At 43.1% G+C, this 142,245-nt stretch overlaps 10 protein-coding genes across 13 annotated transcripts in view; 6 read left to right on the forward strand and 4 right to left on the reverse strand.

Moving 5' to 3' along the window:
• The window catches only part of rpp21 (ribonuclease P subunit p21), a 3,084-nt gene extending 1,555 nt beyond the window's left edge, over nt 1–1,529 (forward strand). The window contains exons 3-5 of the mRNA XM_083969672.1: nt 106–188; nt 377–511; nt 1,245–1,529. Coding sequence (XP_083825798.1) covers nt 106–188; nt 377–511; nt 1,245–1,360 — 334 coding nt within the window. The 3' untranslated portion in view covers nt 1,361–1,529. The remainder of the gene's footprint in view (nt 1–105; nt 189–376; nt 512–1,244) is intronic.
• Nucleotides 1,530–1,692: 163 nt separating this feature from the next.
• aqp12 (aquaporin 12) lies at nt 1,693–3,430 on the reverse strand. Its single transcript, XM_083969670.1, has 3 exons — nt 2,756–3,430; nt 2,051–2,167; nt 1,693–1,951 (listed from the first exon to the last, which is right to left on the reverse strand). Exons 1-3 carry the CDS (start codon nt 3,348–3,350, stop codon nt 1,824–1,826), a joined length of 840 nt encoding a protein of 279 aa, XP_083825796.1. The 5' UTR covers nt 3,351–3,430; the 3' UTR covers nt 1,693–1,823.
• A 2,316-nt stretch (nt 3,431–5,746) lies between these two features.
• Nucleotides 5,747–14,145, forward strand: LOC310984406 (nucleotide sugar transporter SLC35D2-like). Its single transcript, XM_083969600.1, has 12 exons — nt 5,747–5,916; nt 6,228–6,261; nt 6,390–6,476; nt 7,082–7,149; nt 7,256–7,327; nt 7,522–7,590; nt 7,778–7,880; nt 8,546–8,638; nt 9,328–9,395; nt 9,657–9,735; nt 9,827–9,909; nt 12,836–14,145. The coding sequence occupies exons 1-12, from the start codon at nt 5,807–5,809 to the stop codon at nt 12,939–12,941; spliced, it is 972 nt and encodes a 323-aa protein (XP_083825726.1). The 5' UTR covers nt 5,747–5,806; the 3' UTR covers nt 12,942–14,145.
• Nucleotides 14,146–17,300: 3,155 nt separating this feature from the next.
• LOC310984349 (transmembrane protein 205) lies at nt 17,301–22,233 on the reverse strand. Its single transcript, XM_083969534.1, has 4 exons — nt 22,067–22,233; nt 20,735–20,964; nt 18,662–18,825; nt 17,301–18,558 (listed from the first exon to the last, which is right to left on the reverse strand). Exons 2-4 carry the CDS (start codon nt 20,835–20,837, stop codon nt 18,256–18,258), a joined length of 570 nt encoding a protein of 189 aa, XP_083825660.1. The 5' UTR covers nt 20,838–20,964; nt 22,067–22,233; the 3' UTR covers nt 17,301–18,255.
• A 1,482-nt stretch (nt 22,234–23,715) lies between these two features.
• Nucleotides 23,716–33,818, reverse strand: dhcr24 (24-dehydrocholesterol reductase). The gene is made up of 9 exons (XM_083970272.1): nt 33,467–33,818; nt 32,323–32,478; nt 29,489–29,594; nt 28,888–29,006; nt 27,251–27,514; nt 27,015–27,158; nt 25,400–25,597; nt 25,140–25,318; nt 23,716–24,383 (listed from the first exon to the last, which is right to left on the reverse strand). The coding sequence occupies exons 1-9, from the start codon at nt 33,695–33,697 to the stop codon at nt 24,230–24,232; spliced, it is 1,551 nt and encodes a 516-aa protein (XP_083826398.1). The 5' UTR covers nt 33,698–33,818; the 3' UTR covers nt 23,716–24,229.
• A 2,782-nt stretch (nt 33,819–36,600) lies between these two features.
• On the forward strand, nt 36,601–38,339 carry LOC310984732 (uncharacterized protein; the record flags this gene model as incomplete). Its single annotated transcript, XM_083970047.1, has 2 exons — nt 36,601–36,914; nt 38,105–38,339. 2 exons carry the CDS (start codon nt 36,601–36,603, stop codon nt 38,337–38,339), a joined length of 549 nt encoding a protein of 182 aa, XP_083826173.1.
• A 6,001-nt stretch (nt 38,340–44,340) lies between these two features.
• LOC310984624 (uncharacterized protein) lies at nt 44,341–49,366 on the forward strand. The gene is made up of 3 exons (XM_083969876.1): nt 44,341–44,533; nt 45,785–46,090; nt 48,750–49,366. The coding sequence occupies exons 2-3, from the start codon at nt 45,825–45,827 to the stop codon at nt 48,907–48,909; spliced, it is 426 nt and encodes a 141-aa protein (XP_083826002.1). The 5' UTR covers nt 44,341–44,533; nt 45,785–45,824; the 3' UTR covers nt 48,910–49,366.
• A 5,532-nt stretch (nt 49,367–54,898) lies between these two features.
• On the forward strand, nt 54,899–71,684 carry pcsk9 (proprotein convertase subtilisin/kexin type 9; the record flags this gene model as incomplete). The annotated part of the gene is made up of 12 exons (XM_083970049.1): nt 54,899–55,081; nt 55,526–55,717; nt 56,919–57,051; nt 57,141–57,274; nt 57,460–57,601; nt 59,376–59,572; nt 59,678–59,861; nt 62,189–62,359; nt 62,439–62,587; nt 63,144–63,309; nt 71,230–71,396; nt 71,484–71,684. The coding sequence occupies 12 exons, from the start codon at nt 54,899–54,901 to the stop codon at nt 71,682–71,684; spliced, it is 2,019 nt and encodes a 672-aa protein (XP_083826175.1).
• Nucleotides 71,685–73,324: 1,640 nt separating this feature from the next.
• Nucleotides 73,325–109,650, reverse strand: usp24 (ubiquitin specific peptidase 24). Of its 4 annotated transcripts, none has more exons than XM_083970494.1 (67): nt 109,220–109,650; nt 105,868–106,036; nt 104,253–104,320; nt 104,006–104,149; nt 103,563–103,688; nt 103,143–103,178; nt 102,981–103,046; nt 101,868–101,933; nt 101,501–101,575; nt 99,708–99,866; nt 99,475–99,589; nt 99,277–99,380; nt 99,063–99,170; nt 98,519–98,614; nt 98,265–98,426; nt 97,002–97,094; nt 95,879–95,986; nt 95,608–95,757; nt 95,319–95,450; nt 94,695–94,806; nt 94,534–94,610; nt 94,270–94,410; nt 93,804–93,857; nt 93,595–93,710; nt 93,382–93,448; nt 92,884–92,994; nt 92,678–92,776; nt 92,173–92,346; nt 91,989–92,074; nt 91,041–91,149; nt 90,759–90,914; nt 90,144–90,241; nt 89,887–89,982; nt 89,578–89,800; nt 89,295–89,457; nt 88,889–89,050; nt 88,621–88,691; nt 87,968–88,128; nt 87,826–87,887; nt 87,494–87,685; nt 87,186–87,300; nt 86,915–87,059; nt 86,698–86,817; nt 86,473–86,598; nt 85,752–85,850; nt 85,556–85,638; nt 85,330–85,471; nt 85,133–85,252; nt 84,808–85,022; nt 83,159–83,283; nt 82,873–83,014; nt 82,544–82,694; nt 82,320–82,415; nt 81,891–81,994; nt 80,812–80,925; nt 79,523–79,730; nt 79,337–79,426; nt 78,905–79,007; nt 78,702–78,820; nt 78,407–78,520; nt 78,226–78,291; nt 78,070–78,136; nt 77,754–77,832; nt 77,564–77,639; nt 76,867–76,953; nt 76,638–76,748; nt 73,325–76,222 (listed from the first exon to the last, which is right to left on the reverse strand). In XM_083970494.1, exons 1-67 carry the CDS (start codon nt 109,496–109,498, stop codon nt 76,160–76,162), a joined length of 7,866 nt encoding a protein of 2,621 aa, XP_083826620.1. In that variant the 5' UTR covers nt 109,499–109,650; the 3' UTR covers nt 73,325–76,159. The 4 variants fall into 4 exon arrangements, with proteins under 4 accessions (XP_083826620.1, XP_083826619.1, XP_083826622.1 ...); XM_083970493.1 differs by having other exon boundaries at nt 87,476–87,685; XM_083970496.1 differs by lacking the exon at nt 97,002–97,094.
• bloc1s2 (biogenesis of lysosomal organelles complex-1, subunit 2) lies at nt 108,498–113,053 on the forward strand. The gene is made up of 6 exons (XM_083970497.1): nt 108,498–108,539; nt 110,694–110,995; nt 111,210–111,326; nt 111,464–111,583; nt 111,670–111,774; nt 112,259–113,053. The coding sequence occupies exons 2-6, from the start codon at nt 110,830–110,832 to the stop codon at nt 112,288–112,290; spliced, it is 540 nt and encodes a 179-aa protein (XP_083826623.1). The 5' UTR covers nt 108,498–108,539; nt 110,694–110,829; the 3' UTR covers nt 112,291–113,053.
• The last annotated feature ends 29,192 nt before the right edge of the window (nt 113,054–142,245 follow it).

A 142,245-nucleotide genomic window follows, 5' to 3' on the forward strand; every position in this document is an offset into this window, starting at 1 on the left:
TATTTACTGCGAGATGAATTTAGGGCGCTGTTAGCCTTATCCTTGAGTGAAATCACACTTCTCCATGTGGTCTTCAATATCACTTAATGGTTAATTTTATTGCAGAGACCCATCAGTGAAGAGAACATTATGCAAGAAGTGCTGCACATTACTCATCCCTGGTGTGACTGCTGCAACAAGACAACGGCGTAAGTGTGTGATCGAGAGGCACAGCAGAATTACTGCTGTTTACATTTCCTATATTACCTTGCATTGCATGCTGATGTCATCAGGTATTCTACAGGGATATAAAGTTAATTTAAGTATGATGGATAAGCATTGTCCCAGTTTGAATCACTAATCATCAGCCTTCTTTGTGTTGAATTTTCCCTCTCAGGAAAAAAGAGGAAGACCCGCTTCACTGTGATGAAGTGTCTCAGCTGTGGGCAGAGCAAATCACTGCTGAATAATCCAGATTATTGCTTATGGGCAGATCGCCCTGAGGCACAGCAGAAGCCTCAAAAGAAACCAGGTGACAAACCTCACATTAACATTACACTGCATACAGAAGTATGTGGTGTGAAACTGCTACAATCTCTCTAATATAAATGTAGCATTGAAACACTGAATTTTAAATAGCAATACGATTGTGTAAACAGGGTATCCGCGGTGTCTTGAAAAGTATTAAAAGGTGATAAATCAATTTTGGGAAAATTAAGACCCTTAAAAAGTATTAAAAAGTATTTTCACAACATTATAAAGTCTTAAATTTTGAAGGTATTTTTTCTGAATGAGCTGTCCAAGAGTTTGAGCCCTAAAAAACATTGTAAAAGTGTGTGAATTTATTCATTTTATTAAAAAACAAAGATTAACCAGTGCATAAAAAAGAAAAGAAAATTGTTGTTTTTGTTTTTTGAGAGTGGAGCAATGTTTTTTTTTTTTTTTTTTAGTTTTTATAAACTTTGCCTTTTATTTATTATCCTAGCCTATTTTGAATTCTGTTGTATCAAAGTGGTCTATATAGTCTTTATCACAAACTAAAACTGTTACATTAAAAGTGTCACTGATGTAAATGGTTACAGCTTGAAGTGGCGGTGAGGTATTGAAAAATATTGAGAAGGTCTTGAAAAAGTCTTAAAAAGGTATTAAAATTAACTTAAAGATTCCTGTATATACCCTGGTAAAGTTGTTGTTAAATTATAATTAAGTGCCAACACTTTTACTTAAAATTAATATTTATTCTTTTTCTTCATTCTTGTCCACAGATCCAGAGCAGGCTGCTAAAAACCAGCCTACACAGAAGAAGCAAAACAAAGCAGAGCCAGAGGGCTCCCAGTCTTCTAACCCCAGCGCTGCCCAGAGTAGCAGCACCGGCACGTAGCAGCAGCTCATGTCTGTTGACTTCTGAATATTCATGACATGTGTTTCTCTTTATAATATTTATTTTTTTGTTTTTAATATGTGCTGCTGTACTGTGACAGATACTTGCACAACCAGACAGAGTGGGAGGATCGTGGCTAAATGCTTCACTCCTGTATTTCATTAATTTCATTTTGTTTATCTAATAGATTTTTTCTGCTGTCTGTCCTGGTGTCATTCTTAAAGATACCAGCAGATGACCCTCACATCAGCAAAACTGGGCTTGTTACAAAGGGAAAAAACTTTATTGACACACAGTCTTAATTGAAAACAGCAGACAGGGCTGGAAAAAAGTCCAGTTAGTTATTTTATTTTAGTGAAATGTTTTAGGTTGTGCACCCAGGCTTGTTCTTCAGTTGAAGTATGTATCTCCAGAGCCTTTGCTGTCAAGTTCTTTGCTAAAGGGAAGACTGTAGTAATTTCCTTTACTGTTTCTTCTTTTCTGCTTTGTCTCCTTTTGGCACTCTGAAACGTGTCTTCTGGAAATAAAACAGGTTCTTGGCAAAAATCCTTGGGATGTGGCCCATGTACAAGAGAAGAGCCAGAGTCATGCCTGGAAAAAAAAACAGACAGTCACTTTGAATAGTGTGTTCCCCTTTCAAAGAGCCAATAGCTAATGCATGTAGTATATTGAATTTATTTAATAGTTTACCAGTGAAAGAGCCCAGCCAGTAGACCACTGCATACTCTGTGGTGGTGAATCCAGGGCAGTGGAAGGTGAGGCCGTAGGCCAGAGAGGGATTCATGTAAGCTGAGGTGTAGCTCCTGGCTGGAGAATAGAACAGCAGATACAAAAATGTCTTACATGCCAATGTGTTGTCCTGTGAAACATTTACAATAAAAACTGAACTAAGAGAAAATCTCCGTATGACAAATCACTTTGGTTGCATGTAACTATGGGGTCCAAGAGGAAGCAGATGATTATATGCATGACTTGTATTAAGATGGAGCTCAAGAAACAATGTTGGTTCTAAACAGAGGTGTATATTACATAAACTGGGAGCCAGCCCAGATCTGGCTTGACTCAAGACTGGTCTCTGAACTAGAGAGTGAAAATAGCTGATTAAGGTTGTTGTGTAAACAGACAATAACTGGTTTGGTTTAAAATGTTTGAATTCTCTGTGTAATATTGTGGGTGAACAAATAATACACTGAGCCAGTGTGTGTTTGTTACAGTGATTTCCCAGTTGGTCCCTGTGTTTTCATCATACTTTGTTACATTTCAAACTTTTCAAACATTCAATTCTTTTGGTATTTTTCCTGCCCTCATTTCCATATACTTAGAAAGTTTTGTTGCTAGAGGGAATTTCGAAGCGGTGATGGAAAAAAAATGGGTTAAGGTTCAGCTCAGACTTACCTGTGTGGGACAGGAATGTGAGGAGGACAGCGATGAGAGGAACCCGGATCAGAGCAGACCTACGTCGCAGGCTCAAATGGACCAGGTGAAAGATGAGCGCACAAACGCACTCTGTGAAAAAACCCTGGAGCAAAGAGACCTGCAGAGATGTGCTGCATTCTCGAGCCATCAGATTCTTGATCATGTGCATGTCTGTCAGCTCCAGGCCCCAGTAGAACACGGCAGCCAGGAGGGCCAGGTGGGCCCCGGCAAACTGGGCCCCAACAGCCAGCAGAGTGGGCCAGGTGTTGGCCTCCAGCTGCAGGAACCTCTGCACGGCCAGGTTGGGATTCCCTGACGCAGCGCCACAGACCACACCGTGGGTCAGCAGCACCACAAACAGCATGGTCAGGGTCACATCGGGGCCCAGGCCCCCGGCCCACTCACCCACCTCCACGATGGTCTGCACCTCCAGCCAACATGCCACCAGCATGAAAGAGGAGGCAAACTCCAAAATGAAGCTAAGACCAGACCATTTTTTAACAAGCGTTCGAACTAAGGCTGCAAAAAGCACAGCAGCCACAAAGTAACCAAGGGATGCGTTGAGTCCAGACATGGCTCAGATCAGGTGAGCCCCTGCCCTTCGCTGGTCAAAAAAGAAACAAATGCGGATTTGATTCAACATCTGCACTGTCTGTTTGACAACGTGGCACATGCAGGGACACATTTCTTATCAGAGACACGTCAGGTTGTTATCCCACAGCCACCTGCCAAAATACACATGGGTCTCTGCAAGGTCGGGTCAGGGAGCTGGCCTTCACTCACTGATCATTTATAATTAGATCAAAGCCCAACCCAGCCCTACCTGCCACTGCAAATGACTATGCCCCTATTTGATTCATAAATGAGGGGGATGATAGTTCAGTTAATGGTAAAAAAAAAGAAAGAAGAAATTGTGCAATTGCACACTGCTCCCCACCTCTTTGCCCAGAAGACAAAAAAAGTTGCACACTCAAATATCCCCAACTAGTTTACTGTTTATTTCTCCCTAATGTGCACTTTGAATCGTGAAATGTATGACCTTATCGTGGTCTGTAGTGCAACTACGATTTAAGTTTTTGCTTGAGAATTATTATTACTGTTCATATCAAGAATGCTTCTGTGCCAAGAGTTGATGACACCAACTTGATGTTAGTTATTTTTTTCATATTGTTCATATGGCAATAAATGCTAAATCTATTTTGCCAAAACAATATTGTATTTTGTTATCATTAACTGTAACTGACCTAGATATGGAGCAGCCTAGGCAATGTTGTCAAAATAATCTGTTATTAATCATAATAGTAATAGCCAATTGTATTGATATTTGGAGTTAGAGAGGTGAGGCCATAGCACCAGCATGTGGACGTACTGTGTATGCTTGAGGTCATCAGGGGAGTTGAATTTCTGCTCAGGAGTTTTGAAAATTAGAGGGAACATTTATAATAAATAATGCTGGCCTTATTACTATTGTATACCTCATGTTAAATCTCATATAACTATAAAAACTATAAGTGGAAAGCATATAAGAATGTTGTTAATATTTATTTAAAATAATAAACACAACATTGCACATGGCCTTTACAGTGGTGAGGTGGTGACTGGGGTTAACTGCCAGCAGGTGGAGATTTACCACAGAAGACTCAGAGCTGGAACTGCTGCAGAAGGAGGTTCTACATGTAAAAGAAAAAAAGAAAAAAAGAAAAAAATCTGAAAACACGTTTTCACTTCTCATGTGGTGTGATTGGTTGGTTGCCCAAAATGACACCAGCCTGGCCACTGAATACAATGAAGGTGCAATAAATAAGCAACAGAAGGCGAATGTTGCTGTGTATGCAAACACACTTTTACAATGAGACTTAAAACATGAGCATATCTTATTAGAATGTGAAAACAGCCACTAAGGCACAAACTGACTTCTTTCCAAGCCTGAGGGATCATCTTCAAACTTCAAAGACCCCAATACTGTGTATACGTATATACAACAACAAAAATTGACAGTGGTGCCATCGTTAATCAAGTGTTTTGTCACCATCTTGCAGTTGAATATAATGTAACAATATACAACTGCTTTATTTTTCAATATGATGAATTAATGAACACAACATTTCTAAAGGCTAAAGTTGCATTTTCCCAAATTAGTTCACAGGCCATAATTATAAAGTCTCAAATGAAGAGTTAAAAGTCTAAAACAGCTTATTATTAATTGGTCCCTTACTGTGATTGGACTCACATGTATAAGATCAAACATAGTCAGTAGTTACTGATGTTGGCAAAATGACTTGGATGAACATGTGAGCTGAAACTAAAGAAAAGATCAACAGGTCCATCAGCATCAAATTTCCAAAACATGATAAATGAAAGGAAATGTACCCTATAGGCCTATGTTATGTTACATTATCATCATCCTGTGACTAGTATTTTCTGTGTATCATTCAATGTGACTGAATGTAGGCTATGTAGGCTATATGACCTCGTGTTTGTGTTATGAAAAGAAAAAAATATAGGCTATAGCCTATGAAGAGTTCATTTGCAAAAGCAGATATAAGAAAAAAAATGAGCTGATGCTTTTGAATTATTCTACTGTTGTTTTCAATAAAGCTTTATTTTTTTGAGTTACATCTGTTTTTGTACATCTCATCTCCTTGGTCAAAGCCACTCAACTTTGGTTTGACTACCTGGTGTAAATAATAATTCAAATATAGGCTATATATATTTTTTAGAGTTATCTGCTTCGTGTGTTTAGGGAGTCAGAGACAGTCCAGACAAAAAAAACATGTTGAATGCTCAGTGATGTCCTGTGGCGGCGGGTGTGTGTGTGTGTGTGTGTGTGTGTGTGTGTGTGTGTGTGTGTGTGTGTGTGTGTGTGTGTGTGTGTGTGTGTGTGTGTGTGTGTGTGTGTGTGTGTGTGTGTGTGTGTGTGAGTGAGAGAGTGGGAGGGAGGAAGACAGAGGGGGAGGGAGAGCAGCGGAGCAGCGATGGCTGGGCTCGAGCCGACACCAGCGCTCAGAGAGGAGTGAGAAGTTGTCGGGGATGGCGGACAAACCTCTGACGGTGTTTGTGAAGCTGTTCGCCGCCGGGTTTTACGGTGTGAGCTCGTTTCTCATCGTCGTGGTGAACAAGAGCGTCCTCACCAACTACAGGTAAACTAACTACAGGTAACGGTTTGTGCTCGAGCGGAGGAGCTAACGTGTTAGCCACCGTAGCTGCTGCGAAGTTGTGTTGGCCGGGGCAGAGGAGCAGAGGAGCAGAGGAGGAGGAGGAGGAGGAGAGGAGAGCACCGAGGAGCCACAGGCTAACAACACAGTACGGGGTTAGCACGGACAGCTTCGTGTCCACAGAGAGAGGAGCTTCACTTAACGTTAGCATGTAGCAACTGTGTTATATTTAGCCGGCCAGTGCTAAGTGGTGACTGTGCTTCACCTGGACTAACGGCTCCACTCTGCTCTTTCAGGTTCCCCTCTTCAATATGTGTCGGCATCGGACAAGTAAGTTGGATCAACACTGATGTTTTCTAACACCACCAAACAGAGAGCAGGCAGGCATCTTCAACTGATTGTGTATGTGTGTGTGTGCGTGTGCGTGTGCGTGTGTGTGTGTGTGTGTGCGCGTGCAGATGTTGGCCACTGTGCTTGTGCTGTGGGTGGGCAAGGCTGCGAGGGTGATCAGCTTCCCGGACTTCGATGAGACCATACCTCGCAAGGTGAGACCATCTAACTAAGTCTAAGTCCTGGTTACTGAATGAAGAATGGACACAGTCTGGTTTTGCTGGAGGAGAATCAGAAGATTCAGTTTACTGTCATTTTATATAAACACATGAACAAGAGAACTGTTTTAAAATATATTTTAACGTGATTGATTTCTCAGATCAGTTTTCTGTCTGTGCTTCAATCATCTGTCAGGGTTCCTACACAAGTATGGAATTTGATTTGATACATTTCCAGGTCTGGAAAAGTATGGAAATGGAAACTATTGAATGGAAATATATTTATCTTAATACTTATCTGGGTTTGTGTTATTTGGGTTAATTATTTTGTATGTGCTATTAGCTACAATCTCCTGGAAATGATTTGGTGACATAATGGCATACAAATTCAGAATAATGAAAACACATGTTTAATTGCATAATTTAGTTACACAATACGCATCTAATTACTCAAATGCCACAAATTATTTGAATTTTTTTAACCGAGAAGGCTGGAAATTAGGGTCTGGAAAAAGTATGGAATTTTGAAATTTCAAATGTGTAGGAACCCTGATCTGTGATTTTTATAACAATGCCTACATTTGTTTTGCTTTGTGTTGTAGACGTTTCCTCTACCTCTCCTGTATGTGGGAAATCAAATCACTGGTCTGTTTGGAACCAAAAGGCTCAAGTAAGTCTAGTCCACTCTTCCAGACTGAATGATCCTGATCATTTAAAAGGGAAGTTCATTCAGTGTCATCATGAGCTCATTTCACTTTCTGTCCTCTCCCTACCAGTCTGCCCATGTTCACTGTCCTCAGGAGGTTCTCCATTTTATTCACCATGCTGGCTGAGGGACTTCTGCTCAAGTAAGATCACACACACACATGACGGATAACCCACTTTTCCTGCCGATTGATTTGGTCTTTGAACTCGGTAGGGAACGGCTTCCATAGGAGAAAACCCGAGCCTTTTCTCTTTGTACTGTATCAGCGGCTTTCATTTGCAGCTCCCAGCACTCGGATTGAATTTCATTGCCCTGCTATTCTTTGACCTTTGGCAGGAAGAAGTTCTCCAGGCCGGTCCAACTGACAGTATTTACAATGATCCTTGGGGCGTTCATAGCTGCAAGGTGAGTCCTGCTGCATCCAGGTGTCCCCCGCTGTTAACAACGGCAGAATTACCTTCACTACAAAGGCTGGTGTGGTCCTGAAATATGTGTCCACTTAACTGATACAGCCATCAGGGTCATTAGACACATGTTGTATATCTTTAGTTGAAAGAGTGACGGAGCGCTTTCATTTTGTCTCTTTTCGCAGCGCTGACTTGTCTTTTGACCTAGAAGGCTACGTGTTCATTCTCTTCAACGACGTGCTGACTGCAGCCAATGGAGCCTATGTTAAACAAAAATTAGATGCAAAGGTATGTGCCCGCTCCGCCGGATGAATAGTTGCCATTGTTGGGTAGGAGCTGTTTTTGGCCTTGAGCTGATGCCGGTGGATTTTAAAGAACCCAAACTGTCCTTCAGCGTCTGGCTCAAAAGGAAAACACGTTGAGTCGTTTCCTTTCACTCCCCACCGAGTGGATTTGTTTATAGCTGGTTAAACCATCTCTACAGTTGTGTGCTGCTGCTGTGTCTTACTCATTCCAAAACACTTCCTTTAATTATTTCCCAAGCAGTCTGGTTAATAACCGTTTGCCTGTCCAGCCAGTAATGGCTTGTAGTCAGTTTTTATTACGTCCCACCACGAGCAGACAGCTCAGCTCTCACATTACAGCTGAGGCAGAACGGGGTCCAGATTTAGTCGGATGTCTGCAGAGAAACCACGTGCGCTGTGTGTGTGTCGGACTCATATTGTGAGGGAATGAAAAGATGGAGACATGTCAAACGGAGTGGGATCACCGCCGACAAGCGGTTCTCGGCCGTGCAGTGCAGTGGGCTGGCCATGCATGACATCTGTATGCTAGTTAGTGAGGAATGCGCTGAAGGACTTGTGAATAACCCTCTCTGTTCTGGCTCTGCTTATTTTATGTGTTGCTGTTGCTCCCTGCCCATCTGTTCCTGTGCTCTCTTCTCTCTCTCACAGGAGCTGGGGAAATATGGATTATTGTATTATAATGCATTATTTATGATCATTCCCACGCTGGTGTTGGCTCATATGACTGGAGACATGCAGAAGGTAAGGCATTTTATTTGACTCCTCTGCTCCTTAGGTCTGTCCCCTCTGTAATAGATATTCCTAATTAGCTTCATTAAAAAAAGTCATAATTTATAGGTGTCATTTAAAAAAAAAAAGTTGAACAGTGGCTGAAATGAAGTCATTATAGTGAGATAATGACTGAAGTAGTGGTCAGTTATTGCAGGATTGAACCCTAATTTGAAGGGGACTGCACATATGTGAAGCCATGGGCGTATGCTGTAAATATGAGCAGACTGTTTGTTGGTCAGTGTTGGCAGAGACCTTCTGGTTGGCCCAGCTGGGGCCCAGCAACCGGAGAGGCACAAAGCTGCTATTATGCACCTAGTGGAGTTATTACAGCAGCGCCTACAACTCCCCTCCGCTCTGTGGATTAACCACAGTACAGATACAGACTAGGACCTTTTTAAAAGGCTATTGGAAGTTGGTATTTTTAAGTTGTAATTTGTAACGTGTAGTAAATGTGGTTCAAAAAGTCTTCCCCCATGAACCATACTGTTATTGTCAGATGCTTAAAATGTGATCAACTCTTCATAGCTCAGGCGATACTGAATTTCTTTCCTCCACTGAAAGGAGGAACAGACATGACCACTAATTTGAATTTATAATCTGTTTGTTTGTTTCGCTTGTTTTCATTGGCTGCTTTTTGTCGTTCTCACGTCTCTGTCCAGGCGGTGGAATATGACGGATGGTCTGACATGATTTTCCTCAGCCAGTTCATCCTCTCATGCATCATGGGGTAAGACAGAAGCTCATCATGACATATATGTGTGACGTGCATGCTCGTCTTAAAGTCAACAGGATTGTATTTTGTGCCAGAGTTAAAACATCTGGATTATACTAAGGTCCAGGGGCACAGCTATGACATCAGCCGCTGAGATCTCCACTCGGTGCCAGCGCTCCACTGAAAGGCTCCTTTTTGTTGCATTAACGTTGTGAAACCTGATTTCATGTTTGAACAAGTTTGGAGTTATTGGTAATGTGAGGCTCCGTTGTGCAGGTTTGTTCTGATGTATTCCACCGTGCTGTGTACGCAGTACAACTCCGCTTTAACAACTACCATCGTGGGCTGCATCAAGGTGAGCGGCGCACGTGTGTGAAGTGAAGTTACAATCAAACACACTGAAGCACAAGAGGCTAATTGATATTTTTTCCATTTCCATTTTGTAGAATGTCCTGGTAACATACATCGGGATGGTGTTCAGTGGAGACTACATTTTCTCTTGGACTAACTTCATAGGTTTGAATATCAGGTAAAGTTTATTTTCTAATGTGTATTCAAATGTAGGTTGTTTTTGTTTTGTTTTGTTTTTTGGCCCTAAGCAGAAATTTCCCCAACACAGCTCCTCATTCATCTGGCTTTCCAACATCTACATTCTTCATTTTAGTGTTTTGGTGTTGCACAAGAGTCACTTAAAAAAAAAACCCAACTTAAAGGGATATTTTGATAATTCACCAATTTTCTACTCACCATCATGCCAAGGAAGGGTTCGGAGAACTTTCTGAGTCATCAAAACTCGTTAGGAGTTCCAGGGGGGGTCTGGCTGGCGACGGGTTTACATATAATGGCGGTGGATAGAGCTCACTTTTGAATCATCCAAAACACACACTATGAAACATCCAGATACCTCCATACTGCTCTGTTTTTATCCTTGTTGTAGCAGTAGCTCCCATTGGCTCTGTTGATGTTTGTGCGCATGTGCGAGATTGGGTGCGCAATGTTCGTTCGTCGTTGTAAACCATTGGATGTATGATGTTCAACAGAGCTACTACTACAACGAGGCTAAAAACAAATTAATTAATCAAATTAATTTTTTCCAAACAACTTTTTCATGTGGCGGCTTCAGGACACTTGGGTCAGTACAGACGAGCAGTATGGAGGTATCTGGATGTTTCAAAGTGTGTGTTTTGGATGATTCAAATGTGAACTCTATCCACCGCCATTATATGAAAATCTGTTGCCAGCCTGAACATTTTTGAAATCCAAAAGCGTTTTGATAACTCTGAAAGTTCTCGGAACCCTTCCTTGACATGGTGGTGAGTAGAAAATTGGTGAATTATCCCTTGAAAGGAAAGTATAATATACAGTATCATACAGTGCTGTTTCTCTATATTAATAGTAATGTGACTTGGGTATGGTTAGGTTATCTCAGCTGTTGGATTCCTTCAGGGACAGATGTGGATGTTTCCCAGAGGACCAGTCTGAAGGAGTTCTGATCCCCCGACTCGTCCTCTAGTGACGCTCACGACATTGATTTAATTTGTCCTGCACCTTGGTTTACGACCTAATCCCTGTGAAACCAATCAGTTGTGCAAACTAATCACATCTGCAGATGCACTCATATATCTGCTAATATTTGTTACTGGTGAGAAAGGAAAAGATCGATGCTGACACGGCTACTGTAGATCTGACATTAATGTGTCACACAACCACAGGAATCCAGATCTACGTGTTGAAACTGGATGGCTTGGGAAATTGGCGCTCCTACGATCAGTCATGTGCTGCAACATGTTCCCCCCACACTGATTTGACAAATGACAACATGCTTTTCAATTCTTACTTTGCCTTTAACAGGCAAACAAGTTTTCTTCCCATCATTAACTCAACACCAGATTTGGAAAGCAAGGGGTTGTGCTAAAGAAATTCCTCATCTTAAGTTAGGAAATGTATAGGATGTCACTTAGCAATTTGATATCACGGAGGCAGGTCTTAGCGAATTTTTGGAATTCTGCCTTTTCTTACTTGGCCCTGAACTGATGCTATTTTTGTCATCCCCTCTCCCTGAGGAAACTTTGTCATCAATGAGATTCTGGTTGAGACAAAGAAAAAATAGACATTTTAGCAAAAAAAAAAAAAAAAAGAGTCATAGCTGCTTAGTTAACTGTGGGATCACGGTCTGGTGTGGCCATACTAGTAAGTGTTTTGTCATTAACATGTCATTAGGGTCCACCATTGTTCGCTGGTTGTGTTAAAGCAATGAAAGAACTACACTGAAGAAACAAGTCAGCCAAGTGGTTAAAACGTTGAAGTCAGGGAACAGTAGCATTAAGTGGGTCTACTACCGCTAATGTATCAAGCATCATTCAGATGATTTAATTGGACCAAACTCACAAAGGTGGCCATCACTGCTGCAAAAAGAATAGGTCTTCCCACACCCAACCTTGTTGAACTCAATAACAGGGTCATCACATCACACTTTCAATAGAAACACACCCACACCCAGCCCCATCGCCCTCAGGGCTCTGAGGTGCAGGAGGGTCTGACCCCCTCAGCCATTACATCACTCAACAACACAAACACACCCCGCTGACTTTTATGTGTGAGGGTGGATGGGAAATGTTTTTTTGCTATTTGCTTTGCTTTTTTTTTTTTTTTTTTTTAAAGAATTTCCCCTCGGGGACAATAAAAGTCAAAGTGATGATGAAGTTTCCTAAATCAGGCGTCAACCATAATTACCATGGTTTCAGGAATGAGGTTTCTATAATATAGCTCCATCTCATATCGTTCAGTGTTTTAAGGGGGCAAAGCTTTATTTAATTTTTTTAATTAATGTTTTTATTATTCATTTGACAGGCACAAGTACATATAACGAGAAATAAGGCCTTTTTCCTTTTTCAAAAACAACAACCACTTATTCCCTCCCAACCCCAACCCCTCCCAGTCCTACATCATTTTGTTACAGATCAGTAATAACACACATCCTTCCTTCTTACCGTAAACAGACAAGCATATACACAGGAAATTAAAAGAGAAAGAAGAAAAACAGAAAAGTAGTATTTTCAGTGGATTAAGATGAGGCAGGGTTGAAAAAGAAATATAGTCAAAAGTCAATTGTCAGAAGTGAACATTTCATTTGTCCTGTAGTGTCTTTAATTTAGCTATGTAGGCCCAAACCGAATCAAATTTTCCAGGTGTGCCCCTCAGATTGTATTTAATTTTTTCCAGGTCTAAGTACAGCATGAGGTCCTAAAGCCACAGGGAAGCTTTGGGGGCAACTGGTGACTTCCATTCCAATAAAATTCTTCTACGTGCTAATAAAGAAGCAAAGGCGATACTATCGGGGCAAAGCTTTATTATCCTGCCATTCTATCAGATGGTTCTATGATAAAATACTACAGTTTATTTACATTTAGCTCGGTCTGTCTTGCTGATAGTTTCTTTGTCTGTGTGTGTTGCAGTATTGCCGGCAGCCTGATCTACTCCTACATCACTTTCACAGAGGAGCAGTCCATCAAAACAAATGACAACAACAAGCTGGACATCAAGGGCAAGGTGGTCGTATGACAGAGACACTGGATTTAAGTATTTTTATGCTGATGAACAGGAAAAGCTCTATTTTTAGTACAACTTTTTATTTATGGAGTATTTTAGGCAAAGGCAAGGAATTGTGGGGAGTGGCGTTGTGGTGAAAACCACGCCTGCACCGCGACTCTTCTTTTGCTGCCATGGTTACGAAACCCCCCTTCCCCACTGGGATTGTGGGTTGACCTTTTAGATGGTGTGTTGTTTTTTAAAATATTTGTATTTTGATACTGTACATGTGAGTATTGCGAAGGGAAACATGGAAGCAGTGTTATTTATATTACAACATTTCCTGGTACGTAGACAAACTGAGTGTTTAATGTTGGGATGGCGTCATGTTTCCTGGAAACAGGAGCGAAAGGCCGGGATGATCAGTTGTTTTAGCGGGCGTGCGTGTACTGATGAATCATGGGAATACTATGTCATGGTCGTTTTTAAAGGCACAATCCTTACTTTTTAATGCCTTTTTCTGTTTTGCTGTTTACAAGGAATGTAACTTTAGATGCCTTCTAAGCACAGTGAGATGCACTGACACTGTCATTATCTGTTTCACTCTTCAGTACATATCGTTTTGGTTTTTTGCGCAGACACTGTTATAAGCTTGTTACAGACGGACGGTAATGACAGTGATCTAACCTCATCCTTTAAACAACCAAAGTGGACGGGCAGTGGGCTGTCGATCCCCCAGAGAGGATTGTGGCTTTAAATGATGTCGCTGCCTCCTTTTGGGAGATAATTTAAAGTTAACAGTTTACATTTAGCTCACAGTATTACAGAATGTGGGTTGTGGACACTCCAAGGCTGTAGCTGGTTCTCTCTATGCAGGATTAACAAACAAGGGGACCCATTTGTTTTCACACAATTTAATCGCACTTTTAACCGAGGCAGGAACTGCAAAAGGGTGAAACTGAAATTGCCTCACCTCCTGTTACATTCATGTGTTGAATGAGATTATTTGTACCTTCCTGAAACATAAATTTGAGGTTTTGCAAGTATTACAAGAGAAACCTGGTTACCTAAACTTTATTAGTCAGGTACGTGTGTTGACTTTTTGTTCTTCTTTCTTTTCTTTTTTTTTTTTTTACATTTTTATCTACATCGTTTTATATTTATTACTTTTCTAGACTAATGTTGGTTTTGTAGATGGAGTGGGTGGTACGTTGTTGATGCTGATCTCATCTGGAGCAGTCAGGATTTGTAGCTGAAACTCAATGATGTATTTTTACATTAAAGTCTGTTGACATGATGGATCCCTTGGGATTTGTTGATCAGGTGTTATGAGGAGTGTTTTTATTATGTTTATTCTGTAACAGAGCTGGGTCCGGATTCACCAATATGTTCTTCAAAAAGATCTTAAGCAGGGTTCTTACGGATCCTTAAAAAGTCTTAAAAGGCATTGAATTTATTAATCTAAAAACAAGGCCTTAATTGGCATTAAAATGTCTTAAATCAATTTTTCAAAAGTCTTAAAAATGTTAACACATGATAAGTGGTATTTTATGGTTGTAATTAGTCTCAAATCTCAAAATAATTGGTAACATTCCGACATAGAGAAGTTAGTGGCGGCCGTCAATGCTAAATTTCTCACCGCCACCAGCTCCCGAGTCAGTGTTTTGTTTTGTTCTTCCGGACTTTTTATGCATTTATTTTGAAAGGACATCTGGAAAGAGACACAATCCAATATTCATGTAGCAGTCACTTTACCTTGGATCACATAGGAAAGTGGGTAAAATTGTCCCTAACCCTATGTAATTGATGTGGGGTTTTTTTTTTAAGTCGGTCTTAAATTTAATTTCAAGTGGCTTTAAAAAAGTCTTAAAAAGTCTTAAATTTAACTTGGCTTAAGCTGTAGGAACCCTGTTAAGAAATGTCTCAAGATCTAAAATTATGGAGTTCATAAGAAAGTTCTTAAGTGCAATTCCTCAATATTTTCTTAATAAGGTTTTGTGAATCTGGCCCCTGATCTTTAACTACAGTAGGTCGGTGGTTCTGCTTCAGTCATCCCTGGTATAATGTGACATCCCACAGGAACCACAGGGTTGAATTACATTTTTGGCTTCTGAGATTATATGCACATAGAAACTGTTCAACCGGTTCTCCACTGCTCTGACAGATTTTAAAACATGCAAGTAAGTACTTGAACGTAACAAGGGTAAATTGGTTGCCTTTCAGCTCATTCATTTTTCCCATTTCCACCACTAGGAGTCATTAAAATCAAACATTTTCTTCATCAAGGAGTGAACAGATCACACCTTTTTCATTCTGGATTGTCTTCTTATTTATGTTCCTGACTCATTCTATACAAGCAAATATAGGCACTTTAAGTAAAGGATTGGCCTATATATTGACTTAAATTGTAGCTGAAGCTAAAAGCCTGTTGTCCTGTTAAATTTACAAAGCCAAAACAACAGGGGACAGACTGCACTGTAAAAATGAACCCGTCATGAAATAACAACTGCATGGTGATCAAAATGTAATAAAACAGGCTGGAAATCGAGTAGAAATTGACAAGACATGTTTTAATACAAAAAATAGACCACACATCAAAATATCTTTGATACAAACCCACTACCATAAACAGCTTGTGACCTCTGATCTTCTTGTTCCTAATGTTATGATTATAATCATATCATAGAGAAACAAATCAATGTAAAGATGTCTGCTAAACTTACATATCCAAATACAGCTTTTACGTTAATTATAAAACTGTCACATGGTTAGCATTCAAATTTTACAGAACTTCATTGGTCGAGCTAACAGGCAATATCATAGAGAAATCAACCACCAAGTAATATTGCATTGTTTTTGCTAGTAGGAGGCTCAAGATAAAACACCTTCATCAATCCAGTTAGAACAAATAATTACAGAGAGGAAAGATGAGATTGAGAACAGCTGCTACTGCTCTGAAATACACAGAAAGCATGGAGCGGTGAATTAACAGAGATTTAAACAAGCAAAAAGACAACAGAACATATTACAAACCACAGATTCAACAACGTACTATGACCAAAAGAAGTTCAAAACAAAAACATATTTCTGCTTCAATTCTAATCACGGCCATGTTTTATTTTCCCTACACAGCCTGATCATCATGTCCAAACACATCCGGACTGATGTGGAGGTTTTATAAAAAATAAAGTACACAATGCTTGAGCAATTCAAGCTACAGACCTGATGGCTTTTTAAAATCCCTCTACAATATATACAAGATCTGATGTGATTCTCCTGCATAGCACATAACGCAGTGTATGTGGAGATCATCGTGGGATGTCAAGTGTAGAGGTGTCATTCAAGTCTTCAGATAGAGAGGAAGTTTTTTTTTATATGTAGGCTATACTTTTGGTTGTTATGGTTAGTATGAAGCTACCCATGTAGACATGTCATATCTGATAGAAGTGCAGGGGTGAAACAAGTGGCTTAATGATGCTTCATGTTGCTAATGTTAATATACTGTATAAGGAGATGAAGAGTGGTTGATGTTCACATAGAGCGAGTCCATAACTCCAACCCAGGCTACTGTCCATGTACGGTGAAAGACCGTGAATTGTTGCCTATAATGTGGAAGTTAGGAAGAACATTTTCTGGGGCTCTGACATTTAGTCAAAATAGACATTAAAGGGATAGTAGCATTTACATTGTTGTAATATTAAAGTGGATGGTGAAATAGTCCAAAGTGCTTTCCAGACTTACTGAGTTAAAGGGATAGTAGCATTTTTTAAAAGTGGGGTTGTATGATCTACAAATAGCCCCTAAGTACTTTAATTGCAGTAGAAGACTCTCTGCACTCCTCCCGTTAGCAACGCCAGCCCATAGCCCTGCCCAGAGATTTACAACATACATTGTTGTGAATGGACCCAAAGAAACGGCCTATTTTCGCGGCCTAAAAGAGGTTTTACCTGAAAAAAAATACACAGTTCCATTGTTCGCTATAATATAATTTTTTCCAGCCCTTCAAAGTGCAGGAAAAACGCAGTTTTTATTTGGACCTAACCAACTCACATATCCCTCCGCCCAGGGTTAGTGCACACCGATCAGCAGTTGGTTAGGTCCAAATAAAAACTGCGTTTTTCCTGCACTTTGAAGGGCTGGAAAAAATTATATTATAGCGAACAATGGAACTGTGTATTTTTTTTTCAGGTAAAACCTCTTTTAGGCCACGAAAATATGCCGTTTCTTTGGGTCTGTTCACAACAATGTATGTTGTAAATCTCTGGGCAGGGCTATGGGCTGGCGTTGCTAACGGGAGGAGTGCAAAGAGTCTTCTACTGCAATTAAAGTACTTAGGGGCTATTTGTAGATCATACAACCCCACTTTTAAAAAATGCTACTATCCCTTTAACTCAGTAAGTCTGGAAAGCACTTTGGACTATTTCACCATCCACTTTAATATTACAACAATGTGCAATGAGCAGAATCAGTTCCTCTGACCCCTGTCACCAGCACAGGTTCAGCCTCATCTCCACAAAAGTAACTGTGTCTCCTGAAGCAAAGGTCCATCTATTAGAGGACCCAGCAACCTGCTGTCTAACAACAAATCTCATATCAACTCATTTACATGTCAGTACACTGGAACAGCAACAATGACGGTGGTGCAGGTGTGTTATAATTGGACTAAAAGCAGAAACTGATTTGTTTCCACACCAGCAGCAGCCAGGAAAAAAAAACAATAACGATAGCACAACCTTTTACTCTGACAGGAAGTGGAGCACAGCCCTACAGGTGCCTTTAAGGTAACGTAAGTAAAGCCAGACAAACCTGTGGCACCACACTGTCAACAAGCTCCACCCAAACAGAACCAACAGGACTGAGCGGCAAGGAAAACAGTAAAAGTTCCACCTGTCGCTTAAAAACAACAACTGCAGTGCATGATTTAAAAAAAACATTGTATATGTTTTAGAGCCCTGTGAAGTACCGTACTGCGTGAGTAAAGGTAACTGTAAAGGGAAATTTCAAGGCACCAACGTGAGGCAGCTGCCGGCCTCGGCCACACTGGGTGAAAGGTGAGGCATTACTCGCAGTGCAGGAACTGATTTGTCTCCTTGGAACATTTCAAAGAGATACTCAGCTTCACTGCCTGCGAACCAGGGGCTGGAAAGAATATACATGAGACCATGTCCTATCATTATTCCCCCCAAAAAGAGCACCACCTGACCTAATTTCTACTGAAGGCAACTGCAGAAAGAAAGACACATTAAATATATAACTTACTGATTTGATATTAAAAAAATTGATGATGATTTATAAAGGACTGACTATGTTGAAAGATTTTTTACAGTCCAGCTGCTTTGCGTCACTTTCACAGCGCGACGAGGTTCTCAGCCATGTAACAGAGGCTGTAGAAATTGCAGCCTATGCAGCAGAGGTTACTGAGAGAGGACAGCAGTCTGTACAGCCACAGGCGACTGCTCAGGTGTCTGTATTTGACATCCGTCTCACACAGCTTGGCGTAAGCCTCGCGGTTAGACGACAGGCCGATATCCTGACCCAGTCCGCACGCCTGCTCGATGAGGTGCATGTCTGCCATGATCTCCGATGTCATTTGGCCGAACCACTGCGCATTGACGGCCGCGACCGTCACCGACACAAAGAAGATGAAGATCTGGGTGGGGGGGTGGGGGGGGAGAGAAGCAGAGGCAGAGATTAAGGTAATAATCCATAACAGGTTTTTATTACAATGTGATGATGTGGGAGTAACAACACACCTGGAAGGCTTCTCTGTCATCCAGCATGTCACTGGGATGATACACAGCGTAGATGGTGAGGTTAATGAAGGCACAGGCTGAACCCAGGTGGAGGTAGAACGGGACAAGACGACTCTGAATAAACCCATATGTGTGTCTGTTCAGGTGGCTGTCCATCACAAAGCCTGTGCAGACAGAGAAACAACACAATAGCACAATCTTTTCTCATAGAAACACAAAGTCGTTAAAGGGATAATTCAGCATTTTGGCAAATTTGCCTATTGCCATAATCCCTGTAGTCATATTGGTAGGTTCATTACCTTTAATTATCGGTGCATGTTGTTTTGAGATCAGCGGGGCAGAGACGTGAGCTGCTTAGCGAACACAATGGAGGTGAATGGTACAGGTCCACTCAACTCATCAAAAACATAATCCAACAACTCCAAAACGCTCTTGTGGACAAGTTGTGACCTGCACATTCACCACACTATGAAATAATAATGTAACATTACCAGACGGAGTTGTTTTCGAAGCAAATGCATAGCTGGAACTACATTCCAGACATGGCTGCTGGGCGGAGTGATTTCAAAAGTGCACATTTAGTGCAGCTACTCCCGTTAACTCAAGTAGTTTTGAGTATTTGCTTCATGTGTCGTAATGTTAGATAATTATACATGATTATTTCATAGTGTGGTGAATGTGCAGGTCACAGCTTGTCCACGAGAGCGTTTTGGAGTTGTTGGATTGTGTATTTGATGAGTTTTGAGGGACAGATGACCTGTACCGTTCACCTCCATTGTGTTCGCTGAACAACTCGTGCCTCTGCCCTGTGGATCTCAAAACAACATGCACTGATAGTTAAAGGTAATGAACCTACTCCTATGACTATAGGGATTATGGCAATAGGCGGATTTGCCAAAATGTTGAACTATCCATTCAAGGTCTAACAGTCACTACATTTGTATGACCAACAATATTCTGAAAAGACCAAGATTAAGTTGCCAATTTCTGACGGCTGCCAGCTGAATTACATCACACCTGCATACTCTAGTACATTCCAACAAGTACTCAAACCTTACTGAGTATGCATATTAATCACAATATGATTACCATTTTCTCAAACATTTGAGAGGCATATAATAAAAACAGCTTGGTGCAAGCTATACAGTACATTGCCTTTCCCCTCTACGGCTGCACAGAGACTGATTTACATAAATGTGTTTGCATCAGTACAACCACAGTGGTATACCACAGTGCCAGCATGACAGGGTTGTGGTTGAATACTGGCTGCTAATTTTCTAACTGCTGCACAGCATGCGGACAATAGTGTGAATGACACAGCTCCTTAAGGCACACCTTGGATTCTGCAGGAGCACAGTCACCGAGTTACAACAAAAGCAAATACAAGTGAGGATGTAGGAGTAGAGGTGGCCATGAAGAAAGCAGTCAGAGATGACACAACGGTGCATGTATTCATTCAAGCTGCGTTCACACACATCTTTTGTGTTAAGATGACAATTCTAAATACAGTTTTGAGTACCAGGACACTCACACTACACACTACCTCACACTGTGATGTAATAACTTAAAACACATTAAAGGTCCAGTGTGTCATATTTGTCGAGGTTTATCGGCAAAATCTGAATATACTACCAATTAATATATTTGTACAAGTGTATAATTGCTATAAAATAAAATCTCTTTGGTTTTCATGGCCTTATAATTCTTCTTTTATATATACATATAGCAGGGGTCTTGCTTAGAGAGTGTCGCCATCTTGCGCCGCCATGTTTGTACGGAATGGAAAATCCAGCCAACCAGAGAGTGCGTTTCAAGAGTTTCACGTTCATAAACAGATGGATGGAATAGAATTATTTAATAGATAAATAATAGAATCAGAATGCTAGATGTCACTGTTTCCCCCTCATTTTACACACTGGACCTTTAAGTGGTAGCTGGGGAATGTACTGCACAACAAACCTCCTACATGCCCTGTGTGTGTGTGTGTTAAATAAGTTCCCTGCCTCCCCTGCTCTGTCTTGTCAACCCAACCAACTTTTCTGCATTCTTTTATAGTGTGTGCATGTTACCAACTTGATATGAAGGTGACCCAGATTTGCATTCCCCAGTAAGTGGAGAGCAGCAACAACTGCAGCAGCTTCACTGTGAAGGTGGGCTCCTCCTGGTCAGTGGGCATGTTTCCTCTGCAGCCTCTCCGCTCTGCTCAGTCAGGATCGTCTGGGAATGCCAGTAATCTGGAAAAGTCTTCCTCCTTTTTTTTTTTTTGCCTGGAGGGCACTTGATGCTTCTTCACTAGACAGCTTCTGTAAACATAATCAAAACACCATAATAAGGGTGTGATCACAATATGCAACACATGATAGGCTACCTAAAAGCTGAAGTTGTTGTCAGGGGTGTCAAACATGTGGCCCGCGGGCCAAAACCGGCCCGCCAGAGGGTCCAATCCGGCCCGCGGGATGAATTTACCAGATTTAAAAATTACATAGAGGACAGGAAGAGGCATTATGTTGTTGAAATTGCATGTATTTTTCTCAAGAAATTTCAGGTTGGTCATAATATGTTTTGTAATAGGATAGTTTTTTAATGTAAACATCTTAATAATGCGCTTCTTTGCACTAAAACAAAGAGAAAAGTTTAGAGTTCTTATTATTTATAGGATTACATGCTATTATTTTACCAGTCTGGCCCACTGGAGATCACATTGCACTTAATTTGGCCCCTGAACTAAAATGAGTTTGACACCTCTGTTGTGTATCTATTTTTCAGCTGTTATTCAACTTTGCAGATTTCTGACACTTTTCCCAATAAAACAACCTAAAGGCTGCTATTTGAGTCTGCGTTAAAATCAGTGCGGGACACAATGTACGCAGAATAGAATACTCCCAGAAACTTCCGCCCTGTTGTCAAGGAGACCGGCGGGCTGCTGTCCGGACCTGACCCGAGGGAGTGGACCACAGGAGTGGACCCGTACACAGACACACGAGTGGACCTCTGTCAGCCCACAGGAAGACGTTAACGTGCACCACGAGCTCACACCCCACGGAGCCACTATGGTCTGTCAAACGGCTGCTGTCTGTGAGCTAACTAGTGGAGCTAACCCTCTGAGAGCTAATGACACACAGCAGAAAAACTCAATGACTTCACTCCGACAACACTGACAGCAGCTACCGACTGACAGGCAGGCAGGGCGTCAGTCACCGGCTGTTAACTTAACTTAGCATGCCTGCAGTAACTTGTGTGTGTCTGTGTGTACACAGACAGAGCTAAAGTTAACTTAGCGTAAAGTTAGCTGCACTAAGTAAAGTGTCCCTGGGCTTTCTCCTGACTGTCCTCTGGGTCAGCAGCAGCAGCAGCAGCCGGTGAAAGCCACAACCACAACACGCTCCTAACTTATAATGACTTTACCTGAGACAGCCCCGAGTACCGAGCCCGTGGTGGCTAAAGGTCCGGCCAGGTAAGTTAAGTTGGTTCCAGGTGTGTGACCGTGCAGCAGCTGCGCGGTTAGGTTAGCTCGGTTTACAAGTCAAGAGAGAAGAAGGCGGAACAGCCAGTGTCAGGATGTGTCCTGGAAACATTTCCCCTGCACACGACTGGTTCCCCCCGACGGCTCTCAGGTGAACCCTCCCTCCGGCCTGTGTAAGGAGAGAAACAGCCCGGGGTGTGTGTGTGTGTGTGTGTGTGTGTGTGTGTTTGTGGGGGAGGTGTAACGTGTGGGAGGTCAACATGCAGGCCAAGTGTGTTTTCACACTGTAAGCAAAAGTAATAATATATCACACCGTGGAAATACTCTCTAAGTAGAAGTCCTGCATTTAAAACTGTACTTAAAGTATCAAAACAAGTTAGTCGTGCATGTAACAGAAATTAGCCATTTAAAGGAGCATTATCGCAAATACAGCAGTAATAGCATAAAATAAGCTGACATATGCAAAAGATGGGTCGGGGGGAGCCATAAGTAAATTTACAAAAAAAATCGCCAACAGTATAGTGTCCGTGGGGCAAATGCAGCATTTGTCTTTGTTATGATCCAAGCCGGCCCGGCGCTTGCTGCATTAAAATGCACTCGGAACTCGCAAATCCGACCTCCGAACCGGACAAATATGCAACAGTAAGTAATGTAGCAGTGTTAGGGTGCTCACAGTCACTGAATCGCTGGTAGAACACTTTGTCTCCACGTCCCTGTGTCTTTCTTCAGCTGTCCTCTCAGCGTTATTAAGGAGGAGGACGTTTCAGTGGTTGTTGTCGTTGTTGTGGTTGTGCGCGACGTAGAGCTGCCGCTTCCACTAGCGAGTTTTCTTTTTCCCGCGATTGCACGTTCATTCGGCCTGGTGAGGGAGGAGGAGGGGGGAGGGAGAAGGAGGGGGGGCGGGGGGGACTAAACGAGGCTGCTCTCTCTCTCTGACAGCTGCCCACTTGTTTATATCTGATAAGCTCCGCCTGGCTCCATCTAGTGGCCGAATTTTGCGATAATACTCCTTTAAGTATAATACTGTTTATAATATAATTGAATTAGAATGACTGGTGTTGCAGCTGATGAAGGTGGATTTTAACTCATGTACTGTGCTTAATCCAACAATAATACTTAAAATCGATGCTCTTATTTGACCTTTCTCTTAACCCAACTCTACCAGGTAATTCATAACTAGCTGTGAAATAAATGGACAATATAGTGCAAGGTTTTCCTCCAAAATGAAGTGGAGTAGAAGCAAATCTGATTACAGACAATTACAGGTTTTATGTAACATTCAGTTGTCTTATTCTTAGTCGGACAGGGACAAACATACGGTAGTTAGGTTAACACTGGAGTCCTTCAAATACTGTGATGGTATGTGTTCAGAGCAAACCAGTTTGCTTTGAGCACATATTTGACAAAGAAAGAGGGACAAACAAAAGAAACAATATTAGGTTTGCACTGTGCATATATTCATAGCCAAATAAATCTGGGTTGATCGAACACAGTACATTCAGATTGACCTGTGTGTGCAGCATGGTGTATATTCTCCCACCAACTAAATAGTATATATTTAAAAAAAAAAAACAAGAGGCCGATATTTATTGTAAAACAGTTTTTAATAGAGCCATCCAATCCTTACACAATGCCAGTGATATTTTCTAATTTGAATATCAAAATAATATCAGCATGTTTTTATGTTTTGTATGATTTTTTTTTTCTTTCAAAAGTATTTTAAAATGTGATCCTAATTTGGAGATCATGTTCAAAGTGTATGGCACTTTGGTAGTTATGTAGTTAAAGAGGGAAAAGTTGCCTAACACGTTTAAAAAACAACAATCATCTTTTAACAGGCACATGTTACATACATAAGGTCAAACTCAACAAGAACATTTGCTGCTGGAAGGTTGACTTAAGTCACAGTCTGGTTGCTTTTGTTTAGCTTATTTAAGTGTGCGCAGCGTTTTATTACTTAATAGAAAATTCTGAGATGAATCTTTGTGTGAAACTTTGTTTGTTTGTTTAAAACATCCCAAAACTAGTAATCAGTCACCAGACGTGCACTGCAGTGAGTGCTGCTGTGTATCTGGCCGGGCTGAGGTCAGGTACCAGTGATGGGGTCAGTGTCGAGCAGATTTGCAAATTTTGTCATAAACCTCAGGGAAGGCCTCTTTACAGCCCAGTTCCTTTCTCAGTCTGTGATACAGCTGTCCATCAAACATCTCCCAGAATTCCTCTCGGTCCATGTACACATCTGCATACAGCATCTGGAAGCTGTGGATAACGGAGAGTAGCTGTGTCAATGGTACAGGGTGTAAATACAGAAAGAGAGGATGCACAGTGATTGTCAGAGGCAGACAGGTTAGTTAAAGGGATAGTTCACCCAAAATTGAAATTTCACTCATTATCTACTCACCCTCATGTGGACTAAGGGCTGGGAGAAGTTTCAGAGTTATCCGTGGCTTCTCTGAGTTACAGGGGGTCTCGGCGTAGCAGTGCATGTCCATATAACGGTTGCAAATGGATACCAACTGTCTTCGTAACAAAAAGACACACCAAAAAACATCCAAATACCTCCATGCTGCTCATATGTAATGTCCGTCTTGTATTGAAGCCCCAAAATGCGAAATTGTCCTGAAAGAAATTAAATAAGTCTATATTTCAAGCTTGTTTTGTAGCGGAAGCTTCTCGAAGCTCCTCTACAAAGCTTCCGCTACAAACAAGCTTGAAATATAGACTTATTTAATTTTTTTCGGGACAATTTCGCATTTCCTGGCTTCAATACAAGATGGACATTACATACGAGCAGCATGGAGGTATTTGGATGTTTTTTGTGCCTTTTTGTTACAAAGACAGTTGGTATCCATTTGCAACCGTTATATGGACATGCACTGCTACGCCGAGACCCCCTGTGACTCAGAGAAGCCACGGAGGACTCTGAAACTTCTCCCAGCCCTTAGTCCACATGAGGGTGAAATTTCAATTTTGGGTGAACTATCCCTTTAAGGTGCTAAAACATTTGAGACTTACCCGTGCACGTCTCTGACAAACTTCTCCAGCTGACGTGTTGATGCTTTAGCTTCAAAGTGTTTGACTGTGGGCTCTCCGTACGCCCCGATGTCCACGTACAGCTCCTCCTCTTGGCCTTTGGGATGAACCATTCCTCTGCCTGGTGGCAACAGGAATGGACAGAGCCACAGAGGGTAAACCTGAAAAAATAAATGACAGTTGAAGAATCAACAATCACTCTGTGCTGTAAACAGTGCGTACTAAGTCACACAAAGTCTTACATCAATGTCCTGGTGAAAGCGTGTTATTGCAGCCTGCAGCTGCTTCATGGGGACCAGCATGTCCTGGACCACGTGGTGCTGTTCGTAAAGCCGTCTGATGGTCTCTCCCTGTGTGAGCTTCAGCAGAGAGATCTTAGGAGGAACCATCCATCCAAACAGCCAGCGGAACACAGGGTTGTTGCCGAATGGGATGATGTCCTGAAGAAAAGACACAAATAGACACAGTCAGTTACACAGACATGTAAAAGAGGATCCTCGAGTGGCTTAAACAAATGATCAGTTAGTGGAAAAATGATAGTACTGGTAATTAATTTCAGCATCTGAAATGAGGGAAGCTGCTTCTTTTCTGTTTTTTCCATAATTGGAAATCCAATATAATTAGGATTTAGAGAACAGGAGTCATGTTGATATGTTACATAGGTCTCTATGAACCTGTGATTGACATATTGTCAATTTCCCTTAAATTTTTTAATAAAACATAATGGCAGACCTGTTAGCTGAAACAGATAAAAAATGTGTGTACAAAAGCCTATAACGGTCATAATACATGCCCATAAAGTTGGGAAAAAAATATTTTCAGACTCATTCCTCTTTTTATTCCAATTTTTATCAGTAATCACCTTTGACCAGGTGCTATGATTACATACTGAGTCCCAGTTACCAACTTTGAGAAGATATAAACTTTATCTATCAAAATGAATCACATTGTCACAATCATTTCTTGAGAAGAGGTAAAAAGAATATTTTATTCCAACTTTATTGGCAACACTGTAGTTACTTTAGGATTTATGTGGCTTTAATTCAGATTTTCAATAAGACACTTTCACGTGGTGGGATTTCAAAAATGTGTTTACGAATAAATAGAAATAGAAGTAGGAGGGGTTTTCAAGCTGATCCTCTGGTCTTGAATCATGTGACAGTTGTAATGTTTAAGTTAAGAAAAGGAAAACCACATTTTTTAATCTCTCTTTTGTCAGCCCCACTGGCACTTTAAAAAACAGGCAATCTGATGAAATCATTTAAAAATGTAACTTAGTTACATTTAATGTTACAGTTACATTAATGATAACAGAAGATAGAATTTGTGATTTTATCTTTGAGTTTATTGTATAAGAGAAACCAATCCACTATCACTTATTTTAAATTCCACCAGAGGGCAGTCACAACTCATCCATCAGTGCCAATGGCACCATCAGCAACACACCAGTGATGTCAATGACAAGTTGTTGATGAACAATTTAATTCAACATCAGTCAGCCCAACTTCTGTCTGCACTTTCCACAAATAGAAAATCCTTTGAAAATGCAAAGAGAACACCAAAAAGCTCTGAGCTTCTTTACGTATCTGTCAAACCAATACTATGCATAATTCATTACACCATTTACTGTAACGGAAAATAAAGGATGCCATGCCCCTCTTACTAATGGCTAGTGGTGTGTATGTGTGTAAGAGAGAGAGAGAGAGTACGGGCATTAGAGTGTAATAAAGAGCAGTGAGCAAGCAGTTGGTAAGATGATGACGAGCGAGAATCTGGCAGATAGACGCCTTCCTTTAATGTGAGCCTAAAGCTGGTGGAAACAGCCTGTCTAAGAGTGTGTTTGTGTTTCGTAAGTACCTGAAGCTCCCAGAAGATGCTGCGTGTGTGTCTGTGGTAGTACTGTCTCAGAGGGATGTACTCCACTCCAGTGTGATCTGCTTTCAGGTAGCCCTCCACGTGTTTAAAGAACCAGGGTTTGAAGTGCAGGCCGATTCTGTTGATCTGATGCCAGGGAGGAAAAAGTTGAAATTGTTATGTAAAACATTCAACATTTAAAAACACATGAAACCAAATCACACACACACACACCATACCTTATCAGGCTCTGCGTGGTCAGTCATGGTTCCCGTCATGATGACAGCGGTGTCGAGACTGTACTGGATGCCCTCGACAAATGCGTTCTGCTTGTTCTCCGATGCTTCAGTGAAGCGTTTGCAGATCTTCTCCAGCCCTCTGACCGGCTCGTAGTGCAGCTTCACCCACTGCTTGGCGGGGACTATTTTAATCTCAGCTGCGACCAGGAATCCCAGAGTACCACAGGACCACGGCACGGCGTGGAACAGGTCTGAGTTTTCCTCCTATGTGACAGAGAACATGTGTCTGTTGTTTGTACAAGAGCAAACAGTTCTGCAGAGCACTGGTGGTGATGAATGTGCTGAGTCTTTAGGGATGTCTGATGTTAAGCTGTAGTCTCTCTCGCATGTTGGCTTCTTAACTGAACCATTAAATCATCCCATGGCATCAATCACTTTGTCTTCTCACAAGAAGGCCACTCCTGTTATTGCACTTGGTGAGACAACCGGATGCTGCTGTTGCAAACCTGCAGCCTCTGCAGCTCAGAGGCCTGTATAAGGAGTTAAGCTTGTTAAAGGGATAGTTCAACATTTTGGAAAATTGGAACATTTTCATAATCCCTATAGTTTTATGAGTAGATTTGTTACCTTTAATTGTTGGTACAAGCTGTTTTTAGAACGGCGGAGCAGAGCCGCGAGCTGCTCAGAGCTACGCTACGGAGGCTAATGGGATTTCTTGGTTTCCCTCATCAAACTCATCAAATACACAATCCAACAACTCCAAAACGCTCTGGTGGACAAGTTGTGAGCTGCACATTCACCACGCTATGAGATAATAACAGAATGTTACGAGACAGAGTTGTTTTAGAGGTAAATTCATGCAAAACCACTGATGATGTTTTTTAGCAAGCAGTCTCTGCATTTGCCTTGAAAACAACTCTGTCTCGTAACGTTCCGTTATTATCTCATAACGTGGTGAATGTGCAGGTCACAACTTGTCCACCAGAGTGTTTTGGAGTTGTTGGATTGTGTATTTGATGAGTTTGATGAGGGAAACCAAGAAATCCCATTAGCCTCTGTAGCATAGCTCTCAGCAGCTCTGCTCCGCCGTTCTAAAAACCTACTCCTACGAACCTACTCCTAAAACTATAGGGATTATGGCAATGGGCCAATTTGCCAAAAATGTTGAACTATCCCTTTAAGCTTGTTTAAAAAATGACTGGTGGGGACAGTGAAAGGGGCGTAGTCAGAAAAAAAAACATGCTTCTTTTTCAAGCAGCATGGTCTGCAAAAATGTGTTCTGTCATATGCAGAAGAAAAAAAAACAAATCTTGGGATATTTGGGAATGATCAGTAGAATCGTTTCATTACAATTAGTAGAGACTGAACATTACTTCTGTAAAGACCGTGACATCTACACTTACAGTTACTCATTTGTCAGATACTTTTATCCAAAGGGACCTATAAGTGAAGGACATCACTAATGCTTCAGTGCAGTAGGAGACCTTGGTGTGAATAATAACTACTACATCTGTTCAATAAATACAAGGAGTTCAGGTAAAGAAGTGCACTGAAAGCACATAGTAAGAAGCAGATAGCTGGAAACAAATTAATCTCACTTCATTATAAATGTGTGCAAACACACACTCACTTCTTACCTCAGTGCAGCGAACTAAGCTGCCATCAGCTAGGACCAGCTCAAATGCGACACAGATATGCTGGAACAGGCCATAAATATGAGAGGAGGACTCGATGCCTGTACCCATCACCAAACCACCTGGGAGAGGGAGTGAGAATAAAAGATCTGTTCTTAGAAATTCAATTTCTTTCCATGTGAGACCAACAAAGCACAAACAGATGAGCAGAAAGGAGTGTTTGCCTGCTGGGAGTGTGTGTATCTGTGCCTGCACGGACGTCAGAATAAATGAATGTACCAGGGCCTGATGGGAAAACATTAGATTGTTGATGCGCAGTTTATGACATCAGGAAATCCATTATGAAACCCGATCCAGGGGTGCTTCCAACACTGCAGCCATTTCCTCCCAGTTTCATCTTTGGAGCTGCAGCATCAATCTTCTAACACAATTAGAGAAGTCGCCGAGGCTCTAAACAGGATGCAGTGATTCATGGAGCGAATGCAGGATCTACATCACTGAACAACGAGCTGTGGAAATCATCAGCGCACCTCCCTATTTCTAGAAACCAGACGATACCGCTCTAGGATAATTTCCCACATTGATTGTTTTACGGACAACGTACCCACAGTGAGATCATCCAGCTCAGGCAGCACCGGCAGTGTCCAGCCAATGGAGTTGAGGAGAGCTGTCACCTGACCCATGTTTGCCAGCGGCTCAACTCTCACCACCTAAAATACAAAGGTTAAAAGCTGAGAACTCAGAACACAGCAGCTTCTCTAAAAAGACACAGGCAGTCAACTGCTCACATAGAAAGTAAATAACCCCCCTGGTTTATCCATGAAGCAATAAATGAATGATTTAATTATTGATCAAAGTGCCTCATCAAATAAAAAACTGGTTTAGACTATTGACTTGTTGACATACTGTCTCATCCTCTGTCTCTTTGTCTCTATTGTCCTGTTGAAGCAGTGTCCCTGCGTTTCCACATGTCTGTAGTTATATTAATGAGTATCGTTATCGTGAGGAAAGTAAATAATCAACTTAACTATATCAAGCCTCCATCCATGCTAGCAGCTCTGCAAGGCTGCAGCCACAGCAATTATTTAAGCTAAATACTACAATCAGCATGGTAATTATGCACTTATAAGACAATGTTACCACAGCCATGTTAAACAAAGTAATTAAATGTAGGCTATCAAGCCTTATTTTAGAATGCCTTGCCAACATCGGACTCAACACAGAGACCAGCTGCTGGTGATGAGAATGTGATTTGTTTTGCATGTTTTCAGTCACAGATCAAAGTATTGGGCTTATTAAAGAGGAAAATTTGAAAAGTCAAGGTATCGCCTAAGTCATTAAAGGAGCTGTTTGTAACTTTTGCAACTGCTACATAACTAAGAAGTAACATTACTGACCAGGGGGCCGGATTCACAAAACCTTCTTAAGCAAAACAAAATTCTTAAGTATCATTTTTTTCTTAACTTCAGTATTAAGAAGGAAAAAAAGAAGAAGTCATATTCTCCAAAAAAGTTCTAAAGTATTTTCTCAACTTTCTTCTTAAGAAAAAACTTAAGAATAAATGGTATTCTTGAAATCAAAGTTCTCAAATTTGTTCTTTACTTTTTTCTTAACTTTAAACTTTGACCTGTCTTAAAATTCCTACAGTGAATAGGTAAGCCTTTAATATCACCCTTTTCAACAAATTTTAGACAAGCTTAGGCTATAGTAGGTCATAGTAAGTAAATATATTTTTTACCCAAAGAGCCTGTTAACTGTTAGTTAGCATGTTAGTTAACTGTTAAGGCCGTAGGGTCCCTCCCACAGCTGATACAGCTTCAGCCTCTTTGGCCCACCCTATTCCCATATTATTAATTTTCCCCAAGAGTAATTTTTTTCGTACATTAATTTCATCCACAATAACCTCAAGCTCCTGCCTTGAACATTTCTGCATCTCTTTTTGTCCTTATTCATGTTTAGTGAGTGACTAGTTAAGACGCAAACTACATGCTGTTTGTTTGTTGGTGCATGCAATGCAATGCAGTGATGTATTTTAAGAAGTAAGTAGGAAAAATAAGAAATTCGTAAGAAATGCTGTTCTTGAGACTCTCTTAAGAAAATATTGAGGAATTGCACTTAAGAACTTTTATGAACTTCTTAATTTTCTTCTTACATTTCTTAAGATCTTGCTTAAGCACATATTGGTGAATCCGGCCCCAGTCTTGCCAGGAGCTTCAGCCATCAGTTTACAGTTCAAACAGTTATTCAAAAGTATGGCCTGCCTGGAGCTAGCTGGTTAGCATGCTGACTTCAGTAGGGGAAAGAAGTGATAGAACTAAACAAATAAGAGGATTAGTTTCCATGTCTGCTAACATCTCTTGGTGAGTATGGGCGCTGCAGGTGCAGGGAATGAAGTTTGATGTTTAACTCATAATATTTCCTCAGTGGTAAGTAAACAGAGCTCATGCTAATGTTGGCTCGGTAGAAATAGCGTAGGTAAGTCCCATAGCTCACAAAGCCCTTTTAAAAATACATCCTCTGTTAAACATGTATATTTGTTCCAATTTATTTCATAGAGAGAATTTTACAGGATAAGTGAAAACTTTAACCTGTTGGTGGTGCTAGATGCTAAACCAGGGGATCGCCAAAGAACAGGGTCTGCACCGGTCTGCACCGGTCTGCACACAGTTTGATGGCAATCCACCTGATGGTTGTTGAGATATTTCAGTGTGGACCAAATCATGCTGCCATGCCATCCATAGATTTTTACAGCCAGCTTTACAGCTGTGCAAAAATATTGATTCTCATCATAATCACAATTTTATGTCTACAGATTAAAAATCAATTCATAAATTAAAAGAATGGTCCAAAATAAAAAAATATATAGCCTATTTAAATTTGAAATATATTTGTCTGTCTTGTAATGGTGCCAGGTCACATTTTTCCTGACATTAGTTTGGCTTGCCAGTCTGAGAGATGGCACCGTGACCGTGGGTTTCTGCCCAGAAAAACCTCCATGGCTTGAGCAAGAATATACTGTATACACACACATATAAATATAAAAATATAAAATCATCAGATTTTCTGAATCCTGCACTCGTAGCCAGCATGACTTATTAAATCAAAATCAGTCTTTTAATGATATGAAGCTCATTTTGTTGAAGTACAGCTTACAACTTGTTATAATGCACCAGTGTTATTAATAAATCTGGCTACATTCCTTTTGGTTTGTACAGGTCAGGGCACATCATGACTGATGGACTCAACAGCTGTTAATGTTATTTATTTACACCTGTGCAATGTTCAAATGTCTGTCAGGAAAAGGAGGTCTATGAGCAAAAGCTGATTATAAATGGTGTGGTGATGTATAGATGGAACGTAGCTTCATTCATTATTGAAGTCTTTTTTGGTCGTTGCACAAATGGGCAAATGTTCTGGTAAGACAACTGGTCCTCCTACCTGCCTGTCTGTGTCCACCTCCAGAATATCCATCATATTGATCATGATGTTTTTGTGGGTTTTCTTGTATTTGCCCACTCGGAGAGACACGGTGAGCCAGCCGGGTCGTCCGGTGCACATGTGAGTCTTAGCCCCCTCCTTCCTCCACTCACGCACCTGAAATGTGTCAGACACATGATACAGGGAAAAGCATATTATTTATTTATTAAAGGACAGACAATAGATGGCATACCTGACTCTTCACCTGTTCTGCTCAGCCAGCTGTAAAGGGAGCTGACAAAACCTTCCTGGTGTAGAAGACTCAAGTCAAAGCCTCAACATCTCATTTGAACTGTTCATAGACTAGAAAGCTAGTAAACTTTTCATTCATCCCACTGTGGATGGTCTGCGTTTTTACCTCAGTATACCCTTATACTCCAGGTAATGAAATCTGAAGACCTAAAGTTCTCTCAGGGGGCAGGCCTGTACTTGTATTCACCTCTAATTCATGTCACATGCCTCCTGTCCAATTTCCTTTAGGAGCAAATGTATTAGGTGTCTGACTCGGATGCTCTCCTCCAGTGGTATCTCCCACCACTGGAAATAGGCCTTTTTCTTACACAGATATAGCCTATCATACAGAAAAATAACAGTAGGCCTAGCTCTTCACAGAGACAGAGCTACAAGCCAAATTGCCAGTAAGCTAAAGCCTTACTTTAATTTTGTTTCAGAGAAAGTCAGAAATTCAGACTGGGAGCTCAGATGGCATGAGACACATCTTTCTGGGATTGGAATTTAAAGTTTTCATTGAGACAACTTCCTTCAGAGGGAGCTGTACCGCTGACAACACGTTTAAGTGAATAATGACATAACTTAGAGGGTGCAATTACTATAATAATTTAGTAAATTATATACATAACACACTAATCTTTTATTAGCCAAATGTTTTGCTCAAATCTGTGTTCTCATCTTACCCTATGATAAGAGTAATTATGTAACCTATCCTGACTGTCATATAGGCCTAGATAAGATATAATAAAGGCTATGATATAAAAATTACCCCATTCATTACATGTTAGCTGCTGAAGATCAGTGTGCGGACACGCACTGCACACACACCTGTACGCGCGCAGACACACACACTGTCAGAGGATGGTGCGCTCACCTGTCGCTGGATGTCTCGCACGCGCTGGTCGTGCAGTTTGGGCGCAGAGCACATCTTGAATATGAGCCATGCCCTCACAGAGTAATACACATCGAATATGACGGAGAGCGGCAGCAGGAACAAGCAGACAAAGATCCACCTCTGGTGAACCATCACGTAATCTAGACCTTTGACTCTGATCCACAGCAGGAACAGGACGAGCAGACCTCCCAGATACAGCAGCGGACCCATCGTGTCTGTGGCTGTGCAGCTCCGGTCTCTAAACTAAAAGAACCTGCTTCACTTTTAGTTTAGTTGAACCTCCTTCTGGTTTCTGCCCCGTGGGTCAACCGCACATTGATTATCCCAACCCCAAAACCCGATCACCCCTTGACTGCGATAGGTGAGCGCTGCTAGGTAATCAGTCGGCCTCTGCCCTGCTCCGCGCTGGTTGGTCAAAATTGCCAAAGGGGCGGGATCAGGGTGCGAAGATTCATGCTGATAGGGTAAGCTTGTGACTGCCGGGAGTCCTCGAGGACTAGCCTCTCGGATGTTGACCAATCAGACAGCAGAGAGGCTGTCACACCATGTGCTCCTGCTCACTGTGTTATAACACTGTCCGTATCAGCCACTGAGAAAGAGTAGAGAAGAGAGGGAGTCCTGATAACTTTAACTGTGTCCTCTGAAGCAGCTGTGCATCATGTCTGTTGGATTTGGATGGACTAAATCTAACATAGACGTCACGATTTCCAAGGGATGAACCCCCCAGACTCACATTAAAGGTGAATATTAAATTCATCTAAGCATTCATCTAGCCCCAGTACCTGCAGTCCACCATCCACCACCCTCAAGTGTAGCCCTTCTGGTGTTTAATGGCATTTAGCAACTCCAGTGGTAAGCATGGTAAGAATATAACACATCTCAGCTCGGTCTTTCATCTTTATATTATTTTTTGCTTTAACTGCTTTAAAGGGATAGTTCAACATTTTGGCAAATTGGCCCATTGCCATAATCCCTGTAGTTTTAGGAGTAGGGGTCGTTACCTTTAATTGTCGGTGTAAGCTATTTTCAGAATGGTGGAGCAGAGCCGCGAGCTGCTCAGAGTTATGCTACGGAGGCTAATGGGATTTCTTGGTTTCCCTCATCAAACTCATCAAATACACAATCCAACAACTCCAAAACACTCTGGTGGACAAGTTGTGACCTGCACATTCACCACGCTATGAGATAATAACGGAATGTTACCAGACAGAGTTGTTTTCGAGGTAAATTCATGCAAAACCGCTGATGCGCGTTCCCGTTGGGGTGCAGTTTTTCGGTAAGCAGTCTCTGTATTTACCTCTAAAACAACTCTGTCTCGTAACGTTCTGTTATTATCTCATAGCGTGGTGAATGTGCAGGTTGTCCACCAGAGTGTTTTGGAGTTGTTGGATTGTGTATTTGATGAGTTTGATGAGGGAAACCAAGAAATCCCATGAGCCGCCGTAGCATAGCTATGAGCAGCTCACGGCTCTGCTCCACCGTTCTAAAAACATCTTGCACTGACAAATAAAGGTAACGAACCTACTCCTAAAACTATAAGGATTATGGCAATGGGCCAATTTGCTAAAATGTTGAACTATCCCTTTAAAAATAAAAGTGACAACTTGGATGAACACTTTAAAAAAAAGAGAGAGAAAAGTTTCTAAAACTACAAAGTCAACATCTACTGGTAGGCTACTTAATAATACGGAGGACTTCAGTCAGTGTCCAGTGATCCAGCTTTAGGCTATAATAGTCGTCAAGGGCATGTCAAAGGGCCCAGCAGTGTCAGACCTTCAACACTAAAAACAGTTAACAGTTAAAGCAGAAGTAAGCAGAATGTTTGTGTTAATATAAGTCTTAAATAGTTCTATCTTCCGACAGCAATCACTTATATAGAGTGTTTGGTCTGAAACACGGGTCTGTCAGTCACTCTGCTCTGCTGTAAGCCGAGGAGAAACCTTTCCTTGTATCCTACAACCTTTATCCAATGAGGAGAGAGAACGGCATAAAGGGGCGGTCCTCTCTGTGTGTGCAGCCAAGGGATGCGTGTGAATGTGGTGACGTAGGGACGAGGGCGGGGACTGCTAACTCCATCTGCTGACAGGAAGTTAGCCAAAACGACCGGATCGCTTACTTCTGCTTTAATGAAATACTAATGAACCCTTTAATAAAGTCTATCAGTTATTCATCAGACAATTATGAATCAGCATTAAAGGAACAAACTGTATTGAATAACAGTGTAAGGATCATGTAACTGTTGACAGCCAAGACTTCTTCAAGTCAGTTGATCTTATCAAGGCTCTCTGAGGTTGCGGAGCAGGTTGTTTCATAATGTGGCCTTTAAGACAAAAAAGCTGAACACTCAGCTCTTCATTTGAATTCAGTAACCTAACACAAACAGTCTTATATGAAAGTATGCAGGCTTAAATTTCACTCCATCTCTTGTTCAATATGACATTTTATGTTTAAGGAAACTGCAAGGTCCTGATCTGTTACAGATGACACACACACACACACACACACACACACACACACACACACACACACACACACACACACACACACACACACACACACACACACACACACACACACACACACACACACACACACACACACACACAGAGAGACACAGGGCTAAAGTGGTACCCTTCAGACACATTAGACAGAGGGAGGGTGGGGCACCAGTAAAGATTTCTTAATGGGCTCTGCCGTCCTTTCGTCCATCTGCCCCGATGATAAACACACAGCTTCTCCACATTAGCCTGCTGATGCGCATCAAAGCCTTCACTGTTTTATTTTCCACCACTTTCCGAAATACCATCAATTTTAACAATTTTCCACTGGAGCTGGATATTTACAGAGTAAGGACTGGCACATGGACCAAGTGATCATCAGTTTTGATCAGTATGGGAAATGGAACTGAGAGGAACAAATAAGTAAGTCAGCTTTTACTTGTGATGACAGGATTTCTGTAACTGTTGGAAAAAAAAAAATCATTTGGATGTCCGATCAGTGCCGGAACGCATGGGGAGCACACTCTGTGGGATTATTGGTGAGTGAGTGACACTATCCAGCTGCTCACAGCCCTGCACAGTAACCTCAGAGACAGTTTACGGTCCTGGAGGAGGATGCCTTCCCTGCACCACGGAGCTATCTTCGTCGGAGCCTTCCTCATCGTGACCGGGGGGTCCACAGCCTTCCTGGCCTCGTACCAGAGCCGCCTGCAGGCTTTCTCCCTCTGCTGTGTGGTGCTGGGGGTGGTCATGCTCATCCTGGGGCTCTTTTGGGCAATGAACAGCAAAAGTGCCGCAAACTACAACCACAGAGAGTTCGACCCAGAGTGCCCACATTATCCGTATGACTACCCCAACTTCGGCAGCCATGCCATCTTCACACCCCCCGGGAACCGCTTCCCAGAGTCCCAGTCTGTGTTTCTGCCCAGGTGGGTCAAGGAAAAAAAAAAAAAACATTTCAGATTGTGTGTATTGCTGTTTTGTAGAATTCAAGCTGTATTTGTATGAAAATTTATTTTTATCCTGAGTCAGGAAAATGATATATGTTTGAGAATAACATATAGGCTAGCAATGTTTATAATATTAGAAAATAAACCAGTTAAGATAAGGAATCTATCTAAGATCCTGAAACATAACGTAGTTTGGATGCAAATCAAAGATGCTGTCTACTCTCCTATGTTATCCAATTCATTCTTCCTGTTGTTGCTCAATATTGGATCACATCAAGGGTTCATATAACAGTTTTCAGGGTCTCTCTGGGATAGAGCTGCATCCACACAATAACTGCACCAGGGTGTTGCACACAGACCACAACAACTTACATATTTTGTACAGATGTATATATTTTTTCTTCCGTTAAAATATTTTCTTTACGTCATATTCATTTTGCCAAATATGCTCATGTCCCTTTAAACTCCCGAGCACTGGATGGGCACGGCCCGAAAAGGAGTTAATCCCAGAATTAAGACCAGAAACAGAGCTAGCCTAGTTCCATCTGCAGCTCTTTTAATGCTGATGAAAAGCATCTCAGCCCATCAGCAAGAAAACAAAAGACTAAAAAAGAGAAAAGTACATGTTTTTAGCAGCAGGTTTCATTACTTTTGGACAGAGCAAGGCCACCTGTTTTCCCTTTTTTTTCTGGCTAGGCTAAGAAGCACACAGCTGCTGTTCATATTTACACATTTACTAATTTTTGCACAGGCATGATAATGATAATCGAACATTCTTGACATAAAAGGTCATTTTCCAGCTACACCATGTGATCCAAAGACACTTTCAACAAACCAATCAGCTGATCGGCCAGCTAATTTTGCCCCTGTTGGATGTCTGCTAATTAGTGATATACAGTAAACTAATAGGCTATATCTGGAAAGACACCACATGGCTCGCTCAAACTACAGCTGTAATTTGAAAACTCTTATCATGCCTCACAGCCAGGATGTCCATTGTACCTTTGTGAAACCTAATTACTGTGTTTGGCAGGAGACTCCACTGCCAGCAGAACACGACTACACCTGCTGCTCAGTATCTGATCTCTGCTAGCACCAGACAGATCAGTTTTTATGTTTATGTTTGTTGTCACCTGATGTTTTACTGCCCCCTGTTTTCTCGAGTGCAGGATGGAACGCCACAGGCAAGGCGCTCGTGCGGAGGATTTTGACTACCCTCCCATGGACTCTGGTGGTTTCAGCCCAACACCTCACCCGCCCCCCTGGCTGGGACCACCGCCTCCTTACGAGGTTGCCATCAAGACCACGTGCAGCTCCACACATCTGCGGCGTGCATACTCAGACACGCACCTGGCGTCAGAGCCCCTGTTTGGACAGTCTAGAGAGATTAGCTTTGAGGTGTGACCGCGGCTGATGTGGAACGCCCCCCGCCTCTCTACACCAGACCACCAGATTTATACACTGAAGACTGGGGCTCACTCAGACAGTAGCCGTCTTTTGGCAGCAACAAACTACAAAAAAACACTTGAAGCATGCTTCTTTCTTGAGTCCTAGCATGGTTTTTGTCATTACAATGGAGGTGTTAGCACATACTCAACTATACAGTATCAACAATGAAACAAGCCAAATGTAGCCTTATCAGACCAAAATGAAGCACCTAAATACTTTGTATTTATGAAGCGTGTGGCCACTACAAGCCACCATTTCACTGTGTTTTGATGTTCTAAACTCTCCTGAAGGGACAAAAGTCCTCTATCATGCACAAATATTAAGTTTGGTCAAGATCAAGCTTTTATTCCAGACAGGAAGTTAGTTTGTGATGTTGAGAAATAGCCAATTTTGGCTGGACTGCAACTGCAGGGCCCTTTAATCTAAAAACGTCTGTGACTGACTGAATGAGTGAGTGAGTGAGTGATAGAGTTAAGGGAACACATTGCACCATTGGTCAGCTGACTTTGGAGTTCCTCTATGGACTGCTGCACAGTCCCTATGTTTAGAGACTAAAGGGTTAAGATAGGGTTAGGGGTAAGGATTAAAAAAGTTTGCAATTTTGGACTAATCTAGCTAGACTAGACTAGCTAAGAGGCTGTAGCCTACATTGTGTGAGAGACAATATGAGTAAAACATATAGTGCTTCAGGGATTTATTTTATCGATTAGTTTATGAGTAAGGATATTTTGAATACATCATAAAATCAGTAGGCTACTTAATCAGCAGCTTGGACATTTTGGCTCAGGAGTTAATGATAATGTAGTCTAAATGGACCATTTTCAGTCATTACTTCAAACTTGTTATGTTGCCTGAATACAGAGTAAAAACAGAGTAAAATGTACATGACTAAAGGTTCCATGTTTTAAACATTTTTGTTGTCTTAATTCAAGTGTTAATGCATTATAATAATAACATTGAATTGTGGTTTTAAACAACAAAAACAATTTTATTCTAGTTTTTCATCTCAACTCCCATGCCCTTTTTCAACAAAATTAGCAGGTATAAGCAGCTTTCTTAAATATGGGTAAACCTGCTAATAAAAGCCAGGTGACCCCTTTTCCACTGTCAGCCGAGGCATCTTTTCAGATTGAGGACACACACCTGCAAGGAGCAGAGCACACACACGGTGGAGAGAGAGAGCTGCTAGCCACCATGCAAAAATGGTAAAAGGGATTTGTCACATCTTATCCCTGGTTGTGGCTCCTGAAGAAGTGTTGGAGCCTCAGAGTAGCTGTTGGGTTTTAAAAGTAATTTCATCCTTGTGTGCAGTGTAGCCACAGTGTTTCTGGTTTAACGGCACCCTGCTGCAGAGGTGACAGGTGTGATTAAAAGTCTGTGTCTAAAAGATGTCACAGGGTGAAGATTAGGGAGTTAAAATAGGTGTTGTGTACTGCATTTGACGACTGAGAGGTTAGTTGGGCATGGCTTGTTGTGACATCACAAAGTTACAGAAGTCCAGACGGCTGGTTTTGAGATTCAGTTTCTGAATACAGGCTTTGGGTTTTTATCTGTGGATTGAGGCTTTGATACTCATTGATAGACTGAGGCTTTCATACCTTTGAACCTGGACATGATTTAAAATGAAAGAACACAGGGACATCTACTTCTACACTATATAGGACCTTTAAAATACAAGTCACCTGACAGAATGTAATTATGAAGCAATGGTGACATGGTTATATCAATTCTACAATGGTTTTGAACAACATCTTCAGTTTCACACATTTAAATTAGTTAAGCCATATACATACATAGCATACAAGAGATATACAAGAAAAGATTGATACTGTACTTCTATGTCTGTATGCTAAATATGAAGCCACATGTTAATGGGATGTATACAGGATAGTTCAGCTGCCATGGGAAAAGAAGCACACAGGAAATCCAGGATTTCCTTAAATTTCAGTGATTCAGAATGTATTTTCTACTGATCAGCACATTGGTGGTCCAATTCTCAGCCTCTCCACCCCACACTTTGATGTTTTCTGGAGCATATTACACAGAATTGATGTGTCATTGCCGCATTTGTGGTAGAAAAACATTATATGCGTAGGTGTGTGTGTGAATGTGACATTCATTGTAAAGCACTTTGAAAGGTCAATGAGACTAGAAAAGCGCTATATAAGTGCAGTCCATTTGGGTAAGTGGATGATCCTCCTCCCCTGGTGAGGATCATTTTCTGTTTTTTAACGGAAAGCAAAAAGCGTCACTCTGAAAAAATGTTTTCCCCATCAGGATTAACACGCTCCACCACAGGATGGATGTGATAATTCATGTTGGGAAACTGGCACCCAGGCCCTTCGTGGTCTTTTAGTTTGTGTGGCACACATGTACTCATCAGCTTGTTGAAAGCAGGGGAACGATGACTCATCTGACCATATGTTTTTCCACTGCTTGCTAGAACACTGAGAATTACAACTTGACCTATTGTAATCATAGATTCTCTCTGTTCTGGTTTAAAGGCTCACATCTGTATTTTTCCTGTTATTAGAGGTTTCTTCCCTTGCAGATGCCTGATGGTGTCCATACATGTCAATGCAATATATACAGTAAATCAACCTGCAGAGATCCTGTTATTGAATGTGTAGCCTTCATGATGTCTAAAATAAGATGCTGCACTATCTGAACTGATGACCACAAATACACGGTTGTGATGTTTGACAGCACAAGGACGACTCGACTGACTGCCATGCCTGAGATGGAGCTGTGTGCACACAGACACGCCCACACACAAACACACACAGAGGAGCTGATAGGAATAATAATCCCCAACAATTCACCTTGATACGTCTAAATATGCATGCTCCTATGACTGATACACTTTCTTCCTGACAAAGGCAACTCATTTGCGATCCCTGTGAGTATATGTATATTTACCTTTATTTAATAAAACAGTGATGAAGGACACACCATCAGGCACTTTGTTGTCTCATTAATCAGCAAAGGATTGTTGCAAATCTGCACTAGGTTAATACAGTATATCTTCACCACCTTCGGCTGCATGTGTATGTGATTCAATCCTTAAATCTATTGGTGTATTAGAAAAGCTGCCAAGATTTACTGAAATGAACTGATTTTTTGGAAAAAGTAGATACAAATGGTGCATAAATCATTTTTGAATATTTCCATCTGAGAGAATAGTACAGCCATAAAAAAACTGTGTCTTGGTTTCAGTAGGCCACTCAGACTGAGCTCACTTTAGAAACTGTTCTGGTGCTTTTGAGCGTGTCACATGATATTCATCAGCACCTGAAGTATGCCCAGTTATGGAAACGTATTCTATCTTTTTTTTTCTGATTCCTATTGCTGATGAAAATCATGTGATATGATTAAAGCTCCAGAACAGACGGAAAATATGAGCTTGTTTTCACAACTTCTGTTTCCAATGTTGAGACCACACTTTGCAGCTCACACACTAACACAATTTAAAGCAGAAGTAAGTGGAACGTTTGTGTTAATATAAGTCTTAAATAGTTATATCTAACGACAGCAATCACTTATACAGAGTGTTTGGTCTGAAACACGGGTCTGTCAGTCACTCTGCTCTGCTGTAAGCCGAGGAGAAAACTTTCCTTGTATCCTACAACCTTTAATCCAATGAGGAGAGAGAACGGCATAAAGGGGCAGTCCTCTCTGTGTGTGCAGCCAAGGGATGCGCGTGAATGTGGTGACGAGGGCGGGGACTGCTAACTCCATCGGCTGACAGGAAGTTAGCCAAAACAACCGGATCGCTTACTTCTGCTTTAATTTAAATCACAATCCCCATTTGCTTGTTGATCCTCACACTCTCATTCCCACATATTCCAGTGTTTCCATGTCATAATGTTTGATTACATGTTTCTGATGAATGAAAGCAGAAGTGGCTATAATGTTGTGTTTTGGGGGCAGAAACACATGAATGTGTTGTCCATCTGTTTCACACACACAGAGGATGAGAAACCTGAAATTGAAGATTGAGCCATGATCGATATATTTTAGTAAAAAAAAACAAAAAAAAAAACAATTAAAGCAGAAGTAAGCGATCCGGTGGTTTTGGCTAACTTCTTGTCAGCCGATGGAGTTAGCAGTCCCCGCCCTCGTCCCTATGTCACCACATTCACGCGCATCCCTTGGCTGCACACACAGAGAGGACCGCCCCTTTATGCCGTTCTCTCTCCTCATTGGATAAAGGTTGTAGGATGCAAGGAAAGTTTTCTCCTCGGCTTACAGCAGAGCAGAGTGACTGACAGACCCGTGCTTCAGACCAAACACTCTATATAAGTGATTGCTGTCGGAAGATAGAACTATTTAAGACTTATATTAACACAAACATTCCACTTACTTCTGCTTTAAACTAAAACCATGGATGGCACATGCTCTCTGTGTGACTCGGAGAATTGTTCAATTGTGCCCATATTGTTCCATTAGAGGATAAAGGCCTATTTGTGGTTTGAAGAATAAAAAAAAACCATCTGAGGGTAGTTTTCCATCTCCTCTCTTGGGTTTTTCTCTGAAATAATAACCACAAGTTGGTGTCAGCCAATCAGAAGAGAGGAGGCTCTGAGACTCTCTTGTGATTGGCTGACTGCTTTTCAGATAATCAAGGAAAACAACAGCAGATTTCAGGTAAAACACTGACCAAGAGCCCGTCCACACCGATGAGTTTTTTTTAATTGTTTCGGCGTTTCGTCCAAACAGCAACAGCGTTCTGGGAGGTCGAAGCGGTGTTTTTTGGAAATGGGTCTCAGAGTGGGAAAATCAGAAAATGCTGCCCCAGCGTTTTTGTGTAGACACCCAAAACAGATAATTTGTGAAACGATGATGTCATACCCCCCACTGCTCTAACCTGTAATATGAGCCACTGCCACATCACTATACGTAACATAACGAAGACATGTAGGGTACACATGTAGGCTACATGTGGCAGCGTTATAGGCCACACATGCTCCACACACACTGACATAAGATGAAGTGTACGCAGATATTTCTTGGAACAATGCTGTTTACAGTTATTTTTTTCAAAATGAACAAGAAAAAGCTCAGTTTCCTTGTGGACAAGGCCCAAATCTGCAACATGTGTGCCAGTGGGTGGGGCTAAGAGTATGGCAAAAACTGCTTAGTTGTGACATCACATAGTCACAGAAACTGGTTTTAGGCATTTCTCTGTGGACTAAGGTTAGAATACTTTTACAGTATCAATATAGAACTTATACCTGATTTATAATATTTGATAGCCATATCTGAATATCTGATTTATAATATGTTTTATACCTGATTTATAATAAAAGGGCACACAGGAAACCTTTTAGAGCATATTCAAGGGATGAATTCATCAGTGAGGGCAACAAGTTATAGTCAGACTGAATCAGAAATGGAGAGATCATTAGCTGCCCAATTAAGATTTATGAAGACTTTGTAGATCCGCCTCTCCACTTTATAATCAATAGAGTAATATTCAGTCATTTCCTCTCACAGCCCCCTCCTCCCCAGAATGTAGGCCAGTGAGGAGCGCTCCACCCCCAGCAGGGCTCAGCAGCCTCAGGCAAACTGCAGCTTTTTCAGAGCTTATCGGTCCGTGTGTGAGCGGGACTATGAATCTGCTCTTGTCCAAACATCTTGGCCAAACAGAGGCTAAGTGACAGTGTTCAGACCGTGCGCCCGCCCTGCCCTCCATTCCTCGTCACTGAAAACCTTCCCCATGAAAAAAAAAGAAAGAAAAGAAAAACAACACTTCCTCACATCGCACAGATCCACCGCTGCTCCCGCTGTGCATGGCCACATGAAAACCCAACAGTGCCCGGCCCACATGCGACATCAACTCCTCTCCTGCTGATTTTTTTTTTTTTTTCTGGTACCACGGTCACTCCAAAATAACCGGATATGCTCTTCCCTCGGGGAGGGAGAGCGGCGGATCATGAGAGAGGCGCGGCGGAGTCGCAGGATACGCGGAGCCGAAGCGGAGACTTGTGTTTCCCGGAGTTTTCCTAAAAGGAGCTCCGCTGGCTGACACACACGGGCATCATGAGGAGAGACAGAGAAGTTGATGAGAAGGAGAAGGAGAGCAGAGATGGTTAAAGCTTTCAGCACACTCATCCGCGGAGCAGCTCCTCACCGCCACTTCCTATCAGGTATGAGAGAGGATCGATATTTATTGGTGTCGCGCATAGGGACGCACACACGCGCGCGCGCACAAACAGATTTGCATGTAGTGTTTGCATGTTGTTTCCTCAGAAGTCACTTTACATTCTGCTTGTGGCCTGTGCTCTTCCTCTTCCTATCGCCTGCTTACACACACACACACACACACACACACACACACACACACACACACACACACACACACACACACACACACACACTAGAAGTGTTGGATGCTGTCAGGGTGCTGATCCGATGTCAGGATTGGGGGGAGGCACAAAAGTGATTTTTTATTTATTTTTTGCCCGTATGCAACTCATACCATGCTGCCATAAATCACAACTTGGTAGAGGCTCACCATATGCACAGGGAATCATTTATTGTGCTTAATTTCCTTGTTTATCTGTCCTAAACAGCCAACAGCACGTATCACCGCTGTTATATTAGTAAATTATAATTTTAAGGGTCTCAGGTATGTAATATCTACTCATGTTCTTATCTTTCTTCTCCCTCTGACACTCCCAGATCCCCAATTCATCTCACCATCTTCCTTTTCTCCCAGTGTATGAAACTACTTTATACATGATTAATTGATATGGATGAATATCAAAAGAGGAAGCCCTAAGATTGAGGAGGTTGTTTTTTTAAAAGCCTGCTGATATCATCAGTGTCTGTGTAAGAAACTACCCGTTCATTTGCATCGTAGTGTCGGAGACCAGAGATGGGATGTGGAGTCAGAAATATATTTGTCAAACCTTATGTTCCACCATTTCAATAATTTCTTTTTAGATGTGAATCTAAAATGTGAAGAATGTTAAAGCAGAAGTAAGCGATCCGGTGGTTTTGGCTAACTTCCTATCAGCAGATGGAGTTAGCAGTCCCCGCCCTCGTCCCTACGTCACCACATTCACGCGCATCCCTTGGCTGCACACACAGAGAGGACCGCCCCTTTATGCCGTTCTCTCTCCTCATTGGATAAAGGTTGTAGGATACAAGGAAAGTTTTCTCCTCGGCTTACAGCAGAGCAGAGTGACTGACAGACCCGTGTTTCAGACCAAACACTCTATAGAAGTGATTGCTGTTGGAAGATAGAACTATTTAAGACTTATATTAACACAAATATTCCGCTTACCTCTGCTTTAAGTCTGAAAATACATTTGTTAAATTTTGAATAATTTGGGGTATTTTTCCCCCCGGGATCTGCACCCATGGATGCTGTATGTGTTGTCTCTCTCCTGCAGACTGACCGTTGCTGAGCTGGAGGTGAACTGTAGCTGGAGGATGCCGCCCCCCAAAGGGCTGCTGCTCTGTCTGGGCATTCTGCTGGTGACCGTCGGGGGGGTCATGGTCATGTGCCTGGGCATCCCCTCTCAGTCTTCCCCGCTGGTTGTGGTGGGGGTGTTCCTGGGTCTGGCTGGCATAGCCCTGCTGGTCATCGGACTCTGCATGGCCATGAAGAATCTCCAGGTGGCGGTGCCCGGACACTTCCTGCTGCACCCCCGCACCGGCACGCGCTTCAGCCCCCAGCAGGCCCTGGCCATACAAAGGTCAGGAACACCTGCACTGTTTAACATGACAAAGATAGGCGATGTTACAGTTGTTCAGTAGTTAGTAATACTAGTGTTCACTGAGAAGTGTTGGAGCAGTGGTTCTGGGGTGATGTCACAGGGTAAGTGAGGCAGAAATAACAGGATGTCAAAGTTATTCTTCTGCTGCACTATTTTATTTTCATTTTAACTTTTTGACACCAGTCTTATGAAATACTTCAGACTTTCACATTGCAAGTAAGTTTTCAAATCAACATGTGGAAACGTAATTCCCTGAGGAGTCCAGAGCTATGTCTGCTTTGAGCTAAATTCTAAGTGTGCCTACAATGACAAACAAACATTATAAGATGCTGATTGTTTGTGTAACTTAACCTAATGCTTAACTTTGTTTTGTGTGTCAGCATGCTAACACATTCGCTGGTTATTGGTACTAAACAGTGCACAACTAATGTACAATCAGTTGTAATGACATTAGTGGTTACAGGTGTTTGGAAAAAATCAAGTTTTGATCTGATGACAGAACAAGATATATAATAGAGTTATTAGAATTTATCCCGAGGCATGAAAAAAGGTTGGAAAACTCCGGCACAGAGGACAATAGACTCAGAAAACCCCCTTTGTTATAGTTGGGAAAACAACCCTGCCTACTTTTAAACATTAAAAAAAAACAATAATTGTTCAGGCTTCCCTTCTGTTGTTCACGTTAAATAAACATGAATACAGACAAATGCCAGAGCACGCCATCCAGAGAGATGAGCTGCTGTTGTTGAACCGATGTCTTGGACACATCATCATTTATTAGTTCTGGTGCAAAGTTTGGCACAGAGCGGCGGAGTGCGTCTGAGCAGCTTGAAAAAAACCGCTGTGACACTCGAAAAGGGAGAATAACAGATTTTCTGATTATGGATTGATTACAGAAGTAGGTCATGGAGAAAACAGCTGACACACATGCATGTGGCTGACACACTCTCACCCCCTCTCCTCGGTATTGTCTGAGGCAATCTACGATAGCCTGCATGTGAATTTAAACAAGACGTGCTCTGCTCATTGTCCAGCCCCGTGCTGGAGATGCCAGCAGCACTGTTTCCATCATCAAGGCTTTTCCTACCTCCACACACACTGAGCGCACAAAGAACGATCAGTATTTCTCAACCTGATCTCACTACCAAACCTGATCTGTTCAATCTGAGACTCAGACAGCTTCAGTGTTTGTTTTGGGAATCAGAGCGATGAAAAAAATATTTTTGCAAACGGGAGAACACATTCTCTGACGGTGAAGGAGTGAGGACTTTAGAAATACAGGAAGGATAGAAGAAAAATGAGAAAGCTCTGAAGTAAGATGAAGTTATGTGTCAGATAGATCAAAGAAATATAGTTATTATTTCTGTATTTGGACTATTACGTCTCATAAACATGTATCATCATTTTTATATTACTATTTTTCTTGGTTCACTGACAATAAACAGGACACATGTAGTGCCCAGCAACAAGTGCCACTACATTTATTACACTTGGACTCTACACTTGCTCTGGTTTTTTTTTTTTTAAATCACTGAACTGAAATCATGACGGCCCTGAAATAGACTGATGACCTTCCCAGAGTGTAGCTAACCCTCCTCCTATGTACCGTAACCACCACCCAGATTTAAAGCATTAGTAAGCATGAAAAGAAGCTGATGTGTAATTAAACTGTATATACTGTAGGAGTTAACAATCAGCTGATGTTTAGTGAAAGGAGTTCAAGTGTAAGATACAGTGCAGTCGAGAAACGGAGGATTACTTCACATGTAGGCACTGAAAGGAACTGGTGTTTTAGTCACGGAGAGACTGAAAATCAGTTGAAGTATTGCTGAAAGGAGCTGAGGTGTAACATAAAGTGTCATCTCTAAAAGGTAATTATGGATTCAGGGGCAAGCATGAAACTATTAGTCTGTTAACTGAATTAAAATCACTGAAAGAAACTGTCTGGGCAGAAATTCCTGAAAGGAGACATGCCATTAGAACTAAAAGGAGTTGATGTGTACGTTAGAGTGTTATCACTAAAAGGTTCAAACATAAAAAAAAACTGTCAGTGTGTTTGAAAAAAAGTCAGAGAGCAAAAATGATCGTTATCTGAAGTGTTGATGTGTAGGTGTCGTTACTGAGAGGTGTTGAAGTGTGTGTGTGTTATCTCGAAAAGATGTTGAAGTGTAAGTGTTATCGTTGAAATATGTTGAATTATACAGTGGGGGGAGAATAAGTATTTGATCCCCTGCTGATTTTGTAAGTTTGCTCCCTCACAAAGAAATGGTCGGTCTATAGTTTTTATAGTAAGTTTATTTTAACAGAGAGAGACAGAATATTACTGTCAGGGCCGTTGCTAGGAATTCTGGGCCCCCTGAAATACTGAAGTGGGCCCCCACCCCCTGACTTTTCATCGCCACTTTTTTTGATTGACTGTGTATAAGAGGAATTTAGTCACAAAAAAAAATCAGTCTCCTGGGGGGTTTTGTGGGCCCTACAAAAAAAATCCAGAAATAAGTAATAATTAATTTTCATTTGATCAAGTGAAATAAGGGCAAAACTCAGCAGGGGATCAAATACATTCTTGAAGGGTGTTGAAGTGTTGACAGGTGTTAACTAAACTCAACTACACACTCCTCTTGGTCTCTCTCTGCAGGAGGTTGGACCGAATCCGTCGGGAGATGTCGGCAGACTCGGTCAGCCAGAGGCCGGAGCCTGAGCCGTCCCTCCCGTCCACGCCGCCGCCCTGGACCATGGAGCCGCCTCCATCCTACGACACGGTGATGAAAAGCCAGGAGCACAGTGAGCAGCTGTAGTCTCCGGCGGACCACGTCTTCTTCACTACTTTGTGTCGGTGCCTTGTTTCTCACAGAGGACCCCTCAACAGACGGTCGGTGCTATCGGCGAGCAGGGGGTTGTGGGTGTGGGTGGGGGGTACCGCTCAGTCGCCCTGATCCCCAACACAACAACCAAGGAGCAGGAAGAGGCTGCAGCCGGTGATGGACTCGCAGACTGAGCCCCGGTTGTGACTGATTTTTGAAAAAGGAAATGGACAGCTCCTGTTCTCTACACTTAATGGCCTTTTCTGGAGCTCAGCGGTAACAAACTTAAGACAATCCTGTCGACAGATTGGCTGCGAGCCTCCTGTCGACACTGAATGAGGATATTTTATTGGCCTGCTTGAATGAATGTGACCTACTACTGTGGCTGCACAGCGCTCTCCTCCAGACGCCATAGGAACTCTCTCCCAGGCTCCTCCTTGCATCTGCACACTTTCCCCATAACTTTGCACAACAATCATTGACAGCTGACTCCAAACGCAAAGTGCCTTAACCAATGACGGCAGAATGTCGACAGCACAGTGTTATTATTCCTCTTTCAGCTTTGTATCCCAGTGTTTGCAGAATGTCCACTGTTGGTTCTGTGTTGTGATGTTCCTATAAACTTGAGTTAAAAATAAATAGCTACAGAGCTCTCTGTGGGAGTTATTGCTCTTAGAAATAATAGATTGTTTATTTAAAAGAGGGAAGCCCCAGAAAGGCGGGGAAGGGAAATGCCTGACTCTTTAAAATCAAGTCCAAACCGAGCAAACATAAACACTCTCAACTCAGCGCTGTTCAGAAGCTGAGTTGCCAGTCTCCTTTTTTTTTGTTGCCAGCAGCTCAAGGCAAGGTGACCTACCAGGAACACACACACCTGCAATTTTATACCTGACCTAACCAGGCTGTCTGCAGGCTGTAATAAGCAGCAGAGTGGAACCCTGACTGACTTTTCTCCACCCTCACCTTCAAACCCCTGACACACGAACAACCCACCCAAATCATTTTTTTTTGTTTTTACACAAGTAAGAGCTGGGTCAGCCAGCCAGCAGCGGTTGTAGCCATGGTGGAGGGGAAGCCGTATCGGTACGGGCTGATAGCAGCCGGCCTGTGTGTGGCAGCGCTCGGCCTCTTCATCATGACTCAGGAGCGACCGCACATTTACGCAACCATGTGCGTTCTGGGTGTCAGCATGGTGTGTGTTGGGACTGTGTGGAGCCTGTGCCAGTGCTATCCTAAGGTAGATACAGTGTGTGTGTGTGTGTGTGTGTGTGTGTGTGTGTGTGTGTACTTGTACAGCTATACATGTGAGGACCAGTTTGAGTTTAAAGCATCAGAGTGAGGACCTTTTGGGAATGTGAGGACATTTTGGCCGGTCCTCACTTTCTCAGACCCCTTCCAAGAGTTAAGACTTTATAATAACTAGGTTATTATAATTAGGTTTAAGTTAGGTTAAGAGTAATGGTTAAGGTTAGGCATTTGTTTTGGATGGTTAAGGTTAGGGTAAGAGGTTAGGGAAAACACTATGTCAATGAGTGTCCTCCATAGACTGTAAAAAGAATGGACGTAGCACCCATGACGTCACCCATTGGTGTGGGGGAGTCTGTTTGTTTTGTGATCCTACTACAGGCATTTGAACTGCGCCATCTTGGATTTTAGTGGGAGTCTACTTTCCATATTAGGAGAGGTGCGGCGGTTTGCCGGCTGAGAACCCGCCCACTGAACTCGAAGCAACCAATTAAAGCAGAAGTAAGCGATCCGGTGGTTTTGGCTAACTTCTTGTCAGCAGATGGAGTTAGCAGTCCTCGCCCTCGTCCCTACGTCACCACATTCAGGCGCATCCCTTGGCTGCACACACAGAGAGGACCGCCCTTTATGCCGTTCTCTCTCCTCATTGGATAAAGGTTGTAGGATACAAGGAAAGTTTTCTCCTCGGCTTACAGCAGAGCAGAGTGACTGACAGACCCGTGTTTCAGACCAAACACTCTATAGAAGTGATTGCTGTCGGAAGATAGAACTATTTAAGACTTACACACTTATACACAAATATTCCGCTTACTTCTGCTTTAATGGCCGGTAACTGTCTGCGAACCTGTCACTCAATGTAACCACCCCCACATTTATGTAGGAATTTTAAGGCTAAACAATACTAAAACGGTTGTGGTACAAAAAAATTCACCCCCCCCACAGTGTTCACGGAGGTGGAAACTATCGGTAGAGACCAAAAAAATAAAATATACCAGGCTGTAAATATGTTTTTTTTTAAGCTGTAAAGTGAGTATTTTAACATGGGGCTCAATGGAGAGTTGCTCACTTCTGGTCCCAGCCCCCAGAGGCTACTGGGGAACTGCAGCTTTACACTTGTAGAACTCACAACTCCCCCCTTGGTGTCCTCACAAATATAGCCATACAAATGTGTGTGTGTGTGTGTGTGTGAAGAAGAAAGGACAGGAAATAATTAGTGCAACTGCTGTCCATAGACTGTATAAAAAAGCTGCTGTCGTGTGAGAATGGATTTGCTGATGGAGTCTGTGTGTGTGTGTGTGTGTGTGTGTGTGTGTGTGTGTGTGTGTGTGTGTGTGTGTGTGTGTTTTTCCAGGTCACTTTGACGGCTCAGATTCAGGAGAAGAGTGAAGAGGATCTGGTCTACACATCAGCTGGTGGAAAAGAGCAACGGTACTGTCACAGAAACACACACACACATCGTCCTAATGGCCCACAGACAAACGAGTGGTCATTAAAGCCTTAATTATCCCCTGTGGTCTGTGTGTGGTGTATCTCTCAGGGTTGGGGGGGGGGGGGCTGGAGGGGCTCTGTGCTAATACACTGTAGATACTGATTTTATTATCTTTACAGGAAAATGGATGATGATGTAATGGCGGCAGAGGAAGGAAAGTAAATGAGAGTGATGAGGAAGGGAAGTGTTGTCTACAGAAATGTAGCTGAGAGCGGTAGAAAAGTAAGAGCAGAGACAGTGAGTAAGTAAAGCCCCCCCCCCCCCCCCCCCCCCCCCCCCCCCCCAGCCCCCCAGCCCCTCCTGCCTCAACAAGGACCATTACTGTTCCTTTGATTAAAGCACTTAAGCCTCAGTCAGTGCAGCGGCCGGCGGTTGGAACAGGAGGTTTGGACGACGCAGCTCCTGCGTGTGAGTGTTTGTAATTACACGAGTGTTGAGCAGCCAGATAAAGACGAGCACACTCAGCAAAACTCCGCCCCAGATTAAAAAAAAAAAAAAAAAAAAAGAATTAAAAAAGTAAGAAAATGAGGACAAAATGCTGGAACTAGACTTCTATTTCCGTCTCACTCCCCACTGCGATTCCTCTGATTTAATTTTAGGCACCCCGAGGCTCTGCCAGGTTTCTGTGGCCAAAAGTCGAGAAGCAGCAGCAGACTTCTCCCTGAGGCCCCGGGGAGCCGGCGCCACAGCTGTCCCACGCTGCACCTGGTCTGAGGCTCTGCAGGACACCAGGCTGCGCTCAGGACAGAGACAGAGCTCCTCCTCTAAACAACCTGTTCCTGAACAACATCACTGATTCTAAATCAGCAGTTTTACACAACTTTGTGTCACCGAGTGCTTAATGGTTCCCCTCAGGCCTTTTCTTTAACCGTCTTGTATTTCAGAAAAGAAGTTTTATACAATTAAAAGTTCTGCTCCTTTGTCCTCACCAAAACATTCTGAATCTATGAATTTGAAAATGTTTTTTATTTTCAAAGTTGAACCTTCTCACACAAAACATCTACGGTGTGTTTATGTGTGTGTGTGTGCTGGAGGTTTTAGATTCCCACATTGCACAATTACCCTCTGTGATTGGCTCCAAACTATAGTCTCTGCTCAGATGAAGATGTCTTAGAAGAAGCCATATTTTAATAAAACTCAGACAATCCAGCAGATGGATGTGAAACTATTCACATCCATCATCCTGCACATGAAGCTGCAGCAGCACCAGTCCAGTAACAAGAAGCAGAACACATTTTTCAGTCGAGGGGGTTGTAAACAAAGTTGCATGGTATTTCCAGAAGATGGCACCATTTATTATATGAAAGAGGGACACACACACACACACACACACACACACACACACACACACACACACACACACACACACACACACACACACACACACACACACACACACACACACACACACACACACACACACATAGATAATGAGGAACCTGCACAAATCTTCACAATGTGCCATGGGGCTGTGAGAGTCAAGCTTCAGAATACCTAATTCCTACAAATCCCATAATGCAACTCAACAGCAGTGTGTGTGTATCCATAGTGCACATTCCCCACTCTCTAGAGCTCAATCTAACCCTGATGACGTCATCCGGGTTATTTTCCCTGACCTGACCGACCCGGTCATGAGGACATGATGCCACTGATGTCTCAGGATGAGACACCTGAGGACCAGTGATCTGAATGACAGGGGGAGAGCCCCTTAAAGGGATAGTAGCATTTTTTTAAAAGTGGGGTTGTATGATCTACAAATAGCCCCTAAGTACTTTAATTGCAGTAGAAGACTCTCTGCACTCCTCCCGTTAGCAACGCCAGCCCATAGCCCTGCCCAGAAATTTACAACATAGGAGTGTTGTGAATGGACCCAAAGAAACGGCCTATTTTCGTGGCCTAAAAGAGGTTTTACCTGAAAAAAATACACAGTTCCATTGTTCGCTATAATATAATTTTTTCCAGCCCTTCAAAGTGCAGGAAAAACACAGTTTTTATTTGGACCTAACCAACTCACGTATCCCTCCGCCCAGGGTTAGCGCCGGCCAATCAGCAGTTGGTTAGGTCCAAATAAAAACTGCGTTTTTCCTGCACTTTGAGGGGCTGGAAAAAATTATATTATAGCGAACAATGGAACTGTGTATTATTTTTTCAGGTAAAACCTCTTTTAGGCCGCGAAAATAGGCCGTTTCTTTGGGTCTGTTCACTACAATGTTGTAAATCTCTGGGCAGGGCTATGGGCTGGCGTTGCTAACGGGAGGAGTGCAGAGAGTCTGCTACTGCAATTAAAGTACTTAGGGGCTATTTGTAGATCATACAACCCCACTTTAAAAAAAAAATGCTACTATCCCTTTAAGGGGCTCTCCCCCTGTCATTCAGATCACTGTTTCCTCAGGTGTCTCAGCCTGAGACATCAGTGGCATCATGTCCTCATGACCCGGTCGGTCAGGTCAAGTCTCATTGCGTGTCTTCATCGCTCCTAAGTTGAAACCTAACTACATGAAGCAGCTCACAGTAGTTTGAAATTAGCCTAATTGAAGACGCAAGCGCGCACACACGCACAGAGAGAGAGAGAGAGAGAGAGAGAGAGAGAGAGAGAGAAAAAGAGAGAAATGTGCGTGTATCAGAGTTTGGTATTCAGGGGTCTTTGGGCGCCCTCTGCTCCTCTGAGCGCACCTCAACACCCACATAGAAGATGTTCAATTAAATATCGATTATTGATAAGCCAGATACAATGTGGTCAGCCATCTGCGCACAAACACACAGTGATTAGGAAGCAGCCGACTTGAACTTACATAATTCTCCCTGTTCTCATGAAGTGCGACTTAAAACAGCATCAACGCATCAACTTGAAGTGAAGGAAGTGGTTTCTCCCATTGACATGCAATAATAATTACAGGGAGGTTTGGGGGGAGCGTGAAACATGACTCCTCCACAGTAAGAGGTGTTTTTAACGGAGGACAATCATTCGATACAAAAGCGGTGGCGTGAGCCCGGGAGACGTCACCAGTCCCCGCCTCGAATTATAAGAATCAATTGTTCGATTTTTTTCTCTCCCCCAAAATCGGATGTTTGGAGGATCATTTGGCTGCCAGACGCACAAGGACGCGCAGCTGCCGGATACATTAAAACATCTGGACAACTCAGACTGACATAATAAATATAATTAAAAAAAAACTCCCATCAGTGAATCAGTGTCACTTCACACTGATCCTGATCATTTCACTGGAGACGGTCCAAGAGGTGTGAAGAATGCGTCGCACCTCAGCCTGGATTGGCTGGGCGCTGCTGTGCTTGTGCGCATCTTTGTCCGCGAGCGCGCAGGATTACCCCGAGGGCGACGACGACACGATACTGGATCTGATCCGCGAGGACAGGACCACCGTGCCTGAGCCCGGAGCCGAGCCCGCTGCAGAGTTCCTCAGGTGCAACAAGGTAAGGAAGACGCACCGAGGCGCATCTTTCTCCGGAGCGCCAGCAGAGCAGCCTGTTTGCGCCTGTTCCAGCTGAGTTGGAGCAGCAGACAAGTCTTCATCTGTGTATTGTACAGATTTTACACTTTTTATTAAACGGCCATCTTCCTCTAATGATCGCTGAGTGTGTAATGATGAAGATGGCTTATTGTCTTGATGCTTTTCCAGCCGTTGATTGAACTAATACCCTGCTGGTTCTGCAGAAAAAGTGATGTGTTTGACATGAAGCTATATTTAAATGTGACAAATGTATTGTTGTGTATTAATCATCCTTAGTACATTATCATCACTCAGGCTGGTTAACGGCATGTTGAGGTCTCTAACCTTATGAGCGCCTCATTTCTCCTGATCACGCGCTGGCACTGACTGAGCACCTGTAGCCTATTGTCTGTTCTCTGTGCTCCAGCCAGCATGGCGCGTGCCCGGTCAGTACCTGGTCATACTGCGTCAGGGGACGCACGAGTCTCACGTCCAGAGGAGCATCAGGAGGCTGAGGGCCAAGGCGGCCAGGAGGGGATACCTGCTGGACATCCTGCAGACCTACTCTGGAGCTCTGCGCGGCTTCCTGGTCAAGATGAGCAGTGACGTCCTCCAGCTGGTAAAGGCTTCACCACATGTGGTCGTGAAGCCTAGTTGACAGTGTGCTGGTGCTGGTCTGGAGTCTGTGGATACTTTGTCTGCTGAGATAAAAATAAAATCTATCACGTTTAGAGGAGATAAAGACATGGATGACCTTTTCTATAGGGCAGCAGATGTTTCTGTAGTGGAAAAAAACGGAACAACTTAAGTCAGCTGAGAATAACATGACAGCTAAAAGCTGAAAGCTTGAGGTCTAACACTTAGATGTACTGAACTACAATTAGGTGTAATTATGAGGAGCTGCCATTAGGTGTCATTCAACTGTAGGGATTTAAATACATAATTTGAATGAGTTTGTAAAAGCTACACACATAGTGGTAGCATGTTAATGTTGAATAACAGAGGAGCTAGGATGGATCCCTGGGGAATCCCACATGGAGAGAGTGTGATACCAACCTGTTACACCAGTCAGTGCATTCACTCGTCACCCTGATTACATCCAGTGTGGTTGGAGATGAAATTAAAGGGATAGTTCAACATTTTGGCAAATTGGCCCATTGCCATAATCCCTTTAGGTTTGTTACTTTTAATTGTCGGTGCAAGCTATTTTTAGAACGGCGGAGCAGAGCCAGGCTAATGGGATTTCTTGGTTTCCCTCATAAAAAACTCATCAGATACACAATCCAACAACTCCAAAACGCTCTGGTGGACAAGTTGTGACCTGCACATTCACCACGCTATGAGATAATAACAGAACGTTACAAGACGGAGTTGTTTTCGAGGTAAATTCATGCAAAACCGTTGATGCGCGTTTCTGTCGGGGGCAGTTTTTCAGCAAGCAGTCTCTGCATTTGCCTCGAAAACAACTCCGTCTCGTAACGTTCTGTTATTATCTCATAGCGTGGTGAATGTTGACTAGCCTAGCTAGCCTCCTTTTGGAGTTATTGGATTGTGTATTAGATGAGTTTGATGAGAGAAACCAATAAATCCCATGAGCCTCCGTAGCGTAGATCTGAGCAGCTCATGGCTCTGCTCCGCCGTTCTAAAAATAGCTTGCACTAACAATTAAAGGTAACAAAACCTACTCCCAAGACTATAGGGATTATGGCGATGGGCCAATTTGCCAAAAATGTTGAACTATCCCTTTAAATGTGATGCATTCATGGGGTTACAAAAGCTGCATGGACAGGTACATGTTAAATGATGAGTTTTCTGTGCAGGCGGTGAAGCTCCCTCATGTCCACTACATAGAGGAGGACTCCTCCATCTTTGCTCAAAGCGCCCCCTGGAACCTCCAGAGGTTACTGCAGCCTCATGGTGGCGCCTCAGAAAACGGAACATATCAACCTCCCAGTGAGTTCATCTCCACATCAGCCTGACTCTGACACACACCTGAAGTAATTATAACACACACACATACGCGTGTGCTCTGTCCTCTGCAGATGATGGAGGGATGGCGGAGGTGTATCTGATGGATGGCAGTGTTCAGAGTTCTCACAGAGAGGTTGAAGGCCGAGTGCTCATCACGGACTTCAACAACATCCCAGAGGAGGACGGAGTCAGAGTTCATAGACAGGTTACACACACACACACACACACACACACACACACACACACACACACACACACACACACACACACACACACACACACACACACACACACACACACACACACACACACACACACACACACACCAAGGGACCACTCACACTTCACACATGTAGATCTGCTCACTGTCCATCCCTCTCTCCTCCACAGGCCAGTCAGTGTGACAGTCATGGCACACACATTGCTGGGGTTGTGAGCGGGTCGGACTCTGGTGTTGCTCGTGGTGCTGGTGTGAACCTGGTCCGTGTGCTCAACTGTCAGGGGAAAGGAACTGTTTCAGCAGCTCTGGCAGGTAGAACTCCCTCTGAACTCATGTATCACACACATCCTGACCTGCTGTGACTCCTGGCACATCTGATCTGATCTGTTATTCATGCCTACAGCCGGCCCAGCTGCTGTTCTGAATTCATGAGTTAAAGGGATAGTTCACCTAAAATTGAAATTTCACTCATTATCTACTCACCCTCATGTGGACTAAGGGCTGGGAGAAGTGTCAGAGTTATCCGTGGCTTCTCTGAGTTACAGGGGGTCTCGGTGTAGCAGTGCATGTCCATATAACGGTTGCAAATGGATACCAACTGTCTTAGTAACAAAAAGACACACCAAAAAACATCCAAATACCTCCATGCTGCTCGTATGTAATGTCCGTCTTGTATTGAAGCCCCGACATGAGAAATTGTCCAGAAAAAAATTAAATAAGTCTATATTTCTAGCTTGTTTGTAGCGGAAGCTTCTCTTCCCGGTTCGTTAAATTTGGACGAACCAGGGTCTGTCCTCTTCCCAGTTTGTCCAAATTTGACGAACCGGGAAGAGGAGCTTTGAGAAGCTTCCGCTACAAAACAAGCGTGAAATATATTTATTTAATTTTTTCGGGACAATTTTGCATTTCGGAGCTTCAATACAAGACGGACATTACATATGAGCAGCATGGAGGTATTTGGATGTTTTTTGGTGTGTCTTTTTGTTACGAAGACAGTTGGTATCCATTTGCAACCGTTATATGGACATGCACTGCTACGCCGAGACCCCCTGTAACTCAGAGAAGCCACGGAGGACTCTGAAACTTCTCCCAGCCCTTAGTCCACATGAGGGGGAGTAGATAATGAGTGCAATTTCAATTTTGGGTGAACTATCCCTTTAAAGGGACATTGTGTAACTTCTCCTGTTATCTATTCACGATTAATCGAATATTTGGTTCAAAAGTCTGTTTTTCATGAATCAGTAATCCCCCCCATCAACAAACTGAAGTGTTCCTTTCAGCTCTGAATGAGCCGTTCATATCATTCATATCTACATGGAGCGGGTAAGCTCGGTGCTGCTGCCATGTGGTGTCTCCATGTTTTTACGTTCAGTGGCAGCGTGACGGTAGGAAACCACGGAAACTCAGCGGAGACACCGGAGCTGTCGGCTCAGGTGGAGGTGGCGTCTGTGAAAAGTCACCGCGGTAACGCAGTGAGGAGGAATGGAGCGTTACACTGATGCTGCATTCACCTGCAGTCGGGCAGACGGCCATCGGTAACAAACCAGATGTCACTTTAGTCACAGAAGTGGAGAGAAAGCCGGTAAAACGTGGGTCAGGTAAACAATACCACATCGCCATGACAACATATTGTCACGTGTATTGCTTTGCCTCGTGCTGACGGACCACTTGTTTACATAGACGCTTGTTTATGTCGTTATGTGCAGCGGCTGTCGTCCGTCTGCCGTCTGCCCAATTTCACGTGAATGCAGCATGAAAAATACGATTGAGTTGCTTGCGATATACAACCGCAACGCTAGATGGGAGGAATTCCTACACAATGTACCTTTAACCAATTTCACATGAAAAGCAGGTGTGAAAGTGGAGCTGCTGTTGTAGCTACAGGGAGGGCGCATGACGTCTGTCCGACTACCCATTTCTCCGACTTAAGTAGCCCTAACCTTTAACCTTACCCTAAACCTAACCTTAACACTGTAGAATGGGTAGTCGGAGAAATGAGCTGTCGGACCTTTGGGGAGTCGGACTGATGTATGCGCCCCCTACAGGGAGGGGCGGTCACTCAGCACCCCTCTCCTGTCCCGCTCAGGTATGGAGTACATCCAGGCCACTTTACAGGCCCGTCAGGCAGAAGCAGTGGTGGTTCTGCTGCCTTTCGTCGGTGGCTTCAGCCGGTCATTAAACGCAGCCTGCAGGGACATGGTGGCTAACGGAGCTGTGGTCATCGCCGCAGCGGGGAACTACAGAGACGACGCCTGCCTCTACTCGCCTGCTTCAGAGCCTGAGGTTACAGAACACTTCAAAGAACCCAGTGGTGAAATCTACTGACAGATAACATCCTTACCTTTTAACCTCGTGTGTGTGTGTGTGTGTGTGTGTGTGTGTGTGCAGGTCATCACGGTCGGGGCTGTTAATGCAGAGGACCAGCTCATGTCCCAGGGAGCAGGTGGCACCAACGTCGGCCGCTGTGTTGATCTGTTTGCTCCAGGTGATGACATCGTTAGTGCCAGCAGTGACTGCAGCACCTGTTTCACCACCAGAAGTGGAACCTCACAAGCTGCTGCTCATGTTGCAGGTACACACACACACACACACACACACACACACACACACACACACACACACACACACACACACACACACACACACACACACACACACACACACACACACACACACACACACACACACACACTACAAGCAGAGGTGGACAAATTACAAACTTCATCACTGGAGTCGGAGTGTTGAGCCTCCTGGGCAAATATAACTCCAATACAAGTGAAAGTTGCGCAGTCAGATTTGTCTAGAGCTCAAGGACTCGTCAAAAGGAGTCACGGTCGTTTCCAAACTTGTTTTTTAAGGCTGTAATAGAGTTATGTTATGTGCAGTTGAAGCTGTACTTTGTTTCCTTAAAGGGATACTTCACCTAAAATCAATAATTCACCAATTTTCTACTCACTGTCATGCCAAGGAAGGGATTGGAGAACTTTCGGAGTCATCAAATTGCTTTTAGAGTTTGTGTGTGGCGCAGTGGTTAAAGCGGCCGCCCCATGTAGAGGCTACAGTCCTCAACGCAGGCGCACCAGTTCAAATCCCGCGTTGGGCAGACCTTTCCTGCATGTCATTCCCCCTCTCTTTGCCTCCCCATTTCCTGTCTATCTCACTATGTAGCCTACTATCAAGTAAAGGCAAAAAAGCCCAAAAAATATACTTAAAAAAAAAAAAAGAGTTCCAGGGGGGGGTGCGGCCGGCAACAGATTTTCAATGGAAGCGGATAGAGTTAACTTTTTTCTTCCAAAACACACACATTGAAAAATCCAAATACCTCCATACTGCTCGTCTGTACTGACCCAAGTGTCCTGAAGCCGCAACATGAAAAAGTTGTTTGGAAAAAATTAACTTGATCTCTGTTTTTAGCCTTTTTGTAGTAGTAACTTGATTTTGGGTGAAGTATCCCTTTAAGTTGCCAAGTAAAGACACATTCTGAAGTGCATCCCTGGCCTGATTATTGTCTCCTGCACAATATACTACAAAGGCAGTGATGAAATTCTCTCTTTATTACCCTTTAAACCAGGTGTGTCAAACATATGGCCTGTGGGCCAAAACCGACCTGCCAGAGAGTCCACTCCGGCCCACATTTGCCAAGTGTTAAAATTACATAGATAATATTATTGAAATTGCATGTATTTTTCTTGAGAAATTTCAGGTTGTTCATAATATTTTGTAAAAGGATAAATGCAAACATCTTAATAATGTACCTGTACGTCTTTGCACTAAAACAAAGGGAAAAATTTAGAGTTCTCGTTATTCATAGGTTACTGTATAATGCTATAATTTTACTGGTCCGGCCCACTTGAGATCCAATTATGCTGTATGTCGCCCCTGAACTAAAATGAGTTTGACACCCCTGCTATAAACACTAACTTCAGATCAGCCCCTCTTCTGCCTCATCTTTATCTAGTGTAGCATCTTTGGGACACTGGTAACTTCAAACATGACTGAGGAGGTGGCTGTGAGTTTTTCTCCTGTGGTGAACACAGTGTATGATCACACTTTTTCAGAACAAATGAAAATATTTGTCTAAATAAGCACAGCTGAGAAAAAGTCATAAGTATTAAAGGGATAGTTCAACATTTTGGCAAATTGGCCCATTGCCATAATCCCTATAGTATTAGGAGTAGATTTGTTACCTTTAATTGTCGGTGCAAGCTTTTTTTTAGAACGGTGGAGCAGAGCCGCAAGCTGCTCAGAGCTACGCTACGGAGGCTAATGGGATTTCTTGGTTTCCCTCATCAAACTCATCAAATACACAATCCAACAACTCCAAAACGCTCTGGTGGACAAGTTGTGGCCTGCACATTCACCACGCTATGAGATAATAATGGAACGTTATGAGACAGAGTTGTTTTTGAGGTAAATACAGAGACTGCTAGCTGAAAAACTGCCCCTGACGGAAACGCGCATCAGCGGTTTTGCATGAATTTACCTCTAAAACAACTCTGTCTCATAACGTTCTGTTATTATCTCATAGCGTGGTGAATGTGCAGGTCACAACTTGTCCACCAGAGCGTTTGGAGTTGTTGGATTGTGTATTTGATGAGTTTGATGAGGGAAACCAAGAAATCCCATTAGCCTCCGAAGTGTAGCTCTGAGCAGCTCGCGGCTCTGCTCCGCCGTTCTAAAAATAGCTTGCACCAACAATTAAAGGTAACGAACCTACTGCTAAAACTATAAGGATTATGGCAATGGGCCAATTTGCCAAAATGTTGAACTATCCCTTTAATATCTTTAAGTACATTACTCAAGTCAATATACTTTGTTCATAACCACTCTTGAACAAACAAAGCGATAGCTCTGGGTATCTGGATGATGAGCCTTGTGTTTTGGTTTGTACCTGTGCAGGTGTAGCAGCTGTGATCCTGTCGTCGGAGCAGAACATGTCACCAGTGCAGCTCCTGCAGACGTTGCTGCACTTCTCCACCAGCGACACCATCAACCTCCTCTCTCTGTCTGAGCCACATCACCTCACCACTCCCAGCCTGGTAGCAGCCATGCCTCCTGCCAACAGCACATGTCAGTGACTCACAAACAAACGCACAGAGATGCGCAAAAACACTTCCGTGCTTATTTCATTTCTCAAATGTGTGCCCAGATGGGGATCTTCTGTGTCGCTCCGTGTGGTCAGAGAGGTCAGGGGTCGCCAGCGCCGACAGGGCCGCCAGTCGCTGTCGTCATGGGGAGGAGATGATGGGCTGCAGCAGCTACGCCCATGACGGTGTCCACGTGGGAGAGACCATCACTGTGAGTCCTGCTCTTATCTCCACACAACTGCTCTAAAGTCTGCAAACGCTACAGGTTGTTAAGAGATGTGGACGCTTTTTTTCTTTCATTTCATGAACAACCTGAATATAAATGCTAGGGATTAGAATTAGATAGAGACGGGAGCCTGTACCAGGATCAGCCCAAAATGGCTTGTAATTTGTAACAGCAGGAGCGCTATGGTGGAAAAGAGAGGAAAGAAGATGATGTGTATGTGTCGGTTATATATAGGCCTACGTACACATATCATTTCTCTGTGTGTAAGTTTGTATTTGTGCAAACTAATAATGATAATTAATTATTTAATGTATTTCTATTTATCTATTAATATTATTATTTAGTATTTTATTTATTTTTATTCTTTGCCTTCCAATAATGTTGTTTGTGAAAGGGAGGGAATATTGTGTTACTGAGTTTGTTTGTTTGTTTGTTTTCTAGTCAAGTAATCAAAAATCAATAACCAACCACCCCCCCCAAAAAAAATAAAAAAAATAAAAAAATAAATAAAAGAAAGAAACTCTCTCACTCTGTGTTTCAGATGAACGGTGGACAGATGGAGTGTGTTGCACATAACGGTGCTGGGGGTAAAGGTGTGTACGCTGTGGCTCGCTGCTGTGTGATCAGCGGCCTGCGGTGTCAGGCCCACGCTGGTCCTGAGCCGGGACGAGGCGCTGAGTGTGTGGGTCCACAGCACCAGCTGACCGGTGAGTCACATCACATCTGTCTGAGTGACCGGCCGCTGTGCAGCCTCAGAGGGGAAGAGTCACATTTGTTGTTATAGACCTTTTCTTTCCTTTGGACAGAGCCTGACCGGCTGTTCAGGCCCCTAACCGTCTCAGACCGCCTTCAGCTTCACGTTTAATGAAAGAGTGCAATCATCTTTCATGTTGTAATGCAGAGTTGAAGTGATCCACATTTATATCTCAACTACAGGACAGTATAGAGGGATTATCTGTTTACTAACAAATCAGGATGCGTGCGCAACTTGACTGCAGAAAGAACCGGTTGTCATGGTTACCATACAGTTTACTCAGCGATGTTAACGAGCGATGTTGTCCATTTACTACAATAATTTATCACCCAGTGATAAAATAGGTTATACTAACAAATTAACTTTAGTCAATGGGACTCGTCTAAACGACCCGTATGCATTAGGTGCAGGTGAGTGGACAAATGATCAAAAAAAATGGCCCAGACTTCAGTGGCCGGACATTTATGCGTACCTGATAGAGACACCAAGTCTCTATACCCGGGAGAGCCTGAGATCGTACAAGACACTGGATGCTTACAGCTATGTAACAGACAATCATGTACAAGATATACTCTTTCACGATTATCATGTCGAAAATTTTGTGGCTCTGAAGACTGAGGTGCTGCCTAGTCAGCGACAAGGGAAGAGGACGGAGATGTACAAAGTCTGGGTCATATTGAACAAGCAGAACAACTGCATCCTGACAGCGAACTGCACCTGCATGGCTGGGTACGCATTTTATTAATAATAATAATGATGATGATGTTTTACATTAATATAGCGCTTTTAACGATATTGAGTATCAGCTGATACTCAATTGCTTTACAGAAACCATTCATACCGTATTCACACCGGTGGTGGTAAGCTTACGTTAGCTACGCCTGTAACGTCAGCCACAGCTGCCCAGGGGCAGATCGACTGCGAGTTGAGTTCTGTCTCTAGTTTCTTTAGGCTACATACACACAAAAAACATCAATGAACAAACATTTGTATGATAGCCACGCCCCCCAGCAGGTAATCAATTCATTGAGAACTGCTGCGGGACCGCTGGAAACACAGACTGACAGAAGCGGCTGTCAATGTGCGCCCAACAGCTCCTCCGACCACCACCAAAAATTAATACGCATACATTTACAATAATATAAAATAAAAATTAATCTCAGCTTGCTTTCCATTACTATGTAACCTCGTCTTCAGCCACTGTCGTTATTGTTGTAAACGTTTCACAACTGCATTTATCCAGCTGTGCCTGCGGGCATAGTTATAACTAAACTAAGAGACAAACACATTACTATTTTCTCTCAGCTTGGGGTCATGCTGTAGGCATGCTGCAGCACTGATGCTCAAAGTCGAGCTGTGGGTCAGATATGGAAAGACAGAGCAGGCTTGTACTTCAGGGAAAAACCAGTGGCTTCTCACATCCAGAAGAGAGGTGAAGGCAGCCAGACTGAGTGAAATCTGCTTCAGAAAGCCAAAGTGGACAGACACCGGCCTCCTGCAACCAGCCAGAGGACAGCGTCAAAAGGTCAATGCCAAAGGTATAATTTATTTTAAATTATATATATATAAAAAAAGGCTGATCAACTCTATTAATCAATAAATGCTGCCATCACCTGTAGTAAGGTTTTGTGAGAGGCTTCACATACCACACAAAGAGGGAATGTAGTTATGAAAACATGCTTTATTTTTAAAATATCCGATTTTTATTATTATTATTATTACTACTATACTACAGTGCTATGTTGTTTCCTATACAATTTGTATTCATGTGAAATCGAATATTTATTTTATTGTGTATTCAGAGCTGACAGATGAAGACATGAGGAAACTGGAACTACTGGAACCCAAGGCAGCTGTGCTCACTAGCCTGGACTGCAGTGACACAGACACTGCGTCGGAATCTGACGAAGACAACGAAGACCCGCTGGAGCCACTGGCAGCTCTGTATGATGAGAATCTGAGAGACATCTCCTCAACTGAATTACACGAGAAGTGCGAAGAGACCTTTTCCAAACTGAGGAAGGAAATGACACAGGAGAAATGTATGAACCTTGAATGCATTACTAAAAATCAGGCCCAATCACAGGCTTGGCAAACACACAGAATAGGACGCATAACTAGCACCACCCTACATCGTGTGTGCACTGTTAGAGCTGAGACTGCTAAAACAAACTTAATCAAACAGTTAATGCACTACAACAACAAAGACTTGTCAGGTGTAAATGCTATACAGTGGGGAAGAAAAAACGAGCCCACAGCCAGAGAATGCTATACTCAAGCAATGAAAGCACACCATCAAAACTTCAACGTGACACTCTGCGGTCTTGTTGTACATCCAGACAACCCTCATCTTGGGGCATCACCAGATGGAGTCGCAAACTGTAGCTGCTGTGGGAGAGGCACTGTAGAGATCAAGTGCCCTTACAAATACCGTGATGGTCTGACAGGGAGCAGTGAGGACACAGACTTTTGCTTGGACAAATCATTCCAACTCAAGAAGAACCATGGATATTACCATCAAGTTCAGCTTCACATGTTTGTATGTGGTGTCCAGTACTGCGACTTTGTGATTTGGACACAGCGGGATCTGATAATCACTCGTGTAGCCAGAGATGAAGAGATGCTGTACACAGTCCTCCCTATTGCTGAGCAGTTCTTCAGACAAAGTATTTTGCCTGAGCTCTTAACCCGCAGCATGGACCCAAAACAACAAGCACCTACAGTCTGCTCGTATTGTGAAAGGCCGGAGTTTGGAAAGATCGCCACCTGCGCAAAGTGCAATAACCATTTCCACTACGAATGTGCAAAACTCAAAAGAAAGGTTAAGGAATGGCATTGTGAGCAGTGTAAAAAAAAGAGCTAGAAACAATGCACTCCGAAACACATCATTTATTGTTTTACATTCAAAGTGTTCACTTAGGTTCTTCAAATTACAGTCTGCATCTTATAAAAAGAAAAGAAAAAGTTCTTACCCCATGCTGTTCATACATTAATTTTGTCAATATTTGATAATTGTTCAAAATAGTGAAATTATTTATTTTATTTATTTAAAAGGATCCCCATTAGCTGATGCAAATGGCACAAGCTAGTCTTCCTGGGGTCCGAAGTACCATACATCGAAAAGAGATGTAAAAAACATATCACATATTCAATATCATATCAGTCAAATAGACATCTTAATACATCGTATTTGCAGTAATACTTACAACAGCACATTGGTGCAACATGGTTGGTACTCACCCAAACTTTAAGTCTATTAAAGGGATATAGTTCACCCACAATTCAAATTTCACTCATTATCTACTCACCCTCATGTGGACTAAGGGCTGGGAGAAGTTTCAGAGTCCTCCGTGGCTTCTCTGAGTTACAGCGGGTCTCCGTGCAGCACTGCATGTCCATATGACGGTTGAGAACGGAGCTCACTTTTCTTCATCCAAAAACCATCCAAATATCTCCATACTGCTCGTCTGTAATGTCCCTCTTGTATTGAAACCCCGACATGAGAAAAGTATATATTTTAAGCTTGTTTGTAGCGGAAGCTCCCAGTGTCTCAGTTCACTGCTCTGCCTGTGTCAGTGCACCGGCGGAGCCGTGAACTGGGTGTCAGTGCAAATCGCGCAGGAAGAGCAGTGAACTGAGACACTGGGAGCTTCCGCTACAAACAAGCTTAAAATATAGACGTACTTATTTTTTTCGGAACAATTTCTCATGTCAGGGCTTCAATACAAGGACATTACAGACGAGCAGTATGGAGGTATTTGGATGTTTTTTGGTGTGTCTTTTTGGATGAAGAAAAGTGAGCTCCATTCTCAACCGTCATATGGCAGTGCAATGCTGCGCGGAGACCCGCTGTAACTCAGAGAAGCCACGGAGGACTCTGAAACTTCTCCCAGCCCTTAGTCCACATGAGGGTGAGTAGATAATGAGTGAAATTTGAATTGTGGGTGAACTATCCCTTTACAGTAAATCAGTATCTCCAACATTCATGAAGTTATGAGCATTTGCCATTCGTTGACTTTTTGAATTTGTTTGAGCTCAGCTGGGCTGTAGGTACCATTTAGAGTGTAAGTGAAAGTCAATATTTAATACGCATAGATTGCATACACAAAGGCTAAATTTAGGTTATGATAAAGTAAAAAAAGAAAAGAAAAGTGATACGAAAACTGATTTGATGTACAGTTTTTGCTGTGTTAATATATCGTATCAATTGTTTGTTCTATATTGTATGTGACTAGGCCTTTACATGTACAGTACACAGTCTGCAAGCAGGCTATAAAAAATAAAACAATCAAATAAAAAAAAATATATATATATAATAATGTGTCTTGACTCTTGGATACTTTATCAAAGCATTTACAAGTTATTTTCTAGGAACTATACATTTACAAATGTTTGTGAATGCTGCACACACAATGACCATGTCATCTAAGAGGTCGACCTGTGAGAGTGGAATAACAGTGGTCAGAATTTTGAATGTTTTCCATCTGCCAATTACTCTTTCAATGTGTATTCTGACGTTGGACAAACGCCTTGATGTTTCCACTTCTTGAGCAGACAGCTGCTTTTTTCCTTTCGTAAAGTGAGGGATCCTAAGGGTAGCACCACGGAGGGCAAGCTCATCTCTGATGGTAAAACCACGATCTGCTAGTATCTCATCATTCACTTCTAGAAGGTCATAAAATCCAGACTCAGCTGTAAGTTGTTTGTCAGAAACACGCCCACCCCAACCTGCGGACAAAAAAGTAATGGCTCCTGCAGGTGACATGCCAACCAAATACTTAACTGTGTTGTGGCTCTTGTAATTCGAATATGTTTGGGCTCTGGCTGTAAGATTTGTGGGTCTGTTAATAAAAATTTCAGTGCAGTCAATAATGCACCTACAACGCCTGTATTTAGGTTTGAAACATTTTGGCATGTTCTTTAATATGGCATGCTTGCTTGGCCACTTGAGTAGAGGTTTCAAAGTCTTGGACATAACAGGGAGCCAACTTCTCAAAATTTTTGAGATGTCACATTCTCTAACATTGAATCTGAATGCTATGTCCTTGTTGGTGAGACCTAATCTGAGTTTTATTAGGACAGCCAATAGATGGTCCTCCAGGGTTAGAGAGTCACGTACAACCTCCACACTGTCTTTGACTGCCTGAAAAACCCAATTAAAGAGGACACTGGTGAGACCTGTGAAAAACAGGACTTGTGTTGCCTTACACTTGAGAGAGTCAAAAGAGAACCGTGTACTCCTAAGCGTTGCTCTTAATTGTTCATTCTCAGCTTTGAGTTTGTTGATGTCCACACGCAGTTGGTCACATTCGGTATGAAGCTGGTTGTGTTTCTGTTGGAGGTCATCATGGACAGCCTTTGGGACCGTAGCTTCTGAAAAAAAATATTGGACAAATAGAAATTTCACAACCCTATTTTTTCATCTAGTAAACAGCTACAATCTGGGTGATTATTCATACTGTGCCAAACATAATCATGGCCAAATACTTCACACAACAAATATATAAACATGACAACCTGATTAATCCTGGTACTGACTGTTCTGTATAATAATGCCATAATAATAATAATAATAATAATAATAATAATAATAATAATAATAATAATAATAATTAAGATGTTAACATTCAGAAAAAACATAAAAAAGGTACTTTCCTTCATAAATATGTAAACAGGCTCACAGACCGCCTTGGCCAGGTTATTGTTATGGTTCTTACCAGTACAAAGATCAGCATCAGGCTCCATTTCACAGTGGGAAGTGGGAGTGGACTGATGTCTATTTTCTGGACAACTGCTGGGAGTTTCATCCCTTCGTCTTTTTCTCTTAAATCTAAAACACACAGAAGAGAGAAAGCATTTAGTACAAAGAAAGCAGCTGTTACTTGCTTAACCACATGTTTGTTACATCCTCAATACAAGTAAGTAGAACTTGCATACCATGTCTCAAAGGACATCATGAGATAATGTAGACATAACAGAACATGTATGGCCTGACAGATAACCCTAATAACAAATATAGCTACATTATATCACTCAACATTTCTTCTCTGCACTTAGAGTCATTCTATGTGGAGTCATCTTGGTTGGTCGCTGTCAACAACAAATCACACGGAAGTGATCATATTTACCTCTCAATTTTTGCATCGCCGACTTTGACGGTCTGGGTTGAGTATGAGAAGATCGACGGGACAAAGTCGGGACTGTCCACGTCGTCAGATGCCTCTCCTGTACAAATAACGTGTATTCTAGTTACTTCCAGTAACGTTAACATCTCATGGTTGACCAGAGGTCACTGACCTACAATGTGGTACATGACAACGAAGTTTAACTGTTACGTTAGCAACGCAACTTAGCAAAACTGAACCAAGCTACATTAGCTTCTAAGATAGTTCTACTCCATTTATCACATAGAATAATTATTCAATTGTTTACAAACATTCATTATTAACATTATTATATTTGCGTAGGACTCAATAATTGCGTTTATTATTAAAAAACAAACAAACAAACAAACAGATGCAATGTTATGACTGATTAGCTTGTTAGCTCGGGCTTAACCTAACGTTAACTTACCTGAGATGAAGTGGTCACTGCAAATCGTTGCATGTTTAATCTTTTGCTCGTCCCAATCGCTTCGTTTTATGGCTTGCAGCCAAAGACGCCTCTTGTTCGCCTTGAACGGGGTTCGAGTTGAAGGTATTCTGTAAAATTTCCTAGTTTTATTGTCTTTATCAAAGCGGTTAGTACAACCAACAGCACAGCAAGACATGGTCGCGGCTGTAGTAACGGCTCTCTTTCTGCAGGCGACATGCGCAGTAGAACCTCTGTGACGTAGGCTGGTAATCCCTCTATATAAACTGCTTTTTAAAAACAATGTATAAGTTCCATATAGAACATCATGGCAAATTATGCCAGTTACCATGGCAATCACCGTGAGAGGGCAATGTACTCCCTGCCAGTATAAATACCAGCTACATATAGAGCAAAGATCAGGTTCATACAGTGAACTTTCATGGTTGCTGCTTTGCATTACGTTCATCATCACTTGGCTCCTGTGTGCAGAGGCAGGATCAGTGCCTTGATTCTCTAGTCCATTGGTTCCCAACCTGGGGTCCGGGCCCCCCTCTGAGATTTCAGGGGGTCCACAGAGCTTTGTCTGTTCTGAGGTTGTGAGGTTATCAAAATTATATTCGTGCATATTGAAAATTTTAAATCCCAATAACACACCCGATTGGATAATCAAAATCATGTATAAACAAAGACAATAGGAACAAAAACCTACAACCTACCATCCTAGGTTTTCTTGTTGTTGTCCTTTTGATTTGTTTTACCCCTTTATTTTATTTTATTTTATTTTATAACCACTGTGCATTGGATTATTTAACATACGTTCTTTGATGTAGATGACAATCCGATTTAATGTAGATTTAATGTAACTTTTTGTTGACTTGTCTTGTCTTTTTCGTGTTAAGATTGTAAATGTACTGGTTTTAAATGTGGACCCCAGGAAGACTAGTGGTGCTCTAGAGCACAGCTAATGGGGATCCTAACAAATAAAACAAAGAAAAATGGACAGAAAGTAATTTTATGAAAAAAAAAAAAAAAAAAAGAATAAAAAGAATCAGATTAATAATTCAGAATGGATTCAAAATGTTTATGGGGCTCCTCATTGTAACACCATACCCATGGCAGGGCACCATTTTTTATCAGCTGTTTATTTTTGTAAATAAAAGTTTGTATCACATTATTCTTTTGATACGTCTGTGCAGGCAGGGGTTGTGGAGGGGGGACTTCAAGGAAAAAAGGTTGGGAACCACTGCTCTAGTCAACAGTATTTCCTGTAGTTGTAATCATGCAGCTCCTTCCTCTGTAGGCTGCACATCCTGGTCGATGGCTGAGGTCTGGTCCGGCTCCCGTCCACACCTGGCCGATCGGAGGGGCTGTGTGGTGAGGGACGGGGTCACGTCCCATGCTGTGTGCTGCCATGCTCCATCTCTGGAGTGCCACCTGTTGGAGAACACGTCAGTAGATGGAGACCAGGTGAGACATACATTCATTCATTCATTAATTCAGCAGAGACATGAATGACTTGTATGATCACATCTGACAGCCGCTGCTCTCTCTCAGGTCAAGGTGTCTTGTCCCTCCGGCTGGACTCTGACAGACTGTAACGCCGTCTCTCTGGGTTCTGCTCCTTTGTGGTCTGTTGCTAAGGGTAACAGTTGCCATGTCCACGGTGCCACTTCAGCTGATGGGGTGGCAGGCATCGGCGTCTGCTGTCGCACCAGGCCACCGGAGAAGCAGCAGCACGCCGCGCCTCCTCAGTGATCCGCTCCTGCACTCTGGAAACACCGTCCATATTTTCTCCTGTAGTGTTGGTGTGTTTGTGTCTTCAGCTCTGACGTCCCGCAGGCCCCTGAACACACCACGGTGTTAATGTGAGAGTCCGTCCGTGAAGCTGTGGATTAGTTCAAAGTAAGCTGCAGTGCACATTAATGTCTCAAAAATGTCACCTCGTCCAGTGTAACTTGTAACTTTGAAACCATGCATCACACACACACACACACACACCGTGTTAAATGTAACCAAATATTTTTCTAGTATCTTTTTTATAGGCCAAGAATAATAAAGAGCTTTCCTGATCAGAAGATGCTTTTTTTTTTTTTTTTTTAATAATGTCCAGTTGCATTTATTTCAGGGGGGTCAAACTCATTTTAGTTCAGGGGCCACATACAGCGCAATCTCAAATGGACCAGACAAGTAAAATCATTTCGATATAATCTATGAATGAGAACTCAAAATTCTTCCCTTTGCTTTAGTGCAAAGAAGTACAAGTAGCCAGTAGCCTACATCAGGGCTTCTCAAACTTTTCCATGCCAAGGCCCCAAACAGCATCAGCTTCTGGCCCTGGGCCCCCTTCTGCAAACCCACTGAGATTGAGGTTGATGTCGGGCACAAACTGCCAGGTCAACACAGTTTATGATGTCATGAATGGTATTTTGACTGGCAGATGAGCATGATGGCAAATTAGGTTTCAATATGTCATTACTATAAATTATATTTCATAATAATTCTCAAAATATAATCACTTGACTTTATTTTGTTATTTGCATTTTTTCTCATCTTCACTCCAATTTGCTGAGGACCCCCTAGCAACCCCAGCCCCCACTGGCCTACATTATTAAGATCTTAACAGTTAATTAACTATTCTTTTACTAAACATGTTATGAAGTTGAACAACCTAAACATTTCTTGAGAAAAATATGTGCAATTTCAACAATATTATGTTTCTTCTGTCTTTTCACACTTGGCTGATTCATCCCGTACACCAGATTGGAGCCTGTGGTGGGCTGTGGGCCGTAGGTTTGACACCCCTGATTTATTTGATTTAACCATCTGTTTCTTAGTCTGAATAGATAAATGTACCTATGTACCTATAAAACCTATATTTCTTTAAAGAGCTGTTAAAATAGTTTTGAAGAATTGGGACAGTCACTGTTTATGTGAGTTACACGTTACAAAGCTGAAACTTCCTGCTGGAATAAAGCGTGTTTCTGTCCTGAGACCTGAGCTGCGGTGACGTGTTGCTTGGTTCCTGGTCAGAAGAACCAAAGCGTGCATGCTGCGCTGCAGATGGATGACTGGAGTGTGGGGGAGTATCCATCATCCACCGCTGCTGTGGTGCCTGGGTGACTGCAACAGGAAACCTGATATCACTGAACAGGTTGATGATGATGACATCAGGTGGAGCTGGCTGCGTCTTCTCTCTGCTCCCTTCACTGTCTGCACCATGACGTGGGATGAAGCAAAATCTAAAAAAATGAATGAGGGAAAATCTAAGAGCAGTCGACATGTGGAAAATGAATGTGCACGCTTACATTGAAGGCGGTATGAAGTAAAGCAGTGAATAATGTGACAGTCTGTAAACATACATAAAAACAATGTTTACAAAAGGTTGTGCATTCCAGTTTATTTTATATCAAATTTCCCCTTAATCAAACTCTGATGTACAAATTAAAACTGAGTTTTAACATGCATTACAGAATCCTGCGATGGCAGAAGTGAATTTTCAAAGTTGAATGACAGTAAAAACCCGTATAGATGCCAATCCCTTCCCTACCCACGCACTGACCCGTCCCTCCCTGCACCCCAGGATTAAAACAAACGATTGTTTTGAAGTTTTTTTTCTTTTCTCTTTTTCTAAGTTGTTGTGGTGATGGAGCAGCTGTGTGAGGGGGGAGGGGGATGGTGGGGGCGGAGGGGGAGGGGGGTCAGGGCATAGGAGAGACTCTCAGCTGAATGCGACTCATGTGGGCCATGTATCACTTGGCACAGACTGCATGCAGCTCCCTCAGACAGCACAGAACCAGCCACAGAGAAAGGGTGTGTTGGTGACAGGAAGTGCTCATGACCAAATTACACAGCAAACAACACAGGAGGATGAGGGTGGTGGTGGTGGTGGGGGGGGTTTGGAGGGGGCAGGGGCTGTTTTTTTTCTTCTTTTTTTCTCTTTAATCTTTCTCCGTCACACAGAAAAGACAGACTTCACCACCACTTACTGCCACACATGCAAACGTGCCGCAGAGCACGACGTGACATTCACATCTAGTGAGATAGAGGGAAAATGGGAAAATGGGAAGTTGGGGAGTTGGGGGTGGTGGGAGGGGGGTGGCGTGTGTAAATGTGTGTGTGTGTATGTGTGCGGAAGGGCTAAAACAGTGTCTTCCCTCACCTCAGGCTGAGGACTTAGAGGAGCCTCAGTGTGATCACATAGACTCCCAGCAGAAAAAAAAACAAAAAAAAAAACAGAAAAACAAAAAAACTTCATAGGTCCTCACACTGTAAACATTGACCTGTTAAAGCTGAGAGCTAATCTGCGAACATAGTGTCGGCTCATGTCTTCAGTCAAAGTGTGGCTTCCTTGAAAACTACCTAAGCGTAAATCAGTTATCTACAAAGTGTCTCCGCCTTGAGCGCGGAGTGAAAAAGAAGCAGCATTTGACCGTCACCAAAACTCTTGTCCTGTCACCTAAACCCTGTTTATTAGGGCCAACCCCCCACCCCCCCACCCCCCACCCATACACACACAGAATCAACAACCAACAGATACATTCCTACGAACCTTTGTCACAACACACAGAGGAAAATCGTCCCTGTATTATTTTGGGGTCTAATGGGGGATGGAGAAGCCCTGTTGCACTCCTACAGCCAGACTATTTGGTGTCAAGGTGAGGACGGGTGGAGCAGAGATAAGTGTGGGACAGGAGGGGGGGAGAGAGAGACAGAGACAGAGAGAGAAAGAGAAGAGAGAAATCGGGAGGTTAAGGCACTTAAAGTCTCCCGATGACTGGTGCGGGGAGGATGGATACGCAGGTTGTGGTTTGAGTGAAACTAGAGCTACATTTGGGTTCAGCTCCTCTGTGTGTGTGTTTCCAAAGGAAGACAAAAGCGAAAAAAAAAAAAAAAGGCAAAGCAAAACAAATGAAACCTGATAAAGCAGAGGTAACAGTGAGGCGAGGAGGACCTGTTCCTTGTGTTTCTGAGCAAAGTGAATGACTGACACAAAGTTCTATCACGGTGTATTAATCTTTATGTACGTCTCTGTGTGTGTCTGTGTGTAACCTTGGCACCTAAAAATAAAACACGCTCCTGAGCTCCCCCTCAAGTTGGCACTGATGGCCCACCACGGCTGATCTGTGCCCTTCCAGGTCAGCTCTTCTTGCATAAGGCTTGAGTCCCTAAACATCCTCTCTGTTATTCAATTCATCCAGAGTCAAAGAAAAGTGGCAAAGAGAAATAAAACACAGCAATGAGGAGAATAAAATCCAGCGCGGGGGCTGCCCGTCGGCCGAGGGGACAGTGCTGACCGTGGCACTGCTAGTTTCAGATTTTGCTGAGGGGCCTGGATCTGTCCCTGTTAAATGCGTCCCCGTGGCTACACCGTGGTTACCAGGGGGTCAAAAAGTTAAGTCACAGGCAGAGTGGCTTTGCTATCAGGGCTTCTGCGTGTTTGTGTTTTCATTTTTTTTTTCAGTGGCACTGAAAACAGAAGTTGTTAAAAGCAAAAAAGAAGAGGTGGACATGAGCGTGAGGAGGCTCTAGAGGAACTGACCAGCGCTGCTCTACGTCACAATAGCCTGGGCTGGACTATAAAGTGCATGCTGAACTCCACCCGCTCCGTAGTGCTCCTGTGTGGAGGTGTTCCTGTACAAGTGCACGTGTGTTTATGTGTGTGTGTGTTGTCTGCGAGTTCCTCTAGAGCGGCTAACGTGACCTCTTGCTATTCGCATGGCTGTGAAGAAGAGCACAGGAGACTTTAAAATATTATCTTACACTGGAAATTACATCTATGGAACAAATCTTTACAATATGAATATGTCTATGTAGATACATTGGCAAATATGAGCAGAAAATTGTTAAAACACAACCCAAACCCATCCTCCACCTTGCTGTCATTCTGAGTGAATGAATGAATAAAAGGATAAACTGAAGTCATCCGTGATTGAGTTAGGTTTTTGCACTTCCCACCGTGATCAACTCTGCTGCCCTTAATGATAATGCATCTCCATCATCGCCTTGGCTGCTCTGAAAGGAAGTAATTTATGATTTATTCATAGCTCCTTTGTTGCCGTAGCAACCGAGAGAATAAGTGTTCTGATTGGCTTGTTGTGGAGTCCAAAATGTCCCGACCAATCAGAGGCAAAGTGCAGCCCTTTTTTTTTTTTCTTTTTTTCTTCTCTCCCGCCTGGCTGCCCGGAGCTGTGCCGCCTCTCCTTCGGAGCGGTCCTGCTGGTTGGGAGGAGCTAGGGGTCAACGTCTTCTAGATCGCTCTTGGAGTCGCCGAGCATCATGGGAGATTCTGACCCCTGGGAAAGAGACAACAAGTTGCAACGTTCAGCGGGAGGATTGAGAGGATGTTTGCTCCTGTTTTTGTGTGAGACAAAGGAACAAAAAAAAGGTGACACATCTGTGAGCCCGGGCGCTGACGGCTGATTACAATTTCAATACAACACAACACGCTCATTATCTGCAGCGTTGGAGCCGGTGCCAGAACAACTCTGACAATGTTGTGCGGCGGCGTGGGCTTCCTGACAGGCACAGCAGGAGTCAGAGAAGAATGGAGCAGCCGTGGGAGGTAACAAACCTTCACGGCTCTTGACAGTGACAAGAGACGTGTCCCATTTTTGTTCCATTCTTCTCCGTTTAGACTGCGCTGCCGTAACGCACTGACTCATGGGAGAAAGCCACTCTGTCGAGCGAGCAGCGGCGAGGGGGGCCTACCTGTCGGAGGCTGCGGTCGGCGTTTTCGTTGGCCGGACTGCCGTCAGAGCCGTTACTGCTGCCAGACTGCTCCTTCTCATTTAACAGTGCTGTGGCGTAGGCCAGCGTGTCCTGCAGAGGGAGAGACACACACACACAGGCAGAGTGAGTTGTGTTTGACAGCTGGGTTTGAAGGGTCAGATTCACAGTATTACTTATGTATTACTGAGTGTGTGTGATGTGTGTGTACCTGTGCAGAGATTGTGCGCTGGAAGGTTTTGTTGGTGGATGTCTCATTGGACACGTTGCTCTGTGGAGTCCAGTAGTGTTCTGTCATCTGAGGGAGGAGCAGTTGGACACGTTACTTTTAAAAAGTAATTAGTTATAGTTACTGTTTACTTTCCCCAAAAAGTAACTGAGTTAGTAACTGAATTACTACATTATAAAAGTAACTAATTACCAGGAAAAGTTACTATTGCGTTACTTTGCAAAAATAAAATGCTCAAATATGTCAACATACACTTTAACGGGTGTATTATTATTTTGTGATGGGACTTCTTGAATCAAGTAACGGTGCATTTTATTGTCAGTAACGGTAACAGCATTATTATGGGGGGGGGGGACAGAAACTTTTTTGATTACTCATTACTGGAAAAAGTAGTGCTGTTGGTAATTATGTTATTTTACAACGCTGTTATTTTACAATGATGTTATTTTACAATTATGTTTTACAACGCTGTTATTTTACAATGATGTTATTTTACAATGATATTTACAACGCTGATCTGTAAGATTCAAAAACGTTCAGTGAGAATCACCGGTGTGGGTTTCAGTGCATCTGGCTTCCCCCTGTCAGTGATCTACTGTCCTCCTCAGATATACACAAAGATGAATCAAACAGCACACACACAATGATAATATGCAGTGACAGTGTATTTGCTGCTTGCCTTTTTCTGTAGCCACTGCACGGCCCAGCTCCAGTGACCAGACAAGTCCTTGAAGTAATCCTTGGCTGGAGCACACCTGGTGAGGAGATGAAAAGGAGGCTCAGAGTTTATGTTGGCCACTTAAACTGTCAGAGACATGAGAGCTCTTATTCCTGGACAGCCCCGACCTCTGACCCCCGGGTGTACTCACTTCTGGGCTAATGTGACCAGGAACTTCACACATTGGTAACACCGTCTGCTGTCCATGTTGTTGCTCTGGTGCATCAAGGCTGAGAGGGAGAGAGAGGGGGAGAGGGGGAAGGAGGGAGAAAGAGGGTGTTCAGTCATATTTTCATTAAATCCTTTTAATACACAAGAAAACCGAGGATGTTGCCAAGTGACGTGGCAGTGGACCAGCAGTGTTAATAGGAAAAACATTGTGTTGATGACTGTGAAGAGGATTCAGGACAGTTTGCCGTGTGTTTCAGCTCCGGTTGTGCCAGCTGTGGGCGACGACAGTGACCTACCTAACAGGCCTTTCTCTGACTCGAAGGCATACTTCAGTCTCTGGGACTGCAGAGGATCCTCCAAGACCTGAGGGAAGAAGGAGGAGTGGCTCGGGTTAGCGACGCTGATCATACAGACGTCAAAAGATCAACAGCTGACTGGTGCCTGCCACTCACCAGTATCTCCTGCAGCATCTGGAAAATGTTCTTCAGCTCATGAGGTGGAGCCGTCTCCAGCTGGGTCTGGAGGACAGAGAGGACACACCAGATTTAAAGACACGCAACGGTCGTTATTGACTAAATGCTCTCCGCGTCTACTGGCTGCTTCTCCGAGATTCTCAAATCTTTTGATTTTCACCTTGAGTAACTGCAGCAAACCCAGGGAGAAGGGCTCATTACAGTACGAGCAGTATGTCACCATCTCTATCAGCAGAGCCATAGGGCCTGACAGCTCACGCATGCCAAACATCACCTGGTGGGAAAGACACAGAGACAGAGAGAGGGAGAACATCCATCAGTCAGAGTCTGAGTCTTCTGGTGTTTGTCCATGGAAACAGGCTGATTGACTGACAGTTCTGTTTAACAGATTCTTTCTTCCTTTAGTGGAAGGAAATCTATAAAAAAAATAAATTTGTAGTTGGTTTCCGTGTTACCTCGAGAAGGTAAGGCTGTCCCTCTGGAGTGAAGAGTGAGGTCATGATGTCCGTGTGGAGGGGGAGGAGCGGGGTGGAGGACGGGACGTTGTTGGTGCGCAGCTTAAACCCTCCTGGAGCTACAGAGGACCACAGCGAGTCAGACTCAGAGCCGGGCGGCAGAAAAATCACCAACCGTGCCAAATAATGTTTGAGTGTCTCACCGTGTGTCCGCTGTGGGCCGATGTCAGAGTGCAGGGTGATGAGGGCCAGGGTGCTGTGGAGGTGGAGGAACTCCCGGGCCTGGGCCGGACTCCACCGCCGGTTCTGTACAAACACACAGACACAAAGTTTCATTTAGGGAACGTCAGTAACATTTAAGTGACACACGATGACAGCGAAAGGTATTTAAAGAGGAACTAAGCAGGATTTTCCCGTGGTTATGCTACATTTTTTTCTTAATTAAAAAGCTCTGGAGCAATTGTGATAAGTTAACTACATGACTTGTGACTTGTCAAATGCACATGGCCAGGTGGAGGGTTAGCAAAACAGCGGAAAAGTGACCAGACTTGCATAGTTCCTCTTTAAGGTTAAGAAGAAGTGAAAAACTATAGTGTGTGTGTCAGATATTATAATTATAGATGATGCAGCTCTACCTGGTTATTCTGCCTGTTGGGTCCCAACAGGAAGATGAGCATCCGGCGATAAGCTGAGTGTTTTAACAACAACTGACAAGGACCACAACCCTGAGAGAGTGAGAGAGACAAAACACAGAGTCAGAAACTGTGACTTATATATCTGTTTTTTTTTGTTATTATTATTATTATATTTTCATGTATTACCCTCTGAGAGAAGTTACTGAAGAGGCTGAAGTACTGCGCGCAGTTTTTCACATTCTCAGGGACATCTTTGTCCAATAAGGAGAGCAGGGCGTCCATCAGACCGTCCAGTCCCGGGTCCCCGAAGTGGAGTGCGCTCTCCAGGGTTTTTTCGAGGATGGATGCGACCACCACCCTCACCTCCCTCACGCTGCACTCCAGCAGACAGACCCTACGGATGGAGGATAGAGGACATTGTGATGAGTGGATGATGAGGAGGAGGAGGAGGAGGAGGAGGAGGAGGAGGGTGAGGGAAACATCGGCGTGTGATACTAATGAGTGGAAATGTTTTTTCGGAGAGCAGGAGATAATGTGGAGAAAAACACTTGTGGCTTTGGCCTTGAGACACAGCACTGAGTGTGTGACACAGTGTGTATCTGATTCCTGTGGGAAGGATGGTGTGGTATGTGGAGGGGGGGGAGGGGGGAAGAGCTGCTGCCCAAAACGTCTGATGTTTGACAACCAATCGTGTCTTGGGACCATATGATCACGCCATGCCTGAGCAGAGAGGCATGTGGGAGTCGGACAACACCTTTCTCACCAACACACACACACTTTGGGAAACTCTCCTCTGACTCTACATGCTTACATTCCACAGGCTGACCTGCTTTTGCTGCTTTTTCAGCCAATTAGCATCCAGAGAGCAACATGCACACAGGTGTTTTTACTACCACTGCTCTCAGTGCAGAGTGCACGTACAGTTGTCAAGAGCAGCCCAGAGGCCCACATGGTGTGTGTGTGTGTGTGTGTGGCAGAGAGCTACTGTAGCAGAAAAAGACACTGTAACATTCTGAGGTTAAGCTCAGAAATGTAAGTACGCGCGTGTGTGTGAGAGTGAAGCCTCCGTGGCTGCAGCAGCATCAACAGGCCAGAGAGTTCAATGAGTATTGATTAGAATGAAAGAGTGATGCCAAGACTGTGGTTTCACATTTCACTAGGACAGCTACAAAAATGCTGCAGTGATTACAGCAGGCCAAGGCCCATTAAACAAAAATAACTCTCCTAACACACGGTTCACACTGCGCTCCGCTTTTCAGGAGCTTGCATGAAGCTGAAGTGATTGTGCTCCGATGTTCCTGCTGTGTGAGCAGCAGCAAAAAGCAGGTCAGAGAAACACGCCATTGTTCCTTGGGTTTTTTTTTTTTTTTTGACAGAACCTCTTTCTGTAGCTCAACGGGTGCTTTTGAACATTTCAGCTTACCTGCAGCGTGTCTCGTTCATACGGTCGCACGTAAGAATCATGAAGCACTGACCTGGTGATTTCTCGTCCCTCTGGTCCGACCAGGTACTGCACCATCCACTGGCACGCCTCGCTGCTCTTAGTCAGCAGCACCTCCACTGTGGCCATCCACTCCTCAGTGTCCACCCTGCAGGAGAGACACGCGCACTGCAGATATAACTCCATACCAGATTGTGTACATCAGTGGTTCCCAAACTTTTAAGGCCTTGAACCCCCTTCTACTTCCCGTCCCCCAACGCCCGACACATTAAAAAAAGAGGCATTGTCTATAGCTACATTTAAGGCATCAAATAATAAGAACAGATAACAAAATGTGCAATAACAGGCCTATTGAGCCCTCACATTCGAAAAAGTGGGGAGAATAACAGACAATATATAAATGAGCCCACAACGAATCAGCCTACAGGATACCGATCATCGAGCAGCAGTTACTATTAAAGGAAAATATCACACCAGTCATTTTAATCAAATTGCAACAAAATGCTCCACCACACAAAGATCAAATGATAATGACAGTTCCCCTGTTTTTAACCAGTTCTGTATTTTGGCATATTCGCGTGCAAGCTGTCCTGACAATCTACTTGCAGTTTGCACCCAGTAGTTAGGCTGCAGCTGGCAGGAAGTCAAGTGCATTTTGGATTCATATTTTTCTTTTACTAAAATGATATATTAAAAATTTGAAATTAAAGTTTACAAATGACTTATATTTTACCAATAAATGAATTTTATTTTTATTTTATTTTTTTATTTTTATTTTGCCTTTATTTAACCAGGTGGGTCCCGTTGAGACACAATGGCCTCTTTTTCAAGGGAAGCCTGGCCAAGACAGCAGCATAGAAAAGTTACTACACTTACAAGACACAGAAATCACACAGCAAACAGATAAATACATTACAAGATAGAAGCAACAGGACTAAAGGTTCGGATTCACATTAATATATGAATGAATTAATAAATAAATAACTTTTAAAATAATGTTTTCACAATGTAAATAGTAAAATTCAACACCATAGCGCCGCCATTATCCTAGCGGCAGCTTGTGCACCACAGTTTGGGAATCCCTGGTGTAGATCAATGCTTGTGTGTACGTACCGCAGTTTCTTTTTGGTGTGCATGTAGGTATGGAAGAGAAATTGAACGGCCAGCTGGAGACTCTCTTTGGCCATAGGCTGGTAGTCTGGATGCTTCAGTTTTGTCTGGAACACAGTTTTTAAAGACATCTTCATCAGTCTAAGGCTGCAAAACTGATAACTGCTAATGTGTCTGATTTACAGCTGCTATTATTACATAGTTTAACATTGCTCTCACACTGTAAGGAGTCTCTTTCTTGAGTTTTGATTTACATAAATTTAATTAATTTTAATGATTGACATGTTTGTTGTTTCATTGTAAACAGAAACACCTGGTAGTTCAGGTGGGAAACATTACAAAGGTGAACATTGATGACTCCTTGTTAATTAGACTTTGTGATAACTATGTCTTTCTATTTCGACACAGTCAGACAAACACGCAGACACGTACCGCATTGACCGAGGCCAGAGAGAGGGTGAAGTTGAAGTAGTCGCTGTTGTAGACATCCCTGTTCCTCATGAACTTCAGATTCTCGTCTCGCACCATCTGCAGAAGAAGACGGGAGGAGAGGTCACATGATGAGGGAACGTCTGACATGAGATGATCATGTCTCTCTCGCGCAGCAGGACAGATGTTGAGGGGTTGTGTGTGTGTATAGACAGAGGTTTCTTTACCTGATAGATGCTGGCGGGCATCTTCTCCACAAACAGGCCCTTCTTCTCTCCCTTGCGAACCAGACGCGTGAGGAGGGTGAGGCGGTCGTTGTTGGCCCTTGGGGGGCGAGGAGAGGATTGTGGGGAAACATCAGGAGAGGATGGGGCAGACCTGGGAAACATAAAAACCAACACATACTACATAACGATAATAGCAGGAGCGGTGTTTCTCCGGGCAGCGACAGGCTGGTGATCAACAGCTGTGTTCGTTTGCTGACTGATGCACATTGGAGAATGATAAACAATCTATGACGCTCTGACGATGCCATGAAGTGGAGATTGTGACTCACAGTGTCAGGTCTTCAGCTTCCTGCCTCATGATGCTGACTCTGCTTTTCTTGGGCAGGACGGGCGAGTTCTGGTCGCTGATCTTCTGATAGAACAACATGTAGGCGTTCCAGTATCTCCGTCGCACATCAGGGTAAGGGTTGGCTGCACACACACACACACACAGTATATCAAGCTTCATCTGTTTATGCCTGATGGGAATGCAGCGTGTGCCTCTGTCTAGTTTAACACATCTTTATCTTAGCGATGGAACAAACACTGTTACACAATTTCCCACAGGTTACTCACACTGGTCGTAGACTTTGGGGCGGTACTCTCCTCCAAAGCACTCGTACTCCAGAGTTTCATCGTTCATGTCGAACTCCTCCACCACGTTGTCGTTGAACTTGTACCAACGTCCCCTGGCGCTACCGCTAGGAGGAGGAGGAGGAGGAGAGGAGGGCGAAGAGGGAGGTCAGAGAGAGGAAAAGGAGAACATTCAGGTTTAGATTCAATTCCATCACTGTTTGTGGTTCCTCTGAAGTGGAAGCTCAGCACATACAGTAACCAAAAATAAAAACTACAAAATCATTTATATGTCCTGACTTGATCTGAGTCCTTTCTCTCACAAGGTTTAGACATTTCTGCTTTACTTAGTAGTTTGCAGTGGAATATGACAGATTAGATGGTACAGCACCATACTGGGTTACAGCAGACTGTACACCTGATAAAAAAAAAATACTGCAGTGCAGGTTGTCTTGTTTGAATGTCTAAACCAGGGTCAACCAGTAGCTCTGCTCCTGGTTTCGAGTGGCCTGGACAAAGCTTCAGAGAATAGAGTCTATACAAACCATAGATGCATTGAACAAACAAAGCAACACACCTTTACTCAGTAAACGCACTCCAAATGCAATTAAAGGAAATACACCCCCATCCTGAATCATTATCTGTCAGTATCAGTCAAATGAGATGGTCAGGTTTGGTTACATCAGGCGACAGTGACGTAAACTCTTCTGATAACAGAACAGAAATAAACTCAACTTTGCCGACAACCAGGAAATATGTTGCCATAGATAAAGAGAGTTAAACTGTGGGCTTAGGCCTGTGTTTTTAAAATGAAGTGAACTGAATTATGTTTGAAGTTACTGTTGTTCTGCAGATCAGTTCAAGTGTTTTTGGTAACACTTTATAATAAGTACACACTATTTAGCATTAGTTAAGCATTAAATACTGAATTCATCATTTATAACACATGAATACTCATTAGTATGTAGTTTAAACACACTTAAACATGTTTTACTCGTCATGATAAGCATTAACTGTATTTATAAACTACATACTAATGAGTATTCATGTGTTATAAATGAAGAATTCAGTGTACATATTATAAAGTGTTACCGTGTTTTCGTACGACATGTGGATAAATGTGACCAGTCATAAAAGACACAGATATCAGCCACGTTTCTGTTGTCAAAGTTTCTCTGAGTGTAGCACGTTTGACTCCTCTGCTCTCAACCTACATAGATGTAACCATCTTGAAAATGTGTCTAATTCCCCAAGAACAAACTTTCTGAGCTATGATCTGAAGTGGGAATAGGAGCGAACCAGTGAGTGAGAGCTGGGTGCCAAATATCAGCTCCTGTGGCCTCTACATTCCACTTCTCCACCGAGCATCCAAACTTCCAGAGCCAGACATCTGGAGACGCTTACACACTGAACCAGGAGCCCACACAGAGTCTGATGTTGCGCTTATGTGCCCCGAGGAATCCCCCCTAAAGCCTGGAAAACTAGAGCTACAGATTAATGTGTTCCACTAATCACTGGTAATGTGCTTCTTGCGTAAAGCAGGAGCTGGAAAATACAGTCTGAGGAGAAGCTCCATCAAACACATGAGACCATAAAAGTTTTCAGAGGACTTTAACTCTTTAACCAAGGAGCTTCTGAATGGCGTCTCTTACCGGCGATCCTTAATGAAGGAGTAGTAGTGTCCGGCGTGAGCCTGGCCGCTGTGGACCACAACGCCCACCAGTTCATAGTTCTCAGAAATGGTGACCTTCTTCCTGGGGGAGCCTCCTGACGTCCCGTCGCCCCGCCCCTCACCGGCCTCTCCGCTGCAGTCCTGACGAGCCATTCCAGAGACTGTGTACGGCTCCATGTTCAACACCCAGGGGAACTGCGCGCCAACAACAAATCACACACACTTATTTTCCGATGCTGGGTTTGGGGCTGGTGCAACAAAAGCAGGAAATATATTTCAGTAGAAGTATATGAAATCCTCTGTACCCTGATCTGTTCGTCATATTTGATGGAGCGTCCACTTTCCCAGTCGAAGCCGAAGCGCATGAGGTGGATACAGAGAACGCTAGGCAGGGATTTGATGCATGTCCTTTTCACAGTGGTTCTCTGCGCAGAAACACACTTGTTAAACACACGCGACATCAGCGTAGCAGAATAAAAACCACGTAGAGCAGCGTACACACCTTCTCCTTGCATTTCTCACAGTAGTAGGCATTGCTGCCCTCCAGGACCTCCCCTCTAACAAACTGGTCTAATGAGATCTCCAAGCTCTGACAGGAGGTCACTCCCAGGTTCAACGCCATGAACGTTTCCTCTCGCTCATACCTGCAAAATGAGAGGTCATGTGATCATCTGGGATGTGTCCCATAAAGAAACAATAGGTGTGAGGTAATAAAGTTTCTTGCTGACCTGTGGGGACAGTCTTTACAAATCTTCTGGTCAGAGAAGATTCCCTGAAATGTGTTTTTGAAGATCTGTTCTCGGCCCATTTTCTGGTGGAGAGAGATTATATCAACAATCAAACCATCGTAAAGAATTTCACAATAAAAACTGCTCAGCTGAGGCAGGTAATGAATTTTTGTGGCATGTTGTGTGTGACTTCTACCTTGAGATGTTCATCGAGCTGGTCCACCAGGCTCGTGAAGAACTCATAAGCGTCCTGCTGTTCTCGCACATACAACTCCTTGTTCCACATCTTGAAGATCTGCAACAGAAAACATTTACAAGAGGGTGATCAATTAAAGGTCCTAGATAGTGTAAAGGTAGAATTCTGTGTGTTGTTTGATTATCGATCAGGTCTAGGTTCTATATTTATTAATAGTGTGAAAGTATCAAAGCCTCAGTCTATAGAAATATGCACACAGCCTGTTTTCAGAAACTCAGTCTCAAAACCAGCTGTCAGGATTTCTGTGACTTTGTGATGTCACAACAAAGCAGTTTCAACCATGCCCTAAGCCACACCCACCTGGCTGAAATCAGTTTTTCTTTTTTTTTTAATCGGATCACTCAGAAAACAGTCAGCCAATCAGAAAAAAGACTGATGACTATAGATCAATACACACAGGATTAATGTAAAATATGGGTGGATGTTTGAGTTATTATTAATTATCGATCACTTAAGAGAGAAAAGGAAAAGCTAGAGCCAGGAAGTTTTATGAATTTGCAGTGAGGACTTAATAATAATGTGAACAGACAACATAACATCATTATGTTGTATTTAATCATCAAACCTATGCTCATCATGTAAATATTTTTTCAGTCTGTAAAATCATAGCACACTGGTGACCTCCATCTCTCGTCACCAGAAAAACTGAATGGTCTGTTACCTTCCAGAAGTTCTCTGGTATGTAGTACTGCAGCTTGCTCTCCATCAGATGTCCAAACAAAGACTGGACCTGGTAGAAGACACTCTCCTCTGGCTGGTCTGTGTCGTCCTCGATGGACAGGAAAGCCTTAAATCAAAAGCACACAGCCGCTGATATTAGATTCACTGTGTGAAACTGGGTGTGGACCAGATGCTGTGTGGTGAGTACAGAACAGCAGATGTGCACCTCTGGCAGGCCTGGCTGCATGTAGAGCTGCTGGAAGACAGCGTTCATGTAACATGTGGCTCCTCCGTTCTTCAGTCCAACAAAACCTGAGACTGATCTGCTCTCCACCGGGGGCAGATACTGGCAGAGAGGGAGTTAGAGGTTAGTTTCACACATAAAAAAATAATACTGAACAACAAATATTATGGTAAGGAATGCATTTCCATCAGTGTCTTACATCAAACTCCTTGCAGAGGGAGGGATCAGACTGGTGGTGCATGGACAGTAACTCTTTGGTGATGAGTCGGAGGTTTGACAGAGAGCTGTCTGCCAGCATCACTAGCACCTCATAGGCTGCCAGTCTGCTGCTGGCTGTGCTGCATCTGAACAAACACACAAACACACACATAATTATCACACTGGTTTGCAGTGTTATATCCAAAGAAAACAACAGCAAATTTCACAACAAAACTAAAATGTCGCTCATAGAGAGGATTAATGTGACATACTTGGGATGGAAGTCGTGGCTAGGAGTGGGGGAGGGTGTGGGATTGGAGCTGTTAATGATGATGCGTGAGGCTCGAAACAGGAAGTCATCCAACAGCTGCTGGATCAGAGATGCACCTGGAAGAAAGAAAAGTTACACATTGTCACATGTAATGTGTAATGTCAATGTATCAGAGTCCTCAACTTGCAAAAAAAATAATCAGATATTGTCGTATCCACAGAAAACAGTCATGCTGTAAAAATAAATTCTCAATCTGCAACATCAAATAACATTAAATACTGAGTTACATACATCTGTGTGTTTGCTCACCGAGGTGCTCCTTCTCATTACCACAGAGCGACAGCAGGGTTTTGATGAGTCGGAGGTGTCCAGCCAGGAGGATGTTGTCGGCCTCGCTGGTCTCCATCTCCGAGCTCCAGCTGGGCTCAAAGTTGTCCAGCCAGGAGATCTCGTCCTCCAGCATGGTGGCTGCGCTCACTTTTAACACCTCCATCTCTGACGCTGCAGCAGGTCGGGCGGGTGAGCAAAGAGAAAAAAGAAAGCAGGAGAAAGACAATGTTTAGTTATAGGCTCTGTGTTTTAACAATTCTTCGTATCTAGGTTATGATAGGAGTGACTGTAAAAAATATGTATGAGCTTACTGGTTAGGTCATCGAGGAGCTGACATCTCAAGTCGAAGTACTCGGTGCACTGGGACAGTAACCTGAGGAGAAAAGTCTCTGTGAGCACAAAGGGCCTATAAAAGCTTCAGTGATGTACATCTCATGGTTCCTGCTTGAATACCTCTGGTTGACTCCTCTCATGACAGATGTGGGGCTCCATAGCGGCAGCTGAGCGGTGAGAATGACAGAGAGGAGGAACAGGTTGGGTTTCTGGACATCGGGGAAGGCTGAGGTGTCCGACTGGCTGAGCGTGTAGAGCTGATCACAAGCCACACGGCGGATCTGAGCGAGAAGTGACAGAGAAAGCGTGAATGAGCAGCACACTCTGCAATGTTATACCTTGTTACATCAGTATTAGCACATATAAACATCGTTTAGTAAAGCAACTGACTCATTTTACACTGCAGGCATTCTAGCATTTCTAAGACACACACAGAAAGAGTGAGCCCTTAGCCACTGTGCAAACAGATCTGTAACATCTCAACCCTGGGCCGGTGCTCCTGTTAGCATTTTAAACACTTTGGACGGTGATTGTGTTTTTTAAAAAACTTATTTCTGGGCAGCAGCTCACCCTGTGGTGCAGCCGTGGTGTTTCTGGCTGGTAAATACAGCAGAATCATTTGACCCAAGAGAAAATGCCAATTATATTTTTTTCCATTTGCAACAAAAGCTCGATGTTAGCAGCGGGCCTTTTGACCGGTGTAAAAGGCACTTTAGGGATATGGTGTATTTCTTCTGTGCAGTCTATTGAGCAAAAAAAAGGCTGTTGTTTACCTCTCCACTGGGAGATCCTAGCAGAATATCAATGATGAAATCATTGACGGATGGAAGGTTATAAAAAGAACCTGAGAGAGAAACAAAGCAGGAGATTTAGTGTCACTCTAGAGGTCTGACAAACGAGCTGTGTACTACAGAAAATGTACTACTGGTATTATGACATTACAAACAGCACTAATGTCTAGGGTACAGTAATTATCTCATAAAATGTGACACAGAGCAGAGAGTGTATCCTTGCAGTGTTAGTTCTCCTGTGGGGTCTTACATAGCTGCTGACAGCGGAGCTGGAGGCAGGTAACCAACAGCGACAGGGCCTCTCGGGCTATGATGGCGTCTTTGATGGAGACGCTCAGCTGTCTGACACATATCCCTGCATGCAACGCCGTTGGTATGCTCTCGCCCTCACTGCTGGAGCTGCAGTTACTTCCTGTAAACACACACACAACATTTGTTTTACTTTCATTTCTTTAGCTTGTGTACACAACACTGAGAATTCCTTAAGCACGAGCTGCTTGTGACAAAACTTTAAACAAACGCTTGAGGAATGAAGTCGTACATGATGATTATCATGGAGGTGATGCCACAACATGTTTTCAGCTGACGTGTAGGAATGTCATGGAGAATGTAAAGAGCTGGCATCAAAAGGAAAAGCCTCCAGTTTTCGGTCTCACCTGTGCTGCTGACTCTGGTGCGGACTCCCTGCGGCAGAAGTGAACTGTGGGTCTCTCTGATTGGCTGTGGGCTGCCGACCAGATCCAATCGGCCTGCGGCAGCCGCCCATGTCAGGCGCATGAAGCAGGCCACAGTGGAGGTGAAGTCGCCCACCTCCATGGTCTAGAGAGGAGAGAACAAACACAGTATGAATATATTCTGTACTTACAAGACTTCAGAGGAGTTACCATGGAAACAAGTTGACCTTGTGAGTGACAGTGTGTGTCTGTGTTAGTCCAGTACCTGAATAGCGACACGAGCAGCAGGGATGATCTCCTCCACTCTTATGGAGGAGCGCTCTGACAGAGACATCTGTCTGTAGGAAGACTTCTCTGGGGTTCCACACAGAGACAGCTGCCGTCCCGCCCGTCCCGCATTACGGAACGGACGGGACGACAGGGCGTCACCATCTCTGATGACATCATCATCCAATGATGCGGGCATGCTCTGACCAACCAGAAGGAACCTGCAAATGTAGCCAATTGAGCATCAGGTCTGATTTGGCACATGGTCCAGAATATTCACCTCTGTGTGTGTGTGTGTGTGTTTCACCTGGCCAACTGGAGACAGATGGAGTAGACTCCTTGTCGGGTCTCGTAGTCCACCTCTGATGGGATGGAATCTCTCTGCATAACATTCACCACCAGACTGCAGAGGACACACACAGAGAAACTTAACTGTCAGGACATCAGAATGAAAACAAACTGTGGGGCATTTTAGATAAAAGCATCTGCACAGTGGCAAATGTGTGATGGCGATGACACTTTTCTTTAAAAAAAAAAAAAAAAGGCTGTGTTTTGTGGATTTACCTGAGACCTCCAGCTTTGAGGAAGTTCTCACAGAAGGACTTGCTGCTGGTCTTGGCCATCTCATCATCAGATGTGGGCATGAGCTTTGAACTCAACACCTGACACACAGATGGGGATGAGAGACATCAGTGTCAAAGTCACAGATGTGTATTTAAAATCTGAAAATAGGTGCCATACATTGATGTTCTGTTCTGTTCTTAAAGGGATAGTTAAACATTTTGACAAATTGGCCCATTGCTATAATCCCTACAGTTTTAGGAGTAGGTTTGTTACCTTTAATTGTCAGTGCAAGCTATTTTTAGACAGCTGCTCAGAGCTACGCTACAGAGGCTAATGGGATTTCTTGGTTTCCCTCATCAAACTCATCAAATACACAATCCAACAACTCCAAAACACTCTCATGGACAAGTTGTGACCTGCACATTCACCACGCTATGAGATAATAACAGAACGTTACGAGACAGAGTTGTTTTCTAGGTAAATTCATGCAATGCACGTTCCCATCGGGGGCAGTTTTTTGGCAAGCAGTCTCTGCATTTGCCTTGAAAACAACTCTGTTTTGCCAAAATGTTAAATTATCCCTTCAATGGGGTGTGTGTTCACATCTACACCTACCTCTAGGTTGTACAGCACTCTGAAGGTGGACATGCCCGGGGCTGAGGATCTGAACAGAGACTCCAGGATGGAAGCGGCACTGGGCTGGTGTTGCTGCTTGGAGCCCAAAGAAGGAGAGCGAGAGCCGCTTCCCTGACCGAGGGTGAACAGCGTCTTCTACAGAGAGGAGGCAGATGACGGAAGAAAGGGAAGAGCAGAGACAGAAAGGCGTCATGAAATAACAAAAAAAGGTTGCAATGCAACGGGATCTGCCACTGCGGCTGCTAGCTTGCGAGTTTGTACCTGGTGGCTCCAGACGCTGGATTCTTTGGGGACAAAGTTGTCGAGAGCGTCCTGTACTTCAGGGTCGGTCGGGATCAGCAGCAGCAGCTTCCTCACACGAATGGTGATCCTGAGGGGAGCAAAACCACAGACAGCATGAACCAAACTGTCTTTACTATGGACGTTGACTAATACATGTATATAGCTGTCAAAATATTTTTTAAATCAAAGCTTGGTAACTTCAATCCTACTAAACACAGTTACAGCCTTAAAGGGATAGTTCAACATTTTGGCAAACTGGCCTATTGCCATAATCCCTATAGTTTTAGCAGTAGGTTCGTTACCTTTACTTGTCGGTGCAAGCTATTTTTAGAACAGCGGAGCAGAGCCGTGAGCTGCTCAGAGCTACACTACGGAGGCTAATGACATTTCTTGGTTTCCCTCATCAAACTCATCAAATACACGATCCAACAACTCCAAAAACTCTTGTGGACAAGTTGTGACCTGCACATTCACCACGCTATGAGATAATAACGGAGTGGTATGAGATGGAGTTGTTTTCGAGGTAAATTCATGCAAAACCGTTGATGCACATCACACAGTTTTTCAGCAAGCAGTCTCTGCATTTGCCTCGAAAACAACTCTGTCTTGTAACATTCCGTTATTATCTATTAGAGTGGTGAATGTGCAGGTCACAACTTGTCCATGAGAGCGTTTTGGGGTTGTTGGATTGTGTATTTAATGAGTTTGATGACGGAAACCAAGAAACCCCATTAGCCTCTGTAGCGTAGCTCTGAGCAGCTCGCGGCTCTGCTCCGCTGTTCTAAAAATAGCTTGCACCGACAATTAAAGGTAACAAACCTACTCCTAAAACTATAGGGATTATGGCAATGGGCCTTTGCCAGAATGTTGAACTATCCCTTTAACATGAAGACCATTATCGTAGTTCCTGTGGAAATAACTCCTCACCTGGACTCATCAAGGTTAGCCAGCTGGTAAAGCATCTCAAACACATTACACACCAAAGCCATCACCACGCCGGGCAGGGACTTCTCCTGCAGATGGGAAAACATGGGCACAGAACATGAGAACCAATGTAAACATCTCACGGTGTCCACTTTTCTTCAGCCTTAAGTCACATCTAGGATGGTACCTGCTCCAGGGCGTAGGCAGAGTTGAAAACGGCGGAGCTGGAGCTGCTCGATGCCGACGCTGAGGACTCGGAGCTGCCGGAGGGAGTGCCGGTGCCTGAGCTCTTCACAGTCAGGCTCTGCTCGTCGCTGAAGCCGAGCTGGGACAGCAGCTTCTGGTCGCGATTCATGGTCAACTAAAGGACGATGAGGGAATGGTGGAGGGGCAGTGGAGGGAGGGGGCGAGAGGAGAAAAAAAAGGGAAGAAGGTTGTTGAAGGTTGTGTTTCCCCTGCCACACAATAGAGTGCAGTGAGCCAAACCACCAGCCGACAGAGAGGAGGTGGCACCCTGCCTAGAAGAATTAAGTGCACACTGATTTGTAATTTGTGGTGCGTACTGGCTTCAGGGGAAACACATTATCGGGGGAGGAGTAAAATACTTTGATGAGGGAATGACAGATTAAGTAGAATTTATAAAATAATAGTTAAACTGAGGCCAGGTCGCTTACAGAGTCAGAAACACTTACCACACTGTCGTTGGCAAAGATCTGGACATTGTCCACGGGACAGCTCAAGTGCTCGGCTATCTTCCACCGGATACTTCCTACTGTTTCATTACTGTGGGTCTGCAGGCCACACACACACACACACACACACACACACACACACACACAGAGTGAGAATCTCTACATAGTTAATGTGCTAAAGATTTCTCAGAGAAGTCTTAAAATACCTCTAAGGTGAAAGTGTCTTTGGTTGACTCGTAGGTGATATGAAGAGTGACAGGGTGTCCATTGTACGAGGCCCCGTGAGGTAGAATAGTGCGAGGAACTGAGTACATGTCCTACAGAGAAACACACAAAACATTCAGCAACAAACATGCATTTTTTTTTCAAATGTAGACATTTGCACAAAAGTTACTCTAAGTCTATCCAAGAACATTGCTGTAAGAAGTGTTAAAAATACTTGTGACAAAGGTCTAAAGAGAGTAAAATGTTAGGATGATTGATAAATTGTGATGCTGAGCAATAGCACTGTGCAGGACATACGTTTCCTTTCAAGCTAGATGTTACAAACATGTAAATATCTTGAGGTTTTACATGATGTGAAACCTCAGATTAATGCTGAAAATATCTCATTATTTGTTGCACAATTTAATCTATATGACAATTAATGTTTCCCATACAAACCTAATGTCATATTCGCAGAGGGTTAAGATCATATATCCTACCTCTATAGTGATCACGTAGCGTTCAGCCAGTAGCAGCAGTCTTTCGATTATTACAAGCTTAGTGGATCTGGAGATGGTCAGAAAACGAACAGGAATTTAATAAGACTCAACAAAAAAAAAAGGTCTCATCCACAAAACAGTTAAAAAAATGACTCCACACACACGGTTCAATAGGTTTAGTAACCATGTTCTTACCCAAACCCCCCTCTGTACCTGGATGGTGATTGTACAGATGTGGCCACAGTCGGCATGGCGGTGGCCGTCAGCATTTTGGTTGCCCTAGTAACGGCATGTGTCAAAGTAGGACCGCCCAGGGCAGAACTCGCCGCCTGAAAATGAAAGTGAACGGGGATGTGCTCTCAAGTTCTGAGTGCAGTGAAACAGCACGATGACTTTTGACAGAAACAGATTCAGTAACTCACCTCTAGTCTCTTGTAACAATCAGCAATGAACTTCTTGTGTAAAGTCACAGAATCCTGCAAAGGATCAAGAGTTAATGTAAGTTAATGTTGTTTATGTCAAGTTTCAAAAGAGACTGATACACTGATACGATAATACTGTGTGTACTTCCTGTTTTCAAGCTTCACAATGTACTTGTGGCTCTTTATCAAACAACCTGTCTTTAACTTTGTTTTTTTTCAGTGACACTGTTGTTCTCAGACAGTGAGAAACAAAAGCATGCTCACACACACACACACACACACACACACACACACACACACACACACACACACACACACACACACACACACACACACACACACACACACACACACACACACACACACACACACACACACACACACACACACACACACACACACACACACACACACACACACACACACACACACACACACACACACACACACACACACACACACACACCTTCTTCATCTTGGGATTGAGGTTGGTGTAGCTGTAAGTAATAATGAGCTGGATTGCTTCATTGGCTATCTCTTCATCGGGGGTTTCCATCGCAATGCGCCAGATAAAATCCATCCCTGCCAGGTCGAGGCGCTCCACACACTAAAATCAGACAATATGATGATTCACAATACAAGAAGACTCCAAGTATCGAAGCTTCTAATGATCAAAACTTTAACTTTGTTAAAAAAAACGACATGTGGATGAACAGGAGTCAGGACTGACCAGCTGAGTTCCTTGGCGTTTCAGTCGATGGTCACACAGATTAACATTCTCAAAGAAAGTCTTAAACAGATTAAAACCTGAAAGACACATAAAACATGAATATCAGGTACTTGTTTGTAAACAGAGTGTTTGTTGGTCAATAGTGTTGCAAAGACTCTCACCATTCATAGTGATCTCATAGGGCTCAAGTTTTAAAATCTTCTCCTTGAAGAGCTGCTGCTGAACGTCGCTCTCGAGGTCATGTTGTCCTTTGGTGAACCACTCGAAACACATCTGCACATTGAAACACACTGTGGTTAAGCAACAATGAATGTAAATGTGGCGTCAGTATGGTTTGAACTGAGTTAGCGTTAGGGTTAGGGGGTCTGCCCATGTTCCTTTGGTTAACAAAGAGCAGTTAATAGATGAACACTGTACCATCTGAAGACAGGACTCCACTTTTGGACGTGCTCAGAGTCAGTGTAACAATTCTAATTATCACATCAAGAGTGACACAAAATGACACACCATCTGTGTGTTTTTCTCAAAACAGTGAGCCAAATCTAAAAACCTGTACACGCTTCTCTAAAATGTGTCATAATCTTACCACATGAAGGCATGTTATCTCACATATTTTTGTTTCATCTGCTTTTCCTAAAAAGAGGAAGACAACTGAACAAGTGTTTTATGTTTCCTCTGTCTTTCTGTTTGTGTTCCTCTAGTGCGGTCACCCAGAGACAGCCAACCACAATGACAAACAAATGACCAAGAGCATAGGTTGTGTTTGCACAACTAGTCTCCAATACCTCACGGTCAAGTTCACAGACGTCCGGCCCCGACACCAGGCACTCCCACAGTTCCTTGGCTCGGTTCCAGACCAGGTAGAGGCTGGCCTCTTGGAGGAAGAAGGCCAGGAAGCGCAGGTGGCTGTCCAGATACTAAACAAATAGAGAACACACACTGTCATCTGTGCAGCTCAGACAGAATTGCTCATATTGATGTTAAATTCCAACCTGTGCTGTAAATCATTTCTATGAGCTGTCTTGCAGCTCCACTGAGCAGAAAAGATAATCAATGAAAGTAAGAAAAACAAACCTCCTGGTAGGTGTACCGTCCGTCCACCATGGTCGAGCCTGAGAGTCCATTATTTCCGGCGGCAGTGATGGCGAGTCTGTGGCAGCACACGAGGGATCCTGTGATCAGTTTGACGATCTCAAAGTTCTTCTTCAAGTCCTGGATGATGCTCTGTGAGGAGGCACGGGAGGGGAGGAGGAGGGGAGGAGGAGGAGGAGGAGGGGGGGGTTTAGAATAACAAAACTCCACTGATCAGAGAACAGATTGCAGACTGCTGGCGTGTTTGCGTTACCTTGTCTTGTTTTTGATACGTCTGCTTGATGAAGGAGCGGGTGATCTCGTGCAGCTGCCGGAGAGCAGGGACGACCCAGACAGCCTGAGGACTGCTCTGCTGAGAGGCCTGTTGTGACACACACACACACACACACAATATGCATTAAAGCAGAACCAGCGCAGATGTACAACATGCTACAAAAACAGAGGTCTGCGATGGTCATTACTGATCAGATTTCTTTGTCATATATTTTGTCATCACAGATGCACCATTTTTGTAGTAAAAGCTTTAGGAAAATATTAGAATAAAATCAGAGACAGGGATGTGTTGGCTTAACTTTAGACTTCATCTGTTTGCACAACTGTGTGAATCTACTATCAAACATCTACTTCCTCTGTAAAGCTCTGGATATCCCTGGCTCTGATTAGATTCCTCTTTGCTTAAAGGGATAGTTCAACATTTTGACAAATTGGCCCATTGCTATAATCCTTACAGTTTTAGGAGTAGGTTTGTTACCTTTAATTGTCAGTGCAAGCTATTTTTAGAACGGTGGAGCAGAGCCGTTAGCTGCTCAGAGCTACGCTACGGAGGCTGATGGGATTTTTTGGTTTCCCTCATCAAACTCAACAAATACACAATCCAACAACTCCAAAAAGCTCTCGTGGACAAGTTGTGACCTGCACATTCACCACGCTGTGAGATAATAACGGAACGTTACGAGACGGAGCACCGACAATTAAAGGTAACAAACCTACTCCTAAGACTATGGGGATTGTGGCAATGGGCCAACTTGCCAAAATGTTGAAGTATCCCTTTAAGTAGTCGTACGAGCACTTCCACCAGAACCGAGCCCTCATCCAGCAGCTTAAAATCACTGGTTGAATTCGGCCAGCTCTCACCCAGGACAGGATCAACACCACTGTGTGAATCATCCATCAGTGCCAAAGCAGAAGATTAACTTGCACCTGGTTAAACTACCTTGTGTTAGAATCAAGTGTGATTATCAACCTCTGACCAAATGACACCCCCCTTTGTGGGCGAAGCCCTCCTCCACAATTGGTTGGCAGGCGTGAAGCAGCGAGATTGGACACAGATTGGTTGGTCAGTGGAGAAAACAGATCGTCTGAGCTTCTTGTCTTACTTTGACCATAGAGTTAGCTTTCTTCTTGCCCCAAGTGCCAGACAGAAATGAGCTTTGAGTGTCGCTGCCTTTACTGTCCTCCTGAGCGTGAGTCTAGAGACATATGTTTTATGTGAGGTGGGACAGACTGTGAGGCTGGGAAGGAAAGTCAGTTCAGCACGTGTTGCTACAGGCAAAAACACAACAGCAGTTTTCATGGCGGATATTTGGATGAAGCAGGAAACACTCAGCAAATAAGATTTTTCTGATTTCTGACAGCTCTGTGGTATTTAGTTGTGCCACAGCACAACTTGGGTCACAGCAGAGAGCTGCCCCTGAGATAAATTGATTTCAAACTTTTACCTTTTAACATTAATATCCTTCATAGACCTTTTAATAATTTCAGTATCCGTAAATCAATCAAGATTAGTGGTAGCACATCAAGTCCGCCTGTTTATCATTTATAAATAGTGTGTATTAAATATTTAATATGTAATATAAGATGATAAGAGGGCACATTTAAATATTTGTCAACTGTAACAGACATATCTTATATCACTACTACTGATTTATGATGTTACTTATGTTATACTGAAAAGAAGAAATGGAGTTGTTAACAAACACATTAATTAACACCTGAACCTGCTTACAACTATATTATAATTAGTTATAAACCACATTATCAATATGTTTGTTCTGGTATATTTCATCCTGATTTGATTCATCCTATCTTTGTGCAAATATGAATATGAAGGAATTATGGAAAGTACGTTTCAGCACATCTTGATAAGTGAGTTTGGCTGACTCAAGTAACGACTGAGGCAGAACTGTGGAACAGGAAGATGGAAGAAGGAGAGAGAACAAGTCTCTGGCCTGAGGGACTGAACGAGCCAGGAGAGGAAATTATGACTTTTTCTTGTCTTTCAAAAAAGATAAAAACAATACACGATTAACTCCTGACAGACAGTTGAGCCGGAGGACAGCCAAGAACCCACAACCCCACTGCTGCTTTAAGGATGCTGGAGTCAGGTGACAGAGGTAAACAAGCTGAAGCTGGAGGTTAATATGCAGCACTGACAAGGACACGCTAACTTTAGACCAAAACTGTCAGAGCACACAGAAAAATGTTGGGGCCTAATGCAGTGCCTGCTTTAAACTTGTTGAGCTGCACAAAACAGTCCCCATGCTTCTGTGTCCTCAGAAAATAAACATGCAGAGCTATTGGCCAATGAAGCACTGACTACAATTTATTCCATCCCAGTGTCTGGTGCGTGCCTGCCTCACCTTCTTAATGTCCTCGATACATTTAATGATGTAACCGCGTTTCACCGTCTCCTTGACAGCATAGGCATCGCTCAGGATCCCCAGGTGCTCCTCCAGCGCCTGCTGAACGAGACTGGTGGGCAGGGTGGGGAGATGAGCCAGCTCCCACAGCACCTCCAGCACCTGAACAGACACAGACAAAGAAGCTACAGACTCGAGGCTGTGCAGAGTGATGCTGTAGATCTCCGCTCCTGCTTTGAGATAAACCAACGCACCTTTCCAGTTGTAGTCTCAGAGCGAGCCTCTCTGCCGATCCGTCCGATCAGACTGAGCAGCTTCTGCCTCACACGGTCGCTCTCGATCTCCCAGCTCTAAATCCCATGCAGACACATAATCATTAAACGGATAGTTCAACATTTTGGCAAATTGGCCCCTGCTATAATCCTTATAGTTTTAGGAGTAGGTTTGTTGCCTTTAATTGTCGGTGCAAGCTATTTTTAGAACGGCAGAGCAGAGCCGCAAGCTGCTCAGAGCTACGCTATGGAGGGTAACGGGATTTCTTGGTTTCCCTCATCAAACTCATCAAATTCACAATCCAACAACTCCAAAATGCTCTTGTGGACAAGTTGTGACCTACACAGCTCGCGGCTCTGCTCCGCCGTTCTAAAAATAGCTTGCACCGACAATTAAAGGTATCGAACCTACTGCTAAAACTATAGGGATTATGGCAATGGGCCAATTTGCCAAAATGTTGAACTATCCCTTTAACACGTGCTCAACAGTGGTCGTTCATTGTTCTATATTCTCCGCAGCACTGACCTTCTGTATGAGCACGAAGAGGTGGGTGAGCTGATCGAAGCTGAACTTCACAGCAGCAGCAGCGATGATCGTGTGAATGTTTTCTATCACAGTTGACGACTGTCCCGCCTGGAAATGCCCACACATCAAACAGTTACCACAATTAAACCTGTTGCATGTGCTCGATGAAAATGACAAATATCACAGAAGCATCACAACAGACACTGGTGCTGACCTGTATTTTCCAGATCTTAGAGAGCTCGTCCAGAGACAGTTTACTCCCCAGCAGCTCGATGATTCCCTTAATCCTCTCACAGTACTGAGCTTGATCGATGTTACCTGATGCAGGGACACATTTAATGCAATTTTATTATTCTAATCAAAGTATGTGAATAATTAATTTGTCCTGGTGCTTTGTAAACACTTCTCTTACCCTCCAGTGCTATTGATAGGACTGAATTCTCTACCAACCAGTCCAGCAGCTTATCTGTGTCGATGGCGTTTTTCACCGTCTTCGACACCGTGCTCTCTTCTATCAACTTTGTCACCTGAGAGAGAAATACATGTGAAAACAGTGGGAAATCAGATCAAACACAGGTTGAAACACTGGAAAAAATTTGAAAAGAAAAAAGAAAAAAAGGTGTTCTGACGCAATGACAAGCAGACCTCTTTGAGAGAGTTCATCTTGGTGGAGAAGTGGGGGGTTTTGAGCATCCGCAGCAGTGTGTCTAGCCGCAGATCGTCCACCACGGCAACCAGCTCCCTCTGGAACCTCATGCACAACAGCTTGATGGCCGACAGCAGGTCCGGGATGCTTACCAGACGCTAGGGTTACGAGGCAAACAAAGAGTGACTAAGTGATAACTTCGCAGTCAACAAACACAAGCTCTTCTTAATCCTGCGTTAAGTGTTTAAATATCTCCCTATATGCCCAGCGCATCCTCATCTTCCTAACCTATCTGCGTGGGTAAGTTGGGTGCAGTGTTTTCTACAGTGTCATAACTTCCTACAGCTCTATAACTCACGGTACATGTAATTCAGTTTAAATTACATAGCATCATGACATACTTTATCTCATAGATGAGGAATTACTCTGCATCTGTCAGATCAAACTTCGCTTTTCGAACAAAATGAGAAATGAGAAATGAGGTGAAAACTGACGTTCGAACATGTGCCTTCCACAACGACGCAAATTAAAGCAGAAGTGAGTGATCCGGTCGTTTTCGCTAATGCTGCGTTCCAGTCAGGCTTTTGAAATCATAAATTACAGCTTCAAGTCACAACTTACGACTTTGTAGCGTTCCAGGCAACCCACTCGTGTTTTTCCGACCTGTTTTACCGGTGAAAGTCACTATAACGGCCACTCGTAACTTCCGACCCGTGAAATCGTACCAGTACGTCTTTTTGTACAGTCTATGTACCAGATCGAACTGGTACGACGTCACAGGTCGGAAAAAAACGAGTTTCCTTGAACGCACCATAACAGTCCTCGTCCCTACGTCGCCACATTCACGGCGTTCCTTGGCTGCACACACAGCCCTGCATGCCGTTCTCTCTCCTCATTGGATAAAAACTGTAGGATACGATAAATGTTTTCTCCTCGGCTCAGAGCAGAGCAGAGTGACTGACAGACCCGTGTTTCAGACCAAACACTCTATGTAAGTGATTGCTGTCGGAAGATATAACTATTTAAGACTTATATTAACACAAATATATCACTCACTTCTGCTTTAATGTAGTGCGTTGCAACGTTCGGGGTAGTAAACATGTCGATAAAATAAACAATTTAGTTGTTGTGCACAACGTAGAGCTGCAGCTTCAAATTTACAAGCAGAGTTTTTTTAATTGCCTGTTTATTCGGCTGGGGCGGTGGCCTACGTGTTTTTCTTTTTATCAATCGATCCACAGACCACTTATGTGCCGATCACAGATCAACTTTGATCCGTTGCACCACTACTTAGAATATTATGATTTCCCTTCTTGAAGTTTTATATTGAGTTAGTAAAACTTAAGTGTGTGGCAAATGTCACATAACAGATTTGGTTGGAATGCCCTTTAGTGGACACGGGACATAATAATAAGCTGGTAGGTGCATAATGAGCTAAAAAAAACACATTAAAAATTCAAATATAATTTGAATATTTAACATAAGAAGCATTTGAAATTGAATCTGATTTGGGGGGAGATTGACAGTCCTACTGTGCATACTGTTGATATCAGAAGCAGATCTAAGGGACGTGATTCAAACTGCTATTGTAACTAACCTGTGCCCCTGTGTTACGCTTCTCAAAGAAAGCTTGGTTCTATCCCACACCTGCTCAAGTGACTGACCAAACAGCAATGTGAACAAAATCTCTCTCTGGCTTCTGACACAAAATATCACCGACTGTCAATCCACAACCATAAATATGTCGCTCAGGTGACTTTAAACAGCAGGGAAACAAATGTGCAAAACCTACCTTGTCTTTAAGATCCTTCTCCTCCAGGTTCTGCACATATGTGATCATCTTGTGGATGACAGGATCAAGCATGGGCTGAGGAGAAAAACAAGATGAAACTTTGTTGAGACCTGTGGGGGAAAAGTTGGCAAGTGCAGCGGCAAAACAATAAGAGGATACAGTGAATAAAAATAGAGTATAAATAAGAATGGAGCACAGGGGTCGCGTAAACAAACAGAACCCATCATTTCAACACCGGAGCGGGTCAGAGAAGAAGGACTACACACTGAGAGACCGACAAATACAGGGGGAACAAAGGAAGGACATGAAATCAAATGAGGCTCAGGATGGTACCACTCAGTGTGTGTGTATGTGTGTGTGAGCTCACCTGGACGAGGCTGGAGTTTAGGTATTCTGCACAAACTCCAAGAGGCTGGACCAGAGCTGATACACACTGTGCAGACAGATGAGGGGAAACAGAACAACTCAGGTATGATGACATGACACAAACTAAACTCTAATAAATAGCAGCTCAGTCTGTATGGCTCATTATAGAAAACATACACAACAACAACAAACTACCACTGCTCTCACATGAAAATGTTTCCACCAGGGAACAAATTGTGTTTAAACCGATACTGTGTTTTCACTGCTGCATGTGAGCAAAAGATAGGGACATGTAATCAGATGTGTGGGTGAATTTTCCAACACCGGCGCCCAGCTGTCGTTTGTCATTCAGTGCAGCACCGCAGCGGCTTGTTGAATACTTCTCATGTTCCTGCCGTGTTTTTTTCTATCTTCCATCTCTGCTTCTGAGAGCAGCTCCTTCACCTTCCTCCTTTATTAACTCAGAAAACCCTCCCTTTGCACTCCACTTCCTGCTCCAGGCGGCCTAATGAACGGCTCGCCCCTGGGAGTCAGCAGAGGAGGGGAAGCACTCCTCCCATTATCTTTTGTTCTTTCACTTTCACATTCCCTCTCTCCTGTGCTTGGAGTGCGCCAGTTATCTGACATCTTACACACTCCGCCGAGCTCTCCCTGCCACCGACGAGTCCCCCCCTACCTTATTAATATGCTAATGGTTAAAGGGGAGGCATGTGTGTGTGTGTGTGTGTGTGTGTGTGTGTGTGTGTGTGTGTGCACGCGCAGACGCTGAATCAATGGCTATGTACTGCCGTGGTTTCCGGCCAGGTTCCCAGAAGGAGGCATCAGCACAAGGATGCCTCAGAACACGTAACACAACAGAGCATTTCAAGCATCACACAGCGGGAGGAGGAGAGTGTGTTTCTGTGTAAGTGCGTATTACTGAGGGAGAGGGGAAAGAGAGAGACATTCAGCACCCTGCAGCTGAGAGCCATGGGGGTAAACATGGTGACCTTTTGCCTGTATAGACTGTCTCTCAATGCATCACCGGGGTGGGAACGATTTCACCACTCTTCAGATCCTCGGGGGCCATTTGTCAAGAGGACCGAAAGCTAAATGTGAGGAAGATTAGTCTTACAGCGATCTCGATTTCCTCGGCGTTGAGCTTAGTCTGGATGGCGGTGAATCCTCCCAGCTCTCCGAACTTTAAAAAATAAGCAAAGGAAACATTAGATTCAACTTATACAACTGGGATTATATGTATATGGAGCCCATGCGTGGATAAGAACTTGTTACTCACTCGATTCACCAAATCAACCAGCCAACCGTGAGGCTCCTAAAAACACATAATCATGTTTTCAGTGGGTTTAGACACAGCAGTGTATTTAAACTGCAAAATTACTCACAGACATTTCACTATTGTTGTGTGAAACACTCATTGATAAAAAAAAACATGGCCACACAAAAGCACGCACACACCAAGTTTTCTGACAGCTGTTGTGTGTCAGTCACACATGTTCTGCCGAGCGCCTGTGGCTCAGTTACACAACGGCCCTCCAAACATGACTAGGAACCGTAAACAAAAGCTAATAAGGAAATGTGTGTATAAATACCAGGATGGCCAAGTGTGTATCTTAATAAACTGGCGCCCGCACACTCCAAAGACACTTCACAGAAATAAAGCAAAAGGAGGAGGAGGAGGAGGAGAAGAGTCCCGTACTTTCTGATAGGTGTTGCTGGGAGAGACAGCGAACATGTTGGCCTCTTCTCCAAACACTTCGGCCCAGTTCCTCTGACAGGCCTTCATCCGATTCTTAAAATGGTACTCGTTATCAGGGTTGAAGGCCTGGACACGACAGACACACACAGCATAAATACACAGTTATACATAATGTCACACGTGAGAGAAAACAAACAGTATTTGTTTAAACCTTTTGCACACCTACATGAATTTTCATACCACAGGCATTTTGCACAGAGAGGCAAGAGATTAAATTTTTATTGTGATCATCCACCATAAATAACTTATTAAATCATTAGAGGGTTTGATAGATATTTGTTTCCTAAGTGTTCTATTGTTTTCAATGGCAATTAACTTGATGAGAAGTTAAACATATTGACAAATGGAAGGGGATTAAACAGACAGAGTGAGTGAGGACGCACCATAGTGAGGACGCCCATCAGGTTGACAGGTACGGGGTCTTGCTTCACCCTCTCTGCAACCAGCTCCACCAGCAACATGAGCATGTTGTAGATCCCCTCGTGGATCTCTGTGCCCCACTTGTGCACGGCGCTGCTCGTCAGCAGCTGTAGGCGGTGAACAGATGGGACGGAGTCGGTGAAAATACACACGTCAATGAATCAGGTACTAATACGCAGTCGCTTAGAGCTGCGTCTGTTTGTCGCTCACCTTCTTAAAGGCCTCCGGCATGCAGCGATCAATAAAGCGCTTGCAGTTCTCATCGGCGTCGGCGAGGCCTGGTGGAGAGGGAGATGTTAAGATTTGCATAAACTTGAAGGGGGGGGGGCGTTGATTAAAGCAGGTACAGACTGAGCCAAGTAACACGAGCGTTCAAAATAACAACATGTGAAAAAAAAAAACCACCCGACGCTCCAAACAAAACCTGCCACCCACACGGTAACACAGATGGAGCATTTAGCTTAATGCGGACCTGAGACACCAATCACACACTCTCACACACACACAGACACACACACAGATCGTCTTCCTCAGGGAGCCCCAGAAGATTCTGGATGATCCCACACACATTCTGAACCCAGAGTTTGAGAGCCTGCCCTCAGGCCGACGGCTCAGAACACCTAGACGCAGATTAAATCAGTACAAAAACTCATTTATTCCCATCTCCATTAAGTTATTGAACAGAAACAAAAGCAATAGCACTTTATGATTCCCTCACCATGAGTTCTTCTACCTACTCACTATGATGGTTTTTAACTGTATTCTAACTGTGATGGACATGTGCAATTAGGGTTGCAAAGGGGCGGAAAATTTCCAGTAAATTTCCAGTAAATTTCTAGAAACTTTCCATGGGAATTTATGGGAATTTATGGGATTTTTTGGGAATTTATGGGAATAAACTGGAAATTGGGGGTAATTTAATCAAACTGTATCATATCCAAACATAAATGTAAATATTTTGTTTTGTCCAGACATCCATGCAAAATAATACAATTAAAAAACAAGACATTTCAACAGATTTATTTGTGAGTAGAACTTTATCAAGTGTGCATGTGATTGAGGAATAGCATAGATATTCAAGTGTTCTTGCATTAAATCTGGTCGTTTAAAGCAGAAGTGAGTGATATATTTGTGTTAATATAAGTCTTAAATAGTTATATCTTCCGACAGCAATCACTTACATAGAGTGTTTGGACTGAAACACGGGTCTCTCAGTCCCTCTGCTCTGCTCTGAGCCGAAGAGAAAACATTTATCGTATCCTACAGTTTTTATCCAATGAGGAGAGAGAACGGCATGCAGGGCTGTGTGTGCAGCCAAGGAACGCCGTGAATGTGGTGACGTAGCGACGAGGACTGTTATGGTGCGTCCAAGGAAACTCGTATTTTTCCGACCGTGAAGTGGTACCAGTTCGATCTGGTACGAGTTCACCGGTCGGAAGTTACGAGTGGCCGTTATAGTGACTTTCACAGGTAAAACAGGTCGGAAAAACACGAGTGGGTTGCCTGGAACGCTACAAAGTCGTAAGTTGTGACTTGAAGCTGTAATTTACGATTTCAAAAGCCTGCCTGGAACGCAGCATTAGCGAAAACGACCGGATCACTCACTTCTGCTTTAAGCCAAGATTATGCTACAATATATTTCCCCCAACTATATTTAAGTTCCCTGTTCAGGGCCAACCTTCAATTTTGTAAATTTCGGATTAATTCCCATACAGTATATTCCCGTTAATTCCCATGGAAAGTTTCCAACCCTATGTGCAATGTAGCGGCCTGGCGCCCAAGACGAGTTTCCCTTCATGGGACAATAAAGTCTACTTTAACTTACCGTGCCGGGCTAGGCAGGTGGACGCGATGAGGCACTTGCCCAGGGACTCCTCTCTCTTGTAGGGTATCGACCAGTGATCGGTGAAGACGCGGCTCTCCAGCTCGTACAGGTTGGTGGTGGGAAACTCCATGCTTCCCCCAGAGCAGTTCCCATTCTCGTCGTTGCTCCTCTGCAACACAGAAATTACAAATAGTGAGTGACTTTATTGAGCACAGCTGGTCTCGCTGTTTCACAATGACATCGCAAATGTCCGCTCTGTCATTCTGGGATAATCTAAAACGGCCTCCGGCGTTGATGAAGTCAGACAGGGTGATGCTTGATTTGTTTCCTCCCTCTGGGAGGGGAGTGATAGCCATCATTTGGAGACTGTGCCCTCTCCTCTCCGATCTGCCCTTCATCCCTGCTTCCCTTCTCTATCCTCTCTCAAGCAGCTTTCAGATCCAGACAGGTGCTTGTTTTTCGAGTACATCACTGTGCGATTGCATCAAAAGAGCCAAAGTCAAGTGTGACGAACACCCAGCTATATGACCTGACTGACGGTGTACGACTTTTTACCTGCTGTTATATGTGAGCAGGTTAAAATTCAACTCAGTCTGAGCTTTGATATCTTTTACATTTATGATCCAACATGCTTCGCTGGGGTTTGGCATTCTGCTGCTGCTGTGAAAACAAAATGGCCAGTGGCACTAATGTCTGTGACTATGTGTGGTGAGAGCAACAGCAGACAAAGGATTTTTGAATTATTTACATCATAAAGTTCTGCACATATTCATGAAGTCGTCTGAATATTCATGACCAAACAACAGAACCTCCCTCTGAAATAACGCTGCCCAGTGAAACGGCTCAGCACACAAAAACATGTCCTTGCAACATACTGAGGACTGTAAGGGTACCATAATAATGCTGCTTATGATACTATACATAATAGTCAATGGAGGGCTGACTTGTTGTCTTACATAAAGAAACATCTTTAACTATGGCTGAGAGCTGATTATAAATCATCAAAACTATTACAATTCATTTGACCATTTTGCCGGCAGTCACAGTGCAGAATAAATATTAATATAGCAAAGTGTAGTTAGGTCAAGTCTTACCATTTTGAATACATCTACACACATTAGCATACATAATGGTCAGTGTGTTTAGTGCATGTTTCACTGCAGCGCATACTGATACAATATAAATTGATGGACTGGACATTAAGAACAGGAGGGAGGGAAGAGGGGGAGGAAGCAACAGAGAAGCATCATATTTCATTCTTTCCCTTTCTAAGAAAATCAGAAATGACAGCTAGATGGATGAGAGAGGGAGAGAGAGAGAGAGAGAGAGAGAGAGAGAGAGAGAGAGAGAGAGAGAGAGAGAGAGAGAGAGAGAGAGAGAGAGAGAGAGAGCGACAGAGAGAGAAAGTGGAAGAAAGAGAGAAGGAGCAAGAGAGAGAAAGAATCTGATCTAACAGAGGTCTTGGAAAAAAGGATTAAGAAACATGACATTGCTGAGACAGTTCACTCTTAATTGAACTCCAACTGAATATTTCACAAATCACCATCAAACATGCAGATAAGCAGCGAAGCTCTATGTGTCTCTAGATCCAAAGCCTTTAGGCAAAACGTATAAGTCTAAAAATGCTCAGTATGCACGTGTGTGGTTGCGCAGGACCATGAGGTAACTCAGCGCCACTCTGTTACCATGCACCCTGCAACCCCACTGGAACCCCCTGCAAAAACTGCAATGTGTTTGTGTGTGTCAGAGAGACTACCGGCGCTATATTTAGGAGCATAACATGAGGCCAAAGGCCTGTGACATGCCTCTTAAGGACAAATACAACAGACAGAGGTGGAAAAAGGAGGAATTAAAACACTTTCATCCAAATGTATTCCATACTGTATGTTTCAGAACTTACACTGCTTTGTGAGAGTGAAACTTTTTAATATGATCTCTGCAAATGTTTAAAAAACATGCATGAGAGGATGAAGTCATTACACTAAAACACTTGCTATTCATTTGACAGGCAGGTTTAGATTAAAAAAACAGGTTCAAATTAAACATCTGTAGCATTTGAACATATAGGAGAAAATATGGTATAACTATGGTATTTTATTTTAACCACACTCAATGGAGAGTGAGTTGCTTTGAGCTTGATTGACCTATAACAACACCATTATTAGGATATCATCAAAAATGGGCTTATTGGTTGCAATAAGCTGCAAGTGTGTGCCATTTTCTGTTTTTATAGAGAAAATGTCAACGGTGGTCACTCTACATGCACAATTACAGGCTGGTAAAAGGGTTAAAAGGAAGTGGCCAACAGGCATCAAGGCCATGGTGGTTTGTGTGAACCTGCTGAGCTGAGCAAGCGCTGCAGCATGTGGCTGAAAAGTCTGAATTATGATCAGTAATCACACAAATGACTTGTGGCTCTCCAGGAAGTCACTGTTGATAGCACCTGCAGGATTCCTGGGATGTGGGAGAGCAACAGGTTTGAGGTCATGTTGCTGAAGGCTGTCGGTCAAAACAATCCGGCCATGTCCTGTCTGTAGGGGTGTTTGTGACTAGCCAGTGGAGTTTGGTGTAAAAACAACACGTGAACACAGTAAACTAGGGACGAAGAGATAGGACCTGCACACCCTGACATCTGTCAAATGACTGTCGAGGGACCGGCGACTGGCCTACAGGTACCAAATACCAACAATCAGTCAGATCACAGAGACTTTTAGACAGCTGAGAGAGTGTGGCCAGGAGAAAAACCAGAATTACCCGGTACAGTGAGGAAATTGCGAAACCAGCTCTCAGTCAGGTCCGTGCCGACTGCAGCCTCGGCTCTGAGCACGGTGATGCTGCCAGCTAACGTGGGCTAACCGAGCCGGAGCAGGCTGAGCACACCGAGCCGGCTGCCTGTCTGTGGTCTGCAGGCGAACTGATTCCCCCACTATCACAGCAGCTCAGCCAGATAAACCCCGCGACTGCAGCAGCAGCCCCGCAGAGTGATGCCCCGGTGCTGCTCCTCCTGCTCCGGTCACTGGCGGGTTCAACTCCCAACTTACGCTAGCTAACCCAGCTAGCAGCTAGCTAGGTTAGCCTTTAAGTTTAGAAATGCAATATATCCCCGTTATTTGAGCAGCTGAGCCTCACGTTAGCGGACAGTCCTCCAGCCACTGTGAGCCGGTGACATGCCCTGTTCCGTGGGGACTGGGGGTATTTCTGCTGCTGCTCTGACAGCTCACGTTGTGCTCGGTGCAGGCAGCGCTGAGGCTGCTAAGTTAAGCTAGTTAAATGGGCGAGCCCACTCTCTTTCACTAAGTTACCATCAGCCTTGTTCACCTCCTTCGCTCCCCTGCTCGGTGCTGGCTCTTACCTCGCTATCTACCACATCGTGGTATGCGGGCGGAGGGTCAAACCCCCCAGTCCCGGTCCGCCCGCTGTTTTCCCCGTCTCCGCTGGTGCCCAAGCCGGGCGCAGGCCCGCTCTCCATCGGCTCGTATCCATAACCGAGTCCGGGGCTTTCGTTGGTCAGGAGCGCCACTGCCTCGTTGATGTCGTTCTTCGCCAGCCGGAGCGCCTTCCTTATCACGTCGGGGTCCGGGAAACCCATGCAGAGGAGCGTCGTTATGTGCTGCTCCTCTTCGGTCTCCATTTTCGGGGTGTCTCCGTCTCTCAGACTAATAGTAACGGGGTGTTCGGCACAGCCCTGTAGCTGTGCACGCCGCCATGTTTACAGTCCCTCCGCTGCTAGCCTGTCACGATCTGGCTGCTGCTTCCCCTCCACAGCGCCGACACAGGTGTTATGGCGAGTTGTGCTGCCATGAGCAGATGCTCACTTCGGGAGCGCGCACAGCGAAAAGTTACAGATGTGGTTTAATTTCAAAGGTTAATCACTGTTTAACAGCTGTGTCATCTTCTGTTTTTCGTGATCATTAAATATCAACGCATAAATTGTCCTTTCTTTTCAAAGGACAAGATAAAACAAATGAGAAGTTATGCAGACACTAAATCAAAATGATGTAGCCTAATCTCAAAATGTTGATTCGCGAAGCATGATCTTAATATTTGTATTATGGCAAATCCCCTCTTCTTTTTTCCTTGTGGGAAAACGCTGTAAATGGTAAAAAAAAAAAAAAAGTACTGCAGTCATGATGTCTGCATGCTGACATTTCAACCTGACAAACCAAAGTAGAGTTTTAAGTTGTGGAGTTAAAACTCTACTAGATGAGGTGGGTTGAATGAGGATAATAATGCCAGTATTGCAGTGAAATGTGTTGTACTATGTACTAAATTATCATATCATTATTATAGCTAATCACCTTAGCTATACCTTTTATTATAGCTAATCACCTTTTAAATAAATGATGTTCAGGTACACATTTATGGCTAAACTTGAGAATAAGGATCCCCCCACACACATGATTTAACAACACCACTCTTAACAATTACCTAGGGTCGTAGCTTGCAGTTTACCTGTAGCATTTGTATTAAATATTTCTATTTTCAGCAATAACTGATTAAAAATACAATAAATGATTATATGATATATCATTTATCATTTCTATTACGGTATGTTACAAATATAAACAACACACTGAGTTTATAAGCATTTATTTTATAGACTTTTTGCACTATTATACTGCAACAAGCTCGTGCCCCCTATTGCAGAAAGAAATGTCAGATTTGTTTTTTATTGTAACCTCAGTGAAGTTGATGTGGATATTTCCAGGTGATTTTGGTTTTAATTTTGCTTATTTATTTATTTTTACAACCCATTTTCCCCCTTTTCTTACTTTTCTCGGTTAATTTCATAATTGAATGTAATTTGCCCGGCATTGTTAATAAAGTTTTTATACGGCCACAATCTCAGACAACATAAGGGCGTGGCAATGCGCGCGAGTAGGGCTGGTGGTCTGTGGTGGCGGGTGAGCGTCACGTGAACACTCAGCTCATGTGACTGAGGAGACCCGAAACAGGAACAAAATGGCTGCAACTGGAGACGACGCCACTGCAATGGACAGCATCTCCAGGGCACCTCCGACCGCCGTAGCGGCCTCGAACCCGGCTCCGAGCTGCAGCAGCCACACCGAAGGCCCGGAGGACGCAGCGGACAGCCCTGCGGCCGTCCCCAGGAAGCCCCACACCAGCAGTGAGATGTGTTTCCATGCAGCTTCCGTAGCCTGCTAATGCTAATAGCACACAACAACCAGTCAATTATCATCTCAAATCGTGGATTACATTGTTCGACAGTTTCCTTAAAGATTTTTGTTGAACTTGGCTTTGTAGGTTTTATCGTTGTGGTTGCATTAGGTGTTGACCTGGGTTAACCAGCAGCGACCTGTGTTGTATTTACCCTCCTTCAGGTGATGGAGGTGTGGAGACAGCAGAGGAGGCTGTGGAGCCTGCAGAGCCTGACATCAACGAGTTGTGCACTGATATGTTTGAAAAGATGGCCATATTCCTGCAAGGAGAACTCACAGGTCTCTTGTCTCATTTGCTGTTCTTTCCCCCCCGACTCACACAGAAATATCTCCTAGATAAGTCATGGTTTCTGATGCTTGTTTACTCATCCTTTCCCCTTCTTTTCTTCTGGTTGCTTTTCATCTTTGCATCTCAGCCACATGCGAGGATTATCGTCTGTTGGAGAACATGAACAAGCTAACCAGCCTGAAATACATGGAAATGAAAGACATCAGCATCAACATTAGCCGTAACCTGCAGGACCTCAACAACAAGTGTGAGTAGGATATCTTGCGTCTGTAGCCTACAAAAATTCTATATTATTTCTATTACTGTGCCATTGACTCCTGTGTGTTGCTGTAGATGCCAGCCTACAGCCCTACCTGGATCAGATAAATCAGATTGAGGAGCAAGTGTCTGCACTGGAACAAGCTGCTTACAAACTGGATGGATACTCCAAGAAGCTGGGTAAGACATGTAATACACAGAAGTGCAGATCGAGATGTAACAAAGGCTACAGTTCCTGAGGCTGACCCTTTTGAAGTTCAGCATTCACTGGTATTAGTAAGCTTAAATTTACATTAAATAAATGTCTTATGAATCTACTTTTAGTATAACTGGAATTACAGTATGCCACAGTATGTCTCCTGTATCGTCTCGTGTTTCCCTGTCACTGAAGAAAATTTGTGCTTGACAGTGGAAACATAATGGTCTCATTAGTTGTGTGCTGGCTATTGATTTTGGAATGTGAGCTCCAATCCAATAATGGTTCGGTCACATTTATCAGATCTAATTGCAAAGCATTATAAAGTCTGCCAGCAGATGGCGCTGCAGTACAACAGATAATTCTTCACATTTCAGGCTACAAAGGCAGCTAAACATGACCTGGTTGTGTTGCATTTGGACTTCAATTAAAGAGTGATTAAGACCCTTACTCTCTTCATTTTTACAGAGGCCAGATTCAAAAAACTGGAGAAGCGATGATGGATGGAAAGGCAGACTGAGAGTTACGGTGCCTTCTAACCTTCTTTCACCCTGCCTTGCCTTACTCTCTCCTTGCCAGCGGAGCCAGGAGCTGCGGGCAGGATGTGAACTGAGACTGAAACAACAAACAGTCCGAGCCACATTGACACTTAGAATCGACCAAGGAGGAAGCAGCTGAAGGCACATGAATTAGTACTGCAGTGCTTGGCTTAGGTTTTACCCCCGGTTAACAGTTTTTGGCAGCAGTCGTGCAGCCAAGTGTGCAGTGTATATCCATGTTCTTTTGCAGATATACTTTATATTAAATAAATCTGCCTAATGACCTGCATATCCCAACTGAATGGTGGAATGAATCAGAGTGTGCCAGTACTTATAAGAAACTATGTAGGTATAATATACATGATGAAGCATGCTCATAGATTTGTCGTTCTACTGTCCTAGCCCTCACTGAGCACTACAGGCAACCAACCTCCTGAAAGCTGGAATTTGAGTTAATAATAGTAGCATGACATCTACTTTGGGAAACTGTATTTTTTATTGCTACAGATTTGTTTTCCTGGGCAGTGTGAACAGCAGCACATTCTGTTAAAAGTTAATGAGTTTGTTACATTAAAGGCTATAGCACATCTCAAAGTCACACTAGCTTTGTATAGTGAGTTGTATGTTTGTAATTTAAAAAGATTAATGTTAAATATGGATGGATGATGATATGTATTTTTAGATATTGACTCTGACGACTTGAGGTTTTTCAGAATAAATGTTGATTTGCACATCATGGTATGACTGTTTCCTTAGAATGAACCCACCACTGACAGCAGATGGCAGACCTGCACCATCATAAAGGAGAAGATGATGTCTCAGATATTGTATGACTCTGACCCACTGAAAGGTTTCTGTTTCATCCCTCTGAAAGGAAAAAGTAAGAGGGAGAAAGAAACAGAGTTTAAGGCTGAGACACATAGCAATTAAAAACAAAAGGTTAATGTATTGCCAGTGGTGTATGTGCTGCCCCCTGCCTCCTTTGTTTCCTCTTCTATATCGGCTGTTCCAGCTCTTGCCATCAGCAATAGATTATCTAAACTGATAGGATACTCTCCTGAGTGTGTGTGCATGGGTTACTTTGTGTTAGTTCAACCACATGCACGCTTGTCTCTGTGTGTGTGTTTGTGTAAAAGCTAATCTAAAACAGGTCTCTGTCATTAGTCCAGTTGAGGCCCCGGCACAGAGGGAGCTCATTATTCATACTGTAACATTATTTACTGTTGCACTGTGATCCTTCCATCTCTCTCTTTCCCTGCCTTGTTCCAGGGCCCTGGGGCATAAATTCAGCTCCCAAAGGCTCTAAAATCAGGCCTATTAAATGATTTTGGGTTGTTTTTGTAAAGCTAAATTTGAGTGCCAGGAGGCAGTCAAGCGTGGAGGAAAAGGTAACATAGTAATCATAGGTAAAGCTTTCTCATATTTTTCAGTTTGGGGAGTATTACAAAACAGGAGGACCATGCTGTAGCTGTGGAAACCTTTTATATTCTGCTCTGAATGTGGGATGGAAAGTAAAGACAGTATTTGTAATTGTAACACCACTGATTTGTCTAACTGTGATACTGCAAGGAAATTAAGAAACCCCATGTAAACTGGTCATCCCAATTCTACAGCCTCTCCACTCCCTACCACCAATGATTCATATTTTTTAAAAGAAAGGCCTGTTATTCTAAGGTGTTGCCTATATAGAAAGGGAAGCAGCAAAACAAAAGACATATACGTCAAAATGACGTAGCTCGTTGGGTTTAATGTATTTACAATTAGATGGGATTATGTAAGAATGATCGTCATATTATTTATCCTCTTCTTCCATTTTCAGCTAAGAGGAAATGTGTGTTCGTGTGGAGATTTAAAGGTCCCATACTCTGTAAAGATAGATGTACATGTTTAATTTGATTATGCAGGTCTAGGTTCTATATTAATACATCCAAAGCAAAAAAGCAAAGAAATACACACAGCCTGTATAAAAAAAAAACCTGGCCTTAAACCAGTTATGAGGGTGTATACAATTTTGTGATGTCACAACAAAGCAGTCACCAAGCCCCGCCCGCCTGGATCCACCATCCAACCTTGCAGGATTTGATTTCTCTGAGTGTTTTACCTGAAATCTGCACTTTTTAAATGGATCACTCAGAGAACACTTGGCCAGTCAGAAGAGAGCCTCCTCTTCTCTGATTGGCTCACCGACATGTTGTTACTAGAGCTCCAGAGAGAAGCTGAAAGGGGAGATACAACAACACAGATGGTTTTTGGTTCTCAAACCCACAAATATATCTTCTTATGGATCAACACTTCAAATAAAAATACAGAAGAAGAGGAAAACATGGGACCTGTGTGGGACGATTTCAACAACTAGGATTATTTGCCTGTGTTATGTCCATGATATCTATGTGAAACATTTGGTTTATTGTTGTTTTATTTTAGGTTTAACTGGAGAAAGGAGATGTGAGAACCCCAGACAACCAGCCACTGTCTGTTTTATTATTAGTTTGGTCTTTGTCATGTTTCTCAGCAGTCAAGTTGACATGACTGCTGTCAGTAATGTTATACAATCATGTTTGACCCTGTCTTAACTGTGCTCACTGATCAAGTAGCCATTTTCCCAGCTCATTACTGTAATGACAATAAAAAAAAAAAACATTTCCCTCTGCTCCTTAGAATATATGTCTCTCTTTTCATTCCCACTTGTCTTTCTGATTCCTATCCACGACGTACATGCTGGTTCCCAGGGTTTAAATACACCACAATACACCACAAACAGCAGGGGACTCGCACAGACAATGAGTCCCCTGCAAATATAAAATGATCTTGCAAACCTCAGCCCCTTTCCAGCATGCATTACTACACTTGCACACACTCACACAGGCTGAGACAATGCATTAGAGATGTCTTAACATATGTCACATACAATGCCAGGTTAAATATCGGTTACACGGGGATGACTCTGATTGAATTACATACACTGTGGCTTCCACTTACAGATGTAATCAACTTAAAATACCGATTACGCAAAATGGACCAAAGAGACCTAATGCAACAAAAGAATTGTTTCAATTGTGATCTTTTGAAATGATACGGCCTCGATTTGATTTGCTCTGACAGACCTCAGGAGATTCCCAGAATTGTGACTGAGAAACTATCAAACACATGTCCATCATCGGGTGCAGTAAAAGAGCTGTTTTCCCCATAGGTCTGAAGTGGAGACTGGGCCAGTTAACAATAACAAGGCAGCATGCCACACCACAGTGTTGTGTAACTGACAAGTAAGCACAAAGTTTGGGAAAATTTCGCCCGTGTTCATGAATGAGAGCGAACAAGGACACTCAAGAAGTCGTTTTCTAACCACATTTGTTCTGTGTTTCTCAGCCTTGCTCAAAGTTGGCATTTCACTTAATTTGGCAATGTCAACGAATTTAGTAGTATTGTGAAATCTTTCTTCAACTCTTTGTGTTTCACTCACTTTCACACAAAGGCCGTGATGGGATAAACAGCCCTGGATAACTGCACTCTGGGCCGTTTTAATACCCTCTTTTGCCCCAGTAAAGCACGGACACCATAAAGACAGCCAAATGGACTGGGATGAATGGCAAAGAGGTTCATGTTTACATCCATTTCAAAGCAGCCAATAGATCTGGGAGGTATTTCAGTGCAAATATAAGCCACATGTGAGATCTGAAGGCCTGAGTCAAACTTCAAATGCCTTCTATGAGCAGGGCATGGAAAGCCACATGAGGTCAACTTTTGGCACCACAATCCTTCACTTCACTCTGCTTCTCACACCTTCATCATGCACTGTGCGCACATGTGAAAACGCAAGGACATGAACAAAACCTACAAGTCACATCTGACCCCCCTTTGAAACTTGAACTCCAAAGCCTGCGTCTATCAGGTATGTGGTTCTTGGAAAACCTTTGAGCAATGCTGGATGAATGCAATCCATTCTGATTATGGCAAAAACGTCCACACTGTCACTCCATTATTACAAATGTAAAATGAGACCAGATGGGCTTGTGACACCAAACTGTAGGTGCAGAGTTATTTTGGATGTGAGACAGAGCCCAGTCGGTCTCAGCAGGTGGGAGAGTCACGGTGTCAGACTCTGGCTCCAGTCTCAGATCCAGTTCTACTCCTGGGGTTGAATCGAGGACCGAGGATACTCTCTCTGCAGGAAGTCATAAGCAGCGACACCTGAGAACTGTCCTGTGCAATCCTGCTTCAAATGTAATATTGATTTAGTCCTGGTCTCCCTGTGTGATGCTGTTGTTTGTATTCCCATTTTGACTTTCTCTGAAGAGTCTTGCTTTCATGTGCTGTGTGTCTAGCACCATGTCTAAATGGACTCATCATCTCTCAGACCCTCTGCCCCCCCATTAGAACCCCACTCAGACTCTTTGGCACCAAAGTCATCAGTGTCCTTTCATCTGTGTGCAGCACACACACAGTGACACTGACCGCAGCTGGGAGGACATTTCATACACAAAACACTTCAAATCTCTCCACCAATTGTGTGAAATGTCATAACTGTGTCCCACACTAGAACAGAGGAGGACTTTTATTTTGATATTTCAAAGACATATTTTAGGGATGAGGTTCGAGAAGATGAGCTGTTGAAATGCATATAACATAATATTTATATTTAACTCTGTGAATAATTAATACAAAAACTATTATGACCTTTGTCTTCTTTCTTTCTTTCTTTCTTTCTTTCTTTCTTTCTTTCTTTCTTTCTTTCTTTCTAAACCTTACTAAAATCCTCATGGAGGCCCTCTATTTCTAGCCAATTGAAAGTATGACGGCCACACAACCTGATGTTCTTCAAATGTCTAGTATAGAAGATTTTTATTATTATTATCATGGGTACTTTATATCGATGTTCACTGAATTATTTTGTTGTCATTTGTATATTTATAGTTAAAAACTTTATCCAATTATGTGACCTATCATGTGACCCCTTGGGGCAGATAGAAAAAAAGAGCGCCGTCTGTCATAGGCATGTCTTAAGAGCATGTGGCTCGAAACGTATAGCTTGTTGGATGTGCTAAATAAATGCACTGAAAAGGGAGCCGAACTGTGCAGACTTTTCTTCTGTTTATTCTTACAACATATACGAGGAAATGCATTTCCAAGTTACACAGGCATAATCAGCATCTTTCAGTTCATTTTTTTGTTTTATGTGCAACTTTACTGTTCTTGTTCTATCAGATAGCAGATAACACAACCGGGCATTTAGATGCGAAAGATATAAGAGCTGGTGGAGACCAAAACAGAGCTAAAAGCCAAGTGAATACCAGGATCTATGTATATTTGTCCTCTGCTTATCAGAGTGGATGCTGATGTCTCCTTGGTATTCAATTAGATTTGTGTGTTAGCATGTTTCTTAAGTTATAAATCAAAGTTGTGTGAAGAGCATGTCCTACTGCCCCTAAGTGATGGGAAAACAAATCAAGGCTGCTTCCAAGTGACCCATCTTCTTTTTGTAGCAACAATGCTATCTCACTGAGTGGGGACTGCTCGAAGTCAAATAATGTCAGTGTAACATACACACACTTAACCTTTTCATGTCCATCATCATATTGACTGAGACATTTGGACCACCATGTTGGAGTAATAAAGGGGATTTATGGTGTGGACCGTGGCTTTTTAACAAGTCACATCCTGTTTATCAGGAATAAAATGTCAGTAGTTCACAGCTCACAATTTAGAATTTTCTCAAAAAGGCCTTTTGAGCGATGCCTGGTGTGTGTGAGTGTGTCAGTGTGTGTGTGTGTGCGTGTTTGTGTTTTCCTTTTCAGCATGTGTGCATTAGCTCATCCAAAATGAGTAATAAGTGTCCGGAAGCCATAAAAGGACAGAGTTTACTCATCTCGGTATGGGGCCCTGGATGTCCCAGAACGAGACAAGACACTCAGAGCCAGAAAATAACTCACCACAGCTCAGAATCGTGTTAGTCTCAGTGAATCCTGACTGCAGGCAGGACAAGCCTCCATGGCCAAAAGTTGTTCATGCTTTCTGCCTGTACAACCACAGCTGATTATTTCTTTAAACTCACTGCTTGGTAAACAGTTGATAGGCTGGTAAACCACAAAATTGCTTTTGTTAGTTCATAATAATAACAATCTAATATTCAGAAAATGGTGACTGTTCTGGGCCAGTGTAACCATCCATCCCTAAACTGTCACAAGTGGACCCATTTTCACCTATTATAGGCAAGGCAAGGCAAGGCAATTTTATTTGTATAGCCCGTTTTTACAAACAGTTTGTCTCAAAGGGCTTTACATGGCATCGTAACAACATCCTCTGTCCTTAGACCCTCACATCGACTGAGGAAAAACTCCATAGAAAACCCTTTTAACAGGGAAAAATTGGAGAAACCTCAGGGTGAGAAACAGAGGAGGGATCCCTCACCCAGGACGGACAGACGTGCAATAGATGTTGTTAGATATAGATATAGTTTCTTATTGACATGAAAATGATTGCCCCTATCTACACTATTATACAAACAACCCTAATATATTAAAAAATTATGTAATATAATGTAAAATAAATGAATAAATAAATAATGTATATCCCTCTCCCTCCTCACAGACCATTCTCTAACCAAAAATCCCTCTGGACTGTAAAACAATATTTTTGATTTATTCCAATCGACTCTTGAAAGAGCACTCACCACAGGCACTTGTCAGTGTCATAAAATACCTATTACTAAATGCATGTGACTGCTTCACTCTTCTCCTGGATACCAGGCATGTATTTGTGTGTATATATAGAACAGTTTGGAAGTTACCTTTTGACATGTTTGCAGTGGCTCAGAGCTCTGGAAACAAGATACGTAGGCTACGTCCCTTTGGATTTGTGAATTGTTTTTCCACTTCTGCCCCTTTGATGTATGTTGAGCCCCAGGGCTCATTTCTGGATCCTACCTAAAGCTTACCCACTCACAGAAATGTTTTTAGATGATTATTAATGAAAACACACATTACATTACATTGTTATTCATTGTCGTCCTCACTAACCTCAGGGAGCAGCCTCAGGTCTTCACATCGAGTGCTCACTTTCCCAAGGTCAAGACTGAAAACAAAGGAGGATTTGCTATTATTGCTCCTCCATGTTAGCACTTTGGCCACAGACCTGTTTTCATTTGAATATTCCAATATTATAGTTTTGCTGGTATGTGCCCATTTCTTCATCCTGGCTGCATCTGTTTCTCTCATATTTTCACTCCATTTTTTGAAAAAGAAAAGAGAGAAGAATTTCTTCTCTAAACACATTATAACAACGCTTTTAAACATCATGTTTACCTTTTCATTGGGAATGGAACCAGCTTAAAACCGTCTCCGTGTAACACTGAAACTGAGACAACAACCGAGGACATGAAAACGTTCTGCTTTGCGTTATCCGTGAGTGCATGCAAGCACTGTGTGAGAGAAATTCAACAGAACATTGAATTAGACATGCTTTTATTTCCCTCTGCGTATGAGCAACATGGCCAGAGAGGGTTGGAGAAAGCCAAGGGACAAACGAGGTACAGAGGCTTTGAGGAGGGGCTTTTAAAATATATGTATTATAGATTGAATAATTGAATCAAGTGAGCAGCTAAGTCCATTGAATGTTTTGTTTTATACTTTATAACAACGTAATTGATTGTGCATTTGAATGATCTGGACCAAATCATCTGGAACTGATGTGATCCCTCTCTCCTTCTCTTTCTCAACTGGTCCCACTCTGTGTGAATGGGCTCCGGCCAGTTGTCCAGGCCAAGCGCACCAGCGAAGCAGAGTCAAGGGCAGCAGGCTGCAATAATATTTGACATAATTACTCACAGAACATAAACATAAGTGCACCTGGCTCAGCTGGGCTACCTGGTCGGTTCTGCTGTGAGTGTTAGTCTGTAGCTGGTGGTGCTACAGTAACTGTGCGCTCGGGTCACGGCGAGGTCGCTCTCGGTCTGCCAAAGATATCAGGTGATTCTTCTGTCTCTTCGTGGTCTCCCACACCAGCTTTCTCAATGTGTTTTCAATGATTTTGAAACTGAAGAGTCAACATGGCGTAGCAGTGGTCGAGGTGGGATAACATGACCACAATAAAATAAATAAAATGAATGAATATGAATCTGCCTGGATGTGAGTCATTGTCATGTCAACCAGCTTGAACCAGCTTTCGAGTCGTCATTGAATGGAGGTGTGTTCAAATGTAGGTTCAAATGTCATGTGTGTAATCAACATACACAAAAAGACACATGTGCCAAAAGCTGAGTAAGCATTATGGAAGTGAGGTATTAATATGTCATGATACATCACCTTCTCATACAGCTTCCCAGCTTTATTAGGTACACCTGTTCAGCTGCTTGTTAACACAAATGTATTGACTTCTTCACTTCCCTTTCCGTTCCGAGTTGATAACAAGAGTCTCAAGATCGGTTTCCAGGGGTGACTGCATTATTCCTATGCAACATTCCTCATTTGCGCAATCTGCCTTTTCATGGACAGCCATCAAAGAATAGAACAAGCTGCCTGAAACCCTGAAAAGCAGAATAAACTTTAAAACAATGGCTATTGGATAACCAAAGTTAGAATTTTAAAATGTTTTATCGTATTTTGTATCATGACTTAGCTATTCTTTCCATTGACCATGCTGTCTTGCTGTCTTGGATGACAGTAGAACAAAGATTTGCTTATAGTTTGGTCACATTTTTGTTTAATATTTATCATGTGGGAAAACCTAATAATTTGGTGTTGCAGCTACAAACTACTAACGAAAGGCACGGCTATGCAACAAGGCATGCATTGGGTGCTCATTTTACCCTGCCTCTACCAAGAACTGAGGCACTTAGGAGAACTGTAATGTACAGAGCAGTGACGTATTGGAATAGGCTCCCACCATATATGACCAACATTGAAAATAAATGGTAATTCAAAAAGAAAATAAAAGAGGCCATTATTAGTAAAGAACTTATATATTTTTAAGGTTTTGAAAAGTCAAAGTTGGTTTGTATTTGTAAAATATTTTTTATTCTTATTATTTTGTTTTATTTTGTTGTTTGTCATTTATCTAATTCTGTAAGTTATTGTATTATGTTTTGATTGTCACATATGAGTGTCTGGACCCCAGGAAGAATAGTCCTTACCAAGGTGAGGACTAATGGGGATCCATAATAAAACTAAACTAAACTAAACCATATAGGATAGGGTACACCTTTCTCAAATGTATTGCACTTGACCGGGTCTTTTAAGATGTGGAAACTGTGTTTTTGTATTGTCTCTGTGCTTTCCCTTGTATAGTAGTTTGTGGTCTGTGTTTTCTGTGTATTTTTATATGTTATATGTTGGGACTGCAGATGGAAATTAGCTGTGAGCTAAATCTAGTGCAACCATCTCTTCATTTTCTGCAAATGATTTATGTCATTGCACACTGACCCTTAATAAACGAAATAAAGTAAAGTAAAGTAAACTTTCATTTAACTCACGACCACATACATGGTTTGGAGCACAAACATTAAACAATATCAATAATCAAACATAACAAGTGGCAAGGCTGTACATGTTTTCCAGCTCTGACAATCAGAAAAAAACTAAAATATCACTGAAACTAATATAGGACAATCGCATGGCAGCAACTTACTGCATTCAGGCCTGTAGATATGTAAAAGGCTGAATAAAAGAAAGGTGAATGAAGTGACTTTGAATGTGGCATGGTTGTTGGTCTGAGTATTTCAGACACTGCTCATAACACACAACCACCTCTAGAGTTTACAGAGAATGGAATAGGAAAAAAGGGGGCAGGAGTAACGCAAATAATCTCTCATTACAATGGAGGTTTAACACGAGAAGAAGTGCTACAGCTGAGAACAGGAAACTGAGCCTACAACTCACATAAGAACCCAAACTGGGCAATAGAAGATGGAAGATAATTTTTTATTATTTTCACATTTATTATTATTATTTCACATTCTGGGAAGTGAACTCCCACTGTATCATAATCATGCCCACCTGTCAACTCAATAGATATGTGAAGTTTTTGTGGGAGCCAAAGTGTGTTTTGTGTGCTTCTACATGTTTTGTTTGTTTATATCGTAAAGTTCATATGAGTGTAGTTGGATAAATAGCTGATTAAAATAGGCAAAGGATTAGTTAAATTCATGTGATTTAATTCATGATAAGTTAAAAAGGATTTTTTGGAACCTTGATTGCTGTCGCTTTAAGAATACAGAGGCAGTTGAGGCTTGGTTAGGAATGAGCCACACAGTTTTCTTACCGTAGTGCCTTTTTTGAATGAGAAAACCTTTGATTTTGGATTACTCCTGTAATAGGATACTTTTGGAAAACAAGGAATAAATACTTTCTTTCTAATCTTTTTACACCGGAGTCCTGTGGACATTTTTTCCATGCAGTAAAGGTGCACGAGTCAAGTTAACCTGGGCTAAAGGCTTCAACTCCCACAGTTTTTTTTTTTTTTTACCTGCTTTATCAGTTACAACCTGATGATATTATTGTGGATGCGAGTAGTAATGTTATTTTTGAAAATAGCCAGTCACAACAGAGAGACCTCTGTCAGTCATCAAAGGCCTCTAACAACAATGGAAGGACATGACAGTGGCATGGCTTTGACATGATGATGGTGAGTTCTTCTCTCCATCATCACAGATCGGTCAGAAGTGTGAATCCTCGTGTTTCTGCAGTGAGTGTGTAGCTGTTTGTTATATTTACATACCCCCCCTTCCTCCCCTCCTGTCTCCAGGTCCTTATTATCCCATCAAAGCTGTGTCTACCATTACATAGAGGAACTGTCCATATATTGAATTAGGAAGAGTATGGCTGTAGAACTGGATCAATGAGAAAATGCTGTTAGCTCTGTGCCACTTGATGTGTGTGTGTGTGTATGTGTGTGTGAGAGGTAGTGCAGCAGCTACACGTTTTCCCCAGAAGCAGTTTTTATTGCCCTTTGCAAATCATATGTAACTGAATCTCCTTATTTACCCGTCAGATTAGAAACCATCTTATCCTGATTACCTCAGGTTATCCTGTTGACGGTGGCGGTCTCAGACCTAACCAGCATGTGCGACCCTGTTTGTTCTATTTTGAGTTAAAACAGGAAAAAACACCAGCTTTTCCTCTACTGTAACAGTACACACAAATAATGTTTCCCCCCTCGTAGCCCCAAGCACCATGAAGAGATGGAAAGACTGAAGGGGGGTGGTAGTGGTGGTGGTGGTGGTGGTGGTGGGGGGGGATGATTGATGGCTTTACCCCCTCTGGTTCTGAGATTCATACACTCTGTAACAGATCTAACCTACACCAGATGTGTGAGGTGTGTGTATGTGTATGTACATATATCAGAGAAAGAGAAAGACTGGGCTGCCACAACCAGGTCCTCATTGATAGGTCAAGCATCACACTAACATTAAGGTATAGTCTTGCATTTTTTAAAAGGGATAGTTCACCCAAAATTGAAATTTCACTCATTATCTACTCACCCTCATGTCGACTAAGGGCTGGGAGAAGTTTCAGAGTCCTCCGTGGCTTCTCTGAGTTACAGGGGGTCTCGGCGTAGCAGTGCATGTCCATATAACGGTTGCAAATGGATACCAACTGTCTTAGTAACAAAAAGACACACCAAAAAACATCCAAATACCTCCATGCTGCTCGTATGTAATGTCCGTCTTGTATTGAAGCCCCGAAATGCAAAATTGTCTTCTCGAGGCTCCTCTTCCCGGTTCGTCCAAATTTGATGGACCAGGAAGAGGAGCTTCCGCTACAAACAAGCTTGAAATATAGACTTATTTAATTTTTTTCGGGACAATTTCGCATTTCGGGGCTTCAATACAAGACGGACATTACATACGAGCAGCATGGAGGTATTTGGATGTTTTTTGGTGTGTCTTTTTGTTACAAAGACAGTTGGTATCCATTTGCAACCATTATATGGACATGCACTGCTACGCCGAGACCCCCTGTAACTCAGAGAAGCCACAGATAACTCTGAAACTTCTCCCAGCCCTTAGTCCACATGAGTAGATAATGAGTGAAATTTCAATTTTGGGTGAACTATCCCTTTAAGTCCTGTAGTCGTGTATCCATATGTTTACTGAAAAGGGAATTTTGGATTGAAAAGACAGTACATTCGGAAAATATCAAGGATGCACACTGTTTTTTTTTCTCAAGTCAATGTCAAGTCTTACATCTTTGTAGGGCAAGTCCAACTCTAATTGTAATTTGGTTCAATCATCTGTTGCAGGCCATTATCATCACTCCTTTATCCTTGAAAGTTAGGTATGATAATAAGGCAGGAAATGATATTCAGCTCTTTCATGTTCATGCTCCAAGAACATTAAAAAAAAAGAACTCCCCCAAGCTCAGTTTCAAAAAAACACCAAAGAAGGAGTGAGAATAAAAAATTGGCCTGGGGAGTTTTGACTTGGACTAACCCACCAAAACCTGTCTGGAGACACCATCACATTGGCTACAGCTTGTGTCAGGCTGTAAAAAAGAATTATGTTGTAAACAGAGGATGAATTAATTATGATGATTTGCAGAACAATTTATAAAATAGCACGTGAAACTGTAATTTATTTTTCACTTCCCACACCCTGCTGCTCTGCTCCTGTGTGTTGCTGTGTACTTAACTGAACCGAACACACCCCGTTGGGGTCAATACACTTTGCAGTGACCCAAATCAGACCTCCAACACCTATTAAAAAAATAAGAGCAGGCTGAGAAGCGGGGAAACCAGCATTCATCAAAAATCTCTCCCTTTCTGATGAACCTATTCTTCCCGGGTCAGGACCATCGTATTGGAGTAATCAAGAACAGGGTGAATGGAGCTACGGAGGAGACGGGACAGGGAAAGGACAGGAACACCTGGAAGGCATGCTGCTGTAAGGCAGATGTGGTAATACACACAGCTCCACACACAGAGCCATCTTTCTCAAGCCCAACAACCAGCTTCCAACCAGAAATCGCCCTATTTCTTCTGATGTGTGACTCCTTGCCTGATTTACACTAAACCTAATTGAAACTAGTTGATGTAAATGATCTGGATGTCCCCTCAAGATATCAAAGATGCAAACATTACACATCAATGTTAAATCTCAAGTGTTCTTGGGGCAACTTCTCCAGTGGTCTCATCTTTCCAACAAGTTCAGTGTCATTCATCTGAGTGCTTTTTGCATAATCCTGCTGATTAATTAAAATACATAAATAAAGACATAACCTCCTTGGTGGAAGTAATGAGTAAAGATTGTTCTCACATGATAAATCTGAGGTGACTCCCAAGTCTCATGAAAATGAGTCTCAAGTGTCAAGTCACTATGTGGGACTTCTACGTGACTCATTTTCTGTTCTTTTGCGTCAGATTGTGACTAATGTGTATTTAAACATATACACATACATATATGATCATACTACTGTTACTTTTTTATAACTTATTATATATGGGAATTATCAGGGAGAAGGGATAGGATTTAATAAGCTTCGGCTTCTTCTCCCTCCTTTTGAACATAAATAATTGTTATGTTTTCTTGTTATTTTATTTTGCATTGTTGTCTTGTATTTACTGTTGTGACTGTTTGTTTGTTTTTATCTTTCTTCTTCTTTTATTCTGTGTTCAAAGAAACTTTCATTCATTCATGTATTCGTTCATTCATTCATTCATTCATTCATTCAACTAAAGTCCTTGTCTCTGAAATAAAGGCTACGCACTTTCTTTGGATTCTGGATTTGATCCCAACGTGCGAAGCTAATATGCTGCTAAGCTGACATATTTAGCGTATATATGAGAGTGACTAACCCTAACCCTCTGTAACATTGGAAAGCAAATAAACCTGTTTCCCATAACACTGGACTATTCCTTTAATTATTGTGCATGTGCATGTGCATGTGCATATATATCATTCTACCTTCCAGCTAGTTTGACAGGTATGATTTCAGACCATTTATTCAATTTCCATTCTAGTCTATTCTATTTGTGGCCGCGAGTGCTGTCTAGCTCTATGTTTAGATGCAAAGGAAGTGGGCTGGTTGTTTACTAAACACTTCCTGAAAACACGACTGCATCCCATTCAGAGTGAATCATGTTGTAATTAGTGTGCGGCTCATGTGAGAAACCAGGCAGCATTATAACAATTTCCAGGTTAATATCTGCCAGCGATAAAGCTGCCACGCCACGTTGAGAGCTGCGTCTGCTGGGAGGGAATTTACATAATGTTCCCTCCGTGTTACATCATGGTCTATTACAGGTTTACAGGTGGATCAGGGCAGATAATCAAAACATCCCTTGGCGAAACACAGCGGATTGCTTGTGGATTGTGATGAGGGAAAGAAAAATGTGGATACAAAACATCCTTATGACTCTAATATCAGCAAATAAGTATGCGGAGGCAAGGAAACGGCTATTCTGAGAGCAGTGCAACAGACCTTGACTGTTTATTTCTTGACTCTGTGTGTGTGTGAAATGAGAATGTGTCAGCCTATGTGTGAGACTGCTCCATAGGCGTGTCCGTCATGCCACCGGTGACCCTCAGATTCCCTCCTGTGCGACGTCATGTCACTTCCCTCCTTTGTTTCCCCGCTCAAGAGGACCTTTCTAAAAATGTCTTTTTGTTTAAAGCTTCTCAACAGCCCTCCTTCCTCCTTTGCTTGGCAGTGCCGTGTGTGTGCTGTGTGTGTGCATGTGTGTGTGTCTGTGTGTATTTGTACATTAGCGATACTCTATATAGTTGGTCCCCAAAAAAACAGGAACTGTTGGGATGCAGATGAGGATGCTGAAGGGTGTGTGTTTTCCTCTCCCGTCTGTACCTATATACAGCCAAGGATCCTGTTTCATAACACACTCTGGATGTGGTGAGGTGCACATGGTGGGGACCTGCATGTCAGCACACACTTTATTTGAAGTGACATGCACACTCTCAAACATAATGTACCTCCCATGCAGTAGGATTCACCCCTGCACAGAGTGACCTCAGTCCTGACCACAGCGGCGTTGTTGGGACACAAACTGTCTCCTGAGGCTCTTTAAGACCTGCCAATTATATTCTGACAGGCATGATGTAATGTTCTCTTTGGGTCACCATGGCTGCGTTGAGGTGCTGGAGAAAGAACACTGTGTAATAGAGTTATAAGACAATGGGATTTCATTGCTTGAGGCTGTTCAGCGTGTACTGACACCCGGAGACTGGCCCCACATAGATCCTGAAAGTTAACACAAACACACACACACACACACACACACACACACACACACACACACACACACACACACACACACACACACACACACACACGCACGTGCTTACTGTACTTGAAGTCAAAGAGAAGCACACATGCTTTTCTCCTCATTGAAAAGTGGCTTTTGTCCAGGTAAATAAGTCACTTCCAAACTTCCAGCACTTCCAAAGCTTTCCCCGCCGCAGCGGTACAACAATAAGAATCTGTAGTGGCTATTCAGAGGCCGAAGTGTAGGATGCACCGGGTGGGAGAGCTGATAAGCCGACCTCAGGGGACCAGCACCAGCACCAGGACCAGACCAGGCCGGGGCCGAGCCGAGACCCTGTCCTACCACTGCCCGTCTGACGGCAACCATGAGAGGAAGAGCACGGTGATGATTATGAAAACAGACGGCGTGTACGTTGTGTGTAGCTGCATGTCTGGGGTATGCATATAGGTGTAATCCATTTATTACAGGAGCTATTGTTAAGTCTTGCTATTGTTACATAACCAGCACAGCATTACAGCTGAAGAGGAAGTGTGAGTTTAGCATCAGGCTTTACTCACCAAGAAACTGCCCTCAGGGTTAGAAATTCATGCTCTTGTTTGACCTCTTATACAATGTTGCCTATAAAGTTGGAATAATTTTGTTTTTGGACACATTCCTCTTTTTATTCCTATTTCAGTAATCACCTTTGACCAGGTACAATGATTACATACTGAGTCCCAGTTTCCAGTTTTGAGGAGATAAACACTTTATCGATAAAGAATAAATCACATGGTCACAATCATTTCATCAGAAGAGTTCAAAAAATATATTTTGTTCCAATTTTATGGGTAACTGTGTATATTTTCTTATACTGATGTTAAACTCAGTAGGCCCGTCTGGTGACCTCTTGTCACATACAGGTCACAATTTTGATTGCTCAGTAAACAGCTCTTGATGCTGATGTCTATATAGCAAACATACAGATAACCCCCTTCATAATCTGTTTTATGCTTAGGCTACTACTGTTATGCTCACTGAGTATATATGTGTTCTGGACTCTATTCACTTCCTGTTTTATTTTGTTAAGCTCTGTTTCATCCTTGTTTCACTCCCACTTCCTGTCAAGTTTCCCGCCAGTTCTCAGCCACACCTGTTTGTCATCACTAATCATCCACTCAGTACTTATACACCTAGCATTCCATACCTACCTTGCCAGATTGTCAAGGTTCCTCGGTTCCAAGTTCTCTCGCGTTCTTCAAGTGTATGTATACCCGTGTTTGACCTCTTGTCTGTATTTTTGACCCTGCTCTTGCCTTGCCCTGTTTGATACTTTTGCCTGTGGCTTTTGGACTTTTTGGACTGTTTTTGATTCTGCCTTTGTCTAGCCCCTGCCTGTACTTTCGCCCCGTGGACTGCCTTTCTGTGAATGACCTCTGCTCGTCCTGTAATAAAGTGTGTGTTTGATCTGTGCACTTGAGTCTCCAAGCCTGTTCGTTACAACTACAGCATAGCAGTACAAGCCCAGGTAAGAGGGGCTTTTCATTTGAAACAATTGTTTGTAAGTGCTGAGTTGTGTTAACAACAGTGATGCAGTGATTTTAACATGGCAAACAGGGCTTCATACTTAAATATCTCCATGTCTAACTCTACATATCAAACATACAGACCTTTCATTTCATTTATTTGGATCCCCATTAGCTTTGGCTAAGGCCATTGCTATTATTCCTGGAGTCCACACCCAACACAATTTTATCTTTCAAACAACATTCACATTTTACAGGACCTAATTCAAATTACATATTTCTTAAATGATCAGATGGTCAAGTACTGTATATATCAACATACATTAGACATAATTCCATTATATTACATTTACAAAATCCTGCCTCTAATAAAAGTCTGTCCGTCAAAATCATCGGGGTTTGACCATTGGTCGTCCAGATGGTTTTGATCTAGTCCAGTTTTTTTTAAACAATGAATTAATGACAACAGCGTATATAGGATATTTTACACGAAGATGTTGCTCATAGTGACATATTTTAGAGTCTTTCATCTCACTTTAATGCTTCGACCATCCCAGCATCAAATGACACATGAAGACAGGCCTCCCCTCCTAGACAGTTTTGCATTGCTACAATGCCACGCTGCGTCTGTCCACACCACGTGTCCAGTCAGGGTTGTTAGTCGGGGAAAATGAATTTAGGATCGTTTCAAGCATTCGAATCAATTCTACATCTTCTGCCTTTGAGACAATAATAAAAAACATCAAAATAAAAATAGAACATGCAGACTCTGCAGTATTTCTTAAGATACTGTGATATCTCCTGTCCGCTGGTTCCTGCTTCCTCTTCCTCTTCATCCAGCCATTTCCATAAACTCAATTAGAGATCCTGTCTTGGATCTCATGTGGAAACTCTATCCCCGCCTCGCGGCTTCTTAAAGGGCATCGCAGCGCATTGCTCTATTTACAGGCCTGTGAGTGTGTTTTCCGGTATCACAGCTCTGGAATAGTTCTTTCAAAGAGAGTGCCAGCAGCCAGGGAGGCACCAGACTGCGCTCTCGCACGGATGTCCACCTCTACGGCAAGGGACGGTCCCACGAAATGACTATCACACAGAACGAGATTTCCATATGCTCAGAAGTAGGGGATGAGAGGAAGGAGGTGGGATAGAAGACAGTGGGAGAGGAAGAGGAGAAGGAAGTTGAAACTGAAGGGAAGTGAAAGGAGAGCTAAAGGGCGAGAAAAGCTCTTTTTGCTGTGTGGAGCCTTTGTGAGGTGGACGATCAGAAGTCTTGGGCCCGCTTTGAAGGGACTCCTCAGGGGGGATTGGAGCACAGATAAAGGGAAACACCAAAAAGGAAACGGTCTCATTCTGTGTGTGTTTGTTGTTTGAGGATCTGTTTAGAAAGACAATCTGACGCATTGCAGAGGCCGTGCTGCACTTGGCATTTAAATAAAATGCAGAATCTAATAGTTAGAGGCCTGAGGAGCCCCAACAGCAAACTGACTTCTTGATCAAACCATATGCTACCACCCACTGCACTCAGATCAGTTACTTGAGACCCCCGCTAGGCCTCCTCCAGCCAGATAGGTCTGTTTTATTCCTTGGCAATGTGCTGCTTCGCCCCTAAGTCCAAACTAAACACATTTCAAAAGCAGGACCCTGCACACACATATGCACAAGCAAGCACATGCACCATTATGCTGTTCAGTCATACACACACACACACACACACTCTGCTTGTTTGTGTGCCTGGCTGTGGATCAGAGGACATCAGCGCTGCAGCACTAACACAAACCTTTGGGGGAAAAAAAAACTGCATCCTGTGGGAGCATTGAGTCAAGTCCATCCATCTACAGCAGTGTGATAACACTGGGCCTGAACCCAGCGACACACACACACACACAAAAGGAGGACACACACACATATTTGCACACACATACACATAAAGCTCACAACTGGCTACCATACCACCAGCCCTCATAAATACACAGGGCCCCCGGGCTTTGATCATTCTTGGCCAACTAAAGACTGACTAATGACTTAACAACAGAAACATGCGTTAAAGACTTTTTCTCACTCTTTTATATTGTTTGCCAGGTTCAGCTGATCATTGTGCTGTTTGGAGGAGGGGGACACACAACCCACTTGTCCCCCACTTGCAATAGTGACTTTGGTGATGCATCACCAGTGGGACACCGTATTCACTTATTCCCTCCAATACTGTATATCACCAGCAGCTTGATGGATTGACACAAATCTTCGCAGAGACACTTCTTGTTGTGGCTATATCCTCCTGATATTTGTGCTTATTTATTTTTTGTTTTTGTGAACAGTCTTTGTCTGTTTGATGGATCACCATAAAATTTGGTACAAACATTCATATGCCCCGCAGGATCCATTAAAATCACTTCAGTGAACCCTTGACTTCTGCTGCTAAGGGTCTCTCAATCAAAACAACAACAGAAGATGCTCTGGGGTCTTCTGCTTTCAATTCTTCAGTGTCAGTCGTTTCTTTTCTTTTTTTACCTGGAGCTGGATGTCACCGACACCGATCAGCAGACACGAGACATGCTGAATGGAGAGTGGAGAGCTGAGATTGCCTGTTTTGATTTTTTCTTTAAAGGGATAGTTCAACATTTTTGGCAAATTGGCCCATTGCTAAATAGTTTTAGGAGTAGGTTTGTTACCTTTAATTGTTGGTGCAAGCAATTTTAAGAACAGCAGAGCAGAGCCGTGAGCTGCTCAGAGCTACGCTACGGAGGAGGCTAATGGAATTTCTTGGTTTCCCTCATCAAACTCATCAAATACACAATCCAACAACTCCAAAATGCTCCGGTGGACAAGTTGTGACCTGCACATTCACCACGTTATGAGATAATAACAGAACGTTACCAGACAGAGTTGTTTTCGAGGCAAATACAGAGAATGCTTGCTGAAAAACTGCCCCTGACGGGAAGGTGCATCAGCGGTTTTGCATGAATTTACCTTGAAAACAACTCTGTCTCTCTAAAAATCTGTGATTGGCTGATGCTCTTCAGCAGACACAGGCCATCACTGAACAGCCTAACATTAACTCAGTTTTTTTCTGTCTAATAACTTAAGATCCAGATGTTTGACGACTAAAATTCGCCATTGTTTCCAAATACAAAGGTGAAAACAACCAGGCTGTAAAACATCTTCAATCATTTCAATTTTAGATTTGGGTTTGCACAATAAATGGCCAAGATATAAAAGGAAAGATTAATGTGCTTGTGTGTTTGCACGCTGTGTGTGTGTGTGTATGCATGAATGTGTCAGTCTGTTTGATGGGTGGGGTGAGAGGGGGGAGCCGCTGACTCTAAGGTCAGGAGTCTGACGTCACTGTCTTGTTGGTCTTTGACAGACAGGATTTCCTCTCAGCAGGTTGTTTACCTGGCAGCCCCCCCCCCCGGTGTCCTAGTGGGGTGAGACCAGAGCGTGACCCCTGGCAACCATCACCCCGTCTCCGGGCCACCTGCTCTGCGTTTGTCCCCTCTGGATGATGTACTAGCTCCTAGTCATGAATCTAAACACAGCTTTCTCTCTGTGCTACTGTAACGGCCTCTGTGCTGCCGAAGCCTTGTCTTAATAACATCACTGTCCCCATAATTAAATGTGAGGTCTCGGGGTCTGGATGCAAACACATGGACCTGCATGTGAGAGAGAACCGAAAAACATCATGGCTCGGCACCCCGACGTCAGCCCTGCGGTACCAGGAGCAGTTCAGAGCTGTCACTCAGCGCAGGCGGGGGCTCTCCGTGCACACAAACACGTCCGTGCCTCACCTCCCTTGTGCGCTCACGCCACACACACCTGGTTTAGTTTTGTCGGGGTCGGAGGTGAGTCATAGATGGATCATTTCATATAGGTCATACAGCAGGCAGGCGCAGATAGTGCGGGGCTGATACCTCAAAGAAAACACACACACGCGGGACCTCACAGCAGTTATTCTAAGGCCTCTCTTTTGATTGACAGGACTCATTTGGCTGTGTCTCAGCATGTATTTATTACTGAACCTCTCCTATCATCAGCTGATAAGAGATCTCCAGCTGAGGGAGGGGGCAGAGCAGAGCGCTTATTCGTGGAAATATGGCAGTACAGTGTGTCGTACTTCTCCTCCCTGGTGACTTAACTGTTGGCTTTGACTTCTTCCTGTTGGACTGGGCATCAGTTGTTCCCTGTTGGCGTTCAAAACTATAACATGTACTGGCAATTGTGATCACACATGACGTGGAAGAGAAAATAAGAGTTGGCGCTCATGTCTTTGTGTTTTGGTTCCAGTTTGTTGTATTTACTTGTTAAAGGTTTTCTTTCTTTCTTTCTTTTTTTTTTTTTTTTTCATCAGTTGAAAAATGTCCTGGCTGCAGGACGTCGGCCTGCTCCGTTTCTGTCTTAGAGAAGTCTGGCTGGGCCTTTTCCATCCCCCCGATTACTGAGGGATGTTTCAGGTTACACAGCTCAGGCCGGGCGGATTAGCTCTTGTCAGTGTGACCTCATAAAGAAAGCACCATTTCACATTTCTTTGTGTATAAGGTTATGTAACTGCTATTGTTTTAGTCCTCTCCCTCTCCCGGCACACACGTGTAATTCTTCTTCTTTTTTTGTCTGTGTATTATAAAATGTAATTCAACTCCAGTCAGCAGGGCTTTGGGATCAATCCCCATGGTCTCTTCAATTAATCAGGTCTTGTGTAAAACCCAATGACAGCAACACAACTCTGCTGAACTCAATCACTGACTTGGCTCCCTCGGAGCCCTGTCATTAGGGCACGGAGATTTTTCAAGATACTGTAATGCTAATGAGAAGTCTGTTTGTGTTTAATCCCGAGGGGCCACACACACTTAGCAAGACAGTCGTAGGTTGAGAGTAAGTTCAGTTTTGAAATTGTGAAGTCAGATGAGGCCAAACTACTTCCACCACAGATGTGTGAGTGCTTTCATTTTACATGTAAACAACTGTATAAATAAACCCAATCCACTTGAATATTGCTTAAAGGGACAACGAGGAGTTTCTATTTGGTTATAAAAAAGTCTCACGTTAATGTGGATGAATCTCCGCTACCCACACTTGTTAATGGGCCCATTTTCGATAAATATATTGTTTTGTCTCTATCGTTATTTTGTTATTTTAATTAATGGTGGAAGTGCTGGGCGAGCCGACCAGCGTTTCCTTAGTTTCGGTTTCACAGACGCTGCCCGGCGAGTCATGAGAATAACGCCGCCGAATCGCCATTTATGGTCGGAACTACGGCGGTATGTGATCGTCTTCGGACCTCTGACTTTAATTCTTGATGAATGAAAACATTCTTGACAAGACGGCTGTATTGCGCTGGTCCAAGAATTTCACGGTGCGCGCGGAGGCTCATGGTAAATGTAGTATGAAAACACTTCGCTTTCCAAAACTCCTCGTTGTCCCTTTAAAGACAATGAAGTTAACTGTTATTTCAGGCACTGACAACATACGACCCAGGAAGGCTGGTTTGTAACCTGATGTTGAACCATCTGTTATTGCTTTCTTGATGACTACATGGAAAAAGGGCAGGTGCTTTCAAGATATACTTGGTAGGTGATTGTGTGGCCCATTTGTCCATCAACATGCACCGTGGCCTAACCTTTCCCCGCAGAGCCACCAGCTGGTCCATCAGTCTTATGAAACTAGTCAAGAGGAGAGTAAACACATTGAGAAAACCCTTCAGTGACATTCTTTCTCTTCTTTTTGGATAGAAATACACTCCAGTTCTGATATAAATGATTACCGTTATAGTAGCAGTTACTTTGTTGTGTCCCAGTTGTTCTTCCCTCCTGTGCTGACTGGGCTGAATAAAGGAGTTTGGCCACAACTGAGCAGTTTGTGACACTGAAGCTGTCTCAGAACCACAAGCACTGAATCAATACGGGGTCATTCCTATGTTCCCACAGCCCTATGTTCCCTTATGTTCCCACATTTCTAACTTTTGTTGTCACTGAAAATTAGGCCCTATGTTCCCACAGCCCTTTGGTCCCACCATTGGTTGGGTTTAGGCAATGAAGAAAGGAGTTGGTTAAGTTTAGTAAAAAGACCTGGTAGAGGCTAGACAGGCCAGATAGAGAGAGTCCAGATAGGTAGAGAGAGTCCAGTGGGAACATAGGGCCTAATTTTGAGAAAAATCTTAGAATTGTGGGAACATAGGGCTGTGGGAACATAGGACTGTGGGAACATAAGGCTGTGGGAACATAGGCATGGACCCAATAGCAAATAATGCTATTACATGGGATTAGCGGGGAGAATACTTCAGTCCGACCGCCCATTTCTCCGACTACCCATTAATCCGACTTATTCTGGAGGGTACGGTTATGGTTGTGGTTACTCAAGTCAGAGAAATGGGAGGTCGGACTAATGGACGCAAAAATATAGAAATGTATGGTCGGAGAAATAGGAGGTCGGACAGACGCCATGCGCCAGGGATTAGCATTATTCACCAGGTAAACGTAGGTTGTTTAGAACTCCTTTTTGTTGCAGCTGTGTCATTCAGACTGTACTTTTTTCAATACCTTGTAGAGTGAAAATACATTTCCTAATCTCATCACTGCTCCATTACTTTCACATTTTGGAGGTTGTCTGGTTTGCTTTGATGGCAGGGGCTGAAAGAGCTCTTTGTTATCAATTTCACAGTTTAAAAAAACAACAACTATCCAACACTGACTTAGCCAGATGTGACTATTTGTCTCTTTTTCATTCCCTGCACAACTATTTGGAGCACCTTTCATGTGCCCAAACAAGTAAATACTTCCCAGTGTACAGTTTAAAGCTGTGCACCATTGATACTACATCTACTCACGGCCATTCAGAACAATTATAAACACCCTTAACTTCTAATGTGGTCAATGTGGTCAACACATTATACAGTTTAGCCCCTCTCTGGCATAACTGAGCTCAAAAGTTGTGTTATCTTCATGTTGTGTAGCTTTATGTCTTCCAGTATTCTACTCAGCTTCTTGTTAAATGTTTCATTTTCTTATAAATGTCTAATTCTTGTATTAAATGCAGACACGGCTCCCGTAGCTGTGAAGCCGTAGAAGACACTTTTTCTTTTATTCAGTTATGCTGAGCAACAGAAAATAAGCTAATACATAACACATGTTACATGCAGTACACATGTAATTAATTACTTTAGCTGTTGGGTAACTTGTAAAGTGATGCAATGACTTACTCAGGTTACTGACTACACTTTTCTAGCGCTGAGACCAGCGTTCAGTCCAGCAGATGAGAAACATCAAACATGAAAACATACAGACATGTAACCGTCCTGACACACTGACCCACTAACCTCTGACCTCCAGCTGGATCCCATGTCCGGTCCAAATTATCCTGACCTCATCCCAACCTCATCTCATCCAGGGGTTCTGCTGAGCCCCCGCTCTGACCTCAGGCCTCCCCATGATGGAGGGGCTTATCTATGTTTATAGGTTCTCATCGTTTTACATTTATCAGTCACCTGCAGGCATTATTACATGACGGGGTTATGTTACTAAGACCACAATGGAGGAACCACATATGATTTGTGTGTATGTGTGTGTGTGTATATGGACATGTTATGCCCTACTTTAATACTTTTTGGGTTAGCATTAAGTACCCACCAATAAAAACAAAGGTCTCTCCCTCTCCCTCTCTCTCTCAATTCAATTTTCAATTAAATTCAATTCAAATTTGCTTTATTGGCATGAATGTAATGAGAACTATGTTGCCAAAGCATCAAGAATCAATGGAACAAAACAAATACATCTAACAGAATCAAAATATATACAAATAAAATAAAAAAATAAAAATCATAGTCTCTCAGTGTGTGTGTGTGTGTGTGTGTGTGAACAGTGGATGGATGCGTACATGGAAGATGAGTGTAAGGTAAATCAATGGCAGATGTGAGCTTTGCATGACAGCAGGGATTTTACAGACTCTCTCCCTCTCTCTCTCTCTCTCACGCACACACACACACACACACACACACACACACACACACACACACACACACACACACACACACACACACACACACACACACACACACACACACACACACACACACACACACACACACACTAATCTTATACTTAATACAGATATATTTTTCATGATTCATAAACTTGCCAATACATCTGTGAGTGCTTAATGTGTATCATATGTGTTTGTGTGTACATGGCCCATTTCAGAGGAGGCGGGGAGAGGGTAAGGAGGTTCAAGATGGATGAGACAGGGAAGTTTATCCCATCAGAACTGGAGAAAATCACAGAGGAGGGATGTTAGGAATGGAAAAATGAATAAAAATAAAAACAGGGGAGGACAGGAGGAGGTGCATGTCGAGTGGAGACGAGGTTGAGGAGGAGCGGCGCTCAGCGTTCGCACAGGACACAGGTGTGTTTACATTACAAAGCAGTGTATCTGTGTGATTAGCACACTTTGGCAAACTATATGACCAACAAAGCCCTTACATCACTCACAGTGTTAACATGGGACTGGCTGACACCTCCGCTGGGACCTCGCTGTTGAGAAATCAAAAAGTGCTAAAGCCCTGTGTGTGTGTGCGTATGTGTGTGCGTGCATGTGTGTGTGTCTCCTGGAGATAGGGAGAAAAGACTATAGAACAACACATGAGCTCATCCTGACTCCCAGGCTGACAAGTGTTTTATCACTCAGTGCACCAGCTCTGTGGGAGGAGGCTGAGAAAAAAGGTAACGTCCAGTTTGCTTTACGTTAAACAGGCCCATTAGTTTTAACTGCCTCAGTGTGTGTGAAGATAACGGCTGAGAGTTTGTGTGTTTACATCTGAATGTGATTTTGTGCAATAGTGGTTTTGTGTAGAAGTGTCTGGCCTGTCATCATGTGTCATGGTGGTGTTAAAAATTCCAGGGCATCATTATGAACGGCCACATCTGATTATGGTTGTGATGCACATATTTTGTAAACATGCCAGCCCCATGATGGCAGCACCACCGGTCCAGTCACGTACAAAGTAATGTACCGCACTTTAATTACCGTTCCCCTTTAAACTGCTCCAACACGTCAACGGATTAAACAACAAACCAGGTCATTTGGCTACTTCCTCTGGACCGGTGGTTCTCAAAGTGGGGTCTGGGGACCCCCAGGGGTCGTTGAAGAGAGGGGGGTTGCAGTCAATCGAGTCAGAATGTGTGAGTATTTTGGTATTTTTAAAGAAAAAGGTTTTATGTGGTCTGCGGTTTAACTTTTTAGGGGTCGTTAATGTGATAAAGTCTGAGAACACGTCTGCAGGAGAACAAACAGAAGCATTATTTGATGTGATGCACCTTTAATCAGGACAACTTTTTCCAAACAGTAACCAATCATTGCCACCTTATCTTGGTGGAGGGGTTTGGGTACCCGAATGACCCTACGAGCTATGTTGTCGAGGGCTTAAAGGTAGGGTTGGAGATTCTGGAAAAATGGGCCACATTTTGAAAATACACAAGTCAAAAGTCCCAGTCCCTTTCCTCAGACTTCTCTCTGAAGCCCCCCCTTACCTTTCCGTGGACGGAGGTGAAGACGCCCAACGCACATTGCCAGAGCTACAATGCCAACCATCAGACTGGAGTGTGGCTTTTCCGTGGATGCAGGTGAAGACTCTGATCGTGCACATCAGAGGAGGGAGAGACGGCTGCTTGATTGAGTGTAGGCAGAACTAGACATGAAGGCATCTGATTGGTTTTTCCTTTTCGGAGCGGAAAGCATGGATTAGTCAGAGTTTTGTCAGTCCTGCAGCTGCCACAGAGGTCTGATTATTGACTACTCTCAGAATAGAAGGACCATTTCACCCCGTATAACAAAACGTGTTTCTGAACATGATTACCAACTATAACTTTAATGCGCCAAGTTCCAAAGCTCCTATGAATAGGAAAAAACCAAGGATGTGTACATCGCTCGGATTGGCCCCACCCTGGAGCGAGGCCTAGGGTCGGGGCTTGCAGCACCTCCAAGTCCGAGGTCATGGTTCTTGACCGGAAATAGGTGGCTTGCCCCCTCCAGGTCACTCGGCTCCTGCCTCAAGTGGCGGAGTAGTGGTCTTGTACACAAGTGAGGGAAGGATGGAGCGTGAGTTTGACAGGCGGATCGGCACAGCAGATGCAATAATGAGGTCGGTGGAACTGAGCCAAAAGACGACGCTCTTGATTTACCGGTCAATCTACGTTCCTTCCCTCACCTATGGTCATGAACTTTGGGTCATGACCGAAAGAGCTAGATCTCGGATACAAGTGGCTGAAATGAGATTCCTCCGCAGGGTGGCGGGGCGCTCCCTTAGGGACGGGGTGAGGAGCTCTGTCACCCGGGAGGAGCCGCTGCTCCTCCAAATCGAGAGGAGCCGGCTGAGGTGGCTCAGCCATCTGTATCGGACGCCTCCCTTGGGAGGTGTTCCAGGCATGCCCCACCAGGAGGAAGACCCAGGACACGCTCTTGACTCTTCTGGCCTGGGAACGCCTGGATCCTCCTGGAAGAGCTGGAGGAAGTGTCCGGGGAGAGGGAAGTCTGGGCGTCCCTGCTTAGACTGCTTCCCCCCCCCGGACAAGCGAAAGAAGATGGATGGATAGATGGATGTAGTTTGGGTAAAAATGACTTTTATGAACCTCTGAACATCCATAATTACATCAACTCACTTCCTCCACCATGTTCCTTTGATGCAGGTATACTGCTGACTTTGTAATTGTTTCCAACCTGGGCTCTGTGGCCTCCACTGGGGTCTGAGAGATGAATCTGAATGAATTAGGCTGTAATAAGATTACTCAGAGGAACTTTTCATGTTACCTGTGGATTAAGACAGAGCAGCTGTTTTCTTTTTAGTTTGTTGTTTTCAGACTCATGCTAAGCTATTTAATGCCATGAAAGTCTCATTAATCATCTCATATAAACTAATCTTTAACAAAATGTTGAACTGCTCTGAGGAGGAAGGCCTTCTTTATTTTTATTGCTTCGACAAAATGTTTTCAGTCCAAAAAAGTTCAGTTGAAAGTGCCCAGTCTTTTTGAAAGCCCTCACCTGTTTTCATCAGTGTTCACATCTGCAGCTGCAAAGAGCTTGTTTCATCTTCCAGTCTGGCAAACGGTGCTAAATAAAGATGAATGAAGAGGTTGCATTGGTCTCTGCCACACAGAGGGAGGCAGACCGAGTGTGTGTGTGTGTGTGTGTGTGTGTGTGTGGGGGGGGGGGGGGGGGGGGGGGGGACAGGTCCACTTCTCCAGCTGTAGTTCTTACCTGAACATATTTCTTTAACCACAAAGTTAAACTTTGAAGAACAGCAGGAAACTCACATGAAACATTTGTACTACTACCCTAAAAAAATGAAAAAGAGACCTTTGAATTCATCCACAGAAATGTTTCTACCATTGAGAAATGCTGCTACTGATGGAGGAATGTCCCCGCTATAGAGACAGTCGACTGATCTTTGAGTTGGAAAGGCTGCATCATGGCAGCTCACTTACTTTGAAGGGTAAAAAAGAGGCAGTAGGAGAGACCTGCGAGTGAACTTTGCATCCTGAGTAAAACTGTCACATCTTGTATTTTAACAACAGGAAGGCAACATGAGAGCGGGAGAGAGTTTAACCCACCAAGAGAGAACAGTCAACAGTTTGTGTTGAGAATCAATGGCGAGTCCTTTCCTCTCCCTCTCTCTGTACCCCTCAGAGGGAGAGGATACGTGCACTCCCCTGTTGCTGCAAAAGCTGACAGACCTTTAACATCGGGGGACTTTGCTATTTGCAGAATGACATGACATCTTACAGTTTTCCCCTTAAAGGATAATAACCGTTTTTTACAATCTATCTGGACCTTATTTCTAGCATAAAATACGATAATTTACTCACCCAGATAACTTTGGTCTCATTACAAGTCGTTCCGACAAAATTAGATCCAGCCTAGAGCCGCGTATATCCATATAATGCGAGTCTGTACCGGAATGCAGCCTCTAAATAACACATTATCTGCAGAAAAACTATTACTACTATTTTGTTATGATATGCTAGTGCTATTCCCCTCTGAGTCCGGGGTTAGCTGTTATCAACACCCGGAGTCTGTAGGTTGACCTATAACCTCTGACCTGGATCATGTCATCCCTGACTGCTGCCCAGCTCATTCTAATAAGAATGATTCCGCTTCGGCATTCGGGTCCATTTTTAGTGCAACTAGCCAGAGCTTTAGTGAGTCCAGGTTGCGGAGAGGAAGCTGAACTTCATCCAGCTGCTCATTTTGTTCTGACAAGTCGGAAACACGCAGAAACGAACCATAGCATTAGCGGTAGCAACAAGCTGCGCTGTGCCGCGTTCAGAGATGATATCATCCAGGTCAGAGGTTATAGGTCTGTTATATGTTGATAACAGCTAACCCCGGACTCAGAGGGGAATAGCACTAGCGTATCATAACAAAATATTGGTGAAATGAACAAGTTTCTCTGCAGATAATGTGTTATTTAGAGGCTGCATTGCGCTGCCCCGTGTTCTCGCATTATATGGATATACACGGCTCTCGGCTGGAGCCAATTTCATCGGAACGACTTGTAATGACACCAAAGTTATCTGGGTGAGTAAATGATCATATTTTATGCTAGAAAGAAGGTGAATGTAAAAAACAGTAAATACCCTGTAAATCTCAGTTGTTTCATGCTCAGCAGCACATTGGGTAAGATCTGTCCTCTTATCACGTCACAGTAGAGCTTCACATCGCAGCGATCGACACACTTGAGATGAAAAGATGGAGAAAACAACTTTATTTTGGTGTCTGGTTGAATAAGACAAATTTGTTCTGGGGGATAAATGAATGTGTTGTGGATTTTCTATTCTAAAAATGTCAGAGCAATAAAATCAGTGACACTAACAGAGTTGAGTGATAACATGAATCCATAGCTGTAACTAATGGTGCAGTATGAGGTCAGGCAGATGATACAGTATTAAATGCTTCATTCCATAAGGAGCTATTAACTCCAGCAGTAGAACATACACCGTCTCTGTTGAAGGTTATATAATGAGCTATATACTATGGGCAGGTCCAAACAGTAGCTGCTGTGTTATTGCTCTTGGGGTTACACTGGGGTTGACTTTCACACCCAGAGAAATGCATTCATACTGCCGGATGTTTATGTGTGTGTGTGTGTGTGTGTGTGTGTGTGTGCATGTGATGTGATTTATGTGTGAAAGTCCAACAGCCTTGGACACTACTCACAACTTAGGTCTTA

Source organism: Trachurus trachurus (genome assembly GCF_905171665.1).
Source record: "Trachurus trachurus genome assembly, chromosome: 4".
NCBI lineage: Eukaryota > Metazoa > Chordata > Actinopteri > Carangiformes > Carangidae > Trachurus > Trachurus trachurus.

What these genes read in the sequence shown, in the direction of transcription:
- aqp12 (XM_083969670.1), bottom strand. Translation starts at nt 3,350, where the DNA reads ATGTCTGGACTCAACGCATCCCTTGGTTACTTTGTGGCTGCTGTGCTT. An exon ending in CACATTCCTGTCCCACACAG is followed by an intron (nt 2,168 to 2,755) that starts GTAAGTCTGAGC and finishes TCTATTCTCCAG; the next exon opens with CCAGGAGCTACACCTCAGCT. An exon ending in CTGGCTGGGCTCTTTCACTG is followed by an intron (nt 1,952 to 2,050) that starts GTAAACTATTAA and finishes TTTTTTTTCCAG; the next exon opens with GCATGACTCTGGCTCTTCTC.
- LOC310984406 (XM_083969600.1), top strand. Translation starts at nt 5,807, where the DNA reads ATGGCGGACAAACCTCTGACGGTGTTTGTGAAGCTGTTCGCCGCCGGG. An exon ending in GCTGAGGGACTTCTGCTCAA is followed by an intron (nt 7,328 to 7,521) that starts GTAAGATCACAC and finishes GACCTTTGGCAG; the next exon opens with GAAGAAGTTCTCCAGGCCGG. An exon ending in AACAAAAATTAGATGCAAAG is followed by an intron (nt 7,881 to 8,545) that starts GTATGTGCCCGC and finishes TCTCTCTCACAG; the next exon opens with GAGCTGGGGAAATATGGATT.
- LOC310984349 (XM_083969534.1), bottom strand. Translation starts at nt 20,837, where the DNA reads ATGCCCACTGACCAGGAGGAGCCCACCTTCACAGTGAAGCTGCTGCAG. An exon ending in CTGGGTCACCTTCATATCAA is followed by an intron (nt 18,826 to 20,734) that starts GTTGGTAACATG and finishes CTGTCTGCACAG; the next exon opens with GCTTTGTGATGGACAGCCAC. An exon ending in ATGACAGAGAAGCCTTCCAG is followed by an intron (nt 18,559 to 18,661) that starts GTGTGTTGTTAC and finishes CCCCCCACCCAG; the next exon opens with ATCTTCATCTTCTTTGTGTC.
- dhcr24 (XM_083970272.1), bottom strand. Translation starts at nt 33,697, where the DNA reads ATGGGTCCGCTGCTGTATCTGGGAGGTCTGCTCGTCCTGTTCCTGCTG. An exon ending in AGGTGGACACAGACAGGCAG is followed by an intron (nt 29,595 to 32,322) that starts GTAGGAGGACCA and finishes TTTGTATTTTAG; the next exon opens with GTGGTGAGAGTTGAGCCGCT. An exon ending in ACCACGCAGAGCCTGATAAG is followed by an intron (nt 27,159 to 27,250) that starts GTATGGTGTGTG and finishes CCCTGGCATCAG; the next exon opens with ATCAACAGAATCGGCCTGCA.
- LOC310984624 (XM_083969876.1), top strand. Translation starts at nt 45,825, where the DNA reads ATGCCGCCCCCCAAAGGGCTGCTGCTCTGTCTGGGCATTCTGCTGGTG. An exon ending in CAGGCCCTGGCCATACAAAG is followed by an intron (nt 46,091 to 48,749) that starts GTCAGGAACACC and finishes CTCTCTCTGCAG; the next exon opens with GAGGTTGGACCGAATCCGTC.
- usp24 (XM_083970493.1), bottom strand. Translation starts at nt 109,498, where the DNA reads ATGGAGACCGAAGAGGAGCAGCACATAACGACGCTCCTCTGCATGGGT. An exon ending in ATGAGAGGAGTCAACCAGAG is followed by an intron (nt 87,888 to 87,967) that starts GTATTCAAGCAG and finishes TTTTCTCCTCAG; the next exon opens with GTTACTGTCCCAGTGCACCG. An exon ending in CTGGTCACATTAGCCCAGAA is followed by an intron (nt 77,640 to 77,753) that starts GTGAGTACACCC and finishes TCTCCTCACCAG; the next exon opens with GTGTGCTCCAGCCAAGGATT.
- bloc1s2 (XM_083970497.1), top strand. Translation starts at nt 110,830, where the DNA reads ATGGCTGCAACTGGAGACGACGCCACTGCAATGGACAGCATCTCCAGG. An exon ending in CAGGAAGCCCCACACCAGCA is followed by an intron (nt 110,996 to 111,209) that starts GTGAGATGTGTT and finishes ACCCTCCTTCAG; the next exon opens with GTGATGGAGGTGTGGAGACA. An exon ending in CCTGCAAGGAGAACTCACAG is followed by an intron (nt 111,327 to 111,463) that starts GTCTCTTGTCTC and finishes TTTGCATCTCAG; the next exon opens with CCACATGCGAGGATTATCGT.